General features: G+C 35.2%; 1 protein-coding gene across 1 annotated transcript; it reads right to left on the bottom strand.

Annotated features, from left to right (window-relative positions):
* Nucleotides 1-13,759: 13,759 nt before the first annotated feature.
* DPH6 (diphthamine biosynthesis 6) lies at nucleotides 13,760-100,922 on the bottom strand. Its single transcript, XM_039247268.1, has 7 exons — nucleotides 100,841-100,922; nucleotides 88,469-88,542; nucleotides 84,304-84,422; nucleotides 51,492-51,553; nucleotides 23,947-24,041; nucleotides 15,902-15,989; nucleotides 13,760-14,409 (listed from the first exon to the last, which is right to left on the bottom strand). The coding sequence occupies exons 3-7, from the start codon at nucleotides 84,350-84,352 to the stop codon at nucleotides 14,356-14,358; spliced, it is 348 nt and encodes a 115-aa protein (XP_039103199.1). The 5' UTR covers nucleotides 84,353-84,422; nucleotides 88,469-88,542; nucleotides 100,841-100,922; the 3' UTR covers nucleotides 13,760-14,355.
* Between the last annotated feature and the right edge of the window lie 43,257 nt (nucleotides 100,923-144,179).

Here is a 144,179-nt window from a genome sequence, read left to right on the forward strand (position 1 = left end):
CCAAAAGCAGAAGACACAAAGTAAGAGAGCATCAATAAAAAGGAAATCTTTAAAACTTTAAAAATTCCAGCAGGAGAAAAGTTTGATCATGCAGTGTCAGGCCAGCATTAGAAACTCATATGTCAGCACCATTAATAAATGAGTACAATTAAATAAATTAGTACATAAATGTTGTATAAAGGACAAAGTAATATCAATGGGCAAACTTAAAGTACTGGGTATACTTGTAAGAAACGAAATTTGTGTTCAATCTGCATTAAATTTGTTCTTGCACATGGGTATTATGGGTCTAAATTACTATAGGGATCTAATGGGCACCAAATATGGAAGATAACCATTTCCAATTCTTCAAAGTCCTCTACTTCAAAAAGTGGAATAAAGAAGTGCGCTTATTTGAGATTCTGTAATTTCAGCTCTAAAAGAAACATCAACTTGAGAATATTTTTTAATGTTTACTTTTGAAGAAGAGAGAGATACAGGGGGCGGGGAGGAGGGAAGGGGCAGAGTGAGAGAGAGGGAGACAGAATTCGAAACAGACTCCGGGTTCTGAGCTGTCAGCACAGAGCCTGACTGATGCAGGGCTGGATAAAACAAACCATGAGATCATGACCTGAGCTGAAGTCAGATGCTTAACCAACTGAAGCCACTCGGTTAACCCAAAACATCAGCTTTTAAAAGATGAAAACTAATTTTATTTTAAAGAACATATTTCACCAATTAATTCCAACAGATGACTGGATTTCTAATAAAGATTGGTTTAAGACACTCATAAATATGTATGAAAGGTAAATTAGTGTATCACAAATAGAAAATAAAGTACATTTTTCTCTAGTTTTTCAAATTGGTTTCCAAGTGGTTTATTTTTAACCGGGCTTTCATGTCAAAATATACTTTTATTAACATATGGGTTTTCATGTTATGAACTCAAGAAAAAAAATGTTAAATGCTTTCCTGTAAAACTAACCAGTAAATTTTAGAGGAGTCAAAGATGATGAATTCATGCTCATCAGGTCTGTTTTTCTCAATATTAAATAGAGGTTCAGTAATTCATGGGTTGTCTGATTTCCTTCCTTTGGATACAGTCAAATGAAGAATGCGACTCAGCCTCGTATTCCTCCCACTCAGCTTTAAGATTTATCAATTCAAAGCTAATCTTTTTCATCTATACTTTCCCTGACCTCTTCATCCTCCCTGTGATTATGTTGAAGGAAATCCCATCTATCATATCATTTCATCTGTATATATTTCAGTAAGGTAAGGCAGAAAACTCATTTTTTGTTTTTAAATACAACCACAATACAATGATCACAACTAAAAAATAATTCCTTAATATCATCAACTATCTTGTCAATGATGGTTTATTGAACTTTGATGAACTATAGTTCGATGAACTATAACAAAGTGTAAGATATCTTAGCAGATAGTACAATAAATGGCTGAAGCAAAATCCACACACCTAATCTAAATATATGCCTTAGTAATTAATTGCCATATGAATTATTAACAGGTAAAATTCTTAAGTATCCAATATTATTTGATTTAAAATCTCCATTAAGCAATATAGAAGGATTTTGACTTTAAGATTTAGTAGTTGCCAATGAGTTATCTCCCATGTCTTCACTTTTTTTTCTGTGAATAGTCAACATTAAATTATATTAACACATGCACACAGATAAAAAGAGATGATTCCCATAACAGAAATGTGCATGAGGTCCTTTTAGTAAAACTGCTGCCTTATTTTCTATTATATACTACCTTATGTTTCAATAACTACTTTATCTATGGTGACAATGAATAGCAGGGGCTCTAGACTACTGTAGAAGATGGCTTTTAAATCAATCATCCTCTGACAAATTTAAAGATTTAGAAGTTGCCAATGGCTAATTCACTTCAACTTAATTCAACAAGTATGTAAGTATGTATGTACGTATGTAGGTACGTATGTTATGTATTTAGAAAGAGCAGGGGACAAGTGCGGAAGGACAGAGAGAGAATCTTAAGCAGGCTCTACGCTCAGTGTGGAGCCTGACCCAGGACTTTATCCCATAACCCTGGGATCACCACCTGAGCTGAAATGAAGATTATGATACTCAACTGACTGAGCCATCATCCACCTGCTCCTCAACAAATATTTATTGAATGCCTACTAAATGCCTCTGCGATGTTATATGTACTGTGATGTTAGTAGTCACTAAGAGAGAAGCCATCTCTCCTCTCTTCTAGCTCATGATCTTATTTAGTAGGAAAACTGTAAAAATATGCCAAAGCAATAAATGTCCTTGTGATTGATTTATAATATTTAGAAAATATGATATTTAAAACAATCTCTAGCAACTTTTGTTTCTCATGTGGAAAATATAATTGTATAAAGAAAAACAGGAGAGGAAGGAAGCTTTGCATATAGAAGGCTACTGAAAATCATTGGGACTAAACTGATTAATCTAGTTTTTTATCTCGATAAGGCATTTGTTACTTTTCATGTTTTATAACAGTTAGCTGTGTTTAAGGCAGATGAAATAATTTATCACTAAACCTGAAGTAATCAGATAAGATATGTGTAAAACATCAAGTGTATGTTTTATTATTAGGTACCTTTCTTTTTCAGAAGTTTTTTTAATGTTTTTTTAAATTTTATTTTTAAGAGAGAGAGAGAGAGAGGGAGAGAGAGAGAGAGAGACAGCGTGAGCAGGGGAGGGTCAGAGAGAGAGGGAGAAATAGAATCCGAAATAGGCTCCAGGCTCTGTGCTAGCTGTCAGCACAGAGCCTGATGTGGGGCTTGAAACTACAAACCATGAGATCATGACCTGAGCCGGTCAGATGCTTAACCGACTGAACCACCCAGGCGCCCCTGAAGTTTATGATTAGCATTGATGATAAAAGGAAGCCAGGCTAGAAAGAAAAAGGATTGACAGGACATATATCAAGTTCAAAGAGAAAATATAACTGCCAATCCTCAATCCATTTAAAATATGGTCTCTATCTTTAGAAAAATACTTGTTCCAAACTGAAACCCTATTATTTGCAATCGAATAGAAGTTTAGCTTATAACTGAGTTGGGTCAAAAGTGTAAACCAGAAATTCAATACATACATAAATACTTGACCTAAATATGGAAAGTTTCTAGTTATGTAAAGCTGTACATTTGAAAGTTCTCAGGAGACTCAATTACTATCCTTCATTCTCCTAGTAAATACAATTCAGGAGAGGCTTAAAAAGAAGTTTTAAAAAAAAATTCCAAAGGATTTATATTCCCTCATTAAATATTCACTTATTCAAGGAAATAAATGACCAAGTGATAGATATCAAATTGAATCAATAAAAAGAAGCAATTAAATAATATATGATATACTATATTATAAAATATTTTCCTACATGTGCACCATGGTCTAAATTATAAACAAAATAAAAAATAGTTACCAGAATCCATCAGTTTGTTCTGAACTTTAGTTATAAAAATATAAAAAATCATTATGTATATATCATGTTAAAGAACATGCAAAAATATAAGCAGATAGCAGTTTCTATCTTATTTCAAACTGAACTTGAACTGCTTTTGGACCTAATCTAAGGAAATTACTTTAAAGGCAGTGAAGGATCTTATTTTTAAAGGGACTTGAATCCTTACTCCTTGGTTAAACTATTAAAAAAAAGATAGTAGAGATGTAATGTACAATATGATAACTATGGCAAACACTGCCATACGTTATATAGGAAAGTTGTTGAGTAAATCCTTAAGAGTTCTCATCACAAGGAGAAAAACTTTCCCTTTCTTTTTTCTTTTATTTTTACTGTATCTATGAGAAGATGGATGTTATTGATGAATTTATTGTGGCATTTCACTATGTATGTGAATGAAACCATCATGCTGCACACCTTAAAATTATACTGTGATGTGTATCAAATATTTCTCAATAAAACATCTTTATGTGTTTGAATTGGATCACCAATACATGAACTTATACACACATATAAAAAGATTAACGGAGACTGTCAAATACGTAGCTGCAAAGTGTCATATTAGATACTATTTGCTCAATAAGGATAGAACTTTTGATGTAATATGGCACTCAACATATTGCTAACATTCATTGTGAAAGTAGTATCACTCAACTAACATAACAATGTAAACATTTTCTATGATTGCAGTAGCCATTTTCTAATTAATAGATGTTATTAAATACTAATATTTTAAAATAATATTAGCATTATTAAATATCAACTAACTTATAATGTTTGAGATGACCTATTTCGGGGACATGGTGCATTAATCATTCATTCTTCTTGAGACTTTTTTTTTTTTTAATGTTTTTTATTTATTTCTAGGAGAGAGAGAGAGAAAGACAGCGTGACCAGGGGAGGGTCAGAGAGAGAGGGAGTCACAGACTGAAACAGGCTCCAGGCTCTGAGCTGGCAGTCAGCACAGAGCCCGACGCGGGGCTCGAACCCACGAACCGCGAGATCACGACCTAAGCGAAAGTCGGACGCTCAACCGACTAAGCCACCCAGGTGCCCTTCTTCTTGGGACTTTTATTTCTATTCTGTCCACAACTATTTTACTGCTTTCAAGAACTTCAATTCCTAATCCCAATTTTCAAGAACTTCAATTCCTAATCCCACTTTTAATATATTGAAAAGGCCAATAATAAAATTACTGCCTAATTTTAGCACAAAAAAAGGTCAATTTAGAAGCAAAAAATCTAGGGGTACCTGGGTGGATCAAGTCGGTTAAGCATTTGACTTAAGCTCAGGTCATGATCTCATGGCTCATGAGTTTAAGCCCCACGTCAGGCTCTTTGCTGACAGCTCAGAGCCTGGAGCCTGCTTCAAATTCTATGTCACTCTCTGCCCCTCCTCCATTCATGCTCTGTCTGTCTCTCAAAATATAAATAATATTTCTTAAAAAAGAAGCAAAATAGCTTTCTTAACAAATCATTCTCCATGTTTCTTTCTGTCCTTTTTTCAGATGCATAAATTCTACACATCTATAATCATTCCATAGGCACAACTGTGTCTTTAAAATTGTGTATTTAAAGGTATGCAATATGCAATTATCAATGTTGTATACCCTGTATAGTAAGTATTTTCAATGGATGTATTCCATTGAATTGGTGTACTATATTTGAACTATTGTCCTTAAAAAGAAAAATGCAAGGGTGTCCATATTTCAAATGCTTAGAAGAGTATCTGGTATATACAGTAAGTTCTGCATTAGTGTTGGCTTTCATTATTGTCATCATTATTATTGCTATTACTGCTATTAGTATTGTAGTTGTTCTTAGAGTATTGAAAAAATAAAGCTTAAGAAGAATAAATGAGATATAAAAATATTCTAATTAGTTGCTATGTATACAGTTGACCCTTGAACCATGAAGAGGGTGCTAACACCCCTGTGCAGTGAAAATCCACATATAAATTTTTAGAAAATTTAGAAAAAATTAACCTTATGTCCAGAAACTTTACAAAACAGTGTTAATTCTAAGAAGTTTGTAGATTTGTTTTACATTTCCTATTTAGACAGTTATAATCTTCAAATAATAAATTTTCTTTCTTTCTTTCCCTAACTGATACATTTATTTATTTTTCTTGTCTTCTCCACTAGTTAAACTGAAGGAACAATTTCAGGCATCTTTACCATGTCTTTAAACTTGAATGAAGAGATTTCATCAACTCACACTTAAAGTAGGATATTTGCTGCATCTTTTGCAATGGTCTTATGCTTTTGTCTTTGTTATTTTGTTAATATGGTAAATTCATGGACTGATTTCCAGTTGTTAAGTCAGCCTTGCATTCCTGGAATAACCTAACTTGGTTATGATGCAGTAGTAATTTTATACATCACAGGTGCAATTTGATAATGTTTTTTAAAGGTTTCAGAAATCTATGTTAATGGGTGTGATTGCTTTACTATTTTTTAAATTTCTTAAGTTTCTTAATTATCAGATTTTATTATTTCCAAGTATACTGAAAAAAATTAGCATCATGCATCTAAGGCAAATATAGATTGAACATGTATCAAATATCAGTAAAGACTGATTTTACCCACTGAGTAAAGCTAGTCCAAGGGAATCTGAGAGAAGTTACACTAATAAAAGAACTCTAGAATAAGACAGGGATAAATTTACAAAAATGGTTAATGTCCAGGGCGCCTGAGTGGCAGACCAACACAGTTCAAACTTGTGTTGTTCAAGGATCAACTCTATTTGTGCCTTCACTTCTACCTCAGTGTTGCCAGGGATTAATTAAGTTTAGTCATTTCCAAGAATGAACTGTTGGCTGTGGTGATCTCTCTACTCTTTGTTTATATTCTACTTCATTTCTTTTTAAACTTTATTATTTTTCTTTGGGTTAAATTGCTATTTTCTTAATCTAACTTCTTATGATGATTGCTTAGCTCATTGATTTTTTCCATCCTTCTTATCTAATATATATCTACATCTATATGGTTATCGATATATATATATAGATATAGATATATATTTGAGGCTATAAGTTACATTAGAAATAGTGCTTTAACGTTATTTCACAGTTTTGATATGTCAAATTTTTCATTAGCAATTTGTTCAAGAAATTACTCATTTCCCTTGGGATTTATTCTGGGTGTCATGGACTACTTAGAAATTTGTTTAATTTCCACATACATGAAGATTTTCAAGCTATGTTTTTAAAATCATAATTAAAAACTTGCAACATAAGATTTACCATCTTAGCCATTTTCAAATATACAGTACAGCCATGTTAAATATATACATATTATTCGACAGATCTTTAAAACTTTTTCATCTTAGAAGACTGATAATATATACTCACTGAGCAAATATTAAGTTCTCCCTCCCTCTAGCTCCTGGCAACCAATATTATACTCCATTTCTAAGAGTTTGAGTGCTTTAGATACCTCAGGTAAGCGGAATCATGAATGAATTATCTTTTTATGATGGGCTTATTTCACATAGCATAATAACATAAAAGTTCGGCCATGATGTTGCATATGACAGGATTTCCTTCTTTTTTAAGGCTGTATAATGGTCCACTGTATGTGTATACAACTTTTCATTATCCGTTCATCTGTTAGTGAATATTTAGGTTGTTGCCATATATCAACTATTGTGAATAATGCAACAATGAATGTGATAGTACAAATTTCTCTTTAAGACCCTAATTTCAATTCTATTGAATAAACACCCAGAAGTAGGATTGTTGTGTCAGGTTCTACTTTTAATTTTTTGAGGAACCTCTGTACTGTTTTTCTTTAATGGCAGCACCCTTATTACACTCTTTCCAAAAGTGCAGAAGTGTTTCAATTTCTCCACATCCTCACCACCATTTGGTATTTCTCCTCCTCCTCCTTTTTCTCCTCCTTTTTATTTTCCTTTTCCTTATTCTCCTTCTCCTTCTCTTCCATTTTTAAAAATTTTAAAAAATGTTTTATTTTTATTTTTGAGAGAGAGAGAGAGAGAGAGAGAGAGAGAGCAAGAGAGCAGGGGATGGTCAGAATGAGAGGGAGACACAGAATCCAAAGCAGGGCCCAGGATCTGAGCTGTCAGCACAGAGCCTGATGTGGGGCTGGAACAACAAACCATGAGAAAATGACCTGAGCCGAAGTGTGACGCTTAACCAACTGAGATTGAGCCACCAAGGTGCCCCTCTTCCTTTTTTGATAATGCAATCTTATTGAATGAGGAGATATATCACTGTGGTTTTTATTTGCATTTCCCTAATGATTAGTGATGTTAAACTTTTTTTTTTTTTTTTTTTTTTTATATAGCTGTTGGCCGTTTGTCTGCCTTCTTTGGAGAGATGTATATTCAAGTCCTTTGCTACTTTTAATCGGATTATTTTTGTTACTGAGTTGTAGGAGTACTTTATATATCCTGGATATTTTTTAAATGTTTATGTATCCATTTTGAGAGCGAGCATGAGCTAGGGAGAGGCAGACAGAGAGGGAAAGAGAGAATCCCAAGCAGGCTCCACACTGAGGTTGACCTGGGCTGAAATCAAGAGTTAGATGCTCAACCAATTGTGCCACCCAGGTGTCCCATTAACATGGTCTGAAATATTTTCTTCCATTCTATAAGTTGTCTTTTCACTCTGTTGTTGACTGATCTCTTTTCTGTGCATAAGTTTTTAAGTTAGATGTAGTCCGTTTTTCTATTTTTGCTTTTGTTATCTGTGTTTTTGGTGTCATATCCAAGAAATAATGGTCAAATCCAATGTCATGAAGATTTTTCTCATATTTTTTTTTTTCTTTAGGAGTTTTATAGTTTCAGGTCTTGTGTTTAGGTCATTATCCATTTTGAATGAATTTTTGTAAATGGTTATTGCTCTCTTGCAGCTGTCGTTGGTGTGTTTTGCAGGTTTGTTTTGTAGTGGCATGCTTTGATTGCTTTCTTACTTTCTTTTGTGCATCTTCTATGGGTATTTTCTCTGTGGTTACTATTGGAATTACAGGAAACATCTTATAGTTATAATAATCTATTGAAACTAATAACATCAGTCATTTATAGAACTCTACTCCTTTACACTCTTCCTCTTCCATTGTATATTACCAATGTCACAAATTGTATCTTTGTATATTTTGTATTCTTTAACAGTTTTATATAGTTATTTTTTATTTGTAAATTTCCATACCAGAATTAAAAGCAGTTTACACAACACCATCACGGTATTACAGGTTTCTGTATGTATATTCACCTTTGTCAGAAACCTTTACATTTTCATGTGCTTTAGTGTTACTGTTTAGTATCCCTTTGTTTCTTCTTCAAGTAAAGAACTCCCTTTAACAATACTTTTAAGGAAGGCATGCTTAGCAGTGACAGACTCCCTCAGCTTTTTATCTGGGAGGGTCTTTATTACTCCTTCAACTTTTCTGTTATGTTTAAAATTTTCCTTGATAAAATGTTGGCATAAAACAAAAGCAAAGTTAAGAAAATTTCAAACAAAAACTAGGAAAATTCATTATTAGCAGATCCACACCAAAGGATGCTAAAAGATGTTAAACCTTAACATGAATGTTATTAGCTGGAATTATGTTTGTCTATACCTTGAGGAAACAACTGCAGTGAAATGGACAAACCATAAACGTACCATCAATGAATTCTGACAAATGCATTACTATCATCCTGGAAGTGCCCTTGCTTTTATATCTAAAGGATATTTTTGCTGGGTACAGAATTCTAGGATGACAGTTATTTTAATTTAGTATTAACAAAAGATATGATTTCCACTTTGGAAAGTTCTCAGCCATTATCTTTTGAAATACTGAGCCTTTACCACTAACCCTTTCCTTTCTTCCTGACCCTAACTACATGTATTCTATGCTACTTTGTTATTTCTACTGCTCATAACTTCTAATGTGTGCTTTCTTTGTTTTCCTACATGCTTCATTCTTAATATCTTCTTGTGACCTCTTTTCCAACTCACTGAATCACTCTTTGGATGCACCTATAGACATTTCACAAGACCCTTTCCCCTTTCCTACCTTAATCCAAACACTCAGAGCTCACCACCACTCTCTGCCATATGACAAAAAGGTCTGGTCTTATTACTCTCAATCTGGGTTTAAATCTGTCACCATGGATGTCCAGGATTCTCAGACTATGCTTATTCCATAAAATCGAATCCCCATTTCTTTGCCAGTGAGGCAACTTTCCCACTATTTTTATTTTATATATTTATTTGTCTCACTCCATAGGATAAAAGCTTCAGGAAAGAAATGAGTTTTGGATGTTCAGTTCACTATTGCATCCCTACTATGTGAACAGTGCTAGGTGTATAGATATAAGCACTCAATAAATATGTGTTAAACAAATGAACAGCATTCCAATTCTCTTTTATTTCTTTTAACATTTTCACTTATTTTTTATAAGAAATAAACAAAGTGAAACTTTATAAAAAACATTAGAAACTTTATTTTTAAAACAACAACAACAACAACAACAACAAGCTTTACAGGAGAGCATAACAACTAAATAAATAGTAGGAAAAAATACATTGTCAATTAGAGTTGGAAAGCAGAGGAGAGAATCAATTGATTGGTTGTTTTTACTGTCTTCCCCCAAACTGATAGGTCCACTACAGATTTTGGATTAAAAGACATTCTTCCACTGTCCAGTTCGATTCTTGACTTGTTGACACAGTGGTATAATGTTCCTACTACTGAAATTCATGCATTAGGGACAGAAATGAGTCAAGTAGCTCTCTAAATCTGAGTGAATCTGATGCTTGAGTTATTACTCTGTTCCAATGATCTTTTGTAGCAATAGTGACTTACTGGTACCCAAAGCCGAAATCTCTCTGAATCTCAAGTTATGTCATTGAAGTTTATAGAATTAGGTTTTAAAGCTTGTGAAATGCCTTGTTCCCCCTTACCAAATCATTTTTCTGTTCTTTAGCTTGAGGACAAAGATGGGGAGAGGTGGGGTAGGAAAGCTGTACTGAACCAAATGCTGGTGAATCAAAATCATCATTTATCTTTCTTCTATCTTTGTCCTTTCTGTAAGGAAATATTTTTGAGGTGACATAGAACAGTTGCAGCATATCTCTATGGATAGGATCTTCTAGTTTATACGTGTTGCTATGAGTGGTGAGAGCAAATTCCCATGCATAACAAACTCAAGAGGCCTTTCATCTGAATGCTTTCAGTCCTCAAGCTGATAGTATTCCCCCATGTACTTTCCCCCAGCAATCTCTAAGTAGACTTAACTATAGGATCAACCAGATTTCAACCCACACTGTGGGTACCATTTTCATTTGAGTTCTATGGCAAATTTTATTTTTTTAAAGTTTTTTTCTTAAATGGTTTATTGTCAAGTTGATTTCCATATATTACACCCAGTGCTCATTCCAACAAGTGCCCTCCTGCATGCCCATCACCCCTCTTCTCTCTGCCCCAACCCCGCCAGTCCTCAGTTTATTCTCAGCATTCAAGAGTCTCTCATGGTTTGTCTATGGCAAGTTTTAAAGGGCCCTAATATGTCTCTTTCTACTTAGACTACTAAAATGTTGCAGAATCACATTTAAATATCTATTTAGCACTAAAACTCACTACACCATCTCCACCCACCCTCTGCAGTTAATTTCTTAATCAAATACTTAAAATTTACAAGTATATACTCATTATAAGGTGTCACAAATTACAGATATGTAAGTATTAAGCTTTTCTATTTTCCCTCTGTATGCCCCTATCCCTCAAAGAAACCAATACTATCACTCTGGTTATCACACATACTCACCCTTATGTCCTCATTCAAATATCAATAAATACATAAGCTCCTTGCCTCCACCAATATTTTTCAGGAAAACAGGATCAAATCCTACATCACTCTAGATATCTGTCATGGTAATTATGAATAACTTCAGTTTGAATAACTTAAGTTTGAAGTTAGAATTAAAATTAAAATTACTCTGTAATTTGTCCTTATTTATAGTGAATTCCATGGGGGCCTAACAGATTTTTTTAAACAGAGTAGGTGCTCATAGCTATTTGTTAGATTGAAGCAAAAAGTAAAAGCACAGACATAGTTTAATGTTATAAAGTCTTTCAAGATATTGGATGACTTTTTGAAATAAAGCAAAATAAAGTGAAAGAGCCAAGAGTAGACTATGAGGCTATGGTGTCTTCAAAAATTACAACTTCTAGGAATGTGGGCTTTCACAATTATGTAAAATATATAATTATCCCATGAGACTATTTCAACAAAAATCAAAATTAAGTACTAAGCAATACTAGAGTCCATTAATAAAACTGGGCCTAAATTTCTGTGAACCTGTTTCTTTAAATATGCAGTGGCTTTGCCAACAATTAATTTGAAATATTATTTCCCATAAAGCTGTTTGGAAAATCTAAAACAACTATATAGAGAAGAAAAAGCTTGTAATGGTGAAAAGTAAAAGTCTTGATTCTTCTGTTAAAGGTTATGCATTTTAATATGATCTTTTGGCTGATTTATGTAAAGCTTTGTATTTTTCATTTTCTCAAGGCTGCCACTGTAGTGATGTATGGTACATTTTAGCATCAAGTTTGCCATAAGCAATAAAGTCTGGGCCCCAAAGAAATTTTAATATATTTCCCCATTTTTTAACCTGGAGCTTTCCATTATTCAGTTATTTTGTTTAGGATCCCCTGTTTAGTTGATGTAAGTTTTATACTCACATAAATAACTTTACAATTTTAACTTAAAGATAAAATCTAAATAGATTAATTATTTGATAGAGAAGTTTAAGGGTCACCATATGTAAAGTGAAAATCTTAGTGATAACTTAAATTTTACAGTAACAACCTGGCTAAAGGTTATATTTTACATTTTAGTTTGTTTGGAGCATTTTTTTCACTGTAACAACAAGATAAAAGAAACATAAACAAGAAAGTGACTTTCATTAAATGGTATGCAACATGAAAAGGAAACACATGCCTATAAAATTCTGTAAGAAGAAAAAATGAAGAAAATATCAATTCTAAGTTCAAAAATCTTATTCCAGAACTAGTAGTTGTTACAGAGAGTATAAAGATAAAAAGGGAATAGTCCTCAAGAAACTTATGACCTAGTAGAAATAATAAGTCCTTAAATATTATAAGATAAAATGATTAAGTTATTTGTCACAAGAAAGGAAGAAACAAAGTGTTAGAGCAGTTCATCAGGTGGGGCTATGAATATTTGAGCTCAAGCTCAATCTGCCATGAATATCATGGGTAGGCTACAAACAGTTAATGGAAGTGAAGAAGAAAGGAAGACAGATAAGATAGAAAAAGCAAAGGCAAGAGAGGAGACAAGCAGAAGGCACAGTAAGTGTATCCATCCAATGGTTCCACACTTCTGGAGTAAAGGAAACATGCAGAGGGGTCCTGAGAGCAAGACAGAGAAAGGGTGTTATGGTTAACATGTTAGACAGTCTTCAATTCATGGTTTAACATCTTTCTTATTTAGAAAAAAAAATGTAGCTGTATTACACATTTTTGTGCAGGGAAATAAAATCTAGGAAGAAAAATCAAGATGGGGATAATGAAAGCAAAGAGTCCACCTAAAGAAGCTGTATGTTGTCCAAGAGTTTGGGCAAGATGCAACTTTCACTAGAGAGACGGGCATGGAGATGGGATGGTGTAAAAGATATATTAGACTAGCATATAAGGAATTAGATAACCAACTGAATGTCATGGTAAAAGAGAGAGAGCTGTAAGAAATGATGCCAGGATTCTTTTCCTGAGTCACTAGGGGGGAAACAGCTGTGTTAAATAACAAAAATAAAGAGAAAGTACAGTTGGAGGGAAAAATGAGTTCAAGTTTTGTACACAATGAACTTGACAATGAAGTCCAGTAGTTTATTTTTGCTTTTGTTTCCCTTGCCTCAGGAGATATATCTAAATAGAAGTTGCTAGAGATGATGTCAAAGAGGTTACTGCCTGTGCTCTCTTGTCTAGGATTTTTATGGTTTCAGGCCTCATATTTAGGTCTTTAATCTATTTTTTTTAATATTTTTTATTTATTTCTAGGAGAGAGAGAGAGAGAGACAGTGTGAACAGGGGAGGGTCAGAGAGAGAGGGAGATACAGACTCCGAAACAGGCTCCAGGCTCTGAGCCGGCAGTCAGCACAGAGCCCGACGCGGGGCTCGAACCCACGAACTGCGAGATCATGACCTAAGCGAAAGTCGGACGCTTAACCGACTAAGCCACCCAGGCGCCCCATCTTTAATCTATTTTGAATTTATTTTTGTGTGTGGTGTAAGAAAGTGGTCCAGTTTAATTCCTTTGAAAGTTGCTATCCAATTTCCCCAACAGCATTTGTTGAAGAGAATTTTTCCTTTTGGAAATAAATATTATGTTTTTTAATGTTACAGAAAAACCAGTAAGAGTTAATGATATTCTTCCTGACTGTCCAATAATGTTGATAAAATGAATACAGTACCAAAAGAAAAATGGTAAATCATGTTGGTAACACCCAGTAGAAAAGACTTGATAGGCTAAATAAAGTGATTGCCTTTTCATTTGATTTTCAAATGCTCTTCATCATTATATAATTGGTGGAGATGAGAGCAGTGAAGAGAGAAAGGGGAAAATAAACCAGTGTGATGAAAGCAAAGAAAAGTTACAGAAATTAGAGTAAAAGATGAAATAAAAGGGGGAAAAGGGCAAATATCAGGCAGAGGTCATGGGTAGGACATGCTAACAAAAGTCAGAGAAAGTAAATCTTGAAGAAGTTGCCAATAATAATGAACAAGGTTTTCCCATTTCCCCAATTAATCAATGTTTCTATCAGAATAAAAAAAAACATAAAAACAGAGCTGGATATAGTAACCGAGAAGATACTATGTAATTTTCTTCATATAGAAATGGCAGATTAGTAAGCAATGTCCAAAAATGCTTTTTAAGAATTATGTATATAATTAGATGTCCTGTAGCTGTCAGGTACTGGGGACACCTAAAAAAAAAGAAGAAGGAAATTCACCATGTTTATTCAGTGTCAGTGAATATTCCACCTTAAAGAAATCACATTCTTTTTTTTCAGGAGGACAAATGGACTGTGAAAACGAATGAAATACTAAAATAACAAGTGAGTAATGAGCTATGTAGGTATAGCTGAACACATAATGGCTGATGTGTGTAAACAAGAATTCAGTGGTTTTTATTTTCTGTGCATGCACATGGCAGCAATGGTATCAGAGATCTAGAAGGCAGGAGGTTCCCTTCATTGGATATGAAGGAGATCTGCATAGTACAACTTCATTTTCTTGAGGATTATCAGCTTTTTGGGAAAAGGTCACCAATAATCATCTTCTACCTTCATTCAGTGACTTGCTTTCAATCCCTGTCAATCCTAATTTTTCTGGACACTAATAATTATTTTCTAACTTTGGAAACCCATTCTAAGATTTCTGGAGTTAGCATTGTTTCCCCTCCTTTGCCAGTCCTCATTAAGCTCTTTTGATTCTTCAGATTCCCTATCATATATATAACTTCGATGTGCCTCAAGACTTGGTGACAGAACAATGAAAGATGCAGAAAACCTTTTCTGATCCTTTACATCTCAAGGAGCAGACGTTTTAATCCAAGGGACTAATCCAGATCTTTACCTATTCCATAATACATCTTTAAATTGACAGTCTACTGTATCTTGACCATCAAGGTATTTAAAATAAAACTCTTTATCACACTTCTGTCTCACTTTCCAACTTTCATTTGTACTTCCGTTCTTGAGGATATTTTTGGAAAATCTTTTGTTTCTTCCTTTCTTCCACTCTTTAAAAAATTTTTTTAATAGTTTACTGTCAAATATGGAAAATTTTTTTCAAACGTTTTATTTGTTTTTGAGAAAGAGACAGAGAGAGACCCAGGGCGTGAGTGGGGGAAGGGCAGAGAGAGAGGGAGACACAGAATCCAAAGTAAGCTCCAGGGTCTTAGCTGTCAGCACAGAGCCTGACACAGCGCTCGAACTCACAAATCATGAGATCATGATCTGAGCAGAAGTCAGATGCTTAACTGACCAAGCCACCCAAGCGCTATATTTCCCTCCACTCTTAAATTTCATATAATGAAGGTCCAATTCATCCTGAAACCTTTTCTCTCAGGCTTATTTACAATAAACTAATTCTTATTTTACTAGAAGATTTAATGTTTGATTATATAATGTCCTGTCTTCTCACTACTTAATGTATATACGATTCCATTTTCAATTGAATTGCAAGCTCTTCAGAAATGTAATTTTTTTTTGCATCATGTAGAGTTCTCAAAACTAGAAGCATTTGCAAACTTCTTCACTGAGGATCACAAAAAAAAAAAATCACTAATGACAAATGCTTTTTTTTTTTTTTTTTACCTTTATAGCTGTTGTTACAGAACTATGTATAGAGCCAACGGATGTATCTCAACTTTCTCTTGAAATCACTGTAAGTCTGAATCTTAGATTTACTTGCCTTGTCCTCCAAGTGCAATTCCAAAAAGCGTAGATAAGCAACAGGTGCAAATGCATCAGCTGAATGTATGACCACTTCTGATGCATCCCTAAAACACAAAAATTTTATAATGCATTTAGTCACCACATAAATTGTGGCAAACTGTTCTCTGCTCATGTCTAACAGAGAGCAAAAATCCCCCTTTTGTATTTATTTCCACTGGCGAACAATATGTAGTGATTAACATCTATTTTTACTAATCCAATTTTTAATTGGGAAAAGGATCGAGGAAACTAAATTTCCAAGAAAAAGTAATGAAGCTTTTTGTCTTTATTATAGCGACACATACTTCAACTTTCAGGTTCACTCAAAGGAAGCTCTCTGAACACTTTTGAGACTTAAAATTCCTATTCAATTTCATTTTCACAAATTTGCTTCATAGGGGCTAACCATTAAACAATAGTGCTTTATCTTCATTATTCCTTTCATTTTCAAGAGGTAATTCATTCAGTGTTTCACACAAAATCTCAATTATCCTTCACAAAAGCAGTGCTGGTGATGGTTTTAAGCTCTAGGTGAACTCTTCACACTGCAATATCATTGCTATTAAAATTGATTGTCTGACATAGTAATTACCACATTCAGGTAGAATGGTATGAACTCCTTGCTGGCACCATATGGATACATGTAAATTAACTCAACTTTTATCAAAGATACCCTGTAAAGCACATATGAATAACTAAGATGTGTGAAGTTCTAATAACTAATTATTTTTTATTGTTGTTTATTAAGAAAGCCATAGTGTTTTGCATTTCAACCGAAATTTTAAAAACAGAAATTCCCCATATCTCTTTAATGCCTTGGGAACTAGTTCCACTGTTTATATTACTACATTGTTAGCATTTTAACCTTTGTAGGATAGCAAAATAAATTGTTACTTTATTTGACTTTGCCACTAATGTAAGCTATTTTTGAGTCAACTTTTGTAATGTAAAGTTATTTAATGGTAATAAAAATAACCTCAAAATACTTGGCTCCAAAATATTAAATTTTCATGGACAAAATCTGTTTACTTTTCCCTTTGAAGGATCAGAGATAGAAAAAAAAAGTCTGATGATTAAAAAAGTCAACTACCATTCATGAACTTTTAATATCAAATATGCCTCTTGTTAGTGCTTAGGAAAAAATAACATTAAAAAAGACTTCTGTGACATTACAAGGAAAGCAACTTATATTGTAAAAGAAACAGAATTATTAAAGAGTCAGGATCTTGACAGCAAGATATAACCTGCCTTCACAGGCTACATCAACCAAAGGATGTCTCGGGTATAATGAGGAGGAGGAGCAAGAGAAAGTAAAGAGGCCCTCACAGTTTCTCCCACATGCCCCTCTCACCTGTTACCCTAGTCTTATTTTTCCTACTTACTCCAGAATTGCTTGTTCTGATTCTATCTTGGCTCTGCAATCAGAATCAGATTCCAATCCCTATGTACAATCTCCTTCTCACATGAAATTTCAATCTCCCTGCTTCTGGTCTCAGCCTTGGATACTGACCCTGAGCCTTAATTATGCCTCATCTAGGCAGCTTGGTCTTGACAATGGAGTGCACCAAAACTATAATGAACCCAGATCCAATGCTATGGCACTAGAAAGGGTGTCAGCAACTCCCTTCTCATGCCAGTTATCTCCACCAGAAACAAAAGGTTGATAGCAATTAGCCCATTTAATAAATACAATTACTGCATTCTGAATAAAGATAGTTATCCAGAGAAAACATAGAATATTCTAAGTGCTAAAGAAAGAAGAATATGGGGCGCCTGGGTGGCTTAGTCGGTTAAGCGTCCGACTTTCGCTTAGGTCATGATCTCGCGGTTCGTGGGTTCGAGCCCCGCGTCGGGCTCTGTGCTGACTGCCAGCTCAGAGCCTGGAGCCTCTTTCGGTCTGTGACTCCCTCTCTCTCTGACCCTCCCCTGCTCACGCTGTCTCTCTCTCTTAGAAATAAATAAAACATAAAAAAAATTTAAAAAAAAAAAAGAAGAATATAAGTATCCACTCTGAGCATAAATAAAGCATATATTATTATATATTAGTGATGTAATCTAGAATCTAGGAATGGAGTCTATTATTATAACTTTATTCTGGAACAAATTACCATATGGCATGTATAGATACATGTGTTGANGCTTAGGTCATGATCTCGCGGTTCGTGGGTTCGAGCCCCGCGTCGGGCTCTGTGCTGACTGCCAGCTCAGAGCCTGGAGCCTGTTTCAGTCTGTGACTCCCTCTCTCTCTGACCCTCCCCTGCTCACGCTGTCTCTCTCTCTCTGCTAGAAATAAATAAAGTATTTAAAAAAAAAAAAAGAAAGAAGAATACGATTTTCATGGATCCTATTAAACCCATAATCTCTAATTGACTAACATCACTTCGTTTACTTATACAAAGCCAGCCAGCTGGAAGAGACTAGATCTCAAATTAACACTTTTTAGTTTCAAACAGAATAATGCTACTATTGCTCTTCTTAACCTTTTTGGAATATACTCAGAGTTATCCAGAAAATTAAGACCAACTGCGTCACAGCAAAAATGTTTTCCAGTTGGCTACTCTTCCGTCCTTTCCCTATTAATACAAATAGTCAGTCTGGTCATTACCTCTTATACAACTGAGGTTTCTTTAAAGTCAAGGGCACAAGCCCATGTTCCCTTTCACTGCTGCATTAGGCTTACCCCTAGTTACAACTTCAAAAGGACAGGTGAGTCAGGCCAGGCTCTCACTGTGTGAGGTCAGGTCCTCTCCCCTCACTTCAAAACAAAAACACCTCTAACATTATCTCTTGAGACACAGCCATGGTCTTTCTTCCTACCCTTCTTCTAAAAAGACAACTGTAAACAGATATTCTCTGTGGACTCCCATTTTCCCCTCAAAGACATCTCCAGTGTCATTTCTGCCAAGCCTTCCTAGTTTTCTCCTTTATGTTCACTGATTTTTCATTGCACATCTGCTACATTATAATTACGTGTTTGTATGCTTGCCTTCCTTCTTAGAGAAAGATCAGGTTTTGATTACCTTTGTCTTGACTTTCCCCCACCACACCTCTCTTGGCTCAGAACAGAGTACCGTGTCTGGTATTTATCAGACATTTGTTGAATATTTGACTGCATAATCAAACTTTGTTAAGTATCTACACACCCTATTGAACTCTCACAAACCCATAATAATTTTTCAATTACCTATCTTCACATGAATACACACTTTTTCATATGTGCATACTTTATGTATATATGTGTGTATACACCAATAATAGAATATAGGATCTCTAGCATAATAAAGATAATACTTAATAGGTCTAAGAATTTAAATACAAAGAAAATAGTCCATAACTTTAAATAAATTCTCAGATGATACAGGATAGACATCAGAAGGTAGATAAGGACTTGATTCATCCTTACTGCTAAATGTCACATTATGATCTCTTTGCTGAATTATGCCTTGAGTGGGTAGAAAATAAGGAGTAGGTGGGGGAAATGAGTACAAAGTATTTTAACCATAGAATTTAGTTCTTCCTTCCTTTCCTCCTTCCCTTCCTTTTTTCCTTCCTTCATATTCTCCCTTCTATCCATCCACCCATCCATCCATCCATCCATCCTGTGTGTAGAAATTTTACATTAGTGGTATAGCAATACTAATAATTCAAATGGAAAGATGGAATTGTATCAAATACTGACCTTTTAAAAATATGTTCATTGATAGAAGAAAATCACTTCTATTAACGCAACACTACAAGTTCAGTTTTTACGTCTGCTACACACACATATATGTATTCTAAAGTAAGAAGCAATAAGAAAGTAGGCTCTTTATTTCAGAATCTACAATTGTCCTGCAATTATCCTCCTTTCTTAAAGCCTAGGCTGTAATTCTTTTCCTCAAGGCCTCTCTGGAAAAACAAACAAGCAAAAAAAAAACCCAAAACCAAAGCAAACCAAAACCCACTTTTATTTTCTGAACTAAAAATCTATATCTAGAAGTGAATAATCACATTCTAATTGACATCAAGAGTGAATTGTAAACTGTTCTAATTAGAATGCTTTTTTAAAATTTTTAATGTTTTTCCATTTATTTCTGAGACAGAGAGACAACGTGAGCAGGGGAGGGTCAGAGACAGAGACACAGAATCCAAAGCAGGCTCCAGGCTCTGAGCTGTCAACACAGTGCCTGTCGCGGGGCTCAAACCCACGAACCGTGAGATCACGACCTGAGCCGAAGTCAGATGCTTAACTGACTGAGCCACCCAGGTGCCCCTAGAAAGTTTTAAAATTGCTTCCAGACAAAGACTGCTATATGTCTTTCCTACAAGATTTCTAAAACGTTAATTGAGGCAAAATGTGTATTATAATAAACTTTCAGAACTACCCCTAATTTTTCTAAATTATTTCATTATACAAATAGGATTCGATCTGTGTTTTTGTAAAAGGCAAAAGATTTATACGATCTGAAGAGAAACCAGAGTATCGATCGATCTGTGTTTTTGAAAAAGAAACATAATAATAATCAAATGATTTTGTAAGGAAAAGTTTAATTTTTCTCTCCTTTTTGGTCTTCTACTTCTCATCAAAAAAAAAAAAAAAAAGATTTAGGCATTTGAAATGAGACTCCTAATAATCAATTAGTTTTACGCCAACTGTGGCAGACCACTATTAAATCAAATAGAACAGGAGAATTTGTTAAATCTGTCCAAGGAATGAATTCAACCTTCAAGATCCAGTACTATTAATGGTCAATTGTTAACAAACAGTTATAAGAACTAAACTTATCTTTTAATTGTATCATCTCTCAATCAAATATCTTTCATTTACAGTTTTTTTAAAACTTTTTTTATTGAAAACATTTTTTAAACTATTTTTTTTAATGTTTTATTTATTTCTAGGAGAGAGAGAGAGACAGCGTGAGCAGGGGAGGGTCAGAGAGAGAGGGAGTCACAGACTGAAGCAGGCTCCAGGCTCTGAGCTGGCAGTCAGCACAGAGCCCGACGCGGGGCTCGAACCCACGAACCGCGAGATCATGACCTAAGCGAAAGTCGGCTGCTTAACCAACTAAGCCACCCAGGTGCCCCTTAAACTATTTTTGAGAGAGAAAGAGACAGAGCGTGTGTGGGAAAGGGGCAGAGAGAGAGGAGGGTACAGAGAATTCAAAGCAGGCTCCAGACTCTGAGCTGCCAGTACAGAGCCCGACAGAAGGCTCAAACCCATAATTTGTGAGATCAGGACCTGAGCCAAAGTTGAACACTTAACCGACTCAGCGACCCAGGTGCCCGTACATACAGTTTTAGCATGTGCCATGCATCTTCACTCACATATCATATTGAGTGCTTATTAGGTATGTATGATAAGGACATTTTCTATTTTAGAGAGAAAGAAAAAGTTTATATATAATAGGTGACATTCTTTTTCCACAACATAGGATACATCCCAACCTATAACTTCCAGTTATAATCTAAACGGGAACACATAAAAGTAAGTGAAAATAGGATAAGTAACAAACAAATAATAAATGACAAATTAATTCAACAAACATTTATTGGTAACAACTCTGTGTTCTCAGAGCTCAGGTACGAGAACAGGCACTAGAGGAGATGGCAGCAAAAGCCTTTCAAAATGGAAGGATTTAAACAGCATAGGAAATACAGTCAGTGGTACTGTGATAGTACTCTTTGGTGACAGATGGCAGCTACACTCGTGGTGAGCAGAGCATACTGTATAGACTTGTTGAATCGCTATGTTGTATACCTGAAACTGATGTAACACTGTGTGTCAACTATACTTCAATTTAAAAAAAGAAAAAAGAAGGAAGGATTTAGCCAAGGGGGAAAAATGGGAAGGCAACCTAGAGAAAAGACACCAAGTAAGAAAGTTATGAAGAGAAGGTGAGGCTTGGCCTGTGAAGAGAAAAGCACAGCATATGTTTAAGCACTGGAATTAGATTAGTGATTAACTGATAAATGAGTAGAAGTGAAAAGACAGTGCTTCCTCTGTGTTCTCAGGATACACACCTGTTATGTGAGCATTTTGTATGGTTGATTCACTCACCTCTCCTGTTACAGGAAGAACTCCTACAGGGCTGGGCAGTAGCTTGCAGAGCTCCACCCACATCATTCATCTCAATAAACGATCATTCATTCAATTGAACTGAATAGCTCATTTCGGCACCAGAGGGTTCTCTTTTTTTAAAATTAGGGAATTCTATACCTCCCCTGACATCCCTCTCTATGATAGCATGACTAATTTCCCTCATGCTATTGTCTTGGTCAGGCTCAAGTTTTGTGCCTACAAATGATGTCTACAAAAGATTCAGTGTTCAGGGCTAAAGCACTATAATAAACAGACCTTCTGGTTATGTAGTGTAAAGCAGTGCATCTCTTAGAATTCTAAGTTGTTCTAAGACTTCTAAGACTTCAAGATGTCAAATAAATGGGAAAAATTTGCTGCTGTGGCATTTTTCTCTTACTGTGCTTTGTTTTGTTTTTACTAATTTAGTTAGTCCCATATTAATAAAGAAATATATTGCAAGTTTCCCATGATATTTTAATTTCACCCTAGCATGTAAATACTCTTCTTGAATAACCAAATAGTATTATTTTATAGAGTAAGACCTAATGTACACTTCATTTGGGAATCATGATCAGAGTACCCAGAAGAAATATCTCCCATCTATGAACTTGTAAATTTTATCCTTTACCGTCTTGTATCTTAATTGTATACAGTTTATCTTCCATTCAATCTTTGAAGGCAGGAGCTATCTATTATGTTAATGTTTATTTATTTCTTTTGGGGGAGAGAGAGAGAGAGAGAGAGAGAGTGAGCGAGCAAGTCTGAGCAGGGGAGGGGCAGAGAGAGGAGAGAGAATCCCAAGCAGGCTCCATGCCCAGTGTGGAACCTGACATCAGACTTGATCCCGGGGCAGTGAGATCATGACCTGAGCTAAAGTCAAGAGTTAGACACTTAACCTGCTGAGACATCCAGGTGCCCCGCAATCTTTGCACAACAGTGATGCCCAGTAGGTTGCTTTAGACATAATAGGTACTTGATAAATATTTTCCAAATAAATTATTGTTGATGGTTATTAAAGGAAAATAAGTTAGAAGAACAGGAAAGAAGTAAGAGTGGATGATTATTACATACATGATAATGAAAGTGTCCAGGCCATGTTTCACTAGATAGATGTATTTGTTTAGACAATTCACTTAGAGTTGTCTTAATTTTCCTAGCTCAATACTCCGCTCATCACTAATATGTACCAAAAAACCCACCCCTTAGTGGTGAACATGTTGAAGCTGTTCATCAATATGAGAATCTAATCGTTCATCAGATGAGGCTTCTGAAATCAAGCATAATTATGCCAACCTTTTCCAAGAATGAGAGCTTAGGAAAAGCAGATAAAATGTTCTTTAGCATAAGAGAAGAGCGATATAATTTAGAGTCTGGAAAACGATGTAACAAACTGAAAAAAAAAAAGAAAGTTCTTGTTTTCACGCAACTAATTTTAACAATCTATGGCAAAGAAATCACAGTGCTCGCCGTAAACCGAATTCATTTAAAACCAAAGTTTATATGTAAAAATAACCCCAGATAATAAAAGAGAAATGTTTAGCATTATGATTCCAAGTTGCTAAAGCCAAGAAGAAGGAAAAAGAGGATGGAGTTAATGGAACCCACAGGCTACTGATGTGGCAGTTTATCAAATGTAGCTGTAATGAAAGATAAATAATACAGGCAATTCACACTTCATGGAAGGATAAAAGTGTCAGTGTGTAGGTACCAGTTTTACTGCAGGGCATAATCAGCAAGTAAACCAAAGTGCAATGTCTAAAAAGTTTATAGCCTTCGATGAAGGCCTCGTCTTGTCAGGTATTGATTTAGGTATTCAGACGACTTCACTGGTATTAAACAAATTGAGTGTTTGTGAACTTGGAGGACATGTTCTATTTCTCCCAACAAAAGTTGCCTCGAGCTTAATGTTATGTTGCTTCCATCACTTAAATTTAAGGGAAGAAAATGCTGAAATGATATCTTACACAATTATTTTCTTCTTAAATAGAGGGCAATCCAAAGTGAACGTTTCATACTCTCCACCTTCTCCACAAACATGGACTCCATACTTCTTAGAAAGCTAAAAAAAGGAAAACAACAACAAAACAGGAAGCTTAAAATTAGACAGCAAAAATGGTCTTTTAACTAATATCATTTTCCCCTAAAAAGATCCATGCCAGAAACTTTAATTCCAAAATACATCACAAGCTACAGGAAAATAACTTTATACTTCCACTTAGAACATGTGTTTAAAGCCATTTGAAAAATGTTATCATAAAGCATAGGAATTTTAGTAATCCACAAATCCTTACAAAAAGAGATAAAGGACCAACATTTTATGTATAATGAGAAAATTTAGAGATTACTATAATGTCAGGAATGACACTAGCTTTAGATTCAAAGGAGGTTAAGGAGGAAAGGTACTAAGTCGTTAGGGAGTAATTGAGAATAATACAGCCAAACTGCTTCCCTCCTACCCTCTGACCTACGTGTGAATGGGGAAAAAACAGGTCATGTTTAGGCTATATCTCAGAGACACAGAGAAAGCAATCTAAAGCCTTTCCTTTGGCCTGTGAACAGAAAGGAGTCACAGGCATGGTTATTATGCTTGAGGTTATTATTAGCGAAGTTCCAAGGGTACCAAGATCTAGTGATGTTCCAAAGCTGTAGACGAGCCTCAGGCAGGTCTAACTCCAAGAAACGTTGGGATGGCTTATCATGTTGTCTAATTAAGTCTGAAACTGAAAATCAAACAAGCAAGTAAGGACATAAACAACCTGTGATTTGCATTAAATATAAGCTGCATTATTTAAATAATCCTGATACTAACAGTAAATTAATCTCCCATTGGGCTGGTGTATGGCTGGAGTTGGTGCTGGGAAACTCTCACTGGCTGTGTCAGAGAATCTTCCTACTCCTGTGTAGATGCTTTATGGCTATGATTCCATCTCCCTTGTTTTGAATTTCAGGGCTTTCCCTGGTTATAGCTTCTCCTAGCCCAGAATCCTCACTGCCCAAAGGAAGAGTGACTCCATTGATGTTCACTATTACTGCCAGTGCTGGGACTATGGCCTAAGTCTTCAGTTTTAGCTGAATAGTTACATATTTTTTTCTTTGCTTATTTTGTAGTTGTGCTATAATTCTGAATCCATTACACTTCAAGTCTTGACTATGTGCCCTTAGGGATTTAAAGCATGAATTTGTGAGAATTCTACTGTCCTCTCCAAGGATTAGCAGTAATGTGGAAGACACTGTAAAGCCAAACAGTAAGGAAAGTGAGGGAAAGAAAACTGGGTGGCATTTGCTATATGAGTTTACAAGAGCAAAGCTGGAATTTTCACCATGCTGAATCATGAGGTAGAGTATCAGCAAGGCAGAATTATGGCCATTGGTCCTTTTGGGAGCAGATAACAGGAACAGCTTACTTTACCATATTAAATCAAATTATATTAATACCTTCTTTGCAATAAAAATGTAGAAACAGTAAGGGATATGGGTTTCAGCAACGTCTCCTCGTTCTACCAGCTAGGGCCTGTTCTGTTTTTTTGCTAATCTCCCTTTCAATGGTCTTCTCATTCCAGCACCTTTCCACCAAGTGAACCTTCTAATCTCACTTTCATGGTCAGCGTTTTTATGTGGGAGTATATATTATCAATTATTAAGTTCCTTTAATTGGAAAATGCTTTATTTAAGGTTTACATACTTTCTATACCACCAAAGAACAGCTGGAGTTTTAAATTAAAGTTGGCATTGCTGTTATCCTGCTGAAGTAGTTCTATTAGTCTCTAGCAATAATAATGTAAGCTGCTATGTGAAACCAACGAACTATCATTACAGAAAGACTGCTAGCACAGGAAATCTAAAATTTGGATGTATCCAGTGACGTTTTCATTTCACACACAATATTTCCATAATATTCATGTAATCCCTTCTTCAACTAGTATATTGAAAAATGATTATTAAGCAGGTCATGCTAGGTAAGGAAGATCCAAAAGTAAAGAAGACAATATCCCTGGTCTCTTGAAGCTTATCAAGAGACCTATACCTTATATTTCAACACCGCAAGATAATGAAACAGTGATGATGCTTTTATGAATAAATATACACAGTCTCTTCCCCCTTTCTATTACTGATTCATCAGCATGAACACAGATTCTAAGTCAAGAAGTCTGAATAAAGAGCTCAGTGGTCTTTACAGCTGATGAGCCAAGAAGTAGTCTTGAATATGAATGCTTACTATGTCTTTTGCAGCCATTCTAAACTCCACTAGCTTCAAGCTCTAATAGACATGAGTCCTCAGAGAAAAATCCAACATTACTGGCTTACTGTTAGCCAGCTCCCAGGCCCTTTGATGTTCTGAGAGAATGTCTTTCTTAAGAAGGGAAGCCTATGCTAGTCAGCCACTCTCTGTAATGAATCTTCTGCTAAGACATCACATTCTATTAAAAATCGATATCCTTGCAGCACCAAAGCATGATGTATGCCCGTTACAGGTCAGTTTAGGGAAGTGGAGCCAGATGTGTCCATTCCAGAGACTTGTTTGTGGTACACAATATTCACTTTACTCTTCTAAAACCTGTTAAGTCTGTGTTACTAATTCTGTTCACTGTTCACAGAAAGTTGCAACCTAATGAAGTTGCAACACGTCTCTAACATGTCTGGTTTCAACTCAAAATTGCCCTAGCACTTAATCATTCCAAATACAGTCTGGCAATTCTCTTTCATAAGTTTCTCTATCAATCTTACAGTCACTGGAAATGCTAAATAGGTAACAAATTTTTTAAAGTGTAGTTTCTCACTAAATTATCATGATTCTTTCTGTACTTTAAGCACATAAAGTAGCAATCTATATTGAAAAATAAAAAAATAAATATTTTTCATATTTCTTCACTAAGGCCTGATATTCATTAAGGATTAAATGATATTTAACAGTTTCAGTTAGTATGTAAAATGTGGAAAAGAGAGTTATTTTCACCATAACAGCAAAAATATACCAGACAGGTCACAAAATCATGGTTTTTTGTTTTATATACAGATAGCTAAGGAATCAAAGAAGTCTAGATGAACTAAATTCCAGATTGGGGTGAGCCTTTCCTAGGTGAGTGAAGATGCGTGGCCGCTTTCCTAATGGGCCAACAGCATACTTCCACAGAGAGACTTTGATCAGCGTGCATAGAAAACAGTCAAAGACATGGCCATCTGTGGACTTCTGCAATGGCCCAGGGAGCCAGTATAGCCTGTCAAGTCTTTCCCAAAGGCTTTAACCAACTGCACAGACAGGCTACATGCAGAAGGCTGAGGCCAGGGCAGAAGAGGAGACAGAGATCCCTTTGGGAACAACTGCTCATCGAGTCTTTTCTATTGAGTTCTCACTGTGCCAGAGGTTGGGGATGAGCAGGGAAACTAAGATTTTTTCCAAGGTTCAGAAGGCCAGGAAGAAGGCAAGGAGAGGCTCAGAGCAATAAGCCTGTGAAAAGGCACAAAACACTGGTTCCAGGACAGTAAAGCAGGGGGAGAGGACAGAATGGAGGAGGATAGGAAGGAGGGAGAACAGAAGGGGCAGGGGAGTGGAGGGAAGAGGAGGGAGGGAGAGAGACAGAAAGAGAGAGGGAGACAGAAATCTAGGCTCACTGGGAGCATAGACCACAAGCCCTGATAAATGAAGAGCCCTGATCCTACTCTTGAAGCACGTGAAAGAAGTAGTAAACTGAAGCAAAATGCAGCTCAGAACAGATCCAACTCAACTGGAGATTAAACAGAATAAACATCCCAGATTAGATGTTAGACAGAGGAGAGGGGTGTGGTTTGGGGGGGATATTATTTGCTTTAGTCTCTACTCCTCGTTTTTATTCGGTATCTGCGATAAAATATGTAAAAAAAAATTGAGATGTCGAAAAATGAAAACTGACTTATAATCAGTACAAAAACAAAGAGAAAAAAACAAAACCAGACCCAATATTAACCACATACTGGACTCAGTAGGCAAGGACTATAACAGAACTACTGTAAATATGTTAAAGAATCTAGTGGAGAAGATAGACAAAACTCATGACCAGAGAATAGTTTCACCAGAGATGGAAACCAGGGAGAGACAGATCTAGGTTCATATACTGGCTCCAACACTTATTAGGTAGAGAACCTAGGATGAATTGCTTACCTTCTTTGAATTTCCATTTTCCTAGGTAATACGTTATAAGTGTGTTATGACTGTTAAAACAGATAAATGATGCACACAAAAGCTCTTAAGTGCATTGGAAGCACTCAATATACCTTACTTTTTCTCTATTAGGTTAATTTGCTCTTCCCTTGGGCCTTTTGCTCTTTTATCTATACACTCTCTTCTTTGGGGATCATGACCACTACTATATCTATTACTTCTATGCAAATGGCACTAAACCAAAACCCTAGCCACTGATCTCTCTCCCATATATCAGTCTCATCTCAAATTTCTTTTTTTTTTTTAATGTTTATTTATTTTTCAAATGGGGAGACAGAAAGAGAGAGAGAGAGTGAGCGGGAGGGGAAGGGGTGGGCAGAGTGAGAGGGAGACAGAGGATCTGAGGTGGGCTAAGTGCGGACAGCAGAGAGCCCAATGTGGGGCTCAAACTCAAGAACCGTGAGATCATGACCTCAGCCAACTTTGAATGCTTAACTGACTGAGCCACCCAAGCTACCCTTAAAATTCTCATTGAGTGATTTACTTGGGTGTCTTGTTTTAAATTTAACATGACTAAAGCAATGGTCTTGATTTTTTCTCAAAACCTTCTTTTCTTGCTCAATTCTCTATCTGTGTAATGGTTCAATCACACTGAAAACTTGAAATATTGAAGAACTTAATTCCTTTCTTTCCTTTTGCCAGAAAGCCTATATTTTAAAATTTTACATTCATTCATTTACTTAATCAGTGAAGATTCATTTAGTACTTACAAAGTGCCAGATCCTATTCTATATGCTAGGGGAATGGCCATGAATAAGACAAAGTGAACACGGTCTTCCAGTCTAACAACCTTCATGATTCCTTGTCACTTGAACTATTATAGTCATCTCTTGTCTTCTAGCTTAGTTTCCACACCTCCCAATCTACTCTACATATTGTCACCATACTAACTTTCCTTAAAAATATATCACCATGGAGAGGGGGCAAGGTGGCGGAGAAGTAAGGAGCTCCGTACTCGCACTCGTGCTCATACATCACACGGAAAAGATCTGAAGCCATTGGAAATCTTACGAAACCTGAGAGATTGGGAGAAAAAAGGACAAAGAATCCACTGAGAGAGCCTTCTAACCTGAGTGCGAACTGGGGAAGATAAAATCAGGCCGGGATCGGAGACTCCAGGGTGGGAGGTGATCCCCCTCTACCCTCTACGGGGAGTGAGAGGGGAAAAAGAGAGAGTCCGAAACAGAAAAACCTCCGCTTGGGGGGGAAAAACCTCCACTTGGGGCATAGAAAGACCGTACTTGCCAAAACGTGCACGCCAGGTCCCCCCGCGCCAACTGTGCGCTGAGCACACAGACTGCTGCTTTGTGCTGGCTCCGGGCGGCTGGACTTCAGAGTGGAGGCGCGCCGGCCGCCATTGTCCTCCCAGGCAGCTTAGACCCCTGAAAGAGCCGTGCGGACACCAGGCGTCCGCGCTCCTGGCTGGCTGGGGCTCCAGAGGGAAGGCAAAGAGCTAAAAACTGGGAAATCTGCCTGTGAGTTTATGTTTCCAGTGACGAGCCATAGAGGGACCTGGTTTTCCTCACTCCAGCGGGCTCTGCGCACCCGGCAGGCAAGCTCCCACGCATGCTCCCAGCCCAACCCAGAGAAGGAAGCAGCTATTCTGACTCCGCCCCCAGAGCTCGGCAGGGGGCCTGGAATTGCCCCGAGAGGGTTGCCTGGGAAGCTGTGTCTAAGGCAACTTCAGCGGGGCGCGCAGACTGGGATCTGGAGATTGGAACTGGCCTGGGTTGAAGAGTGCAACCAACTTCCGCTGCGCCCCCGGTACGGGGAGTTTACACGCACAAAAAAGCGAGGTGTAGCGCTTGGTTCAAGAAGGGACTGGAGCACCGTCACTCTCCTCCCCACAGCCGCCGAGGCAGAGCTCCCGCCCGAGGCACTGGATCACGCCACGCCCATCCCTGCCTGAGAGCTGCCCTCCTCCCGTTTTTTTCTTTACTTTTCTTCTTCTTCTTTCTCTTTTCTCCCTTTTTTCCCCAGAACACTGACCTGATTAACTCTGGTCGCCGGCTTGCTTAAACAATCACAACGAGTCCATTCTGTAAATGTAAATTCTACATCTACTGACATTTTCATCTCTTTCTCTCAGGAGTAATTAGACTATATAGTTTCTCTGGATAATTCCAGCACCCTTCTCTCACCTATCCAACCATATTCTACCCTTTAACTCTTTGAAAAAAGCTTCTTATCCCTTCTGTTTATTTATTTCCAATTTTGCCTCATCCCCACCCTGTCTTCTCTCTCTATGCTCTTCAACCAGCACTGCATACACACGGCTATTTAACTGTAGCTGGGAAATACGGTTATATGCTTTAAACCATTCTTTGTCCATCGGTTTTCTTCTTTTTTCCTTTTCCTTTCTCCTTTTTGATCCTTTTATGTATTTTATATTCCCTATTATTCGCCCTCCCTCCTCCGTCTTTTCTCCTAACTTTTCATATTCCCTTTCAGTTTGCATGTTAGTTGAATTAGCCTGTGCATTTGTGTGCTCCTGCTCCTTGTGTGTTTGTCTGTCTGTTTTCTTTTCCAGGGCTACCTCAAGAAACAAGCCAGAGTACACAAGGTGGAATGTCCCAAATATCACTATGAATACGAAAATAAAATAACCAAGGTCCCAACAAGGAAGACCAAGAGATACCATTCAAAAAACACTCTCTGAAAGGATAGGCCTTGGACAGTCAAAGACTCTTCTTGGATATAGCAGCGCTCATAGATACAGAGAGCATAACAGGTCTTTAAAACCAACAAGAGCAGGAAAGCTAACTAAAATGACGAAACGAAAGAGCTCTCCTCCAAAGAAACTCCAAGAAGAAATGACAGCTAATGAACTGCTCAAAACAGGTATCAGCAGCATCACTGAACAAGATTTTAGAATAATAGTGGTAAAATTAATAGCTGGACTTGAAAAAAAAACATAGGGGACATCAAAGAAACTATGGCTACAGACAGAATGGAAAATAAAAATAGGCATGAAGAATTAAAAAATGCGATAAATGAGATACATAATAAATTAGAGGCCTCCAATGCACGGATTGAAGAGGCAGAAAGGAGAATAAGTGATTTAGAAGACACCATTATAGAAAAACAAGAAGCTGACAAAAAAAGAGACAAACTGATCCAGGAACAGGAAAGAAGAATTCGAGAGCTCAGCGATACGGTCAAACGCAACAATATCCGTATCATAGGAATCCCAGAAGAGGAAGAGAGAGGGAAAGGTGCTGAAGGAGTCCTGGAACAAATTATAGCAGAGAACTTCCCCGACCTGGGGAAGGAAGTAAATGTGGAAGTACAAGAGGCTCAGAGGACTCCCCTCAGACGTAACCTGAATCGATCTTCTGCACGACATATCATAGTGAAAATGGCCAAATACAAGGACAAAGAGAGAATTTTGAAAGCAGCTAGGGAGAAAAGGGCCCTAACATACAAAGGGAAACCTATCAGAGTGGTGACAGACCTATCTACTGAAACTTGGCAGGCTAGAAAGGAATGGCAGGAAATCTTCAATGTGATGAACAGTAAAAATATGCAGCCAAGAATCCTCTATCCAGCAAGCCTGTCATTCAAAATAGAAGGAGAGATAAAAACCTTTCCAAATAAACAGAAATTGAAAGAATTTGTCACCACGAAGCCAGCCCTACAAGAAATCCTGAGGGGGATGCTCTGAAGGAAAGGTTGCAAGGAACAAAGATACCAGAGACACCACCACAAACATGAACCCTACAAAAGATACAAAGACTCTAAACCCACATATTTCAATAATAACACTGAATGTAAATGGGCTGAATGCTCCAATCAAAAGACATAGGGTAGCAGAATGGATTAAAAAACAAAATCCATCAATATGCTGTCTACAAGAAACTCATTTTAGACGGGAAGATACCTTCAGATTAAAAGTAAGGGGATGGAGAAATATATATCATGCTACAGGAAATCAAAAGAAAGCCGGAGTAGCGATACTTATATCAGACAAACTGGACTTTAAATTAAAGACAATCACAAGAGATGAAGAAGGGCACTACATAATAATTACAGGGTCCATCCATCAGGAAGAACTAACAATCATAAATGTCTACGCACCGAATATGGGAGCACCTAAATATCTAAAACAATTAATCACAAACAGAAACAAGCTTATAGATAAGAATGTGCTAATAGCAGGGGACTTTAATACTCCGCTTACAGCAATGGATAGGTCAACCAGACAGAAAATCACTAAAGAAATAATGGACTTGAAAGACACATTGGACCAGATGGATCTGACGGATATATTTAGAACTTTACATCCTGAGGCCAGGGAATTTACTTTCTTCTCAAGTGCGCATGGCACATTCTCCAAGATAGATCACATACTGGGACATAAAGCAGCCCTCAATAAATATAAAAGAATAGAGATCATACCATGCACACTGTCAGATCACAATGCTTTGAAACTTGAAATCAATTACAGGAAGAAGTCTGGAAAACCGCCAAAAACATGGAGGTTAAAGAACACCCTTCTAAAGAATGAATGGGCCAATCAGGCAATTAGAGAGGAAATTAAAAAATATATGGAAACAAATGAAAATGAAAACACAACAATTCAAAATCTATGGGATGCGGCCAAGGCAGTCCTAAGAGGAAAGTACATTGCTCTCCAGGCCTATTTCAAGAGATTAGAAAAAGCACAAGTCCAAAATCTAACAGCTCACCTAAAGGAGCTAGAGGCAGAGCAACAAGAACGCCCTAAACCCAGTAGAAGAAGAGAAATAGTAAAAATTAGAGCAGAAATAAACAACATAGAGACCAAAGAAACAATTGAACAGATCAATGAAACCAAGAGTTGGTTTTTTGAAAAAGTAAACAAAATTGACAAACCTCTAGCCAGGCTTATCAAAAAGAAAAGAGAGAGCACCCAAATAGACAAAATTATGAATGAAAATGGACTTATTACAACCAACCCCTCAGAAATACAAGCAATTATCAGGGAATACTATGAAAAATTATATGCCAACAAATTGGACAACTTAGAAGAAATGGACAAATTCCTAAACACACACTCACTACCAAAATTCACACGGGAAGAAATAGAAAACCTGAACAGACCCATAACGAGTGAAGAAATCGAATCAGTGATCAAAAATCTCCCAACAAATAAGAGCCCTGGACCTGATGGTTTCCCTGGGGAATTCTACCAGACATTTAAAACAGAATTAATCCCAATTCTTCTCAAGCTATTCCAAAAAATAGAAGTCGAAGGAAAACTCCCGGACTCATTTTATGAAGCCAGCATCACTCTGATTCCCAAGCCAGACAGAGATCCAACAAAAAAAGAGAACTATAGGCCAATATCCTTGATGAATACGGATGCAAAAATTCTCAACAAGATCCTTGCAAATCGAATCCAGCAGCATATCAAAAGAATCATCCACCAAGATCAAGTGGGATTCATTCCTGGGTTACAGGGCTGGTTCAACATTCGCAAATCAATCAATGTGATCCATCATATCAATAAAAGAAAAGATAAAAACCATATGATCCTGTCAATAGATGCAGAAAAAGCATTTGACAAAATACAGCATCCCTTCTTAATAAAGACTCTCGAGAAAGTTGGGATAGAAGGAACCTACTTAAACATCATCAAAGCCATCTATGAGAAGCCTTCAGCTAACATCATCCTCAACGGGGAAAAACTGAGAGCTTTCCCCCTGAGATCAGGAACACGACAGGGATGTCCACTCTCACCACTGTTGTTTAACATAGTGCTGGAAGTCCTAGCATCAGCCATCAGACAACAAAAGGAAATCAAAGGCATCAGAATTGGCAAAGAGGAAGTCAAACTTTCACTCTTCGCAGATGACATGATACTCTACATAGAAAACCCGACAGACTCCACCAGAAGCCTACTAGAACTGATCCAAGAATTCAGCCAAGTTGCAGGGTACAAAATCAACGTACAGAAATCGGTTGCATTTTTATACACCAATAATGAAGCAACAGAAAGAGAAATCAAGAAACTGATCCCATTCACAATTGCACAAAAAACCATAAAATACCTCGGAATAAACCTAACCAAGGATACAAGAGATCTGTATGATGAAAACTATAGAAAACTTATGAAGGAAATTGAAGAAGACACAAAGAAATGGAAAAACATTCCATGCTCATGGATAGGAAGAATAAATATAGTTAAGATGTCATTACTACCTAAAGCACTCTACACATTCAATGCAATTCCAATCAAAATTGCACCAGCATACTTCTCAAAACTAGAACAAACTATCCAAAAATTTGTATGGAACCACAAAAGACCCCGAATAGCCAAAGTAATACTGAAAAATAAAACCAAAACGGGAGGTATCACCATCCCAGACTTCAGCCTCTACTACAAAGCTGTCATCCTCAAGACAGTATGGTATTGGCACAAAAACAGACACATAGACCAATGGAACAGAATTGAGAACTCAGAAGTGGACCCAAAAGTATACAGCCAACTGATCTTTGACAAAGCAGGAAAGAATATCCAATGGAAAAAAGACAGCCTTTTTAACAGATGGTGTTGGGAGAACTGGACAGCAACATGCAGAAGAATGAAACTAGATCATTTTCTCACACCATGCACAAAAATCAACTCAAAATGGATAAAGGACCTGAACGTGAGACAGGAAACTATCAACACCCTAGAGGAGAAAGCAGGAAACAACCTCCTTGACCTCCACCGCAGCAACTTCTTACTTGACACATCCCCAAAAGCAAGGGAATCAAGAGCAAAAATAAACTGTTGGGACCTCATCAAGATTAAAAGCTTCTGCACAGCCAAGGAAACAACCCAGAAAATTAATAGGCAACCAACGGAATGGGAAAAGATAGTTGCAAATGACATATCAGATAAAGGGTTAATATCCAGAATCTATAAGGAACTCACCAAACTACACGCCCGAAAAACAAACAACCCAGTGAAGAAATGGGCAGAAGACATGAACAGACACTTCTCCAAAGAGGACATCCAGATGGCCAACAGACACATGAAACGATGCTCAGCATCCCTCCTCATCAGGGAAATACAAATCAAAACCACACTGAGATACCACCTCACGCCAGTCAGAGTGGCTAAAATGAGCAAATCAGAGAACTCTAGATGCTGGCGAGGATGTGGAGAAACGGGCACCCTCCTACACTGTTGGTGGGAATGTAAACTGGTACAGCCCCTCTGGAAAACAGTGTGGAGGTTCCTCAGGAAACTAACAACAGACCTCCCCTAGGACCCAGCAATAGCACTGCTAGGAATTTACCCGAGGGATACAGAAATGCTGAGGCACAGGAGCACATGTACCCCAATGTTCACAGCAGCACTCTCAACAATAGCTAAAACATGAAAAGAGCCTAAGTGTCCATCAATGGACAAATGGATCAAGAAGATGTGGTTTATCTATACCATGGAATACTACATGACAATGCGAAACAATGAAATCTGGCCATGTGTAGCAACATGGATGGACCTTGAGGGTGTTATGCTGAGCAAAATAAGTCAGGCAGAGAAGGACAAATACCATATGTTTGCACGTATACGAGGGTTAGGAGGAACTTAACTGAGGAACAAGGGGGAGAAGAAGGGGGGAAATGGTGGGGGAAAGGGAGAGAGGCAAACCATGAGAGACTCTTGAATGCTGACAAAAACTGAGGACAGATAGATGTGGGGGGGAGGGGGGATGGGCATGGAGGAGGGCACTTGTGGGGATGAGCACTGGGTGTTATGTGGAAACTAATTTGGGGCGCCTGGGAGGCTTAGTCGGTTAAGCGTCTGACTTTCGCTTAGGTCATGATCTCGCGGTTGTGGGTTCGAGCCCCGCGTCGGGCTCTGTGCTGACTGCCAGCTCAGAGCCTGGAGCCTGTTTCAGTCTGTGACTCCCTCTCTCACTGACCCTCCCCTGCTCACGCTGTCTCTCTCTCTCCTAGAAATAAATAAAACATAAAAAAAATTAAAAAAAAATAAAAAAAAGAAACTAATTTGACAATAAACTATTTGTAAAATAAAAAAATAAAATAAAACTGGAAAAAAAAAATATCACCATGACCCTTATCTGCTTAACACTTTTTGATGGTTGACTATATTATGTAATCAGTAAAAAGCAAACTCTGTAGGCTGATAATCAAATGCTTCATCCTTTTCTTCTGATTGTTTGCATGGATATAAAGATTTAAAAAAATAAAAATTCAAAAAGGATCATGACTGGCTGAAGGAAAAAAACACTAAATCTTATAAAATGAAATATAACGTGATAAACCCCAACAACTACTTTTCTTCTCTTCAACCTAAAAGGAATTGCCCTTTTACTGTCTGTGGGACTATCCTATCATATATTTCTCCCTTGTAATAGATTTCTGCACTGCATCACTATGTACCTCTTGAATTTAAAATTTTTCTTGTGTGACTTTTTCTCATGAGACTATGGTTTCTAAATTCCTTGGACTAGTTCCTTCCTAATGTATAGCACCTAGTACTTAGTGACCCAATGGGTGCCCACCCTATGGTCCAGATACCCATGCATGCTCCCAGAAAAGGACCGAAAAGACATGAACTGATAGGTCTCATTTGAACCAGAAACAAAGCCACCCCTAATCAGAATTACCAACTAAAAGGGCAGAGAAAGTTACTGAATTCTTTTTCTCTACCCTTAGAAACAGGATTTTTATCCCCTAGTTTTAGAAATCTGAAACAGTAAATAAAATTCACACATGATACTCAATGTTTTCTTTATCTCATTAGCCACTGAATCAGTGATGTGACTTCCCCCCTGCTCCACTTTCAACCATTTGGGGAATGTTATGTAGAAAAAGATTTAGATCAGCTGGCTATTAGGTAAGATTAACACACATGCTATTTTTCAAGGTATCTACCATTTGGTCCCAAGCTTTCTATGAATACAAAGATATAAAGCTAATGCAACAGATAAAGTAAAAGTTCTGAAGAATCTTAACCAGTTGAAAATACATGTTGCTGTTTTCTAACCAGCTGAATTATTTCTAATAGAACAAGATCATTTCTTTACTTATTACACAATATAATTTTCATTGCATAAAAGCATATTCATTGATTCATATGTATCTAAATTGTGCTATGTTCTCTTTAATTATTATAAAGTTTTTTTTTAGTTTTTTTTTGAGAGAGAGAGGGAGTGGGGAAGGGGCAGAGAGAGAGGCAGGGAGAGAGGATCCTAAGCAGCCTTTGCACTGACAGAGTGGCACCCATGAACCATGAGATCATGACCTGAGCCAAAATCAAGTTGGATGCTTAACGAACTGAGCCACACAGGTGCCCCTATGTTCTTTTTTAGATAAAACTTTTAGGGAAAGTGAACATTGGTTTGCCATCTAACTGTTGTTAAGATAAACTTTTAAAAAGCATTCTGAACAGATGTGCTTGACTTGTGTCATTTCATGGATTATAAAAATGCCTCAGGGTCTGAACATTTTAAACTGAATTCCTAGTAGATAAAAAGGGAATTACTTATATGATTTATTTTTTTCTGGTATACTTATATACAGATGAATATTCATATTCATAACAATTCCATTTGAATGCTTCTGATTACTGAACTGAAAAAGTTAAGGGCATCTGGTTTCTCTGTTTAAGTTTTATTCCTTTAAAAGATCACAACAAACATAATTGTGAGAATTTATCATTAAATCAAGATTCTTCTTTAAAATCAGCTTCATTTATCTGTTAGTCATCTTAAAATTGGAAGGAAAGAAAGTAAAATCAAATCACATTTCATCCCTCCTACCACCTACATAAAACCATGAGGTTTATAAAAACCACTAAAATTCATTTTATATATGATATATTAAACATACAAAATAATTTCATGCTACCTATAATCAATCATAGAACTTGCTCAAGAATTATTTATTGAGTATCTACTATAGGTTTGGCATTGTTTTAAGGTGCTAGGGATAATGGTGAGAGCAGAGATATGAATCCTGCATAGAACAGTTTATTGTCTGGAGAGACAGAAAGTTAAACAAGCAATTACAATAAAAGGTAGTGATTGCTTTTGTGGATGCATGAGATGCTATGGGAGTATAAAGCACAGTACCTAACAAGAAGGAACCAAAACCTTCTCAAAATAAAACTTAAGGTGAATTCTCAAGGATGAGTCAACCAGGAAAGGCTAAAAGGAGAGGAGGAGAAGTGGAGGGAGAGAGAAGGAGAGACTGTTCCAAAGGGAACAGCATATATTAAGTCCCAGAGCACACGATGGGTCCTAGAAACTGAAGTAAGGCACAAGTGGGTCATAACGAGAGGAGGATGATGAGACGAGGCGGACTAGAAACAGGACAGATCTTATGGGGTTTTCTAAGTTGTGCTAAGTCATCCAAAGGTCAGTGAGAACCCGTGATAGGTTTTAAGCAGAAAAAACTGATCACATTTATCTTTTAGAAACATTCTGGTCGCACAATGGAGAACGGGCTGGAGGGGAGTAAATCAGGAAGCACAAAGAACTAAGAAGTTGCTGGAGGAATCTAGCCAGAGGGTGTAGATTTCATGAATTGGGGAACTAGCAGGGAGGACAGAAAGGACAGGGCAGGTATTTTGAGAGATAGTGTTAGGAGGCTGCATACGATTAATTGAATGGAGGAGTGAGGAATGTTAAAAAGAATTAAGGAAAATTGCCAGCTTTCTTCATTGGAAAAGGGGTGGATGGTGGTTGTGTTTATTGGTATCTCAGCATGAGTAACATTTGCTAGGAGACTCCAATGACCTTATCCTTTTCAAATTTTATGTGGCGTGATACTATGATGTCACATATCTTCGTGGTCATCTTCCTCAGTCAGGCTTTTATGTCACCATGTTTCCTAAGCTATTGTTAAGCTTCTCTGACTCCTCTCCTTCCTGCTCCTCCTATATTTTAAATATTCCCCATGATTCTCTGTAATATACTCTTCTCAATCAGTTTACTCCCTGGATAGCCCATATACTCCAAGGCTTCAACCATCACTGTTATGCTATTCTGCTGCTGCTAAAACCAACAATATCACCGTTAATTAAAGATGGTATGTTTTAGTCTTAAAGCTAAGAAAATTATATATTTAATCCTCAGAACGACTTTTAAGAATAAAAAAGAGCATGGGTTCTGAAATCACAGACATAAGTACATATTCAACATCTGGTACTTTCTCTAGCTGTGTGACTATGGGAAAAGCTACTCACCTTCTGAATGACCCCTCATCTGTAAAACGTAAATATCAATGGCAATCTCATAGATTAGTTGATCAAATATAATAATGCATAAAGAGCGCTTAACACAGAGTATGGTACTCAGTAAGCACTTAATAAATACACAGCTTCACTATAAAAGTAAACAAAGCATACATTTGCAGTGAGGCGCAGTGAGAGCAGGGCTACACATCTGGTTAAAAGCAGTAGTGTTGGAGACACGATCCTTGGTTTAAACCCTGGCTCGGTCACTTTCTATCTATGCAATCTTAGGTCATGCCAGCTCTCTGAGCTTCAGACTGCTAATCTGTAAAGTGGGGATGACAACGGTACCTATCTCATAAAGAGCTGTTTTCAGAAATAAAACCAAATGAAAAGTAAAGCCTGATATACTGTCCAGCACATAATATATACTCCATACAATGGCTACAACTTTTATTTTTTCCCCTCTTCCAGTGGGAAGGAGCTAGCTTGATTTGCAAAGGTTATGGAACTCAGAACTAAATAAAACCGGAACTTGAAGCCGTATATGGACTCTAAAATATGCTGATAAATGAACTTTAAGTGTTTTGCCTGAACATCTCAATTGTGCTCCAATCTCAGTTAAAAAAAATATATGCCACTGGTTTATATGTTATAATTAGAAACTCAGCATGTTTATGACCAAGCTTATCATGTCCTTTCTTAACCCCATTCTCTGCAAAAATACGTGCTTCGAGTCTCTGCAGTCATTGTGTGTGGACTAATCTTTACTTCTTTCCTTTTGGCTTATGGCAGTTTGATGCCCATTTCTTTTCCATTCTTCCATCAGAATCTTTCTTTCAATTTTGTCCTAGCTCTTGATCCTTATTGTCAGCAGGCATCATACTCCAACCCCTCACACTGTTACCTGTAACAGCGTCTTAGACCCTTTTTCATTTCTAATTTCCTCTAATCCCAAATCCATAAATACTGTTGCCAGACGAAATTTCCTATGATATCTTTTAATAACACAAATCCCTGCTGATGAACCTTCTACATCTTGTTATTTCTTACCCCAAATTGCCTGGCTCATCTCTCAAGGCCCTTTTTGATGGGGTCATCAATTCCTACCTCACTTGTTTCTTATGAACCTACCAACACCAGCTCTTAGTTCCATTTAAACCAAGTTCCTCATTGTTCCTGCATGTCTTCTTGCCAAGAAATCTTCATTCATATTGACTCAACTTGTTGCCACCACCCATGGAAATTTTATCCATCCTTCAAACCAGTTTAGGTGCTAGCCCTTCAATGATATCATTTTCAACTACTCCAGGTCATGCAGCCATCTTCCATTTTTTAGCTTCCAATTACATCTATAATAAACACCAAATTATCTGGCTTTATCTTATCCAGGTTTCTAGACTTTTTATACTCTGTATTTCATGAGAAATACCAAATCATTGGGGCACCTGTGGCTCAGTCAGTTGAGCATCCAACTTTGGCTCAGGTCATGATCTCACAGTTTGTGAGTTCAAGCCGTATTGGGCTTGACAGTGTGTCGTGCTGACAGCTCAGAGCCTGGAGTCGACATGGGATTCAGTCTCCTTCTCTTTCTGCCCCTCCCTTGCTCACACACTGCCTCTCTCTCTCTCTCTCTCTCAAAAATAAATAAACATTAAAAAAGTTAAAAAAATACTAAGCCATTTACTTATCTTGTACCCCTAAAGCAATTAGCATAGACTGCTCATATAAAAAATCCTTATAAATACTTATTCAATCTATTGGTACAAGATGACACTGGCAATTAAGAGTTCACCTATGAAACACATTCAGAGAAATGTGAGGAATAAGTTCAAAGTCATATACTGAAACAGCCAGTAAATACAAAGGACGACCTTCACCTCTTCTCTTTAAATACAACAATCAATGGACACTACTGCCTGGTCAAACTCCCTAAAGTACACTTTTAAGAATTTTATTGCCTTTCTCTAAAACTTTCAGTTATTTCTCATTGTTTAGATAATTCTCATTTTAGTATTTAAAATCTCTTTCTGTCTGGTTTCAACCTCCTTTTTCAACTTCCTCTCCTACTACTCAAAATATACTCTAAATAATCTAGCCAGTCAAAAATGCTATCCATCTTGCAAGGCCAGTATGAGTGTCAGTTTATCTCTGAAATTACTCACAATACTCTCAACATTTAATTTTTTTCTTTGAAATTCTATGGCAAATATTTTTTACTTTCTTGGAGTAAATTTTAACACATCTTTAGGTTATATCTATCATAGTGGACATCTTGACCATAGAGTTTCACATATCCTTCCAACTGTTATGTTCAAAATTTAAAATCTCTTGTCAAAGATATTCTGCCTCCTTTTTACTTTCAAGGTCAGTCAACGTTCTTTTCCATAAAGTTGGCAATGCAAGGAACAAGGCTTAAAATTCTGTCTCTCCTAAATCAACTTTGGTGAAATTCTTTTCCTTTTTTTTTTTTTTAAATGTTTTATTATTTATTTTTTAGAGAGAGAAAGAGACAGACAGACAGAGCACGAATAGAGGAAGGGCAGAGAGAGAGAGGGAGACACAGAATCTGCAGCAGGCTCCAGGCTCTGAGCTGTCAGCACAGAGTCCAACATGAGGCTTGAACTCACGAAAAATTAGATCATGACCTGAGCTGAACTTGGATGCTTAACTGGCTGAGCCATCCAGGTGCCCTTCTTTTTCTTTTTGTTCAAGTGATAGGTAGCTTGGATTGCAAATTGCTCTTTTTTCAAATCCAGAAGGAAGACAAGTTAACTCCTGTAGAACAGAGCTTGAAGCACGGAGTTTTAACCTTGAAGCCTGCATTACACTTATCCTGGTGTACTCCAACACCTAGCAGAGTGGTATACTTCTTAAATAGTCAGTACATACTGCTTACCTTTGACTCAAGGCACGAATTCAGATTTCTCTATTCTTTGTAAACAGTCCTGGAAGAAGCAACCAAACCTATGAACTCACACTTTTTTTTTTTACATGGCTTCACATTTCCATGTAGCAGACAACTTCTATTTAGATGATCTTAAGAAATTTCTTGATTAAAGACTAGTTGCTGTTGGTAAAGATGGTAGACTGAATCCCTGTATCTACTCGCACGCCTTTCTAAAACCTCCTTCTATTTTACAACAAGGAATAAACTGACAAAGATGGGGAACAGAAGAAAGGAAGAGACCAATTTAGCAGAAGGAAGAGCTCTGAGTCCTAGGTCACCAGTGGGGAGGGCAGAGGACCAACCCAATGTACACAGCAGAATCGCTCTTTCCTCTAAAACAGAGTAAGGAGTTGGCAGCACCGGGTACCTCTAGAAGTGAAGGAGAAATGAAAAGTGCCCCAAGATGAGGATTGATTGGCAGTCTGTTTAACAAGCAGTCAGATCCCTAAATTCCTTCCCTCTAGGCTGGCAACTGCCTCTCCTCCACCCTGGCAGAACCCTGGAAGTTTATTTTCCGCAGACGGTGATGAAAACAGAGGAACTGGCGTAAGAGAAATGAGACACAGCCGTGGGAAGAGGCACTATAATAAAATGGAATCAGTTAACGTATGCACATAAGATTCTGAGACTGCTAGTCATTTATTCCTGCTTAACTCCCAGGAAAACAAAACAAAACAAATCAAAACAAAATCAAACAAAACAAACTGCAGCATGCCTTTACTTCAAGACAGGAGATTGGAGAATCCTTTTTTTTTTTGGAATCTAGACGGCTCAGATTAAATGACTTAGCCATGCTTTCCTACAGCAAAGTTGGAGGTCATAAAGCCCTATCCACACATTTAGTGCTTACAATAAAAAATGTAGGCCCTTACTCTCAAATATGAAGAGAACATCAAAGATTAGCAGAAATATCTCTAAAATTAAAGTTAGAGACCAACAGAAACAATCGAGAAAACAGACTATGTAGGGGAAAAGAAAACTAAAGGAAAAAAATGAGAAACCAAAAAAGAGCACAATACAAATGGGATAAGTTCTAATAAGGATAGAGTACTATAGACTTTAAAAAAGAAAACTCAGAGAACAAAAAATGAGCTTTTAGAAGTTAAAAATAGGACATGAAAAACTCAGTTGAAAGTGTAACCAAATCCAAGTCCATCTGCCTGACGTGCAGCAAAGCCAATCACTGAGACAGACATCAGGTATGCAGCAAGGAAAGGGATTCTCTGAGAGGCAGCCAAACGAGGAGAAGAGACGGGAGGGCAAGGCTCAAACCTGCCTCCCTCCGGGGGGAGAGAGTAAGTTTTTTATAACCCTAGCAGTTGGGATTACATACATATTGAGGAAAAGGGCAGGGAAAAATTATGAGTATTCATTAGGGAAGATGGAGTATGCACACAGAACAAACATGTATGTAACATATTGAACATTGTTCACTGTGGGGTGGAGACTGAACACCAGAATGAGGCAAAATTCAGCCCCTGAGACAGGAGGTTATTTGAGGCAAGGAGAAGGAGCTAGGCGCAGGCTTTGAGGGCCAGTAGAAACTGGATGGGGTCTGGGGCTCCTTATCTCAGGGAAAGAATGCCGGGTAGGGTCTCCTTGTTCATAGGCTGGAAACACATCAATTGACCTTGAGTCGTGGCTTCCGCAGATACAGCTAGTGCATTAGTTAGCGGATCTAAAAAGACACAACATCTGACTGGGGGGGAAATAGTTCTCTGAAAGAAAAGCTTTAAGCTTTCTACTAGTTTCAACCTCATTAACCCTACAGGGCACAGTTGCAAAGATTTGAATGTAAAACTGAGAAATTCTTCTAGAAAGGGCAAAAATGAATTCGATAAAATTGGGAAAGTTAAAAATTAAAGTATCATCTAAATAATAGGAATTCCAAAAGGCAAAAACAGAAGGAAGATAAACATCAATGAAATGCTTCAAGAAAATTTCTCCAAACAAATTTTCAAACTAAAAATTCTACCTATCCCAGCACAATAGGATAAAAACATACTCACAATTTATGACATCGCAAATAAGAGTTTACAATTCTAGGAGCAAAAGAAATACATACTCTTGGAGAGGAGATGGAGAGAGAAATACATAAGATCACATATAAATAGTCAGGGATGAGAATGATTTGGGGCTTCTCAACAGCATACTGAGAGGCAAGGAAATAAGATCCAGAAGGAAAAAATATTCTGAAAATAGAATTCTGTGACCAGCTAAAGAACTAATCCAAAGAGAGGAAAGAAGGAAGACATTTATGGATATACACAATGTCTCAAAAATTTTTATCTCCTGTGGACCCTTTCCTAAAAATCTTCTAAAGAATATGCTTCACAAAAGGGAGAATAAACAAAGGAAATAAAAGGAAAGGAAATAAAAAAGGAAAATGTTGTGTCCAGGACACAAGGGCTCCAAGACAGGGGGCGGGTCAAGGGATCTCCAGGATTATGGGGAGATGCTGGGTTGACAGCTTTACAACAGGCATACAAGGAAACTGGTCCAGCTTATACGTCAGAAGGCATTGGAGAAAACTTCTTCAGGGGAGGAAACTGACAAAATACTCAAAACCCCTTAACATCTAGATGAGAGATTAGAAAACTAGTAATGAGTACAGCATTGAATTAGTGGTGAATACAATACTCAATAAATGAAAGAACAAGACAATTATTATTTCAAGGGAAAAAATAAAAAGTTGTACAGGAAAGGTATATGACCAGAGTTTATTACCTAACTCAGCTATGTATTGGGTTTTCACCCAATCTAGACGGCTCAGATTAAATGACTTAGCCATGCTTTCCTATAGTAAAGTTCGAGGTCATTATCATAATGTCAACTAGACTTGCAAAATAACCATATGGGAAGACCATAGAAGGGAAAAAGTTCATAGATGAGATAGAGGCAAAAGGAGACAGCTAACTGTGCATATGCTAGAGTGGTAAGTGAATAAATAATACTAAAATTAAAGAGAGTCAGGAAGTAGTAATACAAACATGTAATTTAGAGATGTGGAGGTAAATATCAAAGTAATCAATAAATGTAAGCAAGAAGTGAAATTGGAGAAGGGAAAGACTCAGAAAGTTGTTTCTGCACAGAAAGTTGAAAACTCATTTGACAAACACTGTAATACATCACAAAAATAAGAATACTCTTAAACACTTAAGGGATAGTTCTAAGCCTTTAAAATTTGATGCAACTTTTATATTAAAATTCATCTACTTTTTTGAACAATGAGAAAATAGTCCTACGGGGAAAATAACCCATGGAGGAGAAAGTAATTTTAGAATCCATTTGTTCACTTATCAGATGATAATTTTAGGAACGTGCAGAAGTTTAAGAAGCAAGCTAAAATTGTTCAGTAGTTAATTTAGAGTAACAAATGAACAATCCTTAAAGTTGTATTTTTTGATCCAGAAGTTACATTCCTAGGAATTTATCTAAAGAAAGTAATGATCAGAAATGTACATGAGGATTTAGTAGGAAAGATAATAATCATAATATTGTTAATAACTATTTTTAAATATGCAACGTTATTTATAATAATTTAGAAATAACAAATATTTCCAATAAGAGGTAACTCCTTAAATTTGTCATAATACATTCATAGGTAGGATACAAATATGATGAAATCCACACAGCCATTAATTAATGTATTTTCAAATTAGATTTAATTCTGTGGGAAAATAAAGATGACATAATGCTAGGAGAAAAAAGGAGACGAACCATATGTATAGTTGAACCTAATTATGTAAATAAAACACGTACAACTATTTAATTATGTGAATTTGTATGAAAACAAATTCTCAGGAAAAAAACGTATTTCAGAATGCATCAACAATGATAGTAGTGTGCATCACAGGGCAGAAAAACTATGCTTTTTATTTACTTCTCTGTATCTTATTATATCTCAAATTTTCAGCAATAGGCAGGCATTTTATATTGTTTTATTAAATTGCCATTTATTTGTATAATTTATTCAAGATTTTCCTTATCAGAGGCAAACATTTAAAAGTAACGTGTATCTTTTGTCTATATCCTTGCAAATGTATTATTATTTTGTATGCCTGTATTTTTAATTCTTTTCCATGCTACTTGTATGCCTTCAACACCTTGCTGCTATATGCACACTGGAGATATTTTTCTAACTGCAGACCTATATTTCATAATGTGCACTTATCACATTTTAACTAACGGCTTTCCTGGCAATGGACATTCATATTACCTCCAAGAACCCCAGCACCATCAAAAACTACCCTGCAAAGACTACTTTCACTAACATCTCCTTCTGGACTGATAGGATGGGGATATTTAATGTAGGAATTGCAATACCGTCTTCCAGAATGGTAGTACCAACCTACATTCCTAAGGTTCTGTAAAACCTTAACTGGCATTATCCAGCTTTCTTATTTTTGCAAAACTGGTACAAGGTAACATCTTACTATTGCTTTCATTTGTACTTCTCTGATTACTAAATCCATTTGATCATCTCTTCATATCTGTATTTGGTTTTGAGATCTTCTTTTCCTTTGCCAGTTTTCTGTTAGGATTGTTATCTACATGTTGCTATATGTCAGTTAATAATCTCTTGAGAGTTTTAAATGTTATTCCAACTATTATGTGTACCCAGTTTTTTGTGGGTTTTTTTATTGTAAAGCAGAAACATTTCAGAATTATTCTTCAGTAATAGCAAATTTTGCTCATAACAGTAAACATTGGTAACATTTATCAAGCATTTAGAATGTGCCAGGTACTGAGCTAAGCATATTATATATAATTCTATTGCTATTACTTCCATTTTATATGTGGGAAACTAAGTAGACCAATGTTTGAGGTAAGTAGTAGAGTCAGGATTCACACTTGGGCTCTCGGGAACAGAGTTATTAGCTAACTGACTGTCTCTTACCTCAGGCAATCTGAATGAACTATGAAAAGGACCCTTGCCCAAAGGTATCATCTTTGTCTCCACCACTTCTTGACACCAACCTGTCTGTAATTCTCACGACTTAACAGTAATTTCTTCAAGGAAAATAATTATAATATACAAAAATTCCCTTAACTAAAAAATATTAACTCTTGGATACAATAATATATTAAAGGATTAACATATTAGCTGAATTAACTTATTACATTTTACAAGACATGTCCACCCACGTTACGCAAAAGGTACATAACAGATGTTTCAGGAGATCTGAGGCAGGTGAACAAAATGGGTTCCTCTATTTAATCTCTTTTTCTCCCATTCCTCCAAGGTCAAAGGCTTTTTGCTGTTTTTTTCTCTTCTTGAATTTCTTGACTATTCAGGAGAGTTGTGTCAACAATTGAAAAATGAATATGTGGTTGATTTTTATCACGGTATTCATAAAGATAGGGACTTATGGTGATTCCTTAAAATCTGATTTGTCTTAGGCAATGATGGAGAAGACAGAGTGCTAGAAAATGCGTCTTTAAAAAATTAAAAAAAAACAAACAGCCATACTTTCTAAATGTAGAAAGAAGATGGAGTTTGACAAATGACTCATTCTGCTTTTATTTATTATTAGAATCATTGTGCTCTGGGTACATCAGGCAATTGATGAAATCTCCTTTATGAGCATAAGTAAAAATGAAAGGAAAAATAAGAAAACCAAAAACATGGGTTAAGACCTGAGTTGTGTCAGATAACTGTTGTGCATGAGGCAAGGAACAAACTGATAACAAACTGGTGTAAAAATTTAGTAAGCACTTCCTGGGAAGCTCATGTATACACGGAGTAGACTATGCAGAAGCCAGAGAAAAAGACACTCTATTGCTTTGCATAACTTTCTATAACCATAGGAAAAACAATTCCTGCTAAAAATGTGTAATTAACTGTTAATATTCAATCCTTCACTTTTGAGCAATTTTTACCATTTTGAGAAGCTCCTTGTCAAAATCAGCAAAAATAATGACAGCTAAATCCTATAGTAAAATCCCTGCAAATATTGCTTCTGTTCCTTTTTCTCTCTCTTCCATTCCTGCAACTCCAGTTATAGGTTTGACAAACTTCTCTCCTTTGCATCTTTTATATTCTTTTCTTTACTTTCCCTCCTGTTTTCTTTGTGCTTCAGCCTGGATGTTTCGTATCACCCTATCTTCCAGGTCTTTAATGATCTATATAACTGTATCAAACCTTACTTATAAGTAAGTTACTGATAAACCCATGTATTGTGTTCTTAATTTCAGGTATTGTATTTTGAAGTTCTAGAATTCTAGATTCTTTTACAGAGACTCCAAATTTCCCTTAAAATAGTTCATATTATCAGCCAAAGTCACAGTCATTTTGAAGTCTAGATTTGAGAATTTGATCATAGGAATTCTCTGAGACTGTTTCAAGTGTGTGGTTTTTTCTCGGTTTCTCTGGTTTCAGTTCTCTCATCAGATCTCCTGATATGCTTGGTAATTTGCTAGAAACTGTATATGAAATATTTGAGAGACAGTCTGAGGCTGTGAATCATGTTATGTTTCTTAAGAGGAAATAAGCAATACTAGTAGTAGCACGGGTTAATTTAATTCAGTTAGGGTTGGTATGATTAAAAGTGGGATGGTATTTGCAAGGGCTGTGCTATATCTGGTTTGCCTTTACCCCTAAGCTATAACCCATTCAGGAGAGCAACTGAACATCTGGTTAACCTGGAGTGGTTAACCAGGCCCACTCCACTTTGGTTTGCCATGAATTCCAACTGGTGTCTCTCCAGTGCTACTGAAAGCACTATTCAGCTTTTCAGCTAGAGTTTTCTCTTTCACTTCTTCCTACCCTTGCACCATTTTTTGAATTAGAGAACGTCTTGAGAGGAATAGAGGTTCTGTTCTCACTGGAATCATGGCCCCTCAAATTGTCTCTCTCTCTCTCTCTTTTTTTTTTTTTTGTAATTCTCTAACGCCTTCCAACATTATTTTTGTTTTAATTTCATGTAACTATTCTAATTTTTTTTTAACCAGGAGAGTCGGTCTGATGTAAGTTATTCCACCATAGCTAAAAATGGATGTCTTCAATGTCTATTACAATTAAAATCACACATACATCCTGACCCAGTATTTCTATTCCAGGACTTTCTCCTACAGATAAACTCATACATGCCCCAAAATATATGTGCAATAATGTTTATTCTAGCATTGTTTAAAATAGCAAAAGACATGAAAGCAGTCAGTAAGAAATAAAGTTCATCAATAAATAATAGGCTTAATATATTATCCACATAATGATGTTGTGGAAACTAATGACATGTATCTTGAGGTACTAAAATGGAAGATGGAGAAAAATGTGCATAGTATGTTCCAATTTAGGTAAAAGTGAACAAACATATGCATATGTATTTACAAATGCAAAAAAAAAAAGTTTGAAGAGATACATTAGAATAGAGAAGACTGGTTGCTCTGGAAAGGGCCAGAAAACCTGGGGGCTTGGAGTCAGAAGATTTTTCATTTTTTGATAGTGTTTCATTTATCTTTTATACATTACGTGGTTTAATGTTATAATAAACAATAGAAAAAAATATTAGCATGAGAAGTCTACATATTGGGAGTCAAAGAAGAAAATGGCAGCTCACAGGAGGCTTATTTAAGTATGACTATAAAGTTTACACTTTAAGGACAGATTGGATTTAGTTGAGTGAAAGAGAAATATGGGGCACCTGGGTGGCTGAGTCAGTTGAGCACATGTCCCACTCTTGGTTTCGGCTCAGGTCATGATCTCACAGTTCATGGGCTCAAGCTCCATGTGGAGCCTGTGTAGGGCTCCATGCTAGAAGGGTGGAGCCTGCTTGCAATTCTCTCTTATTTTTCTCTCTGCACCTCCCCTGCTCGTGTGCACATGTGCACTCTCTCTCAAAATAAATAAACTTTGAAAAAAAAAAAAAAAGGAGAGAGAAAGCATGCAGAGAAGGGAAGCAGAACATGGGGGAACAAAGGAGTATTCTAGGGAAACCATCAATAGTTCCAAACTCGTGAATGTCTCTCATTCCTGAGTTCTCTTTCTTTCGCCCCCATCAATTTAATTTCATTATTTATCTACATTGCTTTCTTCAGAGGCAACATTTAGTCTGATGGTAGGAAAGAGACATAAACATAGATATCATGTTGTGAGAAGCTACAGCCCCTGTGAGAGGAGTCCCCTCAGGGAAGTACAAAAAGCAACCATGTCCATTAGCTCGACTTAAATTAGTGACAACAAATTATCTAGAAACCAAATGTAAGTTGTTGCAAATATAGGCTCACTTCATTTTTATTTTGATCTTTACTATTTGTCTTGCACGTATTAGATACTTATTAATGCTTAATGGAAAAAGGAATTCAGGGATTTCTAAGCGTTTGGTACATATTGATAAACCGTAAAATAATCAAATGCAAATAACTGAAAGAAAATGTGAAATCCACAAAGTTAGTAAAGAAGCTAAGTGACAACATAGCATGGCAATCGTATTAACAATGTTCAGAAACAATGGTGATAAATTAAGAGCAGCAGAGGAGAAAATGATAATTTATTAGAGGAGTTCCATTCTTTCATAGGAGTGGGGTAATTTTCTTTCTTTCCATCATAACTGTGAGATAAAATACTCTAACAATTATATCTTTTAGTTATCATTGCCATACTAATCACATTTGCCCCCAAACTCTCATAAAATATAATACACAGTTGATAGAAAAGAATGAGAATAACTAAATTTTTCTTTAATGTTTAGAATGCATTTAGGATTTGACAATGATATGAGTTTAACAGTTGTTACTTGAAACCTTAAAATGTTTTTTTTGCTACTCTGCAAGTTAATTTCCTAATTGGTAAAAGAGAAGAGGTTAGATGAGATAATATCTGAAGGAAGTTCCTACTCACATTTCTGATTGAAAAGCATATGATCACAGAGACCATCAGCTACCTTAGGAGTATAGTACTTTTTACATAGCATACAATGTCCATTTTAATAAAAGAAACCTTCTGACAAGGCAGTTTCCTTTTGGTATAGCTTACTTTTTTATTCAGACCAAAAAGTTGGTAATGATTGTCATAGTTAATCTTAGACATTTGTATATCCATTAGAAGTTTAATTTTTCACAAAACTATATCATGAATGTTATCTGACTTTTTCCAAAATAAAATTAATATCGTAATCATCGTATGATGGCCTCAGGTTTTTTTCCTTCAGATGCTTGTATTTTGAGAAATAGTATAAATTCTTACCTCTAAGAGATAAGGTTCCATTTGATCCAGGGTTTTTCCAAGATGCTTATCTGGATCTAAACCTGCCAAGAAAAGTTACATTTTTTTTAAAGATAACTATCGGCTTGGAAGTTGAAAGACACATTCTCCTTCCCTTTGCCCCTCCTTGCCTAGGAAACCACTACATGTATATTTTAAATTGCTTTGATCCTAAAGCAGAATGTGTTTTGCTAGTATTTACATTCCTATTCCCCTTGGATAACTGGTTTTCTTGCTCTTGAAAGGTAAGTTTTATACTAAATCATTCCATTGCACCATATTAACATCCCGATGCACTGCTTCAATTCATTTTTAGCAATTGTAATTAAGATGGAAAAACAGGTTTCATTTCAAAGATAGGACATTTGTGTCCTCTGTTTTTTAATTATTATCATTATTTTATGGATGGACAACAGTGAGAATTTTCTTATGTGTCCGTATTTTATCGAAACCTTAAAATTCTTACATAAAGAATAAGAGTGGAAAATAGAAGAGTGGTAAGCCATTATTATGTCTATATAATTAATTCACTTCAAAGGAGGACAGAGATACGAATGCAAACAGTTATATTACCAAATTAAATGACATTTCATTTCAATGACCACTTGTGCAATAATGTATTTTCTAAGCAAAGACACAGACAACTCTGAAAAATTGTTATTGTACCAACAGCATGTGCACCCTCTTAGAGATGTTCAGCTGATATAGTAGAGTTTATGTAGATGATGAGGTATAGGCAGATGAATATGGGAAATAAACTCATCCCACAAAAACTAACTTGCCAGTGAAGAAAAAGTCACATGCCACAAGTCTGCTATAAAATGAAATAATTCATTTTAGATATTACATTCATAATACAGTTAGATATTTACATCCATAATACATGCATTGGCCTAGCCTCATTTAAATAAGTTATTTTTATTTCTTAGGGGATTAAACTAGTTAGCTTATTAATTACACAAACTGATTAATAATTTTCTGCTTCTACTTGAATGCCTTTTTTGGTAATATGCTATTTCTTATTATCACATATTAGAAGAAGGGAAGTCAGGTAAAGATTGAGGATTCTTCTGCCACTGAGTAGTTTTAGGTGAAACTTGAGGCAAAAAAACTCAGACCAGTAGCAATACGCAGACTTTCTGAGTCAATTCCCTTCACAGCAATCTTATTATCATGGTGTATTCAGTAAAATTAAAATTTCAAGGAGATGTGTGAACACACAGATACACCAATCACTGATTCTGTCTGGTTCCTCCACTTGTACCACCTCTTAGCAAATCAGTATTTAGAAAGAACAAGTAAAGGAAATGCTTTGAAAGAAACACCCCTAAAATCGCTACCCACATTTAACAAGCATTAACATCACGTCATATTTCCTCCACAACATTTTTTTTAAAGAAATAAACACCACCAAAACAATAGAATGGCACAGTATATCTACTCTTAATCTATATCCCCTATTCCTTCTATATAATAACTACTCTTCTGAAGTTGGTGAGTTACTAATTACTCTTTTACAATTTTACTATAAATGCATATATCCAAACAATATTTATTATTGTTCGTGTATATTAAATTTTTACATAAATGATGTAATCTCTAACTTGATTTTTTTCATTTCATACTGTTAAAGAGATATATGGATTACCATGGCTCTGGTCCATTCATTATCACTACTTCTATCAAAATGGTATTCTATTCCATTATGGTATGGATATACCAGAATTTAATTATACACCTCTGATAGATGAGTACTTGGGCACAAAGTTATTTCTAATTTGTTTTGCCATAAGTACTTTTTATGCTGCAATGAATATGCTTTTATGTGAAATTACTATGATAGAGGAGAATATACATATAATTATATATATTATTGTATATGCGTGTGTGTGTGTGTGTGTGTGTGTGTGTGTGTAATCTTCAGGTCTATTAGATATTGCCAAATTACTCTTTAAAAAGTATTACCAATTTGTACTTCCACTTTCAGGTACACAGAATTCATATTTCATATAATATGAAAATAATTTAGTGGTGTCAGAATTTTAAATTTCTGCTAATCTGATATATATACATATATATAATATACATTTAATATACATACATATACTTTATATATATAAAATATACATATAATTGTTTTAGATACTTGTTTTAGTTTTAATTTTCTGATTACTATTAAAAGTAAGCACCATATCAGATAGCTTCTCAGGCAAATTCTACGAAATATGTAAGAAAGAGTTAACACCACTCTTCTCAAACTACTCCAAAAAATAAAAGAGGAAGGAACATTTCCAAATTCATTCTATAAGGCTCACATTGCCCTAATATAAAAACCAAATAAAGAAACTACAAAAAAGAAAACTATAGGCCAATATCTCTGATGAACACAGACAAAAATTCACAGCAAAATATTAGCAAACTGAATCCAACAATACATTAAAAAAACATTCACCATGATCAAGTGGGATTTATTCCAGGGATACAAGGGTGGTTCAATATTTGCAAATCAATCAACATGATACATGAAATTAATAAGAGAAACAGTAACAGCTATATGATCATCTCAAAAGATGAAGAAAAAGTATTTGACAAAGTACAAGAATCATTTTTGGTAAAAACTCTCAACAAAGTAGGTTTAGAGGACACATAACATAACAAAGGCCATATATGAAAAGCCCGCAGCTAACATTATTCTCAATGGTAAAAAACAGCCCTTTTCCTCTAATGTTAGGACTAAGACAACAATATTCACTATCCTCCCTTTTATTCAGCATAGTACTAGAAGTCCTAGACACAGCAATCAGGCAAGAAAAAGAAATAAAAGACATCCAGATTGGTAAAGAAGAAGTAAAATTTTCACTATTTGCAGATGACATGATATTTTATATAGAAAATTCTACAGACTTCACCAAGAACCTGATAAAACTGATAAATGGATTTAGTAAAGGATACACAATTCATGTACAAATAATCTGCTGCACTCCTATGTACTAATAATAATGTAGGAGAAAAATTAAGAAAATAATCCCATTTACAATAGCACCAAAAAGAATAAAATACCTAGGAATAAGCTTAACAAAGAAAGTGAAAGACCTAATTCCAAAAAAATATAAATCAATGATAAAATAAATTGAACATGACCAAAAAAAAAAAAAAAAAAAAAAGATATTCCATTTTGGAATTGGAAGAAATAATACTGTTAAAACATACACACTTGCTGAAGCAATTTACAGATTTAATACAATCCCTATCAAAATACCAATAACATTCTTCACAAAACAAGAACAGATAATCCTAAAATTTGTATGGAACCACAAAAGTCTCCTAATAACCAAAGTAATCTCAAGAAAGAAGAACACAGCTGGAGGTATTACAATCCCAGATTTCAAGATATACTGCAAAGCTCTAATGATCAAAACAGTTTGGTACTCGTATAAAAACAGACACATAGATCAATGGAGCAAAATGGAGAGCCTGGAAATAAACCCACCCATTCATGGTCAATTAATCTATGACAAAGGGGGCAAGCATACACCTTAGGGGAAAAGACAGTCTCCAACAAATGTGGTGGGAAAACTGATCAGCTACATGCAAAATAATGAAACTGGACCATTTCTTAAAAATAAAATGGATTAAAGACCTATATGTGAGACCCAAAATCATAAAATTCCTAGAAGAAAACAGGTAGTAATTTTTTTGACATCACCAATAGAAACACTTTTCTAGATATGTCTCCTCTGGTGAAGAAAACAAGAGCAAAATCAAACTATTGAGACAACACCAAAATAAAAAGCTTTTTGCACAGTGAAGGAAACCATCAACAAAACAAAAACAAAAAGGCAACCTACTGAATGGGAAAAGATACTTGCAAATAATATAACCAGTAAGGGGTTAATATATAAGATACATAAACAACTTATACAACACCAAAACCACCCACAAATAATCTGATTTAAAAATGGGTGACAACCTGGGACACCTGGGTGGCTTAGTTGGCTCAACATCTGACTCTTGATTTCAGCTCAGGTCATCATCTCACAATTCATGAGATCAAGCCCCGTGTCAGGCTCTGCAGTTTGCAAAGCCTGCTTGGGATTCTCTCTCTCTCTCACTCTCTCACTGCCCCTCCCCTGCTCACGTGCCTGCACACGTGCACTCTCTCTCTCAAAAGAAACAAACATTTTTAAAAACTGGGCAAATACCTGATTAGACAATTTTTTTTTCAAAGAAGACATACAGATGGCCAACAGTCACATTAAAAGATGCTCAATATCACTTGTCATCAGGGAAATGCAAACCAAAACCACAAGAAGGTATCAATTTATACCTGTTGGAATGGCTAAAACAAAAAACATAAGAAATAAACGTTTGTGGGCATGTGGAGAAAAAGAAACATGTGCACTGTTGGTGGGAATGCAAATTGGTACAGATACTATGGAACAAAAGAAAGGTTTTTCAAAAAATTATGCTTTATGTATTTGATTTGTTGTGTTGTTGTGTTGTGTTGTTATGTGCATACACATTCATAATCTCTAAAATTTCTTTTTTTAAATGTTTCTTAAAAATTTATTTCTGAGAGAGAGAGACAGTGTGAGCAGGGGAGGGTCTGAGAGAGAGGGAGAGACAGAATCAGAAGACAGGCTCCAGGCTCTAAGCTAGCTGTCATCACAGAGCCTGATGAGGGGCTCGAACCCACAAACTGTGAGATCATGACCTGAGCTGAAGTCGGACGCTTAATTGACTGAGCCACCCAGGTGCCCCTAAAACTTCTTGATAAGGTTATTTCTTTATCTACAAGTAACAACCTATTCATCTCCATATGTGGCTTTTATCTTATATTCTATTTACCAACATCACAACACAAGCTTTATTTTATTAATATTTTATTGGCATATGTTTTTCTACCATTTATTCTCAAATTTTCTGTGCTTTTGTTTTACATGCCACTTATAAACTACATATAATTGGATTTTTAAATTTTATCTTATCTTATAAATACAACTCTAAAGAGTGCAGTTTAAATATCTTAAATCCTTAACATTTTATGTTATATGTCTGGGTTGGTTTCTATCATCTTATTTTAGATTTCCTATTATATTAAGCTTTATACAAATTTGTTGCTTTGCTCTTTTCTGCTTCATGCTATAATAAAAGGACTTTTGTCTGTTTTCTCTACTGATTAGGAAGCTATAGAATGAATTTCTATTCTTCCAGTAGTCACTTGTAATTTTTAATATACATTCAAACCATATTTTTAAAGTCTGAATGTTTTATGTAAGATGGGGCACCTGAGTGGCTCAGTTGGTTAAGCGTCCAACTTTGGCTAAGGTGATGAACTTGTAGTTTGTGAGTTTGGGCCCAGCATGGGACCTTGTGCTGGCAGCTGAGTCTAGAGCCTGCCTCAGATTCTGTCTCTCCCCCTCTCTGTCCCTCCCCTGCTCATGCTCTCTCTCTCTCTCAAAAATGAATAAAAATTAAAAAAAAAACTAAATGTATTATATAAGAACTATGAATCTTAGAATATAAAAATATAAACCTAACTACCTGTTTAGCATCCTTTTGACTAAGAGAAATAAGCATGTTTTCACTGGTACTAAATACGTCCTACCATTTTAGTTGTTATTATTGCATTAATTCTTATTTCCACAAGTTTTGGCAAGAAAAATTAAGCCCGCTAGCATATTCTACTATGTCTATGTTCACAATTATTTCTCATTAATTTCTCCTGGAATTCAATGTACTTCTAACTAAAATCCATTCTTTATATTTTTTACTGAAGATCTGTGATTGGCAAAATCTCTTAGGTTTTAGATGTCTGATAATGTCCTATTTACCTCTCATCATTACACAATAGTTTAGTTATAATATATTACTTCTTCAGAAATTAGGTGTTCCTAATAAGATTTAGGTTGTTAGCTTAATAGTGGCTCCCATATAAGGAATATTTATTTTTTCTGTGCTAAATTATCCAGTTTTCAATGTACTTGTGACATTCTACAATTTTAATATAATGTGTGCAAATGTATGTTTTTTTTAAATGTTTATTTATTTTGAGAGAGAGAAGGTGTAAGGCGTCGGGGAGAGCTAGAATTCCAAGCAAGCTCTGGGCTGTCAAAATGGATCCCAATACAGGGCTTGAGCTCGGGAGCCCTGAGTTCATGACCTTAGCCGAAGTTAGATGCTTAACTGACTGAGCCACCCAGGTGCCCCAGTTTATTTTTATTTACACTATATACTACCTAATGTATACTTTCAATTCTAAAACTTACATTTTTCTTCCAGTCTAGAAAATTTTCAGTCATTGTATCTGTAAATACTGTTTTTCTGCTATTTTTTTGGTAACATCTATTACACAAATCTTGCAATTTCCCAATATATCCTCCATATTTTTAAATTGCTCTTTCAATTTGTTTTTCTCTTTATGTTGTCTTTTGGGTTAATTATTTTTCCTGCTTCATTCATTCTCTCCTTGACTTGACTCACCTACAGTTTATTTAATCCACTGAGATTTTTTTTTAAGTGACTTTTTAAAAAATGTTTATTTATTTTGTTGTGTGTGTGTGTGTGTGTGTGTGTGAGAGAGAGAGAGAGAGAGAGAGAGAGAGAGAGAGAGAGAATCCCAAGCAGGCTCTGTGCCGTCTGAGCAGAGCCTAATACAGGGCTGGACCTCATGAACTGTGAGATCATGACCCGGGCCAAAATCAAGAATAGGACACCCAAATGACTGAGCCACCCAAGTGCCCCTCCAGTTACTTTTCACAACAGTCTGTTGCTGTTCCAATGTGATTTTTCTAATTGATTGATTTTCTTTAATGGATGTTTTATTTTTCTTCATCTCTTTGAGATTCTTCATATAGGACACTTTCAGTCTGTTTTCCCCCAGGATGATGATCTCCTAAGTGCTTTTGCCTGCTTCCTAGCCTTTTGCACTACAGCCCCACAGTTCAGTCCTGTTTATTATTTTGTATGTGTACTCATTTCTACTTCACAGAGATGTTGTTTATAATGTTTTCCAGACCAGCTATGTCTTTCAAACTTTTCCTTCATATCTTTATCTGTTACTGTGGTCTTGAGATGGGAATATGGAACATGTAAAGCATGAATGTACAAGGCCAGCATGACTGGAAGTCTCTTTTTAGCTTTCCTTCCAATTCTTTGGTTCTTACATATTGGTCATACATCATAACCTATCTCACTCAGTACTCGGCCACTATGCTACGCATCATTAAAATCATTTTAAAAGTCTCCATGATTGAATCTAATAATTTATGTTTTGCTTCTCTGTAAGGATCTGGGAATAAATAAATGCCTGTCTAAAAGTCATGAAGGGAATTTAAGAGCATATGGTTTTACATAGGTAGACACTGGAAGATCAAACTGATAAACTTCCCATTTCTCTTGCAGTCTTTTAATTCATTATAGAATCACCAGGCCTCAGCTCTGAACTGTTAACATATAGAAACAGGTGTTATGTCTCATTTCAGAGACTGCTGCATTCCATGACGGATAAAGTAATTTGGCTTGCCTTTAGATAAGAGTCAGTAAAATCTGTAAACATAAGCCACATTGGGGATAATTTTTCCACATGAATCTGTGATCATCACACAGATACTTTGTTAAAAATTAGTTATTTCAAGTTTTTCCTTATCCATTGAAGTATTTTCAATTTATTTATTCCTGGAGCAAGCACTGAACATTCTACGGCACTAAAAATACTAAATCAAAGTTTAAAACTTTAAAGATTTTCAAATATTTTCCTGAAGCACATTATAGACCATTTCACTACAGTAGAAAATTATGGTAAAGCTATAAAATAGCTAAAATAAAAGAGCCACATTCCTCTTCTCTCAGAGTTAATAATGAAATAAGCTGCATGTGTAAGTCTTTATAGTATGATAATGGGGTTTGTGTCATGTGTAGTGAGCATGATAAGTTCTATGATTCATGGCCTGATGCTTTAGACATTTCACACAGGGAAGACGACCAATCAGTAACATTTCACATACACAAAGCAATAGATGATTCCAGTGGACATTATAAGACCAAAAGAATGGCAAGACCTAAGAAATAAACAACTTTGACACATTGTAAATTTATAGGAGGTTTTGTATGGTGATTTTGGTAGGCTTCTTTGGCATGAAAAATGATTTAAAAGTTCTTATCTCATGATCTGATGTTATTTAAACAGACTATAATTCTTTTCCAAAAAAATGGCTGAATTCTATAATGAAACTATTTGTCTAGGTTGACTAAAATAGTCTACATATTCTCTTGAAAGGATCTTTCTACTTTAAATCAACACTGTATATGATGCACACTTGTGTCAGACTAACATATTCCACTGTACTTGCTTATGACTACTTGAGTCCTTTTCTCCTGATGCTTTGCTGGGTACTCTTTCCAAATGCAATCTGTCTTTGCTTCCATTTTTCTGTTCATTAGAAAGTGACAAATCATTGGGGACCTCATGATCACTGCCCATATGACATGCCCATATGAAATTTCAGATTGTTCTTATAAAATGTTTTCTTGGATAAGATCCAGAAATTACTAGCAATTCAAGCTACTCTCTTTAAGAAATTAATAGCCTGACTGTTTCAGATTCTGTGTCTCCCTCTCTTTCTGCCCCTCCCCTGCTCATGCTCTGTCTCTCTCTGTCTCAAAAATAAACTATAAAAAAAAGAAAGAAAGAAAGAAATGGTCTGAAACCACCATGGTCTCAGAGATCTTTTCTAAATCAGTTGAGCCTATCGCATGTGGGATGATATTAGTCAGGGATGTGGTAGGAAGATTATTCATCCTATCCCAGAATATATTCAGATATAGAACTTTTCTCAAGACATCTTTACTTCCCAGAACACTGATGATTCCATAAATATTAAACTACATGCAAATGAAAACTCTTTCTAACTTATTTTTATAAATATAATGAAAGTTTGAATATTTAATTTTCTTACACTTCCACATATTTTTTCACAAGTTTCCTCATTTAGAAACATTCTAGCATTGTATGTACAGTCGTTATGATATTTAATTTCTCTAAATGCAACAAGATTATTATTAAAATGATTTTAAAACAAGAATTTGGAGAAACAAATCATTAACATGAAAAAACTGTTAGCTTATCTATAATTATAAAGCTCATGAATGTCAGTCTTTTATCTTGTATATTTTTGGTTTGGATATTTTCTAACCAGTTGATATGCATGAAGAATTCTGACATTCTTGAACATTTTTCATAATTGAGTCCTTCATTATTGAGAATGGAAGGTCAGGGTCAGATTAGCATCAAAAAATATATTAATCATTGGACTTACTTTTTAACTTTAAAGCTTTAAATGTTTTAGAGAGAAACAGTTTAAATAATGAAGTCAATATTTGAGCTAAAATTTAACACAAAGGTTAGACAACATTAATACCTTCTCATTTCACCAATAAGAATCCACACATATTTCTAAGTACAACTAAAGATACTAATGTACCAATATATTTGTATTATATTATATTACATATTCTATTACACAGTTATTTTTTCTATTCCTGTCTTCTTTACTTCCTTCCTTCCTTCCTTCCTTCCTTCCTCTCTATCTCTTGTATTCTCCACATCCAACATGGGCCTTCAATTCATGACCCTGAGATCAAGTGTCACATTTTCTACTGATTGTGCTAGCCAGCTGTCCCATACATAAAGTCATTTTAAGGTATAAAACTAGATAACAATACTTCAGTAATTATTCTAAAAAATTTTTTAATCTTTATTTTTGAGACAGAGAGACAGAGTGCAAACGAGGTAGGAAGAGAGAAAGAGAGAGGGAGACACAGAATCTAAAGTAGGCTCCAGGCTCAGCTGTCAGCACAGAGCCCAACACGGGGCTCAAACTCACAAACTGCGAGATCATGACCTGAGTCGAAGTCGAACGCTCAACCGACTGAGCCACCGAGGAGCCCCCTCAGTAATTTTTACAGCCATCTTATACATTCATTTATTCTATTTTCAATTTTTAAGCAATAGCCATTTAACTGGTATATCCAGCCAGTTCAAAAGGCATAATCTTCTTTCTTTAAATAAGCCCAAGTATCTAGAGCCAATACAATTTCAGTATAATTTGAAAATCTCTCTCCTAATCTTTGTAATGTCATCATTCCCATTTTATTTTATATAAAACTGTCTTATGTTAAAACTCTTTGAGGGAAAAGCCTATGAAAAAAGCCACAATGGTTCACAGGCTTTTTTCAATGAAATTCAACTTTATCTAAAAGCTTCAATTTATCCCAGTCCTTGAAAAGATGTTTCCTTTTTAGCTTCATTCAATTTAGGAGTCTCTTTACTAGTGAAACCTGGGTCATGAATGGACATAAACTATGCTTCCCTCAAACTCTTAACAGTCTGTTCAATTTACCTCCTGAATCAGTGAGTGGTATTATGAAAGTCTCAATGTATCTATCTCCCCTATGAAAACCTTTTGATTCAATGAGATGTTTAAATTTATTAATGTTAATATCAATATCAATATCAAGAAATATCAATATTAATAAAGAAGACAATTATAATCCATAGAACCCAGGATGCTGTTCTATTTAGAATAATTTTGAACTCAAATACATAAGTTACTTATAGTTACTAATACATTTTTCTCCAAAGTGTAGACAAAATTTACTGTAAATCCTGATACCTAACCATTTAATCATGTCTTTATAGACATTCCTTGATGGAAGCTGGGTGGATGAATAAACCCACAACAAGACCTAGGCACTGGATAGCTCCATGCAGAATTAAGAAATTAATTAGGAGGAAGAACCATAATTTGCAAAGCTGACATCTATTTTACTTTACTTTCATGTATCAATGGGAAGCAATTACAATTCAATTAAAATATTCAATTTTATTACTTTACTGACTGACCTTGAAGTTAATGCCTGTTTTATTTAATTGCATCATCTATGAATAAATGTTAACCCTACAATGTTATGCCCCATTATTTTCAATGCATTTTTCAACTTCTCAACTGAATTATATCAGTCAATTTATTATCTGCTGTCATGAAAGCAAGTGGAGGTTTATTTCTTCACGACAGCCCAATATATGATATGAAAGAAACATCACAAACTGTTTGATAACACTATTTTTAAGAGTCAAGTAAAATGAATTGTGTTCTCATTTCAACTTTTGTAGCCTAGACTTTTACTGTAAAATCAGTAAGTGATATTAGAAGAGGTATAATCACTCTGAGAAGCAATTTCTAGTCGCCTATAATTTTTGATACATTCAGCGCAGACAGGAATGGAGTATCCCATGTATCTTCAAAAGCTAAACACACACACACACACACTCTTAATAATCTCTTCCTACTTCTACCAGATTCACCAGCCACCAGAACACGTAGATCTCATTTAAAAAGCTCTAATGGTTTGGCTGGTAAATACAACTTCTTTTGTCTTTTTTTTTGTTCCTAGACTCCACTTGAGCACCCCATTATTCTATAATTGAGCATTTTAGAAATAAACTGTGAAAATAAACAGGTAAGAAAGACTGATTATGTGATCTTCAAAGTAAAGATAAACTCACATATTCTTAAAGTTGAGTATTTGGAGAAGGACCTTATTTCACTTTTTAGATTTCCCATTTCTACAATTAGACCACTAATCGTTACCCTAGAGGTTGTATTAGAACTCATCTCAACATAACTTCTTTCTGAAATCTATTAATTGGTATTTCACTTCAGTGTAAGTAGCATAAAGGAAACTCAAATACTTTATGGATTCACTTTTAAGATCCATGACATCCATAAAATGAATGACTAATAAATCATATTAAGTATAATTATGCAGTTAATGATAATCAATACTTGCTGGTGATAGCTGAAATGGTCCTTTTTTCTACCTTTAAAAAGATGATGCAGTTTTAACATGTAAAAAACAAAAGTAAAAGATAAGAGTTTCAAACAGAGGGATGATTTTAAGAGAGCAATTTGAAGTATTTCGTTTAGAGGCATCTTCCTAAATTTTCACAGTAGTATTTCACATAGTTAGGATTGGAACCGGAAAGAAGCTCAGCCTGACTAGGGAGTGTTGGAAAGAGTAAAAGCTGAGGTAAAAAAGGAAACAAGAGCCAGATCCTATTGGCCTCGAGTCTCATCGTAAAGAATTTACACTTGAATGTAAGGTCACAGAGAAGACAGAGAAATGGTAAAGAGAGGAATGACAGAATCTAATTTGACTTTCAAAAAGATCACTCTAGCTTCAGTGTAATTCCATGGCAGGAAATAAGACTGAAGGTAAGAAGGGACATAAAGGGGCTGCTGCAATAGTGAGAGTATGTAACTGACAAGGCAAAGGTACAATAGGAGAACAGATTTGAGAGCACCATATAATAGGTAGGATATAGTACTTACTAATGAACTAGGTATAAGAAATACAGGAAAGAGAAAAGGCAAGGATGATTCTCGTGTTCTGACTGTACAATTTTAAAAACGGTGGCAACATTTACTTCAGATACAGGACAATAACAAGAAGTTTGGGGAAGAGAAATAAAGGTAGAATCAATTTAGACATGTATATGAGGTTCCAGTGAATCACCCAAGAAGGGATATGTAATTGGCAATTACATATAAGAGGTTAAAGTTCAGCAGAGAGGTCTGGGCTAGGGATACTAATATAGAAACAGATGCTTAGAGATAAAATGACTCAAGGAGAATATGCAAAGGGAGAAGAGAAAATACAGGGAAGAGCTTTGAGGAGTATCAAACTTTAATTGACACTGTCATCAGAGAGCTGTCCAAATGCAAATCTGATCTGGTCATTTTCACTTAAAAATCTTTCAAACATATTCTGGGCAAGATGGTTATAGGAGTACTAGTTCCTCCCTTTTCTTCCTGCAATTTTTAAATTTTTAAATTTTAAAATTAATTCCTGGTTAATTTTGTGTGTCAGCTTCACTAGGTCATGAGGTCTCCAGATTAAACATTGTTTCTGGGTGTATCTGTGAGGGTGTTTCTAGATGAGACTGGTGTTTGAATCGGTGGCCTCAGTGAGGCAGATTACCCTCCCCAATGTGGGTGAGCATCAACCAATCCAGAAGGGCCTTGGCAGAACAAGGCACAAAGGAAGGAGGACTCTACTGCTCCCTTTTCCCGGCTTCAGTGCTTGAACTGGGACATCTCACATCTTCTCCTGCTTTGGACTTGGATTTACATCACTGGCTCCTTTGGTTCTCAGGCCTTCCAACTTGGACTAAATTGTAACTCTTGTTTTCACGGGTCTTCAACTTGGAGGCAGCCGACTGTGGGGCTTCTCAGCCTCCATGATCGCGTAGGTCGATTCTTCATAATACGTCACCATTTACATCCTACTGGCTCTGTTCTCCGAGGAACCCTGACCACTACATTTCCTAATACATTTCTCCATTCCAAACTCCATTACAAAAAAAATTTTTTTTTCTGAATAAAGGAAGAAAACATTAGGACTGAAACTACCCAAAACTTGAACTAAATTCTGCTTGAGTGAAGATGGAATCAAATTCAGAAGAAAGTCTGACCCAAGACTTTTCTAGAGAAAGACTAACTGGTTAGAAAAATAAGTACAGGGGACTCTGGAGATTTAGGATAATAGCCGTACCTCAGATCCCATATCTTGAGATGCAATACCTCAAGGGGTTCTTATGTAAGTTCATACTGACTGGGACCTATATACATTTGTACAAGTTTGAGACATCAACCAATACGATACTATCTATCTGAAAGAGAAGTCATTGGAGGACAAGCCCTACATCCTTTATAACACATCTTTCCTCCAAGCAATTTTAATGGATAAATGTTGGGTGCTTGGCTAAAATAGGATAATTTCACTTTCCAACCATGGCAAATACAGAATAATATTGATATTAAGGCACTAAACACAAATACCTGCTTGGACAGTATAGTTATTAAATGGTCTGTGGCTAAATAGACAAATAGACAAATATTTGTGGACTTACTTTCGAGGAGTTTTTAGTTAACTGTTATGTATCATCATGCAAGTTGTTTTAGTGTAAGCTGTCTGACACAAACATAAATGTTACTTCAGAGGGCTAACTTTTATAATAGCTGCATTAAATAAGATCTTATTTATTTGTAAATATTGCATTCTGCATTTTTTTTTATAATTATAGAATAGAGGGAATTGGAGCTACTTGTTGAGATAAAGGTAGAAAGATAGATTTTGGAATTATAACATAGTATGTATTCCTTGTAAGGTAATATATTACCTATATTAACATACACACAATAGCTTTGGGATGGACAGGATCTCAATGTATTAAAAAATTCAAAGAACAACTGCAAACCAGCACCAAAGAGTTATGGATGTAACTTAGTGTTAGAACAGCCTGCCCTACCTAGAGAAGAAAAAATGTGTTGGCAATAAAATGAACAAAATCAGCATTTATTTCCTCTGCTGTTATAATCTGTTTCTCCCCTTCAGAGACTGACCAAAAGGCACTCTATTCAGAGATGGATGACCTTGGGAATGACAGTATTTGTAGTTGAATCTTAAGGAAAGATTTTATCACACAGCTTCATAATTTGATATTTAAACCTTCATTTATTTCCCCCTCAATTTAAAATAGTAGGTAATTTACAATACGTTTGGGAAATGTCAAAGTCTCAACTTTTGGTGTTTCAGTACTTAAGTTATAAATTTAAAAATTCTGTGCTAAATTATTTTGTATAAAGATAGAAATATATTTCTAATAGCAATTAAACTACACTTGAATGCACATTAAGTAACCTCTTTTAACAAATAATTATTTGAACAAAGTTCAGGTAAAAAAAATGATATGTTAACCATAGAATATGAAAGAATAATGCAAATTGCTTCTAACCTTTACTGTTCAGCATTATTTCCTAGGAAGACTATTGCAATGAATGGTTTTAATTATGTCCATTATTATCTTTTTGAATGACAGAAGAGCACAATGTGTAGAAGCAATAATTAATATGCCTTATCTTGGCCTATTTGGGCAGTTATAAAAGAGGAAATAGATTAATATGACATACAGGAATTACCACAGGTGAGTATGTGTAGGAGTGGAACTCAGCAATTGGGAAGGTTGCACAATTAAAGCTCATGTTCTAATTAGTATGGGCATCTCTGAATGTTAACCCAAAGGGATAGACTTTAAGAACTATATGTTAAAAATCTAAGAGAAAAAAATGGTGAGTAGCCCTCTAAGATAGAGGCAAGTAAAGAGTTTAAAAACTATCCAGGCTGCTTAGAAGACAGATAAGGATGCTGGCTATGAGAGAGAGTATGCACAGTGTCATTATCTGAAAGGTCAAAAGAGAAATCTGTGGGTAGGTAAAAACAAACAAACAAAAACCCAGAAATAAATCCATACATTTACGAACACACTGAAAGTACTTAGAACATTTTTAACCCAACTTTTTTTCTGAAGTAAATACCAAAAATGTATTGTCAAACTAAGGGAGAATCTGAAAAATAAAAATACAAAAGGTAACATGAGGGCTAGACAGCCAACATGAGTGGCTGGACTAAGTGCTGACTTCCTCCCCATTAATGAGGACTTGCCACTAAGACAGCAAGTAAGGGGATGCGAAGCAGCAGAGAAGTTTAATTCAGTTTTATTTGGCATTGACCTTGTCTGTACAGGATACGAGGGAAACGACTATTCCAAGGGCACTTTCTGAGAAAATCAGTGGGGCAGTAACAGAGAGCAATCTCCTAGGAGAAAATAATAGAGCAACTTGAGAAATTCCACAGCAATAAATCACCATGACCAGATGGTATTCAACTGAGAGTTTCTGAAGTAAATAAAGTGTGAAATGGCTGAGCTACAGATGAGGATATGCAATGTATCTGGAAAACCAGCAACTGTTTCCAAATATTGCAACTTTGCTAATATGGTTGCTTTTTTGTAGGAAAGAAAAAAACAATCAAATTAAGATTTATAGAATTACAGACCAGTGGCTCTCTTGGTGATAATGGAGAAACTGATAGAGTCTAATTAAGAATAGCTTCCTTCAACATCAGGATAAGGTTAACCTGCTAAGGTCAAATCACCCACTGAGTCTATAAAGAGAACACTGTTTCTCTCCTACCTATTAAAGTTATCTGGAAATGTCAATAAAATACTAGATAGAAGCAAACCAGTAAATGTAATTTATTTGGGAATTACATGAAGCTTTTAACAAGGTCACATGAGACTATTGGGGGAAATAAATAAGCACGGTCTTTGGGAGGAGAGGCCACCAGAGAAACTTCTATTAATTGTAAAACTTGCTAAGTATCGAAAACAAAGTTTCAGGGACAATTCATCTTTTCTTCTCTAACACCAAGTTACCTCTTCCAAAATGATAGATCACCTTCAAATTAAAAAAGGAAAAAAAAGAATTTCGTTATGGACAAGACACAGAGTAACAAAGTAGGAAGGAAAGATGTGCTCCCAAATCAAGAAGGAAACAGGAGACCAAGGACAACAGCAAGATAAGTAAGCAACCAAATGTTTACCTATCCAATGGACTCTGAAAGCCATAAGTGAGTTTAAGTTTCTCATTACTGAGTTCTGTGCCAGAATCAGATTTTAATAAAAACTAACAAGTAGTAATGAGAATGACTTTTATGTATTCAAATGAAGGCTGTCACCTTCACAGTGGTCATCTTTGCACACTATATGCTTATTCTGACAGTACTGTATATTTGTCCTCAAACCATTTCTAGAATTTCCTCTATAGATAAACTGCCTTCAGGGCCAGTGGCATACTGTTCCGATATTATCTAATGGTGGCAAAGCTTCATCCTTCAACAGGGCAGCGAGAAGCCTTTAGGGAGGGGGAGCATTGCCTCCCAAAAGCAACCTTTGCTAGTCCAATTCTACAACCTCTGATTACCATTTTGTTACACACGGTACAAAGAAGCCATGTTATATGGGAAAAGGTGAGGGCCATGCAATAGAGTCTTGAAGAAATTACATGCAAGGGCCCGGGGTAACCTCCTATGCCATTATTTGAGAGGTCTCCAAATGTAAGAAAGTTCTCATACCAAACCACGACCTGTTTCACCGTATAACTTCCACTGCTTTTAGAATTATCCCCTGAAGCCACAAAAAGGACCAGCAGCCTTTCAAATATTGTGGGTTGCTACAAAAATCCCTGTTCTCCTTGGCCCAGTCACCTGCTGCCTTCACTTTGGGCTAAATATATGGCTCCTTTAAATAGTCCTCCTGTGGCACCTGTGTGTCCTTTCATTGCTCTGGTCACTCTGAACCCACTGAACTATAGCTGTTTCTGTGTCCCACTTTAGGGCAATCTTTCCCCCTGCTTAAATAAGCAATTTCTGCTCTTTGTAGGCAATAAAGAAACTAGCAAAAAAGAAAAATTTTTCATGTTAACACCTTCCAGTGATTTCTTCTGCTAATCCACTGTCATTTTTATTTCAGGGTTGTTGTTTTTTTCTATAAATACCTTTTGCATAGATTTGGGATGCAATTACTTATCCTGCCTTTGTAAAAAATTACTACAGATGTAGCCTTTGTGAATGGAAGTGCATAATGAGACAAAATATCCCACCTTAACTCTGTTAATACAACCCCTCAGATCTGTTTAGCTGCCTTGGCAGCTACAATGTACCACTGACACATATGATGTCATACAACCTCAAAGATTTTTCTCTCAAGTGCTGGTGTTAAGCGGTATCTTACCCATCCTGTATTGCAGAGTTGGTTTTAGGGATCAACATTCAAAACTCTTTATGTTTACTCTTAATACATATGACCTGGTCAGATTTAGTCCCTACTCCCAGACAGCTAACATGAATCAGTATTCTGAATGTTTCATTCAAAGTATTAATGATCCCAAGAACCTCTGTGTCATCTATATATTTAATCAGCATGTCAGTCAAGGGTTCATTCAAATAACTGTTTAAAGGAATAAAAGGGTAGGATAAAAAAGAGTGATACAGGCCTTCCAACATGTGATACTGACTTATGATCGATTTTGTACTAGTTTTATTTAACTAAATACGAATTAACTATTAAGTCATTTGTTTTATCTTATATAACTTATATATACATATTCTACATATAAAATCTGGTGTCTTTGAAAAACTCTAAGTAAATTAAATCAAGTTTTTAGTATCAACAGAGTTCAATATTGAAAGGATCTGTGTAATGAAAAAAGCCTATCCCTAATATGAGTAATACTTTGGTAATGCTGTTTTATTTTAGCTGTATATTGGCATGTGGTTTTTATGAGTTAGGAGTGGTAAAAATCAAAAAGCAGTGATTGAACAGGAGCTAGATCCTAGGAGACTGTGAACATAAGAGCTAAAACTAGTCTGTGATGGAAAAGGGGGGATTAATTTGTTAATATGGATCTGTGTCTTGGAAGAAAGTTAACTATGTTAATATGTAAAGACTGAATTAAAAAATAATTCATCAAAAAATATCTACTTGTTCAAATACATGTTTAAGTAAACCCTGAACTGTTTAAGTGAAAGTACATAGAAAAAGGGGAACAAAGATGAAAGTAGTCTGAAGTCATGCTAATGCTAATGAATTAGGGACTTACATATATAATAATTGCATACTATCGGCTGCATTTGCTTCTCCTGACTAGAATCTTTTATTTGGTGATGCATTCATTACTGCTTGATTTATACAGTACAGTTATTTACCTAAAAGATAAATACATAACTTGTACTTTAACTTTTTTGCTACTTGATATGTTAAACAACCTTCATACTTAAAAAAAATGCAATTATCGAAGCACAGCTGAATGGCCCCAGAGCACACAGGCTCCATTAAATTTGCTTACATCTAATTACTCCTGCCTGAGGCAGGTGAGAAATTTACTCTTAAAAGATCTTTCTTTATCTGGTAGCCAAAAAATAAGAAAATGAAATAAAATCAGGGATTTTCAATCTAATTATTACCTACAACTATTTGTAGCACTTGCTCTTTCAGACCCTATAAAGCTGGGCTTTGTGCAATAACCATTATAATTATGTTTTTAACTGCTTAATACAAACATTTCCTCCTAGAAAAAATAGTGTAAATCATCATCAATGTCAACTATGAATTCATTTCCTTTATCTTTCAAATTAAACATTTTAGGGTCATTCAAAAACATTGTTATTTATAAATTGTGATACTGTTCTATTTTCCCAAAACATATAACTTTTATCTGATCTTAAATATCTTTTAAAAAGCAAAGAAAAATGTGAGATTAACAAGTACAGCGTAAGAAGCCAAAAAGCTCCAAAATTAAATCTTAGTTCAAACACTGACTTTTCTGAACCTATTAAAAAAAAAAAGAAAGAAAAATACATCTCGTAGTTCCATTTCCATCGAAAACCACTGGCTTTAATTGTGTTGTCTATATTCCATCTTTTGCATGGGAAACTTCCAAAGAGTTTTATAGGAGCAAACAAAGAGAGAGAGGTGTACTGGATTTATGTTGCAGTATAGTTATACAACACTCAAGCTTCTGTTTTTGCCAGATAGGAAAATGAAAGAGCAAATGAAATATATGAGAAAAGCTTACCCACTATGTATACTTGTTAACACGTATCACTGCATATCAAAAATCACTCATGATTATCCCTATACCAGTCTAGCAGCAATACTAATGTGTGTAACATGTTAAACTGTTCAAAACTTTCATAGATAGAGTCCCATTTTAGTAGAAAATCTTTAGTAGGACAGATGCTAAAACATTTGTTTTACTGCTAAGGAAATAGGAGCTGTGAAAATGAAGGTTCTGGGGCTAAGTGAATTCTCTAGATTGCAAGGCTAACACATGATAAAATCAGGCATTGAAATGACATATTTTGATTCTGAGTCCAGTACCCTTTCCTAAAGATCAAGTTAAACCATAGTAAAATTAAAAAGGTGCTCTTTAAACTATAGTACATGGAGAGCAATGTATCACAGGCTATATTGGCCCATATTAACATAGCACACCTTCTTGGAACAATTTGGTTACAAGAATTAGAGATATAAATATCCCAAACAATGAAATATAATGAGGATGATCATTCTGATGCTGAAAAGCCTAAGAGTGAGCACAACAGATTATTATCACAGGCAGAGAATAATCCTCAATCTTGGCTGCCCCTTAGTATCAAGCACTTGGCAAACTTTTAACAAATACCAATACCTATGCCTCATGCCAGAACTACCAAATTAGACTGGGGCCTACATAGAAGTACTTTTTCAACGTCTCCCCAGAGGATTTTAATGTGTAGCCATGGTTGAGGACCACGGATAATATTACACATGTGGGTGAACAAAATACAAGGGAAAGCAGTACGTGAAAGTTGGAAGAATATAAGAGAAGAAAAAACAAACTACATGTTTGAAATGGGTAAGAATGCGAAAAATCTTATAGAAGAGTATATTGCTGATTTATACCCCTGAAAGAGGTACAATCTTCCAGGCATAATGTTTGCTACAGTTGAGTTTCCTCTCATCATTTACTATTCTCTTCGGTGGTTTCAGATTCACATTTATAACAGAGCTCTCAGACTATGCACAAGTCCTACCAGAAATTAGTCCAACTAGAAAGACAGAAAAAGGGCCTGATCATAGGGGAGGAGTGAGAGGAGTTGTTTAATCTATTTAAAGCATTCATTCCTGCATTCCAGGGAAGGAGGGGATCAGTACATCAATAAAAAGTGTTGAATCACTGTCAAAGCGTTCTTGAAAAAGAAGTACAAAGCTGGAGGTATCAAAATTCTAGATTTCCAGATATACTACAAAGCTGTAGTAATCAAAACAATATGTATATTATATATAAAAAAATTGTATATATATAGTATAAAAATAGATACATAGACCAGTGGAACAGAATAGAGTCCAGAGATAAGCCCACATTTTTATGGTCAATTAATGTATGACAAAGGAGGCGAGAATATACAATGGGGAAAAGATAATCTCTTCAACAAATGGTACTGGGAAAACTGGATGGCTACATGCAAAAGAATGAAACCGGACCACTTGTTTACACCATATACAAAAATAAACTCAAAATGGATTAAGAGACCTAAATGCGAGACCTGCAATCATAAAATCTCTAGAAGAAAACAGTAATTTCTTTGACATGAGCTATAGAAACCTTTTTCTAGATATGTCTCCTCTGGCAAGGGAAACAAAAACAAAATCAAACTACTGGGACTACACCAAAATAAAAAGCTTTTGCACCGTGAAGGAAACCATCAACAAATCAAAAAGGCAACTTACTGAATGGAAAAGATATTTTCAAATGATATACCCAATAAGGGGTTGATATCCAAAATATATAAAAAACTAACACAGCTCGACACCAAAAAAACAAATAGTCTGATTGACAAATGGGCAGAGGACCTGAATCGACATACAAATAGCCAACAGACACATGAAAAGATGTTCAACATCACTCATCACCAGGGAAATGCAAATCAAAAGCACAATGACATATCACCTCAGACCTGTCAGAATGGCTAAAATAAAAATCACGAGAAATAACAAGTGTTGGTGAGGATGTAAAAACAAAAACAAAAAAACCCTTTGTGTTGGGGGGAATGCAAATTGGTGCAGTCACTATGGAAAACAGTATAGAGGTTCTTCAAAAATTTAAAAACAGAATTACCATATGATCCCATAATTCCACTGCTGGGTATTTATCCAAAGAAAATGAAAGCACTAATTCAAAAAGATATATACACCTCTCTGTTTACTGCAGCATAATTCATAATAGCCAAGATATGAAAGCAATCCAAGACCATCAACAGACAAATGGATAAAGAAGTGGTATACACATATACACACATACATATACTTATGCTTATTATATATAATATGCTTCATTATATATATTATACTCATTATATGTAATAACATACTTTACTATTATACATATATATAATGAAATATTACTCAGCCATAAAAAAGAATGAAATCTTACCATTTGCAATAACATGGATTAGAACTGCAAAGTTTAAAACTAAGCAAAATAAGCCAGTCAGAGAAAGACATGATTTTACTCACATGCAGAATTTAAGAAATAAAACAAATGAACAAAGAAAAAGACAAATGAAAAAAAGACACTTAAGTACAGAGAACAAACTGGTGGTTGCCAGAGGGAAGGTGAAATGAGGAGATGAGTGAAAACAAAAGTGCTGAATTATTATAAAAAAAAATATGTACAAATAAACAGGTAGGTTACTTACAAAAGTAGAAAACTCAAATTATAAGCTTTCATTTGTTAAAGCAAAAGAAAGAAAATCTGAAAAGAAAAAAAAATTGTTTTTGAAATGTAGACACTTCCTGAGACAGGTATCAAAGACATAGTCCACTTGAATGAATTAAGGTGAAAATAAAAAGATCAAGAATAAGAAGTTGTAACATAAAATAATTAGTGGCGAGGACCAAAACCTGGCTAATTGTGTCAAAAAGAAGTTTTACAAATCAGACAGTTAAATGTAAATGTCAAATTCATTTTTGAAAGAGAGACAATATATATAACTAACAATAGTTAACAATGATAACAACAATATGGGTTCAAACTGCAGGGACTAGAAAATGGTGGGGGGAATGCACTAGAAAAAGTTATGTTTCTGGCCTTTCTATGGGCCTAGCTCCTTAAATTCTTTATATTTATTATGAAAGACTGAAAAGATGTTATTGAATTTTTTATATTGATATCTAAAGACCAAGTTAAATAATGCTTTTGAAAAGATTAAAGTAATCCCTACCAGAACAACAGAAAACATTAAAATATTCCATATACCAAAAGTAGAAAAAAGAAAAAAAATCAATAAATCATTAAAAATTGATGACAAAATAGATAAAAAGAAAAACTGAAAAATAATTTATTATACCATAAACTAGTTTATAAAATATCCCCTCAAAATTGCAAAGAACTGCAATACTCTTGAATGTGTTATCTGACCAAAATGTGATTGAGCTAGAACTCAATTACATAAAGATAAATACAAAACCCTCATATTTGGAAATTAAGCAGTGCATGAAACTAAGCAATGCATTTCTAAACAACCTATGGATTAGAGAAGAGATTTCAATAAAAAGTAGAAAATATTTTGAACTAACTGGTAATGAAAATACTACAACTATAGCTGTAATTAAAGGAAAAATTATAGCTTAACAATATATATTAGAAAACAAGGGCAAAATTTAGTTTATATGCATGCATCAAGTAATTAGAAAATATTTCAAACATATACAAATTTGAATCATTATGTTGTACACCTGAAACTAATATAATGTTGTATACATCGCTATACCTCAATTAAAAAAAAGAAGAAGTTAAAACTGATGAACAGCAAATTAAACCCAAAAAGGGAGTAAGGGAAGAAATAATAAAAATAGCAGAAATGAAAAAAATAGAAAACCAATATATAATACAGAAAACCAACAAAATGAAAAGACTAATAGCATTGTTGAATCCCTGTAAGACTGATATAGGCGAGGAAGGGGAAAAGAACAAATTGCCAATTGAAATGTAAAAGATGACATCACTACTGATCCTACAGATGACAGGACAATGAGAAGTCATTAGGAATTACTTTATGCCCATAATTTCTGCAACATAGAAGAAATAGAAAAAATCTGGGAAAAACACAATTTATCAAGCTGAAGTAAAAAGTAGAAAATTTAAGCAGTCACTCTAACACAGAAATTGAATTTTGAATTAAAAACTTTCCCCCAAAATACTCCATGGCCAGAAGGCTTAAACAGTAAGTACTTCAAGATACTGAAGAAAATGTTAATACCAATCTTACAAAAAACTCTTAGATAACAGAAAAAGAAGAAATACTACAAAGCTTTATGAGGCCAGGGTAACCTGATTACCCATACCTGTAATTAATAGGAAAAATAATTATAGGTCAGTCCCTCTTATGAACAAATATGCAAAACTTATAGACAGAGTTTTTGCAAACTGAATGAAGCGATACATATAAAAGAAAATTCATCACAAAATATCATATGGCAGTAAATAGTAATCTATTATATAATATAGATGAATCTTAAAAACACTACTTCAAGTGAAAGAAGCCAGTCAAAAGATCACATATTGCAAAATTCCATTCATATGAAATAGGCAAATGTATAAAGACATAGCACAGGCAAATCTATAAAGTGGCTTCATGGGGCTTAGCAGTGGAGATGTACGGGGAAGGCTGGGGGAAAACAGGGAATGATTGCTAATGCATACAAGTTTCTGTTAGGGACTACAAAAATATTCTAAAATTTGATTATGGTGATGACTGCACAGCCACGTGAATATACTAGAAAACCCTGAATTATACAATTTAAAATTTTTAATTAGATATGTTAATTATGTCTCTAATAACTGTTAAAAAGTAGTGTACAGCATATAATAGCTTTATGTTCAGATCAAATAGAGAACTCAGAACACTGGTAGGAAAAATTCAGAAAAACATGTAAAAAATTCTTTTTTGCTATTCTCAATGATCATATTGGTGGTAGTATTAGCAGCAGCATTCTTATTCTGAGACTGTTTCATATATTGTTGAATTTTTAATATCTATATTTACTAAGAAGCTGGACGCTCTATGAGTTTCCTGAAGCAGTAATGGATGATTACTACTACTTACATATAATTAGTAGATAATACCATTCTGGCTCTTCTCTGCCCCAGCTCCTATCACAGGAGCAAAGTGATGAGAATGAGCTGTAATCTTTCAAGTAACTGAATCTTGAAGGTAAAGAATCCCCCCCATAACAAACCTGCATGTTTACTTAGGAAAAAGAAGACAGTTGTTACCCTCCCCTTCTGAAAGTCTCTCCTTGAAAAAAATGAAGGGAATGACTTGTGTCTTCACACTTTAGAATGTGAAAAAAAAATTTTTTTTTTCTGGGAGGAATAAACTAGTGTCTTCAGTTTTACAACCCAGATGTCTCCAAGATCCTGGTCTCATCCCCCCACCCTTGAAATATAAACATATACTTCCAGAGAGGTAAATCTCTCTGGATTTCTCACTGTTCACTCATAAATTAAATTTTAATGCTTGTCTTTTAGCCTAGGTCCCAAGTTTCTATAAAATTTGCTCAGAAAGCTCTAACCATGCGGATACAGTTAAAGAATAGAGGTAATGAAAAAGTACAGCAAACCAGGAGGCAGTCCAAGACCCTGAGAACAGCTTTCCAGGTCTTTCCTTATTACAGTGGATATACTATGACCCAGGTTAGCATATGAGATCAATTAGAATTATAGTAACATTCTCCATTTCTTCCCTAACAAAAACAACTCTTTTCATGCACATTTACAGTGACTGGGGTAGTGACCAAAGATTATCATTCAATAAATTCTGGATTCTATCTGGTTTGCGAACATAAATATATCCCAGATATCACAGTATGGGCTTTTAACAGTCACTAGATTCCAGATGTCATTGTGCAAGATGCTGTTTTCAGGACAACACAGTGTCGTTCCTTTATCTGTCCAATCCCAACCGATGTATCATGAGAAAGATAAATCCCCTTTAAATCAGTGGTACCTGGGCCATTAGAAAACATATATAAAGGTCACACTGCCAGTGTTGTCCTACTATAATCTAGACTAATGACAGTATTCCTAGAGTTGGCCTCCTTTGATTGGTTTCTGTTACTCCTGGTCATTGATCTTCAAAAAGATCAACTTCCATAATGATTAGAATATTAAATAGTCTTTTCTGAGTAAGAATACAAGCCCTCTTCCTGCACTGTTAACTGATAACGATGTTGCATTAAAGTAAATACTCTATTAGTCCAGTCATTTAAAGCTTTGTTGTCCCTCCAGGGCCATTTCTAGATGGAGCCAGTCTCCTGGAAGAGAGCTCCCTCTAGTGTCTCTATTTGGACTAGCAAGTCTTTTTCATCATGATGAGCTTTCAAGAACGTTATTTTGGTCTGATGTAGTACCTTAAGACCAGTACCCCAAGTCCAAACAGAACATCTGGCCCAGAGGAGACAACAGCAGTCAAACTACAAAATGAATTATTGCTAGAGTATATTTGTATATTGGTGCAATTTAGGAAAATGGTTTGTACAAAAGAATTACAAGTCCAATGAGGTTATAAACTGGTATATCATATCAAATACGGCTCTGCATGGATGTCACAGGTATTCCATAAATCTATTTTACATAACTTCACAAAGGAATTATCAGTAATATTGATTAATTATATCTCCTCCAAATCTATCTCCCTCAAGGGTGGTGTTTCCTTAAATAAATTCCATTTTCATTGACATATTCTGTATTCAAAGGACTAGACCAAGCTATGGCAGGAAGTAGCAATCTGTTTTCCATTATACCTAGGTAAATGTCTTAGAAACCTATTGTTTTGATTTATGCCCATAAAGAGAGCAAAAGCTCTACTGTTCAGAATCTTCCACCTACATAATTCATTAGTAATTATCAAGTCATCAGAAATATGATCATAATGGTGACTATTGCCTTCACACTAATACCTGAGTGGTAACTGTAAGAAACTAGCCCGATATTGAGTCATCAAACAGCACCGTGTCATTTAGTTGCTCCAAATTATGCAGGTGGAATCTTTAGGTAGAGCTCATATATCAGCAACTTCCCTTCTCTGCAAAAACAGGTTCGGACTTTTTCTCTTGACAACAGTTAAGTAGTCAGCATCAGATCTGAAAGGGATGCCTAAGAATCTCTACCTCGGAGGCCCTGGCACAAAGGTCACATAATTGCACTCCTCCATGGAACTGTAAGCTACTTATAGGTACCTTTCTATTTCCTATGATTCCTTTCATTTCCATTTATTACCTGTTTGCCCCATATCCTATCCCCTGTGATTGGCCTTTCTGGCTCAATAGATGTATTATAAATCTATAAGGCCTGTAAAAACAACAGCTTTGTTAACACATCTCCTTGGACTCATCCCCAGGCCGATACAGAATTTGTATGATAAAGAATCATAGGACACGTAGTGCTTAGAGACAGGCCTTAATTTGCCTACGTGGGTGAAGCTATGACATACCCCTAAGAGTTTTTGAGAATGGTCTAAATGGGTAATGGGCATTAAGGAGAGTTCTTGTTGGGATAAGCACTGGGTGTAAGTGACGAATCACTAGGTTCTACTCCTGAAACCAATACTACACTGTATGTTAATTAAGCTTGAATTTAAATAAATAAAAAAAAATAATATGCACGTCAAACTTAGTGGTATCAACACTTGTTTAATGCATTGATAAATTCAAACCTAGACCTGGGACCACCAGATCAAGTAAGACAAAAGAAAAATTTTGTAAAGTAGGAAAAATATATAGTTGTATACCTACACTGTGTCCCATCATCTCATTCCTACCTCCCAATCCTAGAAATCTTCCCAGAGTTTTGGCATTACTTTTTTTTTTATCTGGTTGAGCTACAAAATCACTTAACTGGTTAAGCTATCCTGAAATCTCTTCCTCCCTCCCTCCCTCTCTTCCTTCAGAGCAAGACCATAGGGACAGGTAGAGGGAGAGGGAGAATCTTAAACTCCACTCAGCGTGGAGCCTGACACAGGGCTCAGTCCCATGACTGTGAGATCATCACGTGAGCAGAAATCAAGAGCTGGACGCTCAACTCACTGATCCACCCAGGTGTCAGCTTTTTTTTTTTAAGCAGCCATTTAAATTAACTAGTGCATCAACTGCCCATTCCAATTTTCAGTGACACTACTGCTTTAAGACTGTTAATAAATATAGTATGTCCATAAAATATTTTTGTCCATTTCTGTGTATTTGTAGCAGTAAAATGTTTCTCTAATTTAATTCCTCTACAGTCAGAGAACATACTTTGCCTGATTTCAGGACATTACACATACTGAGATTTGTTTTATGATCGACAACATAGTCTATCTTGGTGAATGGCCCAAGTGCATTTGGAAAAAATATGTAATTTGCTGTTAATGGATAGAATATTTTATAAGTGCCAAGTAGGTCAAACTAGTTGGTAGTGTTGTTCAAACTTCCTATATCCCTAAAGATTTTCTGTCTACTTGTTTTAGCTATTACTGAAAAGAGACATTGAAAGCTCCATGTACAATTGTGGATTTGTCCATTTCTTCTTGTAGCAGTTCCATGTTGTAATATCTTAAAGTCCTGTTATTGTTATATAAACCTTTAAACTGTTACGTTCTCTTGAAAAATTGATCCCATTATCATGATGAAAAGTCCTTCTTTATCCCTAATAATATTCATTGTTATAAGGACTGCTTTAATGTAAATATAACCATGTCAGCTTTCTTTTATTAGTGTTAAAATATCTCTTTCCATCCTTTCAGTTTGGGCCTATCTATGTTTCTATAATTAAAGTACATTTTTTATAGACAGAATAAAGTTGGGCCTTAGTTATTTTTTCCCCCCAAATCTGAAAATCCCTCCCTTTTGCTTGGAGTTATTAAGATACCTTATATTTAATGTAATTATTAAAATGATATGGTCTAAATCTACCATCTTTTGTTTTCTATTTGTCTCATCTGTTCTATGTTCTTTCTTTTTTGGTTTTTTACACTTTCTTGCTTTCTTTTGGATTATCTTATAATTTTTTACTTACTTTCCATTATTGGCCGACTACCCATATTGCTTTATTTTTTAATAGTTGCATTATTGTTTATATTTTATATCTTTAAGCTATCACAGTCTACATTCAAATAATATTATACATCATGAATAATTTAAAAATTTTACAGACTATATTTTCATTTCACTATATTCCCCCCCTCTGTTATTTGTGGCACTGCAATTACATACTTTACTTCTCCTCTGCGGTCAATCCCACAACATACTATTATTTTTCCTTTAAATAATCTAATACATCTTTTAAAAAGATTCAAAAAGTAAAACAGATTTAGAATTTATCTACTCTAAAATAATTATTTACACTGCTCTTCATCCTTTTGCAATACTGATTTTCATCAATTATTTTCCTTTTCTCCAAAGGACTTTTTAAAATATTACTTGTGATGCAGATCTGCAGGTAATGAATTCTCTCAACTTTTGTGCATCTGAAAACATCCTTATCTGAACTTCATTTTGAAATTTATTTTACTTAGTATAAAATTCTTGGTGACTTTTATTGATTTTCATTACTTTAAAGATGTCTTTTCATCATCTTCTAGTTTGCATAGTTTCTGAAGCAAAATCTGTTAACATTTTTATCTTTCCTTTCTGTATAAAATTAATCTTTTCACACTGGCTGCATTTAAGATTCTCTCTTTACCACTGGTTTTCAGCAATGTGATTATAATGTGTTTTGTGGTTTTCCTCTTTGGATCTGTAATTTTATAGTTTTTATCAAGTTAGGAAAATCTTTTGGCCATATTTCTTCAAATATTCTCCCCATTCCCTTCTCTGGGACTCTATACTTAAGTTAGGCTGCTTGATAGAGTCTCATAGCTCACCAATATTGTGTTAATTATTTTCAGTCCCTTTCTTGCCTTCATTTTTGACAGTTCCTTTTTGTCTTCAAGTTTATTCATCTCTTCTGCAATGTCTAATATCTGTGCATTGTTCATTTCAGAAAATGCATTTTTGAAATTGTATTTGAGCCTTTTTATATCTTTTATTTTCTTTGTCATAATCCCGTATTCTTCTACTTTTTTTTTTTTTTTTTGACATACTGAGCAGATTTATAAGGGCCGTTTTAACTTCCTTGCCTGCTAATTCCAACTCTGGGTCTATTTGGATTGATTGCTCAGTATCAATGAAACGTTCTTGCTTCTTTGCATGCTTGGTAATTTAGATGCAAGGCATTGTGAATTTTAATTAGTGTGTATTGGATTTTACAGTATTCCTTTAAATAGTTTAGGATTTTGTAGAATTACCATCTGATCCAGTAATTGGACTACTGGGTATTTACCCAAAGACTATGAAAACATTAATTTGAAAAGATATAAGCACCCCTATGCTTATTGCAGCCTTATTTACAATAGCCAATGATGGAAGCATACCAAGTGTCCATCCATAGATGAATGGATAAAGAAGATAGCGTGCGCGCGCGCGCACGCACACACACACACACACACACACACACACACAGAGGAATATAACTCAACCGGAAGAAAGGGATGGAATCTTGCCATTTGCAACAACATGGATGGACCTAAAGGGTATAATTCTAAGCAAACCAAGTCAGAGAAAGACAAATACCATATGATCTCACTCATATGTAGAATTCAAGAGATAAAACAAATAACAAAAAGAGACAAACAAGCAAAAGACTCTTAACTATAGAGCACAAATTGATGGTTACCAGAGAGGAGATGGGGGAGGGGGGAGTGGTGACATAGGTGAAGGGAATTAAGAATACACTTATCTTGATCAGCACTAAGTAATGTATAGAATAGCTGACTATATTGTACACCTGAGACTAACGTTTTATTTTAGTTAAACTAACTAAAATATGTTAACTATACTGGAATTTTTAAAAAAAGGAAAAGAAAAAAATAGAAAAAAGTAGTTTAGGATTTTGTTCTGGCATGAGTTATTTGTTAGATCATGTTCATAGCAGTCTTTAGTCTAGGGCTCATGACTACTAAGGCGATACCTGTTTACCTCAAGTAGTTGAGGTAAATTTACATTTACTAACATGAAAATAATTTCCAGGACACATTGTTGAGTAAAAAAGTCAAGTTGTCAACACAATGCAGAGTATAATACCATTCATGTAATATATTAAAAAGCCCATAAAACAATCCTAGTATTTCTACTCATACATAATACATACACAAAAAAAGTGACATAGAAAAATGATTATTACTCTGGTACATATCTCTGGGAAAGGGAGTGGCTGGAGGGAGAAGAGATAACAGAAAACACATGGAACCTTTAAATACAAGAATTTAATATTATGTGGCTAGAATGTTTTCATGTTAAAATACTTAAAAAGGAAATAATTTTAAAATTAAAAATAAGTATTATAAATAAGTATTTCTAAAAGGCAAGATTCTTCTTAAACACAATGTACACACAGCTCTTTAAGTAAGTCTAAAACTCAGAAACTTCTTTGTTGTTTCTGAGTTGTTCATGTGCAGATTTCACAAATTCACTGATGGCTACAAGACACCAACATTATGTGACACAGTTATCAGAAATACATTTTTATTCATCTATGTAGAAGCAACCCTTTCCTAAGACCACTCTATAATCTAATGGGTCACAAAACTTTGCTGGACCCTTTTCCCTATAAAGATCCTCTTGTCTCACTTTTTGATTAAAACCCTTTCTGAAAACTTTCAATGGGCAGGGTGGTGGGGAGAAAGTCTGGAAACCTATATTGCATCTTTTACACATTTCTGTGTCCTTAGAAAAAATGTTCCACTCAATAAGCCTTTCTTAATACTGTTCTCAAGAGTAACTTTTATCTTTGCACATCTTTAGGTAATCAATAGAAGCTATGTGCTATAAATGTTAAAATAAGATTTATTCTTTTATCATTGGAATGATGAAGACAAACTAGCTCAGCATTACACTTTACCCAAAAGTTTAATACAGTTAAACACTATCTTTAACCCTTACTTAGAGGCACATACACATCCACACAGACAAATGAAGAGACACACAATATCAGGTAAACTATAATAAAGGTGTGAGTAAAGCTTTTTCCTATGGCTCTGTCTTATTAATGAGGTAGGTACTCTCTGGGTTCTAATCTATCCCATTGTCCAGTGAAGTGTCACATGAACTTAATTACGGAACAGGGCAATCTTAGAAAATCCAAAAGAGAAAGTGAGAGACAAAGAGAAAACAAGAGAGCATACTCTGTGTAGATTTATATAGAAACTCAAAGGACAAATATATCTATAGTGAGAATTTCAATCATGGGTTGCTGGGCAGCCTTTTCTCAAAAGGCTCACCCCACCTTGATCTTTCTCTTATTAAAAGCTGAGGAGACCAACTCCGGGTTCTCTCTGTAAGACTTCCCATGAAAGACAACATTTCAACTCCAACAAGGAGAGAGCAAGCTGGTGTTTGCCAAGGAGAAACATTATGGGATCTTTCTCTTAATGTTGTTTAAAATGTGAATTTGTCTTTAAAATCCTCCACAGCTTGAGACCCGTTATTTCAGAGATCAGCAATGTAAACTCGCAAATGAGGTACATGATTTAGTCTTTGAGACACCTGAGGCTCCAGGGCATTTACTGTAATAGGTTTGTGAAATAAATGCATTGAGCTAAACCCTATGGTTTCTTGAAAATGAATATTATTATAAAATTTCAAACCAACAAATTAAGTGTGTTCGTATGTAATATACATATTTGAATCACATTACCACCTGCCTGTTGTGTCTATGCTAACTGATCAAAAGACATTCTCTCAATTATAATCTTCTTACCGTCCCCAACAGAAACCTACTACTTTGTTTATTTTGGACACTACAAAGTCAATCATTCTATTTTAGCATTATTCAAACTATGTTTAAAAAAATAAGAAAAATATCACATGTGCCAAGTGCAGATTTTAAGAAGCCTAGGGAAAAAAAAAAAAGAAGAAACTGACCTACTTTTCCTATGAACCTGGGATCCCGATAGTATAAAAAGAACTTAAAGGACCATAATACAATAACAATTTTAGAGGCACTTACACATTTAAAAAAGAGAATGATGAGGTTCATCTGTGATCCTTCGGTAAATGGTCAAAACCCCATCTTAGACTTCCTCTACTCAGTTTGTTCAGTTGTAACTCCATACTTTTACATTCTAAATTATTCCTTCTTTTCTGTTGTAACTGCTTATTAGTGAATACAGATTATCTGTGTGGTAACAGACAGCTCCCTTGAGTCTGGCTACATACCCAAAGCTGCTACTTTGATGATGATTGCTTGAATGTTAGATGATATCATCTCTCGGAGCAAATCTTCCTGGTTTCTCTGCCAAAGGTAAGCTAAAGGCTGAAGATTAAGCCTTTGACACCTATAAAAGAAAAAGAAAAAAATAGGATGATATCTTAATGTTCTATACTTGGATCCATAGCAATTACTTTGATTTTAAACATAATGCTTCTCTCAAGGATTTTAGCATTTAAAATGCTTTAAAAAACATGTTTTGCATAATGAAGTTTATATATACAACATAAACATATTTAATTTCCACAGGCTATGCATAAACAGATAAAAATGAAATCTTCAGGCAGATTAGAAATATTAATTTTAGTAAGGCTCTAAGTTTAGAAATCTATGCTAAAAAGCTTCCTATGCCAATGGATGATTATTCTTGTTTTGAGAACTTCTTTGGGTATCAAAACTGTGAAGCATATGCAAAATAGGCAAATCAACTTATCCTAATGAAAGAGTCACATATTGATTAAAGTTACAATACCTATGGTTACATGAACTATTGTTATCTACTAATTTAGACATTTTTAAAAAGAATTTGATTCTAGGTGAAAAAAAAGAACAAAAAGTACTATATACTGAGTACCAAATATGTTGTAGCCATTATGTTACATATTTTACATTATGGTGCAGTAGAAAGAATGAAAATTCGAGTCAAGACAAATGTGGATTTGAAACCTATTCCTACACTAACTGGCTACATGACTTTGACAAGGCAATGAAACTCTAGGTCTTTGGTTTCCTAGTTCATAAACAGGAACAAAAATATTTCCTTTCAAAGTTCTTGAGATTAAGAGTTTAAAAATTGAAGTCATCCTTTATTCCTTTTGTTTTGTTTGTTTTGTTTTTTCATATTTCTCATCCGATCTACTGCAATACAGGGTAGAATCATTCCTCACCAATACCACTGCGAACACCCTGGGCTGAGTCACCATTATCTTTTGTGTCAATATCCCCCTAACTTCTTTCCCTGCCTCTATCCTTACCCTTTTAAAATCAGTTTTCAATGCAGCAGCCTGTGTGATCCTTTTAAAATATAAAATAGATCATGGGATTGCTCTGCTCAAATCTTGACATCATTCCTTGTAAAAGTCCTCCAAGAGACCTGCATGGATCTCATTCTGGTTGGTTCTCACGCCTCATCTCCTACTAATTTCCCTTCACTCCAACCCATGACCCAGGACTTCCCACTCTTGTCTAATATACTAGACATGCTTCCTACCTTCTTCACTTGTTTCAAGCCTTTGCTTAAATGTCACTTCCTCGAGAAGGACTATAATTGATTAAAAGTAATACAAATAAAGAAAATAGTACAAATGCCTGGATAAAATAAATATTCAATAAGTGGTAGTCAAAGCCAAGCGACTTGCCCAAGACACAGCATAAGTGGCTAGAATCAGATTTCAAATTAAAAACATAGCTCTAAAACCCAGTATCTGTAAGTTTGTTTGGCTGAGTTTTCTAGCCCACAATGATCTCCTTTTCTCTCAGAAAATCCCAATACTTAGTAAATACATGTGCCACATGTTTGGTCATTTACTCATACATGGCCTTAAAAATATCACTATTTTTAGGGATGCCTGGGTAGCTCAGTCAGTTGAGTGTCCAACTCTTGATTTTGGCTCAGGTCATGGTCTCGCAGTTTGTGGGTTCAAGCCCCATGTCAGTCTCCATGCTGACAGTGTGGAGCTTGCTTGGGATTCTCTCTCTCTCTGTCCTTCCTTCCCTCTCTATCAAAATAAATAAACTTAAAAAAACATATGTATCACAATTGCAGTTAATAAACACAAAAATAATAAAATTGAAACTACCCATATAACAAAAGTATTATAATTCTAGCTGTCCTCTTACCAGTGTTTAATGCCTACCATTCAAACTGGGCTCTCTACCTCTTCTAAGATTTTTTTTAATTGAAAAAACTTTATTCCTCTTTATTGTATCTTTATTGTAAAATTCTTTGTTGTTGCTTTGGTAACCAAAAACTTTTGACTATTTCTAGACTTAAGTCAAACTTTTTTTTTTTACCTATTTAAATTCTTTTTTTTTTTTTTTATTTCTAGGAGACAGAGAGAGAGACAGCATGAGCAGGGGAGGGTCAGAGAGAGAGGGGGTCATAGACTGAAACAGGCTCCAGGCTCTGAGCTGGCAGTCAGCACAGAGCCCGACGCGGGGCTCGAACCCACGAACCGTGAGATCATGACCTAAGCGAAAGTCGGACGCTTAACCAACTAAGCCACCCAGGTGCCCCTACCTATTTAAATTCTTTAACAGTTCAAAATATCAAGATTCAATTATACTTCCTCTATAAGTCACTATTGCATTTGAGCTGTGACATTTATGAAATATTTTATATCTTGAAAGTACACTGATGCAATACCAACTACAAATGGAAGACAGCCTAATTGAAAACTGAGTTTATTATAAACCAATGGACTCCCAGTAACATTGCTTTAACATTTCTAAGGATAAAATTATTGGAGATATGTCTAATGGTATAAAATCTGGGTATTTTAACCATGTGTTGAAGTGTACCTGAGACTGTTTTAAGAAAAATCTTGCTCTATCTATGGGTATGCTACGGAACTTTCTCCCATATAGATGTAAAGCAGCCTCTTAATCAAGAGCACATTTTCATTTGGCTTTTAACTTTCATAAATAAATGTCAGCCCCATCTACAATTTGGCTACCCATTAAACTATGTGGGCTTGAACTTATTAAAAAACACAGATTTGTACACTAAATAATTCTCAGAGAATATGACCTAAAACTTGATGAAAATAGTATTTCTAACATATGGTTTAAGGGATATGCAATCCATATCCATCTGTAGGTCAGTTGTTCTCAAATGTAGGCAAGCAGAATGTAAGGAAATCTTTTTCAAGACCTCTCCCACTTCCACCTCCACTCTCTCTTCTCCAGAGATACATACCCCAAAATATGAAATCATCATAGTCCTCTTCTCTTAATTATGCTTTGTCTTATATTTCCTCCATTTACTTTAAAAATTTTGGATTTTTAAAAATGTTTTACATTTAATTAATTAATTAATTAATTATGTAAGTAACCTCTACATCCAACACCCTGAGATCAAGAGTCACATGCTCTTCCAACTGAGCCAGCCAGGCATCCCTAAAAAGTTTGGATTTTTGACTGCCTTAAGTTCACTGTAGAACTAGAAACAAAATAAATGCAATAAAAAAATAAAACAAATTTTCAAGTCAATTAATATGCAAGTTTCTGATGTGATACTCAATATGAAGTTTCTATGCCAAGAATGTGAAACAATTATACAAATACAGTCCTTATCTGATTTCCATTTATCCTTTTTAATAGCAAATTTACTTATTTTTAGGTCAAGTAGTATGCAACATTACTACTGGAATCCACATTTTCTTTTTGCTGATATAATTATGTGTAAAGTCTCTATACAGTATTTTATTTATCCAAATAAACTAAAAATGAAAAATAAATTCAGGTGATATGCCAAGTGAACATTAAATAATCAATATTATCATTTGACTTTATGGTTTTTGAATAGATCAATTGGTATTTGGAGATACAATATTTTAATACCCTTAGAGGGTGAGGAAGATGGAGAGAGCAATAATCTAAAAAGTCTTTGAAAGTTGAATGACTTTATATATAAGTATTTTAATCACATGAATATTTTTGGCCAAGGACTGAATTCTAAGGACTAAAGAAGGAAAGATTCCCTAATAAGCTTTTTCTTTCTTTAAAATAACACTGCTCCTGTTAGTTAGCTCCTGTTATTAGCTCCTGAGTTTTATTACAAATGATGATGAGTTAAAAGGTATTAAAAATGTATGCTGATTCAGATAAGGTATCACTGAAAATAAAACTTTTGATTTTAAAAGTCTCTGTCTTGATTTTCCATTATAAAGAGTTTATTTTTCCTTATAGTAAGTAAGCTGGAATTTTCTCCATATGTGATATCAGGATTGAAAAAAAATAAACTTTTATTACTTTGGTAATATAGTTAGTTCCATGAAGTATGTAGAATACCAAATTCTATTTATTATTTGGATACAATTGTGTTTTCATTTATTCACATACTTAAAATACATGTAATTTTTTTAAAAAAAGGAGAAATGAATGCTCTCTTACACATTTTCTACTCGAACACGCTGGTAGTCAGAAAGTATAGCACCTACGGATATCCCCTCTACTTGTTCTTTTTCCTGAAAATAAAAGAAAAAATAGAACTTTAAAAATAAATAAACATGTGGCTATGCACCATGCTCTGAAAATTATAAAAGAACTGTGTCTCATCTAGAAAACCATTTTGAAGCAGAATAATTTATGAAAATGCAATCCACATGAAAAATAAATACATATATTTAAGTCATACTCTCAACTGTGTGGAAAATAATTTAAAATCCAAATAACTAGAGACCATTTTCCATGAAGAAGTCAAAGGTTTAGACAGTACTTTCAAAATGTCTTCTCACTAAACATATTTTCCAAGATTCAATGATGTTCAGGTAAAATTTTTGAGAAATTTCTATTTTTTTCAGACTGGATAACTTAATTAATTAATAATTTTTATTTATTTTTGAGAATGAGAGACAGAACACAAGCAGGGGAGGAGCAGAGAGAGACAGAATCTAAAGCAGCCTCCAGGCTCTGCACCATCAGCGCAAGGCTCAACGCGGGGCTTGACCTCACGAACTGAGAGATTATGACGTGAGCCGAAGTTGGAAGCTTAACCGACTGAGAAACCCAGGCACCCCAGACTGAATAACTTAAAAAAAAAAAAAAAAGCAATGGTATAAGTAAAAAGGGACACAATAATATATATAATTTATAATATATATATTATATATATATTATATATATAATAATAATATCCATTACCTGGATAACAGTTTAGCACAGTGAATAAAAAATTCTATGGTGAGAAGGAAGCAATGGACTGCCATCAGCAGAGTTACAACTGAGACTATCCAGCACTACATCGAGCAGAATCTCATAGGGAGGAGGACTAGTCTATCCAGTGTGCTCATTAAAGAAGTGGAGGAAATGTAAAGTCAAATATGATCAAGTTTGCAAATGATACAAAGCGAGGATGGATAAGAAAAAAGAAAGGAGAAAAGAAGATTAAACATGTACATGAATGGATATGGAGAATTTGGGGATTTGGAAGGACAGGTTTAAGATAAGACTTAATAAGTGTTAACATAGTACACTTAAGGAAGAATAATGTATAATACAGGTATACACTAGGGATCTGTTATCTAGAAAACAAATATGAAGAAAGTGAGTAGGGAGTAATTACTAACAACAAACTGAATAGAAATTCCCTGAATAGGCATAAAAGAAAGTCCATCCTGGTATATGATGTACAGAAGAAACTACTTAAGAAAGACGACTTCATTATTAATACTTTTTCCATACTTGGAAATCTACAAAGAAAAGCAATAGTGTTTCACATAAAAACATATGTAATACTTTGAGGCATATTGAAATAACTAGAGGGTCCTAATAGGATGCCATCATAAACAAAATGTGCACCAGGAATCTCTTATGTCTTTTGAGATAAAGACAATTTAAAGTTTCTCCTCCAAAATGAGAAATACCTGCCCAAACAGCCCCAAAATAAAATGATTCTATTAGATAAGGTTTACAGGAAAAAAAGCTATTTCCTGTACTTTCCTAGTTTAGCAATTTCATGAGAGAATTTACTTATAACTTTTCCCTTCACTTCCTAGCCATTTTCTTTTCATAAAAGTCACTGTATTCATTAGAAAAAGTCAAGGCATAGTGTTCCTAAATAAATACAAATATGGCAGATGCCTGTGTGGCTCAGTCAGTTAAGGGTCTGTCATCCAACTCTCCTCTTAGGTCATGATCTCCAGGTTCATGGGATCGAGCCCTGCATTGGGCTCTGTACTGAAAGTGAAGAGCCAGCTTGGGATTCTGTCTCCCTCTCTCTGTCCCTCCCTGTCTCTCTCTTAAACTTAAAAAAAAAAATGCAAATATGGCATAGATCACAGAGTAGTGAATAGTGATATCAAAAGATCAAAATCATTTCTATTCCTATACCATATAGTTGTTTGTATGAAGTTCTGCCCTAAGAAAATATAAAATACTGAATTTATATATGTACATGGGTATATTTCTCTATACATCAAAGAAACAAAGATAAGAACCACTGGTATTCTTTTTTAACTAAGTCATGCCATTGTTAAAACAAAAATTGGCATTTACAATCCATTTAAAATGTGCTATCATTCTACAATTCTCATTTAATGCTCACCACAACCCTAAAATGGTTATTATGTAATTATTTTTAGTCTACATACTTTCTCTGGAATTCTCTTCTATTTCCATCTCTTTTATCTTCTTTTTAATAATGCCTAACTAATCAGCTCTAGAATCATATACCTAACTGAATTTGGACTCTTCTTCCAAACTAGGCCTAAATAGAGATTATTCATTTTTTAATGTGAGAATCTTTTTCTATTAATTAAAAAAAAAATTAATTCCAGCATAGTTAACATACAGTATTACATTAGTTTCAGTGGTGCGATATAGTGATTCAACAGTTTCATATATTACTCAGTGCCCATTGAGGTAAGTGTATTCTTTAATCCCCTTCACCTATTTCACCCCACCCCCTGTAGCCATCTGGTTGTTCTCTATAGTTGAGTCCACCCGGGGATTTGTCTGTTTTTTTCTTTTTCCCATTGGTTCATTTGTTTTCTTTCTTAAATTCTACATATGAGTGAAATCATATGGTATTTATGTCTTTCTCTGACTAGCTCATTTCCCTTAGCATTATACTCTCTAGCTCCATCCATGTTGTTGCAAATGGCAAGATTTCATTCTCCTTTATGGCCAAATACACACACACACACACACACACACACACACACACACACATATAGAAATACATTATACACACACACACACAATCTTTTTCCATTTATTTATTGATGGACAGTTGGGTCGCTTCCATAGTTTGGTTACTGTAAATAATGCTGCAATAAATACAGGGGTGCATATATCCCTTCAAATTAATGTTTTCATATTCTTTGGGTAAATACCCCCTAGTACAAATACTGGATCATAGAGTAGTTCAATTTTTAATTTTTTGAGGAACCTCCATACTGTCTTCCATAGTGGCTGCACTGGTGAATAGTGCATTATCTTACCAATAATGCAAGAGGGGAAAAAGAGCCCTTTTCCTCTACAGACTGACCAACACTTATTTCTTGAGGTTTTGATTTTAGCCATTCTGATAGGTGTGAGGTGACATCTCATTATAGTTTTGATGTACATTTCCCTGATGATGAGTGATGTTGAGCATCTTTTCATGTGTCTGGCCATTGGCCATATGGATATCTTCTCTGGAGAAACATCTGTTCATGTCTTCTGCCCATTTTTTAAAATGTTTATTTGAGAGAGAGAGAGAGAGTGAGTAAGCATGAGCAAGGAAGGGACAGAGAGAGGGAGACAAAAAATCCAAGCAGGCTCTGTGCTGTTAGCACAAAGCACAATGTAGAGCTTGAACTCACGAACCATGAGTTCATGGCCTGAGCCAAAGTTGGAGGTCCAATCGACTGAGCCACCCAGGCGTCCCTTCTGTCCACTTTTTAATTTGATTGTTGTTATTTTTCTTTTGGGTGTTGTATTGTATAAGTTCTTTATGTAATTTGGATACTAATGCGCTTTATCAGATATGTCATTTGCAAATATCTTCTCCCATTCAGTAGGTTGCCTTTTAGTTTTATTGGTGATCTTCTTTGCCATGCAGAAGCTTTTTATTTATTACTTTTTAAGATTTTATTTTTAAGTAATCTCTATACCCAACGTGGGGCCTGAACTCACAACCCTGAGATCAAGAATCACATGCTCTACTGATTCAATCAGTCAGGCACCCCAGAAGTGTTTTATTTTGATATAGTCCCAATTGCTTCTTTCTGCTTTTGTTTCCCTTGCCTCAGGAGACATATCTAGAAAGGTGTTGCTGTGACCAATGTCAGAGAAATTACTGCCTGTGCTCTCATGTAGTATTTTTATGGTTTCAGGTCTTGCATTAGGTCCTTCATTCATTTTGAGTTTATTTTTGCGCATGGTATAAAAAGTGGTCCAGTTTGTTCTTTTGCATGTATATATCCAGTTTTCCAACACCATTTGTTGAAGAGATTGTCTTTTAATGTGAGAATTTTTATTTTGACAAATAAATACTGTGTAAAAAATTTTAACTTAAAAAAAGAAGCAAGTAAAAATTAATGTTTACAAATTATTGTACAAATAATACAACAGTACAAGGGTTAAAATTTTCAAAGAGGAAAAATTTTTAAAAAATGTCCAATTGTATAAAGGCTCTTCCCTTGCAGGAAACAGGGATAAAGCTGAAGACTCAGTTTCACTTTGCTCCTGAAAAATGTAGAAAATAACTTAGAATAAAGAGTTGAGGTCTAATGCTAGGAACCCACGATGTGTACCTGCCTACTCTTAATCTGACGAAAGTTCACAACCAGAGTGCCAGGCAGAGCTGATGGTAGGATAGGCAAGTTCTCTATCTGGGAGTCCATAATCTAAATATAGATCTACCTAATGACCTGTTCAACAATCAGGATTACTGCTACCCATTAAAAATCCAGCCCTTCCACCTACTAGCTCGGTGATTTTGAACAAGTTACATAATTTCTCTGTGTTTCAGTTTCCTTATTCATAGAGAGGATAATAATAGTTCCTGTTTTCTAGGGTTACTGTGAAAACTGAGTAAAATAATCCAGATCAGTAACAGTAAGCACTCAGTAAATATGTTGTGTCATTATCATAATCTTCTTCCTTATGACTACTACTTCTATACTTTGGTTACTATTTCTAGTATTACTGCTACTGACCACCACCAGCACCATCCACTCCGAGTACTACTACGGAATGAAGGCCTAACTTGACAGACAAAACCCTTCATTCCTAGACATTAACTTCTTGCTAATTATCACTCCTCAACTCTAGCCTACTAACTGTGATGGTTAATTTTATTTGTTAACTTGACTGGGCTGGTAAAATGTTATTTCTGTGAGGATATTTCAGGAAGAGGTTATAATTTGAATTGTTAGAGCTGAGTAAAGAAGATAGCCTTAGTCAAAGAGGTGGGCATCATCCAATCCACTGAGGGCCTGAACAGAACTAAAAGGCAGAGGAAGGGTGAATTTACTTTGTTTGAGCAGGGACTTCCCTCTTCTCGTGTCCTTAGACATCATCACTCCTGGTTCTCGGGCCATAGAACTTGCACTGAAATTTACATCATTGGCTGCCTTGGTTCTGAGGCCTTTGGGTTTGGACTGGAACCATATCACCAGTGCTCTGGGGTCTCCAGTTTGTAGATGGCACATCCTCCATAATCCTCCATAATCAGATGATAGTCTCTCATAATAAATCTCTTTCTAACATCTTTATGTATCCCTAGTTCTCTGTTTCTCTAGAGTGCCATGACTAATATATAACTCTTAACACTCAACTCTGCAGTCCAGATACAAGAAACTTTTCCAACATAGTGGGTCCTGAATAATCCAAGGGTAAGTTAAGACTTCTGTTTAATCCTTAAACATTCAGAACATACCACTAACTTCGACGAAGCCAAAACAGATCTTTAAAGATAAAGATCTAAGACAGTCCATTTACTCTGTAAAAAAATTTAAAGCTAATAAGCTCAGGCCTTGACCCATGACCTATATCAATTGGGGGGAAAAGTCACTAAATTAATAATAGTAGCAAAATAGCAGCAGTGGAAGTGTCAACAGAGAAACAAAAAGAAAATGACTCCTAGAATCAAAGATGAACTGAGGCTGCATGAAGATATAGCCAAATAAATCACCTGGTGCCATAATAGAAATAAAAAATGGCTGTGCTGCAGAAAATAATTAACATAGAATGTGGGGCCCTGAAGTCTGGCCACATTCAAACCAACTTCCTATGATCTGATTCTATGCCCACTAAGCAAACTTTAGACTCTAATTTAGGTTGCCTTGTTACTTTCAAACCCAGAAAGATTATGCTAATCCATCAAAACAATCATTCTCATCCTTTTAACACAAATGGTCTACATTACAAATGAGTGAATTGACATTCTGGCTTACACATTAGTCTTAAAGGAATTTGGTTTATATTAATCTATACGAGAGAGACTGAGAACATCTTGGTACATTGTCAAAATCAAATCTCCAGCCTGGAGAGCTATACCACATTGCTCACCAAGTACTATTATAAAGCTAAACCAGTCATTTAACCCTCTCCAGCAATAATGGTAACTGTCATTGTTCTTTAATTGTTCATGTAAGCAACAAAATAAGGGGCTGATATACAAGGGATGGACAGCAGTATAGAGTAGTTGCAGTTGAAAGCACATATCAAGAAGTGGAAGGAAAAAAGGCTGCAAAATGCAGCCTGGGAACAGACTGTTGAGCAATGTGGCCTGCATCCAGAAGGCAAGGGAGAACTCTTCCCAGTAGGAGTTGTTGTTTTTTTAAATTATCTCTATTGAGGTGCAATTTACATATAATAAACTATCCATTTAAAGTACACAATTCAATGAGTTTTAACAAATGTGTGTTTATCAGTAAAACTGCCACCACAATCAAGATACAAATCATTTTGGTTTTACCAGAAAGATACCTTGTGCCTCTTTGGAGCCCAACCATTCCTTCACTCCTGGCTTCAGGCAACTACTAACGTGCTTTAGGTCATCACACATTAGTATCACAAAATACATATCCTTTTGTTTCTGGCTTCTTTCACTCAGTTTAACTTTGAGATTAATCCATGTTGTGTGTATCCATAGCTCATTCCTTTGTGTTCCATTTTAATCCATTGTACAGACCATACCACATTTGTTTACCCATTCTTTTGTTTATGGATATTTGCGTTGCTTCTATTTATTCTTGTGAATAAAGCTGCTACAAATTTTCCTAAATGTCTTTGTGTGAATATATACTTTGTTTCTCTTGGATCATGCTAAGGATTTAAGAAGTAAGATATGATCATATCCACAAGCAGAAAGATGAGACTGGTTGACAGTGTTAAGGGTACACAAGAGAGTAGAGAAAAGAGAAGGAGCTCAGTCTGAAAGAACTGAAGAATGGAGATAAGAAGCTCAATTCCAAAAACATTTCAGAGACAAAATTAATAACATTTGGCAACCATCAGCACAAAGACAAGAAGCACATACAAAAGGTGGAACTAATGATTCCACCTTAAGTGACTATTAGCTAATAAAGGAACTACATGTCTTAAAACAAGATACTGAGTTTATTTAGCTTTGTATATGCTTTTCAGTTTGTTAGCTAGGTATCCAAAGTAGAAAGGCTATTAGGTGTATTGAATACTCTGGTGCTCAAGAGAATATAGAGAAAGATGTGGGTGTTATCTGCATACACGAGAACTTGAAATCACAGGAACAAACAAGAATCCCAAGAAGCAGGACACAGAGCAAGAAGAAGGCTCAATGTGGAAGAGTGGTCATGATAATAAGACACACAGCAAGGACAGAGTAATGATGTGTGCATAAATAGAATTTGGATGAAAAAGAAAGATAAAGTAACAATATTACCAAGTACCTAGTATATGCCAAAATTTGTGCTAGGTAATTTGTATATCTTATCTTGGCTATTCCTTATAGCAATCCAAAATACCATTAAACTGATTTTATATATGGAAAAATAAGATTATCTCATTAGGTTGACACAGCTGGTCAGTAGAACAAGCAGTCTTTGACATTAAGGACTGTCTGCCAACCACACCTGTGCTCTTGCTTATATACATACTACCACATTCTGCAGAAACTTCAACAGAACCACTGTGTTTTAAAATTAAGAAGTTAGTTATGACTACCGTGGGGAAAGTTGAAGTTCATGTTTGATGAAAGCAAGAACAAAATATGTGATAAAAAAACACTGCCAAATTCTTCAAAAAATGAATTTCAGATCCTCAGTAAAATGAATGATTAATCAAACAACGAATATCTATTGCTAAGTTGAACACAATCCATAGAATTTTGAGAGCGAATACATAACAAATTACATTCCTGTCATCAAGATGACCAAAGGCAGAGAGAAAAAAAGAAAATAATAATGTCAGCGATAGAGAAGTTAGAAAGAAAGATTTGTTCCTAAATAGCTGAGCACATTGCTAAGCCACAGTTGCTCTCAGACACAAGTGGACACTACTCAGCTTAAAACATTATCACTATCAATGATGGATGTGTTAGTTCAACTGAGGAAATAATAGTCAGCAATGGCACCACTAAGTATGAGAAACAGCAGTGTATAATAACCATTAAACATTTATATTACTACTACTCTTAACAATGCTCCAAGGTAGACTATCATCGTCTTCTTTGTTTTGTAGATAAAAAAATGCTAAAACATATTTACAAAGTCAGCTCTGTCCAGATTAGGTTAAGTAGACATCACAGGACCATTTGTTGCTTAGATTACTCCTTTCCCTAAGCTCTGTCAATGTGAGACACACCTGTAAGACTGTTGAGAAGCTAGTCCATGCAGCTGTCTGACCAGTAAAGCCAATCATAACAATAGAGAGGGCATTTGCAAAAGCAAACATACTCACAAACTGGTACAAACACAGCTTCATTATTACTAACATGTGGTATCATCTATACCAGCAAGAGTACAGGTGTGGTTGGCAGACAGGTATCAATAAAAAACAAATTAGCAAGGTAGAAGACATACCAAAGATCAAAATTTCTATCATTCTAAGTAGTCAGCAAACTGTTCAATATCATTTTTTTATGTAGAGAATTCTCCCCACCAGTAGTCACTGTCAAATTTCTGTGTACATTCCGTCCTGTTCCACTGATCTGTTTATGGGGTCAGCACCACATTGTTTTCATTACAACATCTTCAGAATATGTCTGAATACTTGTTACTGCATGACTAATCCTTGTCTTTTTCAGTCAGGAGATATTAGTGAGCTTCTTTGACTTTTCAGCAATTATATATTACATATCTGCACTAAACTCTTAAGACAGAGGATTGCGGTTTGGACTTCAGCATTTATTATTTTTTTTTAAGTTTCTGAGAGAAAGAAAGAGAGGGCACACATGAACAAGTGTGGGAGGGGCAGAGGGAGAAGGAAGGAGAGAATCTTAGGCGGGCTCCACACGCAGTACAAAGCTTGAAATGGGGCTTGATCTCACAACAGTGAGATCATGACCTGAGCCGAAATCAAGAGTCAGACGGTTAACCAACTGAGTCACCCTCTTTCCTTTTGAAGCAAACTGTATTGTGTTCTTAATTAAGTATAACCATCCAGAATACATATGTGATGTTTTCCTGCTCTGGGGAAACCATTCTAAACATTTATAAAAGAAAGAAAATAAAAGCCAGAAAGATCTGACTACATCAACTCTATCAACCTATCAACACCTGTAACTATAGATTCTGCCTCTTCCTATGAAAATGGGCTCCTAAGGCGTAGGTGCTCCTAAGTGTCCCTTTGCATGGGATCCCAAAACATCTAAATGGCTTAAGAGCTAACTTTTTTTTCTTGCACCATCAATTTTTACTCATGGTTCGTGTTCATCATATATAATATACTGTGATAGCTCCCAAATAACTCATGTCCTCTTCCAGGTATCATTATTTCTCCCTAATAAAGTAAAAGTCTTCAAAAGAACTTATATATTTTTCTCCATTTCCTCATCATCCATTCTCTTTTAAACCCACTCCAAGCAACCCTGAGTTCCCATCAGTATACTAAAACCTCTCTTATCATGTCAGTGATCACTAGGTTTGCCAAATTCAATGGACAATTCAGTCATTATTTTACTTGAATTCTTTCTATCTTAATGGCTGTTCCTCTCTCTCCCTTACTGGCTCCTCATCCTCTTCATTATCTCTAAAAATTAAGGTGCCCGGCGATGGGTCCGTGGCTCTCTTCCTTTCTCTAATTATATTCATTCCCCAGAGGTTTCATCTGATTGCATGTTTTCTAAAGATCCAGAATGCAAATGTCTGCTCTAATGCCCATCTGGGTGTCTACTGAGTATCTCAAACTTGATCAGATTCAAAACAAAACTCTTGATTCCAGCACATACACTCATCACACCTAGAGGTGCTTCAATAAGGCTCCTCATCTTAAGATGATTTTTGGTCAAGCCAAAAATCGTAGAGTCAGCTACGATTTTTCTTTCCCTTATGACCTACATCCAATCCACCAATAGTTCTATTAACTCCATCTTCCAAAAATATCCAGAAGCCAACCACTTCTCATCTCCTCCCCCACTACCACTAGACTTAACCACCATCACTCTCAACTGGACTATTGCAATAGTTTCTTAACTTGCCTCCTTAAGTCCACACTTCCTCACTAGTTTATCTCCACAGAATAACCAGTGATCTTTCAAAATATAAACCGGAACATGCAGCTCCCTGCTTGAAAATCCTCTAATGGCTTCCCACACTGCTTAAGAGTAATACACAATCTCCTTGTGGATAATATACAAGGTTCTAAATGACCTGGACCCCCCCCAGATTCTCTGACATCACCACCTACTTCTATCCTCTCAGATCACTCCAATGATCCTCATTGAACTTCTTGTTCCTCAAACATTTAAGCTTGTTTGCATCTTAGGGTCTCTTTCCCTATGCCTATGAGACACTTCGTATAGAAATTTACATGATCTGTTCCCTCACTTTTTAGGATCTTGCTCAAATATCTCAAAGAGGCCTTCTCTGACTTAACATATAGTATAATACTGATTTCAGGAATAGAATTTAGTGACTCATTACTTATATATAACATCCAGTGTTAATCTCAACAAGTGCCCTCCTTAATGCCCATCAAACATTTAGCCCATCCCTCTCCCTCCCTCCCTCCATCAACCCTCAGTTTGTTCTCTGTATTTAAGAGTCTCTCATGGTTTGTCTCCCTCTCTGCTTTTATCTTATTTTTGCTTCCCTTCCCCTATGTTCATATGTTTTCTTAAATTCCACATATGAGTGAAATCATATATTTGTCTTTCTCTGACTAACTTAATTTCGCTTAGCATAATACACTCTAGTTCCATCCACACTGTTACAAATGGCAAGATTTCATTTTTTTGGATTATGGAGTAATATTCCATTGTGTGGAATGGAATTCCATCGTTTATTAAAATATATGGATTTTTAAAAAATAACCACAAGGCATAGAAAAAAGACCAGAAATAGATCAAGTTATATGTTTATTTCTAAATAGTATTTCATTTTTCTATTTTATTTACAACTTTATACTTTCTCAAATATTTTTTAATATTTATTTAATTTTTGAGAGAGAGTATGTGCTAGTGGGGGAGGGCCATAGAGAGACACAGACAGAGGATCTGAAGTGGGCTCTGAGCTGACAGCAGAGAGCCTGATGTGGGGCTTGACTCACAAGCCCTGAGATCATGACTTGAGTTACAGTCAGATGCTTAACTGACGGAGCACCCAGGTGTCCCACAAATATTTTTATATCATGTGTCTTTCTTTTTCAGTTAGGGGAAATATTACTAAAAATACATCTGTGCATATACATCTTATCCCGTGTGTGGACAAACTGGCAGGCAAAATTACTCACATATTTATTAAACATTAATATATAAAACACTACTGTGTGACAAATCCTATATTAGGAAAGGTAAACCACATTTGAAAATAGCACAGTTGTTAGCCTTAAGAAATTAAAATCCTGTGAGGTATGCAGGAGAATGGACATTTTAATAAAATATGTGACATAAGTCTATACAGAGCATAATGCACCAAAAGGAGGACTTTAGGAAATACTTTAAAAAATATTACAACCCAAGTACTGAACAATCAGAAATATTGATTCTTTGCCCTACTGCTCCTACTACTGTCTTCCTATATCCTCCTTAAAAAGCATTTATGTACAAAATCCACTAAATATTTTTTCTTCAAAGAAACAAATCTGACTCTAAGAAGAAATTTTAGATAACTTATCTGCTAACAAACTGACATAATTCTAATTGCATATCTTCGTTTGGTATCTGATTGGTTGAATCTTCTGTAATAAACAACTAACTATTAAGGGCCCACTATGCTATTAGTCCTATTCTAATCACTGGAAGAAGTAGGAACATGGCTCTGCCCAGAGTCCTAAAGCCTTATTAATGCCTACTCTTAAAATCAGTACCATAAAAGTGTCAGGAATACAGACACACAAGTATAGAAATGGACTTCTAACTGATCTGGTTTTCTCATTTGTATGTGAAGCTCTACCATATCACAGCCTAAAGGTACCCAATACAGACATTGAGATGGTGAAAGCATTTGGCCACATGGTAACAGTGATAATTATAAGTTTATAAGGAGGATTTCAAGGTGGAAATCCAGACCCAAATTAGATTTGTTCACTCAATATTCACTTGTCTCCATACTAAGAAGGTGGTTCACAAAGACAACAGGATAAATTGAACACAAGGTGTCCTTTTTTTGTTTTTAAACAAATGAAAACTAGACTCACTTGTTCTAAAGAAGATACGCAGCTTGCATTTATCGGGGATATTATTTTCTTTGAAAAATGCCCCAGTTACCAGTAGTATTCTGTTAATGAGTTCCTGCCTGTTGAGAAAAAAATGATCTGCTGAATTTAAAGTGTTTTTCATCTGAAAAGCATTCTAACATTTTTAATACGAACCATTCATTAAAGAAGCACACTTGCATTATAGCTCTGAGTGGTGATATTTGGACTTCTGGCAACATGACATTATTAAATATGAAACATTTGTGAATGCCAATGATGTTCTGGGGCTTGAGTAGCTAAATAAGAAATTTATATGGCGAGGAAAGCACTAGATGATTTTCCTTAAACTTTCAATTCTTCACTTGAGTAGAATTACACAAGTCCAGGTTAACAGAAATAACCACAGAAATGAATACTATTTTATATGAAATAATTCTGAAGGTGACACTGAGAATTTTCAAATGGTAGTGATTTCACATGATATATATTCTGACTAAAAGTTTTGTTTGACTTGTTACAGAGGCTTTTGTTTTTCTTAGCATCATCAATATAAAACATTTCTGAAATGGAAAATGATCACCATCTGGAGTTCTTCCATTAAACAGGGAGCTCATGACAGCGTATCAGGTCAGTAATTTGTGGGATTATTGTCTCCCTTTGTGAGCTTTCTCAATTTAACAGAGAAAAAATTAAGGCTAAAAATTAAGTGACAAAAAATTGCAGAAAATCTTAATCATTTATCATTTACTTCCATTTAAAGCTACTGTATTAGTTTACTTTTGAGTCTCCATCTTAGTTGCCAGAGTATGACAATCCTCGTTTTGAATAAATTAGCCATTACTACGTAGTGAGTCCCAATCTCAGTGTAGAAACAGTTTTCTGTTCACCTGAGACCAAATTCAACCTAAAAATGAAGCTGAACAGAAGTCTAGAACTATAGTTCCTTTTTCAATTGTGTTTCCCAAGAATATTCTTCTTGTTTAAAAAGATAAGATGGTATTTTGAGGACTTCTGTGGAACCCTTTAACAACAACAAAATAAAAAAACAAAGGATTGAATTGTTAATCCTTTTTGGGAGAATAAAGCAACAATCAAAGAGTTTTCAATTCTAAGCAAATCAGTTTGATAGAAAAGTGTTTAATCTGTTTAGAAGCTGCTTTCTGGGGGCACCTGGGTGGCTCAGTCAGTTAAGCATCTGACTTCGGGTTGGGTCGTGATCTCACTGATAGTGAGTTTGAGCCCTGCATCCGGCTCTGTGCTCATAGCTCAGAGCCTGGAGCCTGGTTCGGATTCTGTGTCTCCCTCGGTTTCTGTCCCTCCCCCTCTCACACACTCTCTCTCTCTCAAAAATAAATAAACATAAAAAATACAATAAAGTAAAAAAAGAAGCTGCTTTCTCTACTCATTTTTAAGCTCCTAAGAAAACTTTGTTTAGTTGGAGATAATTTTTTAAGTGTAACTCATATAAATGAGGATTATTATTTTTATATGATTTAAAATTATTCCAGGCTTACTGAGTTATAATTGACAAATGAAATTGTTAGCTATTTAAAACATGCAATGTGGTGATTTGATATACTCATACATTGTGAAAGAACTCAAAATTCTCAATATCGAGTTAATGAGCACACCCGTCAATTCACATATTTCTTTTCCTTTTCTTTTGGTGAGAACATTTAAATTCTGCTCTCAAAGCAAATTTCAGTTATACAATACAGTATTAGCAAAAATAGTCACATGTTATACATTAGATCCTTAGACCTTCTTCATCTTACAACTGAAAGCTTATACCCTCTCCAACTTCTCCCTATTTCCCACATTCCCCAGCCCTTGGCAACCACCTCTGCACTCTATGAGTTCAATTTTTTCTTTTTAGTCCTACATGTAAGGATGGCATTCAGTATTTGTCTTTCTCTGTCTGGCTTGTTTCAGTTAGTATAATGCTTTCCCAGCTTATCAACGTTGTTGAAAATGGCAAGATTTCCTCTTTCTTTCTTTTAAGGCTGAATAATATTCCATTGTATGTGTGTTCACACATATACATACATATATATATGCTATTTTCTTTATTCATTTACCTGTCAACATGTCAAACATAAGCTGTTTCCATACCTTGGCTACCACCAATAATACTGCAGTGAACATGACAACAGAGATATTTCTTTGAGATAATAATTTCATTTCCTTTGGATATATACCCAGAAGCAAGACTGCTGTATCATGTGGTATTTCATTTTTAATTTCTTGAAATACCTCCCTACTGTTTTTCATAGTGGCTGTAACAGTTTACATCCCCACTAACAGTGCACAAGGGTTCCTTTTTCTCCAAATCCTTATTGGCATTTGTTATCTCTTGTCTTTTTAATAACAGGTATCCTAGGTAATATCTTATTTGTGGTTTTGATTTGCATTTACCGGATAATTAGTGATGCTGAGCACCTTTTCACATACCTGTTGGACATCTGTATGTCTTATTTGGAAAAATGTCTATTCTGGTTCTCTGCCCATTTTTTAATCAGGTTGTTTCTTTTGTATTGAGTTTTATGAATTCCTTATATATTTTGGATATTAATTCCTTACCCAGATATGTGGTTTGCAAATAGTTTTCTCCCATTTCATAGGATGCCTTTTCATTTGTTGGTTTATGAGCTGTATGGGAACATTTTAGTTTGATATAGTCTCATTTGCATTTTTTTTTTTGCTTTTGTTGCCTTTTCTTTTTGTGTCAAATCTAAAAAATCATTGCTAAGACAAGACCAATATCAAGAAGTTTACCTTTACAATTTCTCTTGAGTTTTATAGTTTCAGATTATACAATCAAGTATTTAACTCAGTTTGAGTTAATTTTTATTTATGGTGTGAGACAGAAGTCGAGTTTCATTCTTTTGAATGTGGCTAACTAGTTTTCCCAACACCATTTATAGAAGACACTATCTTTTCCCCATTGTTTATCCTTGGCTCCTTTGTCAAACTTAATTGATCAAATATGCACGGGTTTATTTTGGGGCTCTATATTCTGTTCCATTGATCTACATTACCTGATTTTATAGCAATACCATACTGTTTTGATTACTATAGTTTTGTAATATAGCTTAAAAGCAGGGAGTGTGATGCTTCCAGCTTAGTTCTTTCTCAAGATTGCTTTGGCTATCTGAGATCTTCTGTGGTTCTATACAGATTATAGGATTTTTTTTTCTATATATGTGAAAAATGCCATTAGAATTTTACAAGGATTGCATTGGATCTGTCGATCACTTTGGGTAGTATGAACTACCCAAAGAATTGGTAGTAATTCTTCCAATTGATAAGTATGAAATGTTAAGGACATTAGCATTATTGTACAATTGGATTTATATTTTTTTAAAAAAAAATTTTTTTTTTTAAGGTTTTTATTTATTTCTAGGAGAGAGAGAGACAGCATGAGCAGGGGAGGGTCAGAGAGAGAGGGAGTCACAGACTGAAACAGGCTCCAGGCTCTGAGCTGGCAGTCAGCACAGAGCCCGACGCGGGGCCCGAACCCATGAACCGTGAGATCATGACCTAAGCGAAAGTCGGACGCTCAACCGACTAAGCCACCCAGGCGCCCCGGATTTATATTTTTAAAAGATTATGTGGGACTACTAATCAGAAAAGTATAAAGCTAGAAGCAAAACATCTACTTAGGAAACTCTAAAGAAATCTACAAAAATATATGATGAAGGCCTAAACTAGGGTGGTTATGATGGTAACAAGGAAATGGCAGATTTGTGACATAAGAACAACAGATTTTACTGGCATGTGGCTGAGAAAGAAATCTAGAATGACCTCAGGTCTTTGGCTTGGTCACTTGATGGAGAGCAATGGCTTTGATTTCATAAAAAATCCACAAATTTGGGGAAGGATAATGATGAGTACTATTTTGGGCATATGTGTTTAGTCATTCAATGAGAGCTTTCCAGTAGACAGCCGGGTATGGAGTTCAGAAAACAGGTATAACTGGGTGACATAAATGTGTACATCAGTGTTAGATGAAGCCATTAGAAGAGATGAGATCAAACAGCAAGGAAGTGTAGGCTGAAAGAAGATGAATGTAGCTATAAGGAACCACACCATTTATAAGGTAGACAGAGAAAGAAAGGTCTTGAAAGAAAACTAAGGACAGAGAGACAGATGGGAAACTAGGAGGGATGAAGATCACAGAAGCCAAGGTCAAGAAGGCTTTAAAAAGAAGAAAAGGTCATAGTGCTGAATATCACAAAGAGGTCAAGGAAAGGAAAGATTAGGGGCAAAAAAACAGAATAAAATGTGTCCACCTGATTTGGTTGCTACTGACCTTAACAAGAGAAATTTTAATAAATTGGTGTTGAATGGAAATCAAATTGAAGCAGGATAAGAGAATGGCAATGAGAAAGACAATAAGTAAAAATAAATATTTTAAAAAGACCTATTGTTAAAAAGACATGGTACAACTTCTAGAAGGGATGCAGAATAGAGGCAACTATATTCTGTTCAGTAGCAAAAGTTCATGAAACATGTTGGTGGCACCACTATGGTAAGAATCTGGTGTGCCATTTCCTAGCTCAGTCTTTCTTCCATTCATTCATTCATTCATTCATTTATTCATTTATTGTTTTGGGGAGAAAGAGAGAACAAGAATTTTAGGTAGGCTCCATGCTCAGTGCAGAGTTGGAGGTGGGGCTCAATCCCATGACCCTGGTATCATGACCTCAGCCGAAATCAAGAGTCAGACCAAGGCACTCAGGTGCCCCCTTACTCCTATTAACATACAGAAACATTATCCAGTTCAAGAATGACACAACCCTGAGAAAATGTATCTAGTTCATAGGGTTGTGAGGCAACTTGTAGCATATCAGATGATGATATTCAAATAGTCATAAAAAGCAATACAAATATTGGTTTCTTAATCAACCTCCTTTATTTCCTCATTTCTCTATTTTTGTCATTCACCACCCAGGCTCAAAACAGACAAATAACTTTGGACTTTCCACTCTCTGGTGCTTGCTCAGAGCCAGATAAGCATAAGAGATGAAGACTCCCCATCTCTAGTCACTAAGTAGGGCAAATCTGGCATTCCTCTATAGTGCTCCCAGTTCAGATCCTATCAGCAGTCCCTAAAACAACATCAGTGGGGCCACTGCTACTCTCTCCTCCTCTAATATCTTCTCCCTCCAACTGACCCAACTAACGGATTTATCTTCCCCAAATCATCCCCTTCACATTCCCCATCTGCGAAATAAATTTCTCTCTCTAATCTACATTTATTTTCATAAATCCTTTACACAAATTTCTACTATTTAGGTTGAATATGATAATTTCCATCTCCCAAACTTTGTTCTTATTCTTCTTTCCATTTGCAATTTTCTACCCATCCTCTGGTGCCAATTACCACCAAGTGCAATCCTACTCAATCTTCACAACCCCTGAAGCCACACCTGATCCCTCTAATCAGAAGTGATCTCTCCCGGCACTTTGGGGATGAGCACTGAGTGTTATGTGGAAACTAATTTGACAATAAACTATTTGTAAAAAAAAAAAAAGTGATCTCTCCCTCATTTAAACCCAGTAAAGAGTCTTGTATTCAATCATCAAAAAGAACCTGAGAGGGATGCGTAGGTGGCTCAGTCAGTTAAGCGTCTGACTTTGGCTCAGGTCATGATCTCATGGCTTATGAGTTCAAGCTCCACGTCAGGCTCTGTGCTGACAGCTAGCTCAGAGCCTGGAGCCTGTTTCAGATTCTGTGTCTCCCTCTCTCTCTGACCCTCCCCTGCCCACACTGACTGTCTATCTCTCAGATATAAATAAAAACATTTTTTAAAATGCCTGAGAAAAATTCAGTCCTTTTAAGGGATCCTACAGTAATAAATGTGAAGGATGGCTCATTTTATTATTTAGCAGTATTAAAGTTATATAAGATTAGGACATCAAAGACTGTATCAGTCAAAGTTCAACTAGAGAAACAGAACGCACTCTAAGAATTTAAAGAAGAGTACAGGGAATTGATTTCACAGATGACCGGACTGAGAAGGCAAAGAGAGCACAGTGAGGCAACCCAGAACCAGCAGTAACAGAAGGCAGCTGCTATCCTTAAGCTGAAGGGACAAAGGATAAAGAGTGTGGGAAGCAACCAAGTAGCCTGGCACAAGCTGGAACCTCAGTGGATGTGTCCAATAGGACCTAAAGAAGAGCTGGGCCAGCCACAGCAGATGCTCCACCTAGGCAGAGAAGGAGTCAGGCTTTCTCCCTTCCTTTGAACCTTCAGTTTCCCCAGTGGCTTGCATTGGCCAAATCCAAGGGAAAGCCAGCTAAAAGGAGCAAGGGAATCCAAGCCCACTAAGCCCCTTTGGTACCAAGCAATGCCTAGAAGGGGCAAAGAACAGACAGAAAGGCAAGTAGGTCTAGGATAAGTTCAATGACCTTAACAATATAAATTATTAGAGAAAACTTAAAGAAAGGGTGGGGGAAGGTACTTACCAGAGTAAAACGTCTAAAAATCAGCAACAGATAAATCCCAACAATTTTTTTTTTTTACTCAGTAGATTACTCAATAATAATTTGAGTTCCTATATGCATTCTAGATTGAGCAAAACACAAGATATCACCCATATGTTCATGGAGATTATTGTCTAATAAAGGCCCTCTAGATTACACCAACCTTTTAAATAAGATATAGAAATATAAAATTTGGTTGTTTCCAGCATCACCACCTAAAAGGTTAAGAATAGAGGGTTACCACCTCTGTTTGAAATTTTCTTTTCTTCTGATTGTCTTAAGTGCTAATCTGGAAAATGATAGCTACAACTTCACTGACCATACCAAAAAATGGAAATTTGAGGAGCAAAAACAGTCTTTAAGATGTTCAGTTTCAAACTAAGAAATACTTTGCTAGGAGTCAGGGGTGGCAAGAGAATCTATGTTTACAGATGCTAACTAATAAATGCCACATAGATTATTACATAAACAGGAGTTGTCTCATTTTTACCTGAAGGCTAGTGACCATCCTGGAAAACAACAAAGTCATGGTCCCAGCTTTACAGATGAAGCAAGTCCTGTGCTTCTCATAAGTTCAGCAAATAAATCGGAGGCATCAGTGTCAGGTAAATCACTTAACATGGAGTTATGTGTTCCTTTCACTAAAAAAGTAAAAATCAAAGCCTAGATTAAACATAATATAACCAATGTATTAGGAAAGGCTCCGTTCCTCCTGTGTTTCTCTTTTACTCTCACACCTACAACTACCACACCCACAACACTTCTGATACCAGACGTGTGGGATTTCCCCCACACCAAGCAATTCTGCAACACTAGTGTCCTACAGTTTAACTCAATTTTTTAAAAAATTTTTATGTTTATTTATTATTGAGAGACATAGTGAGACAGAGCATGAGCAGGGGAGGGGCAGAGAAGGAGAGAGACACAGAATTCGAAGCAGGCTCCAGGCTCTGAGCTGTCAGCACAGAGCATGATGCGGGGCTGGAAACCACGATCTGTGAAATCAGGACCTGAGCCGAAGTCGGACACTCGACTGACTGAGCCACCCAGGTGCCTCTGGCTTAACTCAATTCTGATACTAGCTGTCTGGAGTTCACATCAGATCCCACAGAGTAATGGCTCAGTCCCATGAGACTGCCCCTCCCCCACCCTTTTCACATGTCAATTCTAAGTGGTGGGTCCCTAGGGTACCCACAACTTCTGCACAACTTGGCTACAAACTGGAGGTCCCCATTAACATTCTGAACATTTTGAATTCTGAACCAGGTGAACGTCTCTCCTTAATAAATAAATAAAATTAACAGCAATGTCAACAATAAAATCCTCTAAATCTTTGCCCTTAGCAAATTTGGCAGGAAACTGATTTCTAAACCAAGTTAATTTTTTCCCCTCTCTCTAAGAAAGAGAAAAATTCAAGGGAAAAATTCCAATTAGCCCTGATCTGCATATTATTGCCTGAAGTGTTGTTACAACTATAGAGTCACTGGGTTTAAAACTCTAGCAGAATGTTGTCACATAAACATATGGAATTACACAAAGGAGAAGCAAATACGGGGGACCAGTTACATTCTTAACTCTTCTTTGCCCTCGATAAACTCAAGCATGCAGACACTCGTGCGTGCATGTATGCGCACACACATCAGCCATAACATCAAAAGTTTCAAGGCACAGACTACTTTTCAGAATTATTTCAAGGCTAACCTGCTGATGGCCTGTACAGGGTCAGGTTAACTGAGATAAAATACAGAGCTATGTGCCAACTGTTCTTGGTGGAACATCTTCTAGCTATTCATTTTAGCATTCCTGAAGAGTGCTGACCAGCAGCCGAAGAGTGCTTCTCTCAAACCACATTGGGATATTACATAAATATAAAAAGTTAAAGTAACTAAGGAATTTTTCATGTTGAGATTATAGGTCAGCATTATCTAATTAATGAATATCAGCTTTATAACTGCACTGAAAAGCAGTAAATGTATGAAATGTCTTCATTCAGAAGATCCTTGATATCAAAAGTTGGGATGGCATAAAGAGGTAGTGAGAATACTGCCCCTCATGTTACCTGCAAACTATCTGAATCGGGAGAACTGAAAAAAGCTTAAACAACTAGCACCGTTCTTGATTTTCTCTCTCCTTCAGGCTTCACCTATGCATCTGGATATGACGCAGACACAGTCAAGTACATTTAACCTAAACGCATGGTTATCTTGGTTCCAGCTGCAAGCGTTAGATACTGGACAGAACAGAGACAGGATGGAGAGCAAGAGTTAAAAAAAAATTGGAGACGGTCTGTTATAGGTCTTCTTTCCAAGTATTAAACTGCACATATGCCCAAGAGATCGCTAGTGTGATTTTCTAGTTCAGGGTCACATACCAGCTGTGGGGCAGATCTAGAAATAAACCCCAGATCAGTAATGGTTTCAGAAGCTATACACATCAATATTCATTTAGTTTCTCCGAACTTTTCTACAATCAAAGGCTCTCAGAAATCATAAAACTGGAGAACCTAATTGGAGCCAGTATTCCAAACTTGCCAAGGTCTTTCCAGAACAAGCACTTACTAAGATGACATCCGGTTACAATTAAGGGACTGCAGTGCTATTGGGGACATACTTATTAAGTTGAATTATGTATTTCTTATGTCAAGTCTTTGATATTCTGTGGTCAATTTCAGAAAAGTAAACTATTCTGATACACTTGCTAAAGAGACTGGGGGGTGGGGTTAATGTTGCTTTGAAACATCTTGTATTTGGCCAATGTTATATTATGTTAGCATTTTAATATCATTAATTTCTGGACATCAAGCATCACAGGAACCTGAAATTAATATAAAAAAGACTAGATTTAAAAAAGTCAAGAAGAGGAGTAAGGGTGAAAGAAAGACAACAGCGAAATATAAGAGTAATAACAAAAGCCAAAGGTAAAACACTGGGAAGAATATTAAACAGCAGTATAAGTCACAGTCTCTGCTCTCACAGAGTTTACCTGTTGCTAGAAAAAAGTTATAAAAGTAGAATATTAATGCAAAACAGTAAATAAAAAGAAAATAAATTTTTATAAAACAAAACATTGAAATATTGCTGTAAGTGGTCACAAAGAGTGCAGAGGAAATAAAAAGGAAAGATCTGGCACAAGAGAAGGCTTTAAAATACACAGCCATTTTCAATTATAAAAACTATTAGATGATTTGTGAAAGCAAGATATACTCCTGACTGAGTTCCCATAACAGAAATGGCATCTTACAGGATACATATTTCTGATAATCACTATCTACGGATCTCTGGCTAAGATTCCTAACTTCTCTGGATCTCCGTTCCCTCACTAGTAAATAAGAGGCTTAAACTTCTTCACAGGTCTGTTATTCTGATACTGAGCTGTCGAGACTAATAAATACAGTCTAAAGTAAAGATGATGGAATAACTGCTGATCTGAAGAGGTACATTGTGACTCAGTCCTGCTGTGTTAAGTCAATGAGACACGGGCTCACTTTTCTAAAGCCTAGCAAAGATTATCAAAGAAATTAGTATACATAAAAGCAAGCAATGATCTCTAATACTAAGATATCAAAAATTAGAATACTCATTTAAAGATAATCTAAGTATCTTAAGTTTTTTAAAAAGTCCACATACAAGCACAAAGATTCTGCTCATTCCATTTGATGAGTTTAGTTTATTGCTATTACCCTTTACACTATATTCAATTTACAGAGGAAAAAAAATCCACTAAAACTTTGTGATTACAAAGTCTTCAAGATCTATCCTATGGCATTACTGAGAGGTAAAACTTCTTTAAAACAATGTCCTATGATTAATCAGGTACAACAGAAGCTGACTAGATTGAATCTCCCTTACCAGTAATAATGTGCATTATAAAGAAATCCCAATGTATTGATTTAGCCTTCAGAACATCCATTATGATATAATTATAGCACACTAAGTGTTAAGAAATGTAGGTAGCAAAAGACAATGCAGATTTGCAGCTAAAAAAACTTTTTACTTTTTATCATATTTTCTTTTCATGGAAACTACTAAACTTTTCCGTTCTAAAAATGAACATGAGACTTTTAAAAACGAAACCTAACCAAACAAAATAACAACAAATACAACTGTGGATTATGTCAAAAGGCATTTAGACAGAGGCAGAATACTTTATCACATCTACAAAGATAAGACTTCTTAATTATAGGTTTTATTTTTCATACAAGCTGAAGTGATATTATTTTAGTTTTTATTATACCCTATGCATATCATTAATGGAAGTGGGAAAAACCCTGGAGGCTTACTGCTAGATTAAAGTGTACAATTATACAATAACTATATATCAAAGTATAACATTTATTGTCTGAATTACATAAAATTTTAAATAAATCCTTTTTTAGATTTTTTTGTTGTTTTGTTAAGGGGTCTTTGGAGGGGAGGAAGGCTTTCTCTTAAATATTAACACAGAGTTACTGTGCTTTGTTATACAGCATAAAATATTTTTCCAAGTTAAAAATGAATCATATTAAGAAGTGTTAAGAGCTATATAACAAACAAAGGTACCGCGAAGGCCCCATAGCATCAGTGTACTTCATCAACCAAACATATTCATTCATTAGAGTGGTGCCATTATCCACTTGGATAGTAGTGATGTATTGGTTCCTGGTAGATGTATTACTTTTACAGGTCAGACCAGTGTAATATTTTATAAGCTACAGTACATAGTGATTTCACTCATTTAGAAATTTCATTTCCTTGTCATAGTCTAAAATGAGTTTTTCTGAACATTCTTCGTAGTTTCATTTTCTGTTTCCCAAATGTTTTAACTGGCCAACCAATTGTTTAAATTAGTGTGACTTACATGGGTTTTCTTCAATTTCATATTCTCAGTTCTTATCTAGCCATCTTAGGGTTCAGCAAAAAGAAAATTAGTGATAATGCTTTCAATTTAATTAGTATATTACATGCACTGTAATTATTAGCGGGAAATGTTATATTAATGAATGTAAAAGTTAGCAGTAAATTACCTTGTAGCTATTATCAATTTCCCAAGCTACTGCTCCTTAAGATAACCCTCTCCCTATGGTCCTTCCGGTAATTTTTCTTTGCCTGATAAACATGATGATTAAATAGCACACAGAGCAAACCTTTGATACTTTTTAAATTAAATCCATGCCCAGCCTAAGGGCTGTGTCTGATTTCAACTAAATGTGTCAGTTAATCAGATAAAAAATTATCAGTAACTCAAAGAAACAGCAGCCTTAGGCTTCATCAGTGCCAGGGAAAGCTGAACAAAATAAGACATTCAGACAATATCACATTATGTGTAAAGGTTACTGATAAGCCTGTAACTAAACAGAACTGCTTACCACTATAACAATGTCTGTCTGGAAAGAAATGTTATATTCAACATTCAAATTCCTCTAAAATTTTAAAGAAAAAATGTAGTTTAAAGAAAAGGCTACAAATACTTTACTCATACACACAAACACACATGCACACATATATAAACAAACTCACATAAAGATAGTAAAATTATGCAGATTAGAAAAGTGGAATTCTTAAAAATAGATTCTTGGAGAACTGAAAAAGAACTTATCACCAATACTACTTCTAGGATACTTCAGAAATTACACCAAGTAAATCAAGTATTTCATGGTTTTTGGCATATGCAAATTCAAGATTATTTATCCACACAGTTCATTTTAGTGTCTAAAATGATGCAGTTTTACCATTTTTTAAAAAAAAACTGAGGTAGTCTAAAATTATAACAAGATCCTACATTAATTAAAAAGCAGATCATTTTTAACTTGTAACAAGGAGCACCAACCATCATTTGCAATATTACCAATTAAAATAATACATATTACCAGGGTCCTGATTATTTTAATAAGAGGATTTAAAAGCTCCTACAATTATTAGAGAGGATGGCAAACCCTTAAACTTCCAGAGTGTATTATGATTTTCAAAGCATTCTCAGATTCCTAATTAAGATTGCTTTAACTATAGAAGAAGGCTATCTTATAAACTGATATATCAGTAAGAACTGCAAGAAAGAAACTAAATCTGAAGTGAATAGAAAATTATCACTGAAAGACATAACAGGCAGTAGCTACGAAAAATTCATTTATAGAGGATAACAGGAGTCCCAGACCTTCTGACAAAGAAAATTTCAAATTAATACTACATTATCTTTATTCTTTGCTTCTACTATAATCAGATAATATATTCAACTGCAGTAAGATTCTCATTCTTCTTTATCAACTGCAGCTTTTCAGTAAATAGACCTATGGCAGGAGAATGGGGATAATTCTACACAAATATAAGCTCCTAAATATCAGAGACACATGAATTTAAGTTAGCCAACAAAATTTCACAGTCACTACCCACATAAAAATATAAGATCATTGTGTCTTAAAAGTTTAGATTCTCAACACATTGAAACATTTAACACAGGCCCTCTGAAATCACTGTTTCATCTAGAGGGGAAAGGTAGGAGATGGGAAAAATAGAGGAAGGGGATTAAGAGGTACAGACTTAAAATTAAAAAAATAAATAAGTCACAGGAACGTAAAGTACAGCAAAGGGAATACAGTCAACAATATTGTAATAAGTTTGTACGTGACAGACAGCAACTGATTGTACTTATCACGGTGAGCATTTTGTGATGTATATAACTGTCGGATCACTATGTTGTACACCTGAGATTAATTCTAAGATTGCATTTCAACTATACTTAAAAAGAAAAAGAATTATCTGAAGTGCAGAGGAAGTGGTTTTGCTTTCCTGACTGCTGCAAGCAGCAGTGTCCACCCTTCAGGAAACACTTTGATGATGGGAGACCAGCAAGGACTAACACTGCTTGAAACCAGGTTAATGCACCTCCAAGACATCTACACATTTCAGGGTTCGCCAAAGAGCAGTTGAAAAATTATCTTAAGGTTACATGCAAGATGGAATTTGAACTGGTCGCCAAGACGTGACTTAATTTAGCTGCTCTCAGCAATCCCCAGGGCTCCCTGGTCCCTTCCCATAACACAGCATTTGTTGGAGCGTGCTCTCTTTGACCTCTGCATGTCTCACATTAATGGTCACCACACTGTCCCTCTGAATGCTCCAAAACTCAAATCTATGCAAGAGTGTTAACGACTTGTTTAAATAAAAAGCATAATGATTTGTAAGTATTAAAAATTCTAATTGAAAAGAAAATAATTAAAAGCTTTAGTTGCGACTCTATATGATTACAATAGTAGGTCTATCCTTTAAAAGTAATGAAAAGGAAATTAAGAATAATCTCATGTATTAAAATAATGTATTTGTTATTGGATTCTAAATACAGTTGACTGTTTTCAATGCATTTTCCTGAATTGTGAAAATGTAACTCTTTTAAAAAATTACTCTAATGATAAAATTTATTTTGGTATGTGATGACTGATGTAAATCATATTAAACTTTGAAGAAAACAGAATAAAAGTTAATCTTAAGTAATTTTCTGATTTTATACAAATAATCAAATTTCACTCCTATGGAGGGTTCAAGTCAATAAGATCTTATAACAACATTACCGTAAAAAATCTAATATCAGGTAGATGATTATTGACAGCCCAAAATACATGCGTTTTGTTTCTCACTTTAAAATAAAAGTTCAGACAGTCACAGAACATTTGCTTATAGACAATTCTTTCAGGAAATCCTATGTAAGGATGACCTCCATCAGAGACCTGACGATGACTTATATTAAAACTGAATACAAGCTTCCTGAGATTTAATGAGCTAAAATTATTTTGCAGGGATGAGGTACCAAGGAATAACCACAACAATTTCGTCTAAAGGCTAAAGGTTTCTATCCAATACTAACTATACAAATAGCATCTATATTTGTAGAATGCCTGTAAAACCGAGAGTAATTTTTATCCTTATACAAAATGTATAAAATTTGAAACTAGCACTATCATAGGTTACACATACCATGCTAATATTTCACATAAGAATTCCACTAAACTAGGGGCGCCTGGGTTGCTTAGTCGGTTAAGCGTCCGACTTTCGCTTGGGTCATGATCTCACAGTTCGTGGGTTCGAGCCCCGCGTCGGGCTCTGTGCTGACTGCCAGCTCAGAGCCTGGAGCCTGTTTCAGTCTGTGACTCCCTCTCTCTCCGACCCTCCCCTGCTCACGCTGTCTCTCTCTCTCTCTCTCCTAGAAAGAAATAAAACATTAAAAAAAATTAAAAAAAAAAAAAAAGAATTCCACTAAACTAATGGAACAAGAGACTCTACACCACCTTATATTTAAGACTGGCATTGTCTGTAAGAAAACACTATTTTTAAGTTAAGAATTAAGAATTTGTCCTATTTTTCCACATAGGAACTCTATCACTGGGTAACTTCTGGGTAATCAAGTAATAGGCAAATGGAAGACTCCGTTTATAGAATATTCCAACTAATAAATAAAAAAGGAATGATAGAATCATTAACATCACCTTTTAAATAAATCTAAGTAACATTACTCTTCTTTTAAACCTCCTTTTAAACAAATCTAAGTAACATTCATCAACTGCTATTTATATCATAAAAAAGAGGGAGATAATTAGACATTATATATCTCCTGATGGAAGAACATAAAACCATTTGTGAGGTATTCTTAAAAGCAAAAATAAAAAACCTGAATTTGAAGACAACCTACAAAACCTTTATAGTATGCCCAATTGATTTTTGACAAACTTTCCAAACAATCCAACAGGGGAAAGGATAATTTTTCAACAAAGGTTATTGAGACTATTGGATATTCATATGCACAATGATTAATTTGGATCCTTACCTCACACCATACACAAAAAAGTAACTAAAAATTATGTCACACACTTAAAGGTAAGAGCTAAAACCATAAAACATTTAGAAGAAAATGCAGGAGGAAATCTGAATGGTCTTAGCTTAAAAACAATGTCAAAAGCAAAATTCATAAAAGAAAAATATTACAAATTAGACTTCCTCATATTTTAAAATTTCATGCTCAAAAGATAAGATAAGCCACAGAATGAGAGAAAATATTTGAAACCATGTATCTGCAAAAAGATTTGTATACAGAATAAAGAATTCCTAAAGCTGAATGATAAGAATACAGACAACTTACCTAAAAAGTGACCAAAAGAATTCAATACATATTCTACCAAAGAAGACATATGAATGGCTAATAAGCATAGGAAAAGATGCTTAGCATCTTTAATCATTAAGGAAATGCAAATTAAAGCCACAATGAGATTCCAGTACATAGCCGTTAGAATATCTACAATCAAAAAGGGAAATAATAATAAGTGGGGACTGAGAATGTGGAGAAATTGGAACCCTTATTCATTGCAGGTAGTAATTTAAAAAGGTGCAACCATGGTTGGAAATAATTTGGCAGTTTCTTAGAAAGATGCATAAATTTACAATATACCCAGCAATTCCATTCCTGGTGTCTTTGCATGAGAAATGAAAACACATGTACACAAAGCTTATATGTGAATGTTCACAGCAGCATTATATAATATTAGCTCCAAACTGCAAACAGCTCATTTTTCATTAGTTGTTGAATGGATAAGCAAGATGTGTACATATATCTACATAAAGGAATACTATTCAGTCATAAACAGGAATGAAATAATGATATATCTACAACATGGAGGAACCTAGAAAAACAACATGCTAAAAGAAAGAAACCAGACACAGAAGACTACATATTATACCACTTCATTTGTATGAAATGTTTGGAAGAGGCAAATCCATAGAGACAGAAAAGCAGATTGACTGGAAACGCTATAGATTTACTGAAATCATTAAACCATTCACTTATGGGTAATTTTACATTACACAATGGGTAAATTTTATAGTATTTTTCTAATTATGCCTCAATAAAGCTATAAAAACAAATCATCGACAAGGAACAAGGGGTAGGGAGATACAGATGACACAAATTTGGTAATATCCTGATCATTTTTAAAGCTTGTTGTATTAGTTAGCTATTGCCGCATAGGAAATTAGCCCAAAACATATAGGTTTAAAACAAGAAGGGTTTATTATTTTGCAGATTTTGCACTTTAGGACTCCGAGACCTGCTTAGCTGGATGTCTCTGGCATTCGGTCTTTCATGAAGTTGCAGTCATACCATCAGCCAAGGCAGTGATCTCATGTGAAGACACAACTTCGCTAACACATCTATTCAAGCTCACATACATGGTTACCGGCAGAATTCAGTTCCTTGTGGACTGTAAGACCCAGCATACCAGTTTCTCACTGACTGTTGCCAGAGGCCTTCTTCAGTGTCTTGCCATGATGGCTTCATGCGGGAGCTCACAATATGTAGCTGACCTCCCTTAAAGTGACTGAGTAAAAGAGCAGGAAAGGAAACATACAAGATAAAAAAAAAAGTCTTTGTGTAACTTAATCTTGGAGTGACATCCCATCACTTTTGTTGTATTCTTTAGGTTAGAAGCAACTGGGTCCAGCCCACATGCAAAGGGAGAAGATTACCAAGGCCAGGGACTCAAGAAGCACAGATCACTGAGGGCCATCTTAGAGGCTGCCAAACATAGTAGGTGACCGGTAATTGGGTTACACTATTTACTCTACTCTGATGTATGTTTGAAATTTTCCATACAAAAAGTTCAAAAACAAAGAGAAAGTACTATTATCTGAAACTAAAGGTAAGGAAGCATTTCTTATGTTTACCAAAACTTAAGAAGTTTCTGCAAAGTAGCAAAATAATGGAAATGTTGTTAAATGAAAAAACAGTGATTATTTTAACATTTATTGATCACTTACCACATAGCAGACAAATGTTCTAAACACTTAACAAGTATTAATATAATTTTCACAACAATTCTCTGTAGGAGGTATTAATATTATCACAATTTTAAAGATGAGAAAACTGAAGTAGAGAGCTTAAATAATTTGTCCAAGGTCACACAGCTAGTAAGTAGTAGAAGCAAAAAGTTCCAAGGGTAGTAGGGAGGGGGATGGGGATTGGATGGCACATAGAGAACACATGAGAAGTATAGAATGAGGGAATTCTTCTTTTTTAAATGTTTATTTTTGAGAGAGAGAAAGCATGCACACACAAGCAGGGGAGAGGCAGAGAGAGAAAGAAAATCTCAAGCAGGTCCTGCACTGTCAGCACAGAGCCTGATGCGGGGCTCAAACTTACAAACCGTGAGTTCATCACCCCACCTGAAATCAAGAGTCAGACGTTTAACCAACTGAGCCATTCAGTTGCTCCTAGAGTTAGGAATTCTTGGTAAAGGAGACTGAGATTTTTTGTGCTGTCATATTAATGTTTAAGTCTTTACTATACAACTTATGCATCATTAATTACTAGGTCAAAATAACTAAATGGTCTTAACTTTCCTTTGTCAACTCCATTACAAGACTGAGTCATTACAAAGACAAGTTTATTCTATGGTTCATCCTCTGCTTAAAACATCAGCATGGATTATCTTTAGATACAAGCAATAATTAATATCCAATCTAATTTCACATTTATACATATCATAATGTGCCTAGTTGTTCTTTTCAACTATCTTTTGTTGTTCTACTAAATCAATACCTTCATTGGTCTCTGATCAGTTGGCAAGGTAAGACTTCCTTTTCCCATGCTTCGCTCTTTCTGTGTCAGAGTCAAATGTCTAATAATAACTTGTTTGGATAGAACACTTCTGAATTCATGCTGTAATTTTATCCATATTATCTTATTTGATCCTTCTCACAATAAGCCTGTGATGAATTTCATAGTTTGCTATAATACTGCTAAATTTAGATGATAGTGATATGATGAGTAGGTGAATTCAAAGCTCACACCCAGACTCCTGGGCTTCTTAGTCCAGGGCCCTTTCCAGTACCCAATGCCCTTCTCTAGATAGTTCTGGAGTTTAGTAGGAGACAACACACTAGCTACCTTAAGTAATTAAAAATCAGAATAACAACAAAAAAAGAAATATATTATACATTATGTAAAATAAAGTTCTATGTAGCTATAAAAAGAAAAAAATGGTGAGGAAAGGAAATTATAGTAAAAAAAGTGGAATTAAGAAATCTGGTTGAGCACCATAGATACTGTAATTCAGAAATAATGAGATTTGAATTTTATTAAATTCACTAAAAATACGTTTGATACTGTAACTTTGTGCACAGCAAGATAGAAAATCACTTAGCAACTTGAAATTTCAGTCAATGAATGTAGTAAATACGTACTTAGTTGCCTGTCCTGCATCTCTTTACTTCAAACTGCCTATCCACCATCTATGTGGTAACCACACTGATTGTTTTACATGATGATTCAGCCCTCACGACAATAACTAATTGGTTTAATAATGGGCACTCCAAGCTGGGCAGTAGTTGATTTCTCAGAAATTTTAAATTGGAACTAAGAGATATCAATCTCAGGCTAAGATGGGCTCTTGAAAAGAGAGCTATCCTGAGGGCTGATGGGGGTGGGGTACAGGGGAAGGGGGGTGATGGGCATGGAGAAGGGCACTTGTTGGGATGAGCACTGAATGTTATATGGAAACCAGCTTGACAATAAACTATGAAAGAAAAAAAAAAGAAAAAAGAGGCTTATAACCTTGGAAACCCTTAGAAGCCACGTTTTCTACTGCATGACCTGTGGATCTGAGAAAACCAATCTACTGAGAGAAAACAGAGTGGATAAGCAAAGAGAAACAGAAATGAAAAATAAAAGTTTTTAAAGTACTCCAATCCCCAGTCCTAGTTTCACGAGATTCCTTTCTGCCCTTAAGACACTTTTTTTCTACCTTAACCTAGCTTAACTTGATTTCTGTCACCTGTAACCAGACATCTAACTAATATATTACATGCATAAAATATCATGCATGTTAATAAATTTTAACTATAATTATAACCAAAATTTATCTTCTAATGGCCTATCTTTCTCATGCTTAAGTTTCTCTGAATAGTTGGGGCACCTGGGTGACATGCTCAGTTAATCCTGGTTTCAACTCAGGGTTTCATGAGTTCAAGTCCTGCATCGGGCTCTGCACTGGCAGCAGGGAACTTGCTTGGGATTCTCTCTTTCTCCCCCTCTCTCTACCCTTCCCCCATTTGCACTGTCTCTGTCTCTCTCAAATAAATAAACTAAAAACAAACAAACAAACAAATTTCTCTGAATAGTCATCAAAAATATATACTTAAGAGTAGGTATTTGGAAAGGTCTCCTTAACATTTGAAGTGGATGGGAAAAAAAATCAGAGGTATTCAACAGTGTACATAGAATAAGATCCTTTTTGTTTACAAACTAAAAGATCAAATATGAAAATCATTTTTTTCCAGTGCAATATACAAAAAACTATTAAATGTTTTGCTTTGGGAGGATGGAAAACAAAATCTACACCTTTATGTGCAGTTCTATTGTGTAATAATACATCTTTTTAAAATACATACACAAGGGTTAGCTGGGTTATGGGATTACAAGATTTTTTTAAAATCATTCTTCTGAATTTAAAAACATAACAATGATTACTTTTTAAAAAGCACAAAAAGATATAAACTATTTTTGGCAAACAATTAGATAAAACAGTTGAAAATACATAAGCCCAGAAGGGACACCCTTCATGCTGAGGGGCCACCCAAACTTAAAGAAAACAGTCAATGCTAAGAGAAGACTGAGCAATTATCTCCTTACTTGGACTAAATCTATTCCAGGCACACTAGCCTTTTTTAACTACACCTCAATTCTCGGGTTAATTGGTACTTCACTTAACAGTCAGGTCTGAGATTTGTGTGGATTCCCCTTAGTCCTCTTAAAGAAAAACAAAACTAAAAAACAAAAAGACAGCCTGAATTGCCAATCATAAAGAGAGATGTGTAGTAGATCAAATGCACGTGGAATGTAGCTAATAAATGAACTATGTTCCATCACTGTAAAACAAATACCTTCAGTACATTTTACTGAAAAAGGAAATTATGAATTAGTATATATATGTGACTCCACAGAGTCATATAAGGAGAACAATCTGTTGTGTCAACATTTTACCTTCTTTAGGTCCAGTATTATACAAAAGAATGTTTTCTCACAATAAATTCTTGTGTGCCACTTCATTCATGCTATTCTATTTAGAATTTCTCTTTTCTGAGATAGCCTCCTGGGACATGCATCTCATTTTCATGAGGGTCCCTGAGAGACTGGAGCATACAGTATTTACTTCACTACAATGTCAACAACATATTGCAGAACATTTCATCTAAAATAATAATAGAAAATGTTGAGCCATCTTTCCATTTGGAAAAATATATCTGGAAGAATGTGACGTCTGACGAAATCCACATTGTTTAAACACACTGTACCATCTCAGCTTGCTTTGGGAATTTAAAGACATATATATATATATATATATATATATTTTTTTTTTAAAGAATGTTAGAATGTAGACAGATAAAAGTCTGTACAATGCCAGCGAAGAGAAAATTAACAGGTACCTACATACAGTTCCTTGTGCAGAATAAACAAGAGTACCATAAGATTAGATGGCTACCTGACGTGGCTCAAAGTGAAATGACTAGATTTGTAGATACAGGAAAATTTTCTAAGAAGTAGACTGTTACTGAAATTAGTGTCCTAAGCCAAGTTCTTTCAAGTCCTTCTTATAATTCCTTCCTCAGTGGCACTGTCAATCATCTGTCTTGTAGTGGTCAACATCAAACACGAGGCCAGTGAAAGAAGATAATTAACTAATTCACCTATTAGGTTACTCAAGTTTTTCATTCAGACACGAGAATATTCGCCAGCAAACAAATGAAAAATATTTATCATATGGTGCTAGAAGGCAATCCATAACATCTCCCTCCCTCTTTATCAGTGATAGCAATACACAGGAGTAAGATTTTCTAAGATTCAGAAACATGTTCTCTCACAAAGTATACTTCCACTGGCTACCTATCAGACAGATTTTCAAGTTTGAGAGCACAGCTAACAATCAGAGTTGCTAAATTAAATGCATGCTCTCTGCTTACATATATTATATAATTTAATCTTCACTATAATTTCTTAAGGTGTGTTCTTTTATTTTTGATTTTACATATAAGAAAACTGAAGCACAGAGGGACTAAGTAACTTGCTTAAGGACTAGGGTAATATGGGGATGCCTGGGTGGCTCAGTCAGTTAAGCGTCCAACTTTGGCTCAAGTCATGTTCTAGATGTTCACAGGTTCGAGCCCCACGTTGGGATCTGTGCTGGAACCTGCTTCGGGTCCCTTGTCTCCTTCTCTCTGCCCCTCCCCTGCTCACACTCTGTCTCTCTCTCTCTCAAAAATAAATAAACATTAAAAAAAAAAAAAAAGAACTAGGGCCATATAGCACCAGGATCTAAACCCTGGCCAATTGGTCTAAGTCCAGGCTTTTAGAACCACTGCACTAAAACACTAGAACAAAGGTAATGAAGGAAGTGAATAATTCATTCCATTATTTTGGTTTACTAGATGCTACACAGAACTTTTTACAAATATAGATCCAAATGTATAAGTTACTCTGATCTGATTTTTAGTGCTATCTTTAACATTAAAAGAAAAAAAAGATGGTTCTATTTCCTATCGTAAAAAGGACACGAACTTTAAATTCTTTATCCGACAATAGTGGAGTCATGCTGCTCCACCAACAGTCTCTCATTGCAAACAAAATAAAACATATTTGAGACAGCTCTCTCTGGTTAGAAATTTAATCTAGAGTCACAGACAAAACAAAGCTAATTGGCTCACTCATTATTTCTAAATAAATGATTTGAAACAGGGTCAAATATCAAGTGTGTGTGTGTGAGTATTGGGTGAGGAGTGTATACAAACTTCAAACCACAAAAAAATTATGCTTTGCAAATCTATTTAAATAATGATTAGAGTCTCAGGCTAATTTGCTGAACTAATAATAATATTCCCATAGATATGTGTACTGAAAAAAGAGTAGAGAGTTGTAGTTAAAATTTTAGTAATGGAACAGCAATAACAAAAATAATGGGATTTAAAACAACAACAAAAAAGGTTTTTTATCTCATACACATAATGCTTGAAGGAAAACATCGTTAATGGGACAAAGTCGAGGAAGGAGAATGGGACGTTCTGGGATACCTAAAGGGTTGTTAAAAGCATTTTAAAAGGATGAAAGGTTAGATTTAGTCCTTCTAAAATTTTAGAGATTAAATAATTCCACTCTGTTTTTTCATTTGGAAACTGAGGGAGTCTTTAGTATATCTAATTTCACTGTGGAACAGCTTTGTTGCTATTGAGAGCATGTGAGGTGGTTTGGAAAAGAGGTGTATGGGTGAGGGTCAGACTAGATGGTTTAGAAAGGCAGGAGGAAGAAATGGTGTCCACAGCACATGTACGGGGGCAAATAATGATATCTTAATGTGGAGAACTCTTATATCATGTGGAAGAATTTTAGTAACATTTTTGTTGCTCCTGCTGCCATTTTTTGAATCTGAGATGAAAATGTGCTATTATCCATCTATTTTAAGATTCTACTAGAATTAAAAATTTCTATCCTAGTACAACATACTGTAACCTTCTAGAGAAAGCTCTGGAGTCAACTCTCTGGAATCAAATTATGACTCCACCCTTTATTAGCTGTGTGACCTTAAGTAAGTTACTTATCTTTCTGTGCCTTAGTCTTCTAATCTGTAAAAACGATGGATAAAATAGTATTGTGAAAGTTATTATAAGGACTCTGTTCATTCATGTAAATCACATAGAACAGTGTCTGCTCAAAAGCAGACAATTTTTAATTGCTCAAAAAATATTACCTTTAGTTATTACTACTCTTACTACTATTAGTATGACTACCATTATGACTACTCCTTGTCATGCATGTATCTCAGTGACCCAAAGTACAGTTTGTGGCACACTCTTTAATGATTTCCAAGTGGCTACAAATGATAACAATTTGCACAATGCACAGTTTAACCTTTTGTACATTCTCAATATTTTGGGGCATCAAATTCCAAAATAAAAGAAACTAGAGCAGTTACTTTCATTACTAAATGAAAATAAATTATATAACAACACTGGATACCTGTGTAGCAAAAACTAAAGAAATAAAACTTATGTTAAAATACTCAAATGTTGATTATAAATATCTAGAGCTTTTGAAATATTAGATAGCTGAGTTTTTAACTTTTTCAATGACACTCACACTTCAAACTAATTTTCCCAGTTTCCTCCAAATAATTCCTTTCAAAGTTTACAGAAACTAGGAGACATCCCAAAACTTCAATTTCCAGTGGACAAAAAATTCCTCTTTTCTCCTATTTTCCATATGAAAATTATCCATTAGTAAATCAACTTTTCTCCATTGTAGCAACAATTAGCATTCAAATAGTCCATGAGCTTCAAAGTTAGTTCATGATTAAAAAGAAAACAACAACAACAAATGAACAATGAGCAATAGAAAGAGAGCTACCTTAGATAAAAAGTGTCTATGAAATTCCCATGGCATGTATCTTACTTAGTAGTCTAATACTAAAGGCTTTTTACTCTGAAGTCAGGAATAAAAGTCATTATTCACAGGTGATATGACTGCTTATGTAGAAAACCCAAAATAATTAATAGAAATACTTTTGGAATTAATAAGTAAATTTAACTAAATCACTCTATATAAGATCAATATTCAAAAATAAATTGTATTTTCATATTTCAGCAATAAATCATTCAAACCATTGTATTATAGGCTGAACCATGTCCCCTCAAAATTCATATGTTAAAGTCCTTAACTCTCAGTACCTTAGAATGTAACTGTATTTGGACACAGGATCTTAAAAGAGTTAATTAAATAAAAAGAGATCATGAGGGTAAGCCTTAATCCAATATGACTGGTGTCCTTATAAGATAAGATTACAACACAGAGAAGCTCACAGACACAAGGAAGACCATGTAAAGATATAGGGAGAAGAGGGCCATCTACAAGCCAAGGAGAGAGGCCTCAGCATACAACCAACCCTACTGACCCCTTGATCTTGGACTCTGAGCCTCCAGAATGATGAGGAAATAAATTTCTGTTGTTTAAGCCACCGACTCTGTGGTACTTTGTTACAGCAGCTCTAGCGAAGTAATAAATAATAAACATTGGCTGTGGCATCAAAATACACCTAAACCTAAAGAAATATGTGCATGGCTTCTACGTAGAAAACTTCAACATACTGAGAGTGATTAAAGAAGATCCAAATAAATCAAGGGGCATACTGCATTCATGTATTAAAGACTCAATATTGTAATGACACCAATTCTCCTCAAATTAATCTATAGATTCAGTACAATCCCAATCAAAATCCCAGCAGGTTATTTTTGTAGAAACTGGCAACTTGATTCTAAAATAGCTGAAAACAGCCAGGGCACTCTTAAAGTACCAAAGTTGGATAAATTACACTGCCAGATAGCAAGACTCATTATAAAGCTGCAAGAGTTTAAAAAGTGTTTTAATGAACCCATGGAAGAAAACAGAGAATTCAGAAACAGATCGACACATATATGGTCACTTGATTTATAACAAAGATGACAGTGTGGTATAATGAGGTATTTTCAATATATAATACTGGGACCAATGAGTTCTCATTTGTGGAAAAAAATGAATCTTCATCACTAGTTCACACCAGACACCAAACAACTTCAAGTGTATATCTAAATGTGTGAATAAACCATAGCTTCTAAAAGACAGTATAGGAGAATATCTTCACAATTTTGGTTTGGGGAAAGATTCTTTAAACAAGGCATAAAAACACATTACCTAATCTGGGGCACCTGGGTGGCTCAGTTGGTTAAGCATCTAACTCTTGATTTCATCTCAGGAATGATCTTACAGTTCCTGAGACTGAGCCCCATTTTGGGCTCCTCACCGATAGTTGGGCTCCACACTGGGATTCTCTCTCTCCCTCTCTCTCTCCTTTCCCCTCCTCGACTCACACTCTTTCTCCACCCCCCAAAAATAAATAAACTTTATTTTAAAAACCCAAAAAACAAATATTAATTGGTACAGCCATTTTGGAAAGCTATATGGTAATACCTACTAAAGCTGAACATATGCATACCCTATTTCTTACCAATTTGACTCCTATACACATTCCTAACAGAAATGGGTATGTATGTACACCGAAAGATATATACAAAGCACTTTCTGTAAGAGCCCCAAACTGGAAATAACCCAAAAGACCATCAAGGCTAAAAGAAATAATCAAAATAATGTATATCCATACATTAGAATATTATGCTACAATGAAAGTACACATTTACCACGATGTGCAAACACAGGAGCATCTCAGAGACAGAAAAGGATTGAAAGGAACCCACTGTAAATGCCTAAATACTGTGATGCTGACTGTGTGATACTAGGAACAGACAAAAATAACTTGTGGTGATGGAAGCCCTTGATAAAGGGAGAGTTATGGCCAGGAGTGGATATAAGGGAATTCCAAGGTACTCTTGCATAAAATTTTGGAGCCTTCAACTGTTCATTCAAAAAAAAAAAAAAAACAAATGTTTTTTTACTGAAGTATAATGCACATATAGAAAAGTGTATCAAAGGGGACAGTGTGATAGATACTCATAAACAAAACAGCCTAAACTACTACCCAAATCCACATACTTCTCCAGAGTCTTCACATAAGAGTCTCAACTTTGAGTGCACACACTGCAGCCATACTGGCTCTCTCCCAGCCTAATGCTATTCACCAGGCTGCTCTCCTACCTGAGAGGTGCCTTTCCCCCTGCCCCCCTCCGGTATGTAAGCACTTCCTTTCTAGCACTCACTCTGCTACTGCCCAACTGAAGAAACCTTAACATTCAAGCCTCACTTCAAGAAAACCTTTCCAAAGCTTTCACCAATTTAAATTCTTTCTCATGGCCTCATATATGTCTCCTTTGTAGCACTTGTCATAGATGCAATTTTATGTTTTAGATGGTGTATTTGATTAATGTCTATAGACCTTGATAACTAATTATGTAATTAATTAGTAATTAATGCAGACATTAATTACTGGACTCTAAGCAGCTGCTCACCATTATACTCCTAGCAGTGATATATATCACTTATTGTCACACAATAAGTACTCTAGGAATATTTGCTATGTAAAGCAATGAAAATAAACATAATGAAATCAAACTATAAAATAATATCATGCAGTCAGGAAACAGTTTTAGTAAGTTGTCCTTTATACTGAAATGTTTATGTTTGCTGTTTTTCAAGGGTGAATTTCCAATGCTTTACACATTTTAGAAACCATCAGTGACACCGAGATATGAAACTATCTGGCAAAGTTGGAATTGACTCTGTTATCTAAAATGTGTTCCTCTTTCATACAGCAAGTTTGCTTGCTCTAGGGAGGGTACTCCTAAGATTTTTATAGCCATATACATAGTCAGAAAGAAGAGTTCCATAACATGGTTAACTCATTCCTTGCAAAAACAAAACAGAACTTTCATCAGTCTCTACATTGAATGGGGGAAAGAAAAAGACTACTAACCCTGCCAATATATCAAAATTTCAGTCAATCCTCAATAAAGTGGAGAGAAAAGGATGACTCAAACTCATAGTTAAAAGGAATCAAACCAAAGCACAAAACTGAAGTAATTCAAACATAGTTAAAATTATCCAGTGTAATTTCAGAACTATTTATTGAAAGTCTGAGATATTTTAAAACACAATCGCTATTCTTTAACACTGTCCACTAGTGTAAAAACAATATTACAGACACCAAATACCACATGAATTAAAGATTACAGATCAAAAGAACCATGTGTTAAAATTGTGTATTATTGTCGACCGCTAGAGAGCTGGGCTCTTCTTTTTTTCAATATTAGAAGAAAGTCTATGCGGTATTAGCTCATCACTCTGTAAACCATCTTCTTTTCTTTCTATAGGTCGAGCAGACATAAGACCATAAAGTCTAGCATTGGGGCTAAATGCTAAGACCCCTGCCAAATTTAACAGCACCTTCTCTCTGTTGAGTTTAGAGACATCTTTTAATTCAGAAGTCAAAAACCCATGTCCTTCATACTATCTTAAATGTCTTTCTAACTATGCTCCTGGATGTCTGTAAGCTCTCAGGAGGCTTTTCTCAGATAAATCTAGAGTGCTAAAATATTTAAAAAACAAACCTCAGTCTAAGGCTGCTCATTTTTAACAGCAAGGTCCTGAGCTGATGATAGAAGGACTAGTTTCTCTCTTTCCTGTGTCTCATTCTCCCTCTCCTTCCTACTCTCAGTCTGAAACATAAATCCACTTCTTGGGAGAGAATTAGAGAATCCTTTTATTCCTCGACAACCATAAGAAACATATTTCTACACAGGCTGTCACAGTGTTATCAAAGCACAAGGTTAAGGTTATCCAGGAATCTTCTGCTCATTCCCCTCCCTCCTTTCACATCTCTCCACTCTCCAAGAAGTATGAATAGTGAAGAAACTGCTGCTGATAAGAAGTACATGCTTCCTTGTTGATGGAAATGGGTCATTCTACTATGGGATTAGGCACAATATGATCCTTAATGATTCCTACAGAATTCCAAACAGATGGTTCTGATATGTCATAACTTTTTTCACAAGCCAAATCTTACTAATTACAATTTACCACTCTGATAACATACCCTAAGTTCTTACATTTTTGTTATACTCCCTTTTAGTCTCTATTCATTGTTGTTGTTACATAGATGCTTGTTAAAGTGTATGTGTAATTTGGTATCTTGTTACATGCTTTCATGTATTAATATATAGGTTTCAGCACTTACTTTAAGGCTGCATAAAATATCCCATTTAATGAGATTATTTATTTAGTCATTCCCACAATGTTATATACCTCTTAGAATAGCAAGTCCCAGTAGTAGGCTGTTCCTTGAGAAAGCCACTCTATACTTGTCTATTTTCCTAACTTTGTCTCTTGCCAGCTCTAGAATACTAAATATAGAATGAACTTGTCCTTCCTTCTCATGTTCCTTTCCAATTCCCTTTGTTCCTGACAACGCTTCACTTGAGATGCTATGACCAGAATCAAATGAAAGAGTTTTATAGAAAATCTTATGAAAAATTTTATAGAAAGATAGGACCCCCCCTTCCTTTCTTCCATCCCGCAAGTGCTTTTTTCTGATTATTATGGGATTTAATGTATCTTTTGGGCTATAAAAGCATATTAATTAGACTGATGTCAATACTTCCTCCATCCCAACCTACCAAATTTGGGTCAAGTGCAAATTCTATTAATGGCACAGAACACAGAAATATCTCTGTCCTTTACCCTACCCCTATAAAATCTGACAAAAGTTTTAGGTTTGAAATAGGAATTTTCTATGGTATGTTTCGGGAGAGGGAAGATAAAGAGGGAAGGAGTTAAGAGACATGACCTCTAGCTATTGCCACAGGAATAGAGGCCTAAGCCTCTAATATCAATAATATGGTTGCCATGGCCAAATCACTGCTGTACCAGTAAGTGAACTCACGTAAGTATTAAGGGGAATACCAGTTACAGGAGTAAGAGGAAACCACAGGTTTACGGGTCTAACAGATGCTTGCTTTATTACTTTCTGGAAATTGTGTTTGGCAGGTTTGCCTGTTGGTCATAGGTGCAGGAGTGTCATGCAGAGGGCTTCCCATTTAACTCAGTAAGTGTCCTGAAAACAGCTGCAGCAGTGTCAACAGATGCAGAGATGAGGTTCCTGGCAATAACATGCCTGTAACAACTAGCTTGCTAAAGAGACTGTTGAGTCTTCTGATGTCAGCAAGGTCACAGACTGCAATGATGTGACTTCCTTTTCCACAGTGCCAAAAGATCAAAACGTCGAGAATTTATAAAAGGCAAAGCTAGGTTTGCTCCTATCGTGAATATGAGAAACATGTTGGTCCTACCCTGTAAGTAAGCTATTTTTGCAGCATAATGAACACCACAAAATAATCAGTATCATAATCACCTCATACGATGCTGATGGATTTTACCCTAAGAAGACAGTGAAAGGATCCCCCTTGATCAGAAGCTTCCTACTTTCAGTCTTGAACCTCATACTTTCCAGAAGTAGAATCATAATATTATGGCTATTGAAAAGGTCATTGGTGGCAATATTCTCCACCTTGCAAATATTTTCAACATGCTAACAAGGAGCTCAATAGGATCCAAGTCAATTTAATTTGATATTCACTACCTTTTATCAGAACTGCATCTGCTAGCAATGCAACCTGGTGATCAAGGAGAATGAGTGCCAGGGCTATTTTTACAAACACGTGTAAATTGACTTGGGGGATCCCTGTCGTGATTTAAGTAATAATTCAACCTATCATCCTACAAGCAGTGATTATTTTACTACATACTTGTTCACTAGAAGGCAAAACTCCCACTGCTTTGTTCCTTGGCATTTATTTATTCACTCAAATAAGGGCGGGGTGGGGGACCAAATATGGGCAAGCCGCCATGCCCAAACAAACCTGGTATCTTCCAGCATTATTTCTACTAGGAATAAACTCTAAGCTGGCAGATTTTAACATGTTCTCCCTTTTTGTGATAATTAACTTTTAACATTAAATAAAATAGGTCTTAGCTTGAGTACACGTTTTATGAATTTACCTATTCAGAAGGTTGTCCATGTATTTCTTCTCTTGTCTCACTGTCCATTCTCTTTTCAAAAGTTATTTCCTCTAATTTCATGATTATCAATAGTAATAATAACCTAAGATAAAGAAAAACATTAGGAGCTTCCTAAAGTGTTCACATCACTTTCTTTTGAAAACTATGCCTCTCAATATTATGTTCCTTTACATTTGAGCAAAGTGGTGTTCATGAATGCTAACGCAGCCTTCCTGTTAGCATTAATGTTTAGATTAGTCAAAAACTCAATTAGTTCTCTAAACTGCTAACATGGGCCAATTTCTGACAACTGTAACTTTTCCTAGGAACCAGCATCGTATGTCACATAAAAGATGAAAAAGATAGAAAAGTTAGTTGCATATTACTTTTCTTCAGCTTCCTGGTGAAAACAAAAATGTAGTCTCTGTTACACACACACACACACACACACACACACACACACACACACACACACAATTAGGGACCACTGAGTTGATTTAAGTACTGGAAAGTCAACCCAGCTGTTTGTTTTCAAATAAATAGAGCAAATGTGTTCCTGAAAAGTTAACTACAAAATCAAATATTGATCATATTTTTGTTCCTTCATTAAAAAACTTTGGAAACTCAAATTATTATATCTTCTGGAGGAAAAGTAGAAAGCCATTCTGATTTAAATTTTGTTCATATACTTTTGGGGCGCCTGGGTGGCTTAGTCGGTTAAGCGTCCGACTTTCACTTAGGTCATGATCTCGCGGTCTGTGGGTTCGAGCCCCGCATCGGGCTCTGTGCTGACTGCCAGCTCAGAGCCTGGAGCCTGTTTCAGTCTGTGACTCCCTGTCTCTCTGACCCTCCCCTGCTCACACTGTCTCTCTCTCTCCTAAAAATAAAAATAAAAATATTAAAAAAAAAATTTTGTTCATATACTTTTAAGGGTGGCTGTATTTTAAAACAGCTCTCAAGAGTTTTCCTAATCATGGTAAGAAGGACTATTCAATGGTTCAAAACACTCTCAAGCCAGACCTTATCTAAATTTAGCATTCCCAAAATAAGTTCAATTCTTATTATGTAGTTAGGAGATATACTTGACTTTAACTTCTCATTTGATAAATAACCTAGAATTATGACACTTTAATTGCCCTAACTGGAAACTAATAAAAACAATGGCTTTAAAATGCTCACTTAGGGTATCGGGGTAAAAATTTACTCCTTCAAAGCCTATTTATATAAACTGATGTTTAATTTTAGATGCTACTCTGGGCTTTTCTATAACTAATTATCATATCAGCACCAAGACATCACAGGAATCTATGCACATTAAGTGAAGCATTTTATGTTGAAAATTATTGAAGTTGGAGACAGCTATGTGGGGGTTAATAATGCTATTCTCTCTATTTCTATACATGTTTAAAATTTTTGTCAACCAAAAGTTAAAAAAGAGAAAAAAAGTTAAGCATTAAATGAGACTTTGGGTAGTTGCCAGAGTGAGAAGAAATGAAACAAAATACCACCGCAATCTCTGCGTCACTATTTCCAACCACTGTTCCTCTATTAACAAATAATCTCCCACTCAGAGTTTTGTTTTCCATTTATGAATTCAAATTTTAAACACTCAATTTCTCATGAGTTAAAAAATTGTAAGCAGTTGACATTGGTTTATTTATTAAATACTAATTTGTAATATAAATTAATGTATACAAAATGAAAGTATTCTAAAGATTATTCACCATCCTCAAAATGGGAAAATTGCTTAATAAATTAAATACGGGAAAAGCATTTAAAAAGGAATATTTTAGAAAACAAATTAAAATAACTCTTGAAGCAACTTACGTAATACAGAAAGAAAAACTACAAGTTGTTACACATTTATTTAACTTCTCTGTGGATGTCTCGTTTTGCTTTATTTCATTTAAGTGGGCATTCCAGGCACCTAGGTCTCCCTATTAGTGTCATTACTAATGGTACGGTGATGTGGCTCTTTGTTTGATTCTGTGAATTGTTTTCTGGCATGTGGATCTTCCATCACTGATATATTAAGTGACTATCATAAAGTGACTGCATCATCTATTGTTTGTTGCCCAGAAAATACTGTCTTTGAGCAGCTATATTCATTTAAATGCATATTAATGCTGCATTTTCCTCTCTGAAGTACAGAGGATTGTTCTCATTGAGATTTACTTAGCAGTTGTCTGCAATAATTTCTGAAATGCTTTGTTTATATATTCCATAATACATTTATTACTTTCCTTTAATATAAGTTAACTTCCAAAAACGTGATCTTATTATAAAAGATCCTTAATTTTATTTTCAATTTAACTGACATTAAATTTTAAAGATTATCTCCTTTTTAAATTTCTGGTTTCCCACAGCACACTGCCAATCCTCAGATCCCATTTCCTTTCTCCTAAGAGATCATTCCAAATATTTAAAATTCTCCTCAAATCCCTTAATTACTTCTGTCATCTCCACCCATTTAAGGGAGATGGTCTTGCCTCAAAATAGCACCTGCTGGATGGACAGTGTTTATCATTCTGTTTCTCCTTTCTCAGCATAGTTATATCTTTCTGTCTAGAACTGACCCACCAACCTGTGTTCTGCACACAGTGACTTCCGCATCTTCTTGGATCTTATCCATCACTTGCACCTTCAGTAACTTTTCTATTGGCTGCATTTCCTTAATTTATAAACACATCCCATTCTCTCTCATCTTATAAAACTCTTCCCTCTATTGATCAGTGATTTTCTTCCTCCTCAACAGAACACTTCATAGGGGAAAAAACAAAACGCCTAGTCTCAACCCTAAATAACAGCATAACAATAAGTAACATTATATTAACTCATTCAATCCTCACAGCAACTCTATGAGGTAGGCAATTTTTATCCCCATTTTATAAAAGAAGAAACTGAAGCACAGCAAGGTAAAGTAACTTGCCCAAAGTCACATAGCTAGAAAATGGCAGCTGGGAAACCAGGTATTTGAGCCCAAGCTCTTTCCCACTATGCAATACTTCATCCCCATGTTTACTCACATGGTTTTGTTTATTAATTATATGCTGATGATCGCTACCATAAATTTATCTAATCTCCATTTCTCTCTATTTAGTTTTGCTACCTCTTATTTTGAATACCTTAATCTCAATATACCTGAAAGATCCAGCCAGGCTCCATCTCTCCTCTCCCTATGCTTCCTCTACACTACTACAAAGTGTAAACCTATCCACTTTGCTTCTTAACTTACAAACCTTCAATGAATCTCCATTACCTGCAGAATGGGGTTTACAAATTATTCAGTAAAGCACACAAAACTTTCTTCATAACTTGATCCCAACTTACCTTCTCACTCCTACTCCTGCCATTCCTTATACACATCCTCTAATCACCAACCTTTGAGAAGTATGTTTCATACTTTGTCACATCCCATGTGCCATGCATAATGTTCTCTCAGTTTAGGAAGTCATTTTTAATCTTCTCCTCTTGATGAATCATTACTCACCTGTATTATCACAACTGCCCATCCTTCCCCTTCCCCAGATAAAAGCTGATCTCTCTCTCACTTCTATATTCCCATAACATTTTTTTAAAAAAAAGTAATAACTCTATTATCACAATATAATATTGTACTGTCATTAATAATCTAGACTACGAGCTCTTAGAGAGCTGGGACATTCTCTTATTGATATTTGTATTCAGTACCCAGAACAAGAGCAGTCACTCAGAACATATATGATGAATGGATAGATGTAGCTCTTCTTTAATATTCAAAATCAATGTGCCCTGGACATGAGAAGATAAATTAATACATCATAGGAAACATCATAATCTTAATTAATCATTATTTGCCCATGAAATGCCTAAAAACTTAGCAACATGCAGAGGGTATTTTTGTTTAAATTTTAATACAAGTATAGCCTCTTTTCCTTGAAGTGCCACTGAGCAAAGAACTCTACCACCTACACAAGCAATCTTTGAGTAAATAATAAAATATATGAAAATAAAAAGAAGTCCCAAATGTTAGGCCTCTCTCTAAGTCACAAGACTTGGTCATGAACAATCATCAAATTATAAACATTACAAAATATCCCCATGAACTAAACAGTGTTGTATTAAGTCTCACTAGTTTTCCCCGCGACACAGATTCCTTGATGTAGAAGATATTCGGGCTCTGGTATGTCACAGTTATGCCGTTTTCCAAATGGTTTGTTAAATTACATTTATAAGTCACAAAAACATCAGCACACGTGCCCCACTAAATATAAGTGTGAGGTGGACTGAAGCTGTTTCACTGAGCCTCAAGGGTGGGAAACACACTGCTCTTAAGGTCTGCTTATGAGAATAGAAGTAAACTATATAAAGTAGATCTTTAAAGAAAAATTCAACCAGAAAGCAATGTGATTTCTACTACGTTTTAAATGCTTATTTCCTCTGCAAGCATTTCCTCTTAATTCTGCTAAGAAAAAAAAAATAAAGATTACAAAATAAGGTGATGAGAGAAATTCAAAGCAGCACAGAATAGGGTAATGATGAAATACCCAGGCAGTTTTGTTACTTACGCTACAATGAAGTTCATTATATGTCTTATTTCTTTAAAAACTGATAACTATCTCACCAACAGTTTTTTTTCCAATTTGTATTAAATTCTAATATCAACATTTTTTTATTGCATTTAATAATGTCAGTAGTACTGAGTGATTCTGATCCTAAAGTTACTGTGTGGCGTATATGCTAAGGTACACACATGGGCTGGTGTAAGTTCAGAGTTCAAAATAATTCAACTTTTAATATATATAGTGAAAAATTACACCTGAGTCACTCACCAGAACACAAAGGCAACATTAATATTGCTGCTGTAGACTAAACAAAAGCAGGAGTGATCAGTCTTTAAAACTTTACTGTTTTTCTAGCCTTAAACAGGAAAAGCATTTTGGAAATACAGGGCTCATTAAAGACACCCTTTAAACTACTGTTGGAACTTAGGATTTCTGCCTTATAGGTGGAACTCTGAACGGAAATTTATTGACCATTCTTACTTACACTTGTCAGAATTTTACAATTTTATACTCTACAGAGAACAGCTGATGTTTGACATAGCAAAGTTCATTATTAAAACCATAATATGCCAAATCGAAGACACAAAAAGAGAAATAAAACTTTGATTTGTCAAGAAAAACCTTATGGTGAACAGTTCGCTTTTCCTCCCACATCCCCAGGCTTATATTTTTATCTTACTTAGGATCGATGGCCTAAAAATAAGATAAACGAAAATTAATTAAAAATAATTTAATACAAATATTAAATCACCAACATACAAGAACACAAACAAATCTCTAGGAATGCTTCACTAAAAATTCTGGAGCTTGAAAAAGAGCTATTTGCATGCTTCCCTGCATTAACAAAAGGGCAGGTAATAATGACGGCTTGTATGACAATATTGTCTTTGTTAGTTTAGCCCCAACAGAACTAAAGATTTCCTGATTACAACTTTGTAATCTAAGTCAACTGAAAAGATTTCTGGGGAAGGGAAACAAAGAAGAGTCTGAGTGCTAGCAGTAAAATGGAATACATTACCTAAGTTTACTCTTCAGTGTGGGACCCTGTAAATAAGAGGGGCTCCTACTTGGACAGCCCATGCTCGGTCATGACCTGAACTCACTGCACTGGTGTGAAAGAGAAAGTTGGGCTGGAGTCTCAGATTTGCACGCTTCTCTGCTTCACCTTCAGGATCCTGTAATCACATAGGGCCTTACAATGAATTGTTCACTCTGTACTGTATCTCATTGTCAGGATTTTTAAACAGTTGCTTTTTTATTGTAATGAGCCAATTATGAGCCAGTCACTCAAACAGTCATTAACAATAGATTTTTTTAATTGCATTTTTAATGAATTTTATTTTGGATAAAAGCCCTTAAAAGTACCTATGGCAAAGGGTAATCATACATTGAATTAACAGCAAAATCTGTTTAATAATGACTTGTCTTTTATTTACTACAACAAAATAAATTCCGGTGAGAACGCTAACAAATTGACAGTGTCAGGGAAAAAAGGCTGGGGGTTGGAGGAGGGAGTTGTATCGACACTGCTAAAAAAATTAAAATGAAATTATGCCTTTTTTGCCTTTAGTTATGTCCTTATTCTTTCCAAATTTTAAGCCACAAATAAATGTTATCTGATCAACATAGACCTTGCTCTATATTTAGAAAATAATCAGTTATTATTTTATCCCTATGCTATTAAATGTTTAATATAATTCTAAAACACACCAGATTGAGAAGAAAAACAATCAAATTTGATGAACTCATTTCTAATGATGAACATAATATATTGAAAAGATATGTTAAAAGTTATTTTTTAACACTGTTGCTTAAACAAAACACTATAGTGTGAAAATCTTCATTCATTTCAAAATATTTCTGTGTACGTATGAATGGAAATGTCCTTGCTGAAGATAAAAAGTGATCTTAATGAAAATGTGAATGAGTACAGTTTATGATCAGATACAAAAATGTATTTTTTAAATTGACTGTGTTGAAATCTCCTAAATTTTAATCATAATTAAGAGCCCACTGCTCAGTGTGATTTAATAAATCTTTAATTAGGAAGCTTTAAGCATGCACACTCACACTAGAAAAATTTTCTCTTTAGGGGTTATACATATTATACTCTGACTGGATTTTAAAATCACTCATATGTGCAAAGAAAACAACAACAACAACATATATGTATGCATATGTGCTTAGATTCCTAGAAAAAGTGTCACTATACACTATGATTCTGCAAAGAAAAAAACTTTTTTGAATGTTCAAGGTCTTAAAATCCTTGCATTATCTGCCTCAAGAATGGGCTGACTGAAAGCACGAGCCTCTGCAGCCTCTGGTTAATTAATCTGCCGGCTGAATGACAGTGCGCCTAGGGGCATGGTGCTGGCATCCTACACAGGGTCCCAACGTGCTTTAAGCCTTGGATAGCTATATTCTGCACGCCAAGACTTTGCCCAACAAATAGCAGAGAGGTCTATAGAGTCTTTCTTCTTCTGAGACATTCCATTTAATTAATGTAATCCCTCTTTATCTTAAAGTTTTAATAAATTTAGAAGGTGAGACAAAATCAACACATTTATGACACTGAATGCAGTAACTAGTTGCTCTAATACTTTTCTTATGTACACAAAAGACTTCTTTATGAGGCAAAAGAAAATGAAAGCAAGAAAATATTATAGCACGTTCAGAAATTTTCAAATATGCTACTTGATCTGTTAAAAAAAATTTGCACAACCCAATGTTTAAAAATTCAATTAAATGAATCTGGTGATTTCCATTTCACTGGGTTTAAAGATTTTAATGTTCTAAAAATATAACTCATACACCCAACCCAAAACTCTTCGAAAATTGCTAATGCCTAATCTTCAGCAAGGTAAGGTTTTATAGACAGACAGACAGACACACACACACACACACACACACAATGTGTGCATAAATATATATATATATATAGTTTAGCAACAGGATACAAAGAACATTCTCCTAATCCCTTTGACTGCCAGAACAAAACATCTTTCAATTCAAGATAAAATCGCTACATCATGAATGTTAATATCATTCTGAGAAAAATAATACCTTATGACTAGAAAAGACCATCCCTTTAGGGAGAAATGTTGTGTTAAAGTGGATTATTCTTTTAGTGGTGTAATAGAATGGCTTCTACCCAGTCCCAGATGGAAAATCAAAATCTGCATTTAAATGGAAATATTTTAAAACAGATAGGGAAAGGCTAAAACCATAAGGAATACCTCCTTCCTTACATTTTAAAAATCCAAAATGTTCCTGCGAAGTTTTCTAGAAGGTATGGCTTTTACATTTTGTTTGTATGTTCGTTTCATTTTTATGAAGAGCTCACAGGGCAACATAATTTCAATTTTGTGATTAACACATGCTATTTAAGCCTGTTTCATCAAATTTATAGATTGGATCAAGAAGTTGGGTTGCAAAATTTTAAGTATTACAAGAAAGTGATTTATGGTCTAGGATTACGCAAAGTTAAGAATGAGTCCTCTATTTTATTCCTATTTTTTAACCATGATGATTTGTATGTAATTCTTACAAAGCAACAGCAGTTTGTTGAAATCAATTTTTTTTTTTTTTTTTTTTAGCATTTGACTCAAATAACCACTATGGTTAGAGTAAAAAGAAAGCAAAATGTTAGGCAATATTATAACAACTGCTCATTGCGACCTGAAAGATTATTTTCAGTTCTTCAATAGTTGGGGCAATTTTCTTAAATCCTAAAGGAGCCTGACAGCACTGCACATTTCTTAATGCTTGCATTTACTTTTACATTATAAAACAATAAAACAGCAGGATAATGTTCATGCAGTTTAGAGACTTGTAACATTACCACAAATAATTTTACCGTATTATGGCAAAACATAAGCTTTTTAAATGTAGGCTGCCGAAAGAAAGGGCAATCTATATTCATTGAAAGTACATAGACAAATAAGATTGGAAATATAACTTAAACGTTGTTCCTAGTTCTAAAATAATGTTTGAAAAGGTTTGCAAACTCAAAATCCATGCTAATGAATTTTTTGGGTTATAAATTAAAATACAATTTATTTTCAAGCACAGTGCTTATTGGCAAGGGAAAGGCTTCCCACATTTCTTTTTCTGAGTTTACAACAGACTACATGGCTTCAGTCATTTTAGGGACCAACTACGTCAGATAATTTGATCATTTTTCCTCAACAATGTTATAAATCAAGATACTTTGCAATTTAAAGATGCAGGTGTTTTGATGGTGGTCACATTTGACTATTGGACTGTAAGTAATGGGCCAACCTGCAGAAGCTGGTCATAGCATTTCCTTTCTAAAATCAGCCCATCTTCTAATCTGTTGTAGGCTCTGATACACCCTCAATACTAGAAGCTGTCCATTTTTTATATAGCAAGTTGTGTGGATCTCTTTATTTAAAAGACATGAAACACATCTTATTTAAAAGCATAATGGGAATAACTCCTGCTTATGTATTGGGTGATTTTCTCACTTTCAACAGGTATTTCATTTTAATCAAGTTGTCCATGCTCTCCTAGTGCTAACCATAAGGCTGAGAAAGAACAAAGCATTTTTCTGCTGAAACCTAATTCTCCTTTACACCAGTGTCTCCATTCCTGTTCCCAATTCCCCACCCCTCACCCTCATTCCCAAAACTTCCACAAGAAAAGTTTTTCAATACCATAAAATCTAATCACCAAAACAAACCTTGAGACATGTCATCGTTAGTTTACACTAAGCAGCCAACTAAATCAGGGAAGCGGTCTAAGGGACCATCACAGAAGGCCCAAGACTCAAAGATCATTTAAATCACCATGCTTTACCACTGCCTAAATTAGAGAACTGTAGAAACACAGCAAATTATGCCTTAAAAGACAATGTACCCCTCATCCTGGTAGGTATTAGACTCTTATAGCTAATGTGTACAGCCAATACATGAACAAACTGGCTTTTAAATTTAAATATTCCTGTTTAGGAATTATTATGATTATTATTCTAAATAAATGACACTTCAGTTAGCAGGGAGCCAGAGTCTAAAACCTCACTATGCAAAGTAGGGCCTCAGACCAGCAGAACTGCTATCACCGAAGCATGTGTTAGAATCTCAGGCTCCACCCAGACCAACTGAATCAGAACCCGGATGTTTAATAAGCTTCCCGGAAGACTTGTCTACCTATTGAAGTTTTAGAAGTTCAGATCTAAATTTTTTTCTCGTTGTACCGTTTATTCTTCATTAAGAGACATAAAATCTTAAGGACAGAACAGCTTATACTCATAAAAATGCATACATGTTACAGATGACCACAATTTAAATAATGAAAGAGAAAACAGGGAGAAAATGTATGTAAAACTTCAGCAACTACATTAGATCTAGATCCTGCAATCTTTGTTTTTAACACCTGAAAATTCCCATGTAGGTGTGGATGAGCATGCACAAATGCATGCGGAGGGTGAAAGAGGAAGACAGGAAAAACAATGAAAGTGACAGGAAGAAGAATCAGAAGAGAATGGAACCACAGAGTGTACACAGTGCGCAGACGTAGATATGTGTAGAGCTGGAAAGAAGAAGAAATAAAGCAAGAACGCAGCTACTTGGGAAAAAGCAGCAATACCTCCTCTGGACAACACTCCTACATGCCCCCTTTCACACATACAAGCCCAAGCCAATGTGCTGGAATGCTGTTCACATCACTAACAAGAAACTGCCAAGTAAGCATTAAAACAGAGTAAGTATGTCACAGGAGCCAGTATCCCCTAATACTAATAGTAAAATACAAGTTAACACAGAAAGAATCAGTTCTGAGAAAGCAAAGAGACCAACAGCAAAAGGTGGTTATAATACCAAAACTTTGTGATCTAATATTCTTTTTCCAAGGTCTAAATAACCATTTAGTTTTAATTACCATAAAATAACACTTCTTGTTTTGTCTTACAAATGAACTTACCATTAGGATAGTACTATTGTTACTATACTAAGTCCACTAAATTCAAAAGAGTAGCACTATTGTTTTATTTTTAACAACATAATAAAAATAGCCAACATTAATGACAGAAGGAAGCATAAGATATTTTCTATGGGATTTAGTGAACATGAAGTAATGATTTACACCTGCAGTAATCACTTGTAGAGTGTGAAATATGCCTCAAATATTATGCTTGAGATTAAAAACATATACCCCAAATGATCAATATCCTATAATTAATCCAACAATCTATCAGCATTTATTTAATGAGGAAATTAGAAATAAATTCTAAATACTGCCAAACTTAATGATGCCAGTAGAAAATAGAACAGTTGATATCCAGAGAATACAGTGTGGCTAGTCAGAAAATAGGACTCATCAGAAAAAAATGAGTTTTAATTCATATGACATCTGGAACTTTAAAATTTAGTGTGTATGTATCTATTTCTGCATCTGTGTTCATCGACATGGCACATTATTAGTATACAATATACTAAAATTCAGCCCACTTTGCAGCAATTATTGAATGTAGTCCCATTAAAATACTGGAAAATGACTTCTCACAATATGGAGGAAAAAATCACCCTATGCCTTACATTACATGACTGAGTTGCCCTAACACATATCTCTTTGGTTTTGTTCCAAGAATAAAATGCAGTCAAAGATGGGCAGAATGCTACTCCCAGCTTGTATTCACCACATGCCAGGAACTGTAAAAATAGAATTCCAAGTTGAGGTTTCAGATACATTAAACAAAGACTTAGAATTTCAAAATATAAATAATGCATGCATAAACAGGTATATTATTTATGGAAATCAACTAGGCAATATGTATCAATGGCCTTAGAAATAATCATATACTTTGATCCATTAATTATACATCTAGAAATCTATCCCAAGAAATTAGTATTTTTAAATGTAGACAATAATTGATGTACCCACATCAAAGTGCTATTATTTATAGTAAAAATTAGATTCAGCCTAATTTACAAAATTAGGGAATCATTAAGGAAATTATTATACAGCTACATGATGGAATATTAAGTAGCCATTAAATTATGGTCATAAAGAGGTTTTAATGGCATGCAAAATGCTCCTGATATTTTAAGTTAAAAGAAAGCAGTCTACAAAGTTACACACACAAATGATTATACATGTGTATGTATCTGTGTATATCTATGACACTGTATTAAGTATCTATGTGTGGAAATATGTCAAAATGTTAACTCTGAATGACTGAATTTTGAGTAAGATCTTCACATTTTTTTTTTACTTTCATGCATTTTCCTTAATTTAGAAAACAATTATCATAAGTATCAAAGAATATTAAGGAGTAATTTAGATTTAAAAAAAAAAACAAAACAAGGCACGAAGAACAAGGGTAAGAACCCTGTGAAGCTGTAACAAAGCTATTTCACTAAATAGAGAAAGTATGTGTGTCTGATAGAAGAGTACAAAGAACATAGTCTCAGAGGAAAGAGGCTTCGGGACTACCTGGGAGGCAGAAGACAGATGACAAACACAGAGAGTTAAGCATAAAAACAATGAAAGTCAAATAAAAGAATGCAGAAAAGTCAGATCTATTAGAATTTAATAACTAGACAAAGAAAGCAAAGGGGATCTCATCAATGCCAGTGTTGTTTTCACTATGCAAAAGCACCAAGTAATGGCAAAAAGTAAATGATAACCATTTTAGGAGGCTTATTTCAGGGTTTAGAAACTGGTTACTAACAAATCATAACAAAACACAATTTATAGATCTTCATTTTGTCTTCTACAAAGTCAAAAACTGCAAAGATTGCTTTCTTCTTTTGCCAAAGGAGTTAAAATGTATCTTTAAACTGTGCAGATAATGAAATTTATATACTCAAAAATGTGTATAATCCACAAGCTACAGCTTTTATAAAACAATTATTTTAGCTAGTTTATTAGTAACAGTTAGTTGTAACTTACTATATTTTCCCTTAACTTTTCTTGGTTGTAAATGCTTCATAATCATTTCCATTTCAGATTGCTTGACTGATCGGTTGATTCCAAATCAATATAAACAGGAAGCAGAGCAGCCATACTAAAGCCATTATATAAAACAGAGAATTCGGTGAATGCAAGGATTTACACACAGTAGGGAATTGGTAATTATCAATTAAACATAAAGCAGAAAACACCAACATAAGCTTGGCATCTTTTAACTATGTAAAATCTTTACAAACTAGATTAGTTTTATCTATCACGGAGCATTGTTTTGTCTAAAATATACACAAATAACATTCTGAGAAGAAACTCTATGCAAAAAACAAGCTACTCAAAGATGAAGACAGAATTTCTATGTACGTATAAATGTTTAAGAACTCAAACTGAAACAAGACCCATTGATATTAACTTAAAATTAAAGTTTATAATATCACCTAACCTTTGGCAGAATCTGGTCTGTTGGCCCTAAAGAATGTCTGAAATAAATGTGAAGATGTTCTATAAATAATGGAGGGAGGCAGTTACTGGCCTTCCAAAATAATTAATTTAAAATAGGAAGCAAATACTGTCTAGTAATGACCTCAAGATACACTGAATTGGAAGTCTGATTTAATTTTGGTGCTAAATCATACTTCACACTTGGGTAACGTAGTACTATGGTGGGAGCACTGAAAAACTATGTTAATATGTAGTTATCTGCTCTCTATTGGAGAGGCCCAGGACAGGGAAGGAACCCAGAATAAAGACTCTAAGAATAAATGATAAATTATTTCAAGATATTAATCAACATTATACGCTAAAACTCATAAGTTTAATTCTCAAACAGGCACAGATAGAGC

This window comes from Hyaena hyaena, unplaced genomic scaffold (genome assembly GCF_003009895.1).
Source record: "Hyaena hyaena isolate Hyena2069 unplaced genomic scaffold, ASM300989v1 scaffold_292, whole genome shotgun sequence".
Classification (NCBI taxonomy): Eukaryota; Metazoa; Chordata; class Mammalia; order Carnivora; family Hyaenidae; genus Hyaena; species Hyaena hyaena.

Coding starts and splice junctions, on each gene's coding strand:
- DPH6 (XM_039247268.1), bottom strand. CDS start 84,352: ATGATATCATCTAACATTCAAGCAATCATCATCAAAGTAGCAGCTTTG. Junction 15,990..23,946: donor TTTAAGAAGAAAATAATTGT/GTAAGATATCAT, acceptor TTTGTGTTTTAG/GGATGCATCAGAAGTGGTCA. Junction 14,410..15,901: donor AATTGCACTTGGAGGACAAG/GCAAGTAAATCT, acceptor CTTTTTTTTTAG/GTGTCCCCAGTACCTGACAG.